The 125,907-nt window shown below is 37.1% G+C and overlaps 2 long non-coding RNA genes across 3 annotated transcripts; both read left to right on the forward strand.

Annotated features, from left to right (window-relative positions):
• The first annotated feature begins 42,710 nt into the window (after positions 1-42,710).
• Positions 42,711-53,843, forward strand: LOC116653526. The gene is made up of 3 exons (XR_004307563.1): positions 42,711-44,729; positions 45,633-45,728; positions 53,763-53,843. It is a non-coding gene; the product is annotated as an uncharacterized LOC116653526 (long non-coding RNA).
• Positions 53,844-69,695: 15,852 nt separating this feature from the next.
• Positions 69,696-121,593, forward strand: LOC107314376. Of its 2 annotated transcripts, XR_004307509.1 has the most exons (15): positions 69,696-69,910; positions 71,820-71,940; positions 73,046-73,237; positions 74,464-74,547; positions 95,669-95,785; positions 102,977-103,163; positions 103,253-103,302; positions 105,790-105,817; positions 107,673-107,818; positions 108,235-108,390; positions 110,223-110,313; positions 111,127-111,303; positions 113,098-113,275; positions 115,392-115,499; positions 118,022-121,593. It is a non-coding gene; the product is annotated as an uncharacterized LOC107314376 (long non-coding RNA). The 2 variants fall into 2 exon arrangements; XR_004307510.1 differs by lacking the exon at positions 73,046-73,237 and having other exon boundaries at positions 118,022-121,592.
• The last annotated feature ends 4,314 nt before the right edge of the window (positions 121,594-125,907 follow it).

Genomic DNA, 125,907 nt, shown 5'->3' on the forward strand with positions numbered 1-125,907 from the left:
CACTAATCTTTCTGACTGTAACAAGGGAAAATTGTGTTTAATGAAGAACATTTTTACACTTTCAATGCTTCATAAGAAGATTTCTTTATCTTATGAATCTTAATCTTATGAGGGATTGTGAAATACCGTTAATTAACATGTTGTATTTATTTCTAACGCTAGTGAAAGCAGTATTTGCCACTGAGATTTGTCATGTAGAGGTATAAATGTGCTGCTTCTGTAATTCTACTGGATCTTTAAAATAATTGAATAATGACAGAGTGAACATTACATTTTATTATTTAAACATGTTTTTTTATCTTTCACTTGAATATATAAATTCTTTATACAGCAATGCTGCATTCAAGGTAAGTTGTATTTTATAGCATGTGGTTTAACGTGCCTTTATTTTCATTTTCTTGACCTGTCATTACTCAGCCACATGTTTTCACATATTGGTACTTTCTAATGCTTCTGTTGGGATAATACTTCTAACAGTAAAATATTCTTGTAAGTTGTTAGTGAGTGTTTAATGCACAAATGCTGTGTGAATATGGAGCTTTGCTCCATCAAATTCTGCTGAAACTCAATGTCCAAATACTGAGTTGTACAACCTGAGGCTTAGTTTGCAAGTATTTTGTACCATAGCCTACTTTTTTTTCCCTGAAGCAACTCAGCACATTTTTAGCAAATACAAAATGAACGAGTAGAATCTAGGTACTTGAATCATGAAAACTTATCTGCTATGTAAACCGTCCTGATAGTGATACTATTAATGCGGAAAATCTCTGCCTAAGATTAGGAAAACTGCATTCTCAGAATCATGCATGCAAGAGAAGTTTGGAATAGAGGAACAAATTCTGATTTTAAGAATGCTGGTGAACTGGGTCACCACTTCTATCAGACTTATTGTGTCTGTACTGTAGTTCTGTTAATAACTGTGTCACATATTGAACCTTTAACTCCAGTTTGTGCTGCATGGATGTCCCAATGATTCCAGCAGGCTTAAAGTTTCTAGTGTGTCAACTGCTTTTCATAGAATAGGAATATTTTCTTAAGTGTGTATTCTATCCATTCCTTATTCTTAGCTCCATTTGTTCCAGACACTGAAATGATTGAGGCAAATCTACCGCTATCTTTTCATGGTTTCTTAGCATCCTAGTGTTTTTAAATAGGCTTTGAGGTAACTTCTGTTCACAGCAGTATTCAATGGAGTTTCTCTAGATATGCTTGTTACAAAATCAGAATTCAACCTGTAGCGATCCCTGTGATTGCTTTCTTTCAGAAGATGATGACAGTATTCTGCAGTCAGAAACAATAGAACTGCAATCCTTTTATTCTTATCCACAGGGTTTGAGGTGCGTATTTTATGGATCCTCAAGAATCCTGGCTTAGTAAGAAACATTTCCACATTAACTCCTAGTGGAAATATATTCGTTTCTATTTTGATCACAATAGTTCTGCTTTGATGCTGAGTGAGGGAATTACACAATGCGTTCTTCTGTGCTGATTGTTATCCTTGGTTAGTATTTTATGTTTACATATTATCCAAAGCTTTTGGTCCTGAGTAATATTCTTGACTATGCTTGTATAATGTTATTAGGGACAGTGGCATTTTGAAGGCGTGGTCAAATTAAGAAGCTGGTCAATCAAAAGAAAAAAGTAGATAGTTTTCCCTTAGTTACCTCCAGACTGGGAGCCTTGAAATCTCATGGCTATGGATAGAATTGTTCTTCTGTGACTGTGAGCCTTGTTTGTTTATGGAAAGTTATATGGTGACTTGAACCTTCAGTTCAGTTCTTGATGACCAAGGGTCTCACTGCCTCTTGATCCAGTTCTCAAAGTTATTTTATAGTTATGTCGGCCTCACATAATGTTTTACAAAATCAGTTGCATTCTTAAGAATAATAGGCATTTTGATTCACATAGCAACATGCTGTCACCTCTTAATGTTAAGAATCTGCTGGTTACATTCTTAGTCTAGGAATGTGTTTATGTTAACCGGCAAGTCTGTTTCTGTTAGACAGTTACCAGCTCTTTTCCTTCATTTCTGTTTGTTGGTGGTTATTTTCCCAGATACCCTGCCTATTCTTCTAACAACGTAATTTCCTATTTTCCTAGAGAATTGCTGTAGTATTTATAATTTGAGGATTTCTGTATTACTGGTGGTTGCTATGGGTATCTGACAGTGTATTCTTGAGCTACTTTCTTACTGGCGTCTGCAAAGTCTTACAGCTACTGAAAGCACAACCTGGCTTGATATGCTCTAGCTTATATTCCTGAATGAATAATTTATAGCTACAAAATCTTTTTAGTGGTTTCATACCCTGAGGGGAGCAGCTGCACATGTATAACTTCATTTTCAGTGTTATAATTTTCTGTAGTACAGGTATGTTTTGGAAAATGTACCAAACCAAACAAAAAACAACTCTGAGATACTGAAAGTTTTACCTTTCAGAAAAGAAAGTCTTTGCTTACATTAAAGAGGTAGTAAAATGTTGTTTAATGTGGAAGCTAGGTGAAGTTCTTATTGTGCAAGAGTAAAACTGAGCAAGGGACAGAAAGGGATTGAATACATAAATTGGAATATGCAAATCTAAGTATCTTTCTTTTACTAGATGCAGGTGAAAGAGATCAAAGTGATATGATGCATGCTATGCAAATGCAGCTCTGTGGAGCCAGAAAAGGGGAGTAAGCAACAGGGGAATTGGTCAGATTTTGAAGATTCTGAGGCATGTCAATGCTATCTACAAAATCTTATGGAAACTGGGGGGGGGGGGGGGGAAATATCGAGGAATATTGTGCCATGTTTTATTTGTTGCATTCTATAGACTATTTCAACTGTATTAGGGATGATCTACTATGGTGTGGTCTACAGAAAACATATTAAGATACGTTTTTATACTCTTTCAGTCTCAAATAACAGAACTCCTTATCACTTCACCAGAGGCTGCAATAAGAATCCATCAAAATCTTCTTGTCATGCAATATGTGAGAATGGAAACAGTAGATAGTTCAGTTATTGGTTCACAATACAGCAATTTTACTAAAAAGAGCTGTTACTGCATTTGTGAACTGTTTCAGAACTCTTTCTGATAGTGGAAGCTGGATCAGACAAAATATCTCAGTGCTCTGGGAATGTGGTAAATCCAATAAATAGAGATGTTTTCAAGAGAATTAGGGAAAATATGCTGCAACCAATATAGTCTTTCCGGTGTTCCCAAATCCCAGGAACAGATGTGCAGTTTGACTCAAATGTAACTTGATTACAATGATCTTGAACTCAATTGAAGTTCTGTGTAGTGTGCACTTCATGTTTCTTTCAGTGCTTCTTTTCCCAGAAGAAAATATATTGTAGTGATGTGTCCAGCTTCCATTGTAAAGTGTCTTAAGGAAATGGGTAGTAACTTCTGCTCTTAGGAAGGATTCTGGCCCTCATTTGCTGTTCTACAGCAGTAAAATAGGAAAAACTCCTTCAGTTTTGCTCTTCATGAGGAAACTGTTCAGGTTTAATTCTTGCTTTTCATGAAATGCTTTTGTTCCTACTGGGGGAAGTAGGTCGAGCCAATGTCTAGAACAGTGACTAAGGAAAACTGATACCGCTATAAAATCTGAAATGGTTGTGTGCCTGCAAGAGTTGGCGAGGTATAATGCATACTATCATGGGAGATATTCAGATTTGCTTAGTGTTTTAGGTCACTGACGCTCCTGCAAGTTTTCTACAGGTGAAAAACAGTTCTGCTTAATAGTAACTGCCAGGGCAATAGGATGGTTTATCAGTATCCTTCTTTTTAATACAAAGCATAAGCACTTAAGTGAAAAATGAAAACTCTTCAAACCACTGTACCACTAAATGCCAATGTTGCATGCAGAAACAACTACTGCCATACAACACATCTCCATGCACACCCACAATTACCTTGAGATGACAATGAACTGGTAATGTATTATTATACTTTTACAGATCATGTGTGATTTATTGGAGCAGATAATGACACATACTCCTACTGTTTCAAATTATGAGGAGTCAACCTGAAGAAGAATGTGAAAGTAAACTTTCTTTCCTCTCCTTAAAAAGTTTATAGAAAATCTTCTGCTACGGTGATTACAGCTTTTTGTAAAGAGCAGGCTTTACAGACATTACATCAACAGGTATTTCACCTACCCTGGCTTCTTATCCACTTCCATGTGCATGTCAATGTATTGGTGACAAGCAGCTACCAATATTCCAAGCCTTGCATGATTGAGGCCTGAAAGGTTTTGTGAGGTTTTTATTAGTTTTATATCCTATTGAGATAGCTGAGACTGTGTTATGAGTTTGAGACAGAAGACCAAGGAGGAAGATATCAGCTTTAGGAGTTGGTTCCATTTGGAATTCTGCCATATTGTATGTTTGGTGCAAAGACTGCTAGGCTGTCTAATGACATGTCACTGAATCTTGCTTATGTACTTGATGGACTGTTCAAATGCCTGTTCTCCACTGTTGTGTGGTTATTTCACTGCTTCTTAGCTTCATCTTGATATTGTGAATTTTATTAAACCAGTGGAGACTTTATGCAGTACAAACCAGTAAGCACTAAAGAATTTACTGCAGTAACTGGTTAGTTTTTTCAGTAGTCTTTTAAAAAAGCAGCATTCTATCTGAAGTTAATCAGCTTTCTTCTTCAAAATTCAGATGAAAGCAGAATAATAGAGGACACAGATATTGTTGTAACCCTGGAGTTGTAATTCTTTCCCTTAGTTTATGCATAACTACACAGACCTTTAAAGGACATCGATTTTTGCAGATAATTCATAACAATGTCTTATACACCAAGCCTTAAAAAAAATAAAGTGCTATGTGACATTAAATCTCTTCATTATATTATGTACCCTACAGGAGGCATCATTAAGACGATTTCAAAACGAGATGATACTACATGTGCTGAATGTAGGAAGAACTCTTTGCAGTATTGAGATGTAAAGCACAGTAATGCTTATGGGTTTGGAGGCTGACATTTCTTTTCAGGAGAGACTTGCATACTGAAGATTAATTCCAAATATTCAGGAGAGATGGCATCTACCCATGAAGAAATCCCTTTATAAAAATCAGGAGTTCAAGTAGCTTCACCTCACTGTCTCTTCCAATATCTCAAATAGAATCATCTCATTACATATGTCCTGAAACACGTTAAATTTTGAGGTAGTTTCATTTTTTCATTGATAAAAAAATAAATTAAAAAAAATGTGTTTAAGTTAAAAGATAGCAAAGGCTGAGAATCTGTCAGAGCTCTTAACAAAAAGTTTTGGATAGTTGCTATTTCTGTTATAAACAGGCACTTTACTGAATTTTAGAGTCAGAATTGATACTGAACTTCTCCACTTGGCTGAAAATCCATTACGTCACACTAAAATATAAATGGTAATATTGGATAAAAAAAAAGCTACTGCTATGAGGCTCATAGTGAGAACTTGATAGTATATTGCTTTACTTGAAAAATGGTCACAGTAGGGTTGAGCAAGATCATGCCTATTTAAAGCGAAACAATATACTGTCTTAGATTTTCTTTAAATTATATGAAAGTCTTTAAGATAATTATTGTCAGTCTGTATATTGTTTCCTCTGGCTCATTGACTGTTCTTATTACTGTATAATAGCTCACAGTTATGGCCGCTCATCAGGTTGCTTTAGAACTTACTTAAATTACTTGAAATACATTAGCTTGTTTCAGTACATGAAACACATGAAATTATTAAAATTCAAAGTTATCACAATTCCTTACCTAGTTTTACTTTACTATGGTAAATTCTATGACTTTTTTTGTTCTGCTTTATTAATTGAAGTTAATGACCCAAAACTGAAAAGTAAGGCTTAACTTTTATAAGATATGGCTAAATAAATCTATATATATATATATATATATAAGAATATACTGTATATTCTTTCTTTTTCTTTGGAAGACAAGTCACGTTCTAGTGATGGTGTTAGCAGAGTTGTAATAGTGACTGCTTGCTGAAATGCTTTCTCAGCTACCAACGTTCAGTCCACTGTCATGTTTTGGAATGAATTAAGAGTGGATTGCAAACTGTTCTCAGACTCTGTACTTAAAACATGTTCCATTTGTTTCCAGGTATTTTATTGAATGTAAGCTTAAATACAAGTGATTTCTGGCAAGATCCCCAGTACACGGGTTACGTAATTCTTCATCCACTTGTTCACTAAATCTTTTATTTTAAAATTAGCTCATTTCTAAAGGTGTTAGAATACAGCCATGTTAACTTGGATTATCTTTGTCAACTTCAGTTACTTCATCACACAACATTTAATTATGTGATGCTAATCTTTTCTTCTGCATTTACAAGATACTATTATCATCATCACTACCTTATTCTAAATATTTATGCACAGTCCTGGACTATTAATTCCACAGCATTGCTGTGTGCTTTATAATGGTTCTTGAATGGCTAATACACACTTATTGTAGTCTTAAAAGGCTTTGGCCATAGCAGATACTTCATATTTTTCAACTACTCCCATAGCTTTATCATTCAAAAAGTTTAATATGTTAAGGTTTAATAGTGGCTCTGTTTTCAATGAAGAAACTTCTCACAGTCACATGTTGGTTCAGCTGGCATTCTTAGAGTGCCCAGATAATAGATGGAGAGTTAGATGTAACTGAGGAGTTGCTGAGGGAGCTTCAGCTGTTCAATATGGAGAATAAAAGGGAGAGGGAAGATCGCAACAAAGTGGGTGTCAGTCTCTCTTCTGTGGTGGTGAGGTAAGGATCTCAAGTTATGCCAGGACAGGTTAGATGTCCAGATACTCAGAGTGTTAATGCACTCTTACTGAGGTGTTGTGGTAACCATCTTTATGGATATTTGAGATGTGTGAATATGACTTTGGGTTAGTGGTGGGATTGGTAGTGAGATCTTATGGATCTTTTCCAGCCTAAGTGATTCCTTGATTCAGTTCTGTGATACATGCAAGAAATGAACTACTGCTGTAGGTTATAGTTTGTAGATACAGTTAAATGGCTGCAAATTTGCTAGTTTAGAATCCTATACAAATTGTTCTTTTATGCAGAATGAAGAAATTAATGACAAGAATGAATGTTGGAGTTCAGATTGCTGGAATTCTGAAATATGTAAAGAAAAATTGCTTGTAAAAGATGCACCTAGCACCTTCAAGGACAAACACGAGCATAGTATACTGAAGGTTTGTCTCAAGCTTTGTATGGATGATGGGTGCATGTGATATGCTCTTAAGATACTTATGTTGTGTCTGATGTGACTTTTGCATGCTCTGAAAAAAAACCCCATACATTCTGTGCTTTAAAGATCTTGAAAATATAAGTTAGAGCAGAAAAGCAGGGCAAACTGATGTCCAGAATTTCATTTAGCAATTACAACTGCATTTAGTGGGTAATGCCAGTTGTGGCTGACTGATGTAGTGTGGCTAATCAACATGTTTCCTTCAAGTGCTTGAATTGGCTATGCCTCTTCCACTAAGAAAACTCTTGCTTTCATCTAGATCCACATCTATGTGATAGTTAATAGCACTGTTCCTTTTCATTTAATTTTAGTGTAACTGATTCTTCAACTGGTAACTAAATAAAACTGTTGAAATGAAAACATGTCAAGTATCTGTTGGGAGAGGTAAAATTATGCAGCACTTATTGGCTCTGCAGCACTTCTTTGTGGGTGGAAGGTTGGCTTCACTGTAGGTCAGGATGATTAATGTTTTTTATATTTATGGCTATTATTTAGACTTACAGCTCATACATTTGAGTTCTAGTCAACCAAAGGCATATATTTCTTTTGGATTTGTATGTGTGGTTGATACAAGCTGAAAAAGAATAGAAGATGTATAGCTATGGACTGAAGTTTTATAGCACAGTTGAGTTAGTTGTCTTTTTAATCAAAAAATGGCTTTTAAAGTTACTAAAATTTGTTCTTCTTTTTTTTTTTTTTTTTTTTTTTTGGACTCAATTACTAGGATGATTTTCAATTCTTTGTTCACATCTGAATTTCTTTATAACTTAGTAGGGAAATTAGAGTAATTTTGTTTTTCTTTTTTTTCCTCAGCTTTTTAATTTCTTATAGTCGATGTAAGGTATCTAGTTTCGATACAGGAGTAACCTTAACGCTTCAGTCCTAAGGCATTTAATCCTGCCAGAGATCTAGAGGTAACCACTATGAGTTGCAGTGATTCCGTTTTTTGTTTTTTGTTTTTTTTTTCCCCCTCCGCTGTGTTCAAGTAGTTTCTGACAACTTGTGTTCTTACAGCAACAGTTCTAATGGCTTGCCCTTATCCCCACATTGTAAAATGTATTATATATGGCTTTTTCCAGTGGGATTTTTTTTTTTTTTAACCTTGAAGATCGAATGCTCTTGGGCACCATAACTCATAAATGATCATATGTTCTCCTAGATAATTTCCTATCCATAAAAATAAATCAGTTTATTATCATCCCTTGACTAGTCTCCTAGAGCACTTAAAGTTTTGGCACTGCACAGGTTTAGGTAGCTCTAAAGAATGTGTGGCAAGAAGTTCTCTTTGTCAAAGTAATGTTTCTTTTAACACTAGAAAGAGCTCTCAGGTGGAAAAGACTCGGAGAAGTTTTTCTGTGTATAGGCCTACCTGACCATAAATCTTAGCATGTTATTGCTGTCTTTGATAGGTAAACCTTTATTAACAGTCTAATTAGGATTCTGTACCTGAGTCTAATTCCCAGGAAGACCTACTTCTAGAAAAGTAACCAGTTCTAAATGTGTGTCACAACTTCAGGATCGTTTATCTGCAGACTCTTCTATTACTCAAGCTCAATTTTATAGGCTTGCTACAGCTGAATGTCTTGATTTTTGTTTCTTAACAATGCTGTGTATAGAGATGCCTGTCTTGAAGCAGTCTTTTTCTTCCTGCCTGCTTCTACAGACATACCTTACTGAATTTATTGAGATATTCATCTTTCCAGTAGCGGGTCAATGTGAAACATTCATGCATATTACAAGGCAGCTTCAAATCCATCGCAACAAGAGAGGATGTGTGGCATATAAAGAGAAGAATGGAAAAACTGCATGACACTTCCATTGTAATAATGTAGGCTTGTTGCAGAGCAGGAAATAGAAACTGGGCACATGCTAGCCATGTTTCTTAGCAAACATCCAGAAATTTAGGCAATAAGCAGTCAGACCAAAACCTCAACCAAGCCAAGAGAATCTTGAACCAGCTTTTCTTGTGTTCTATTTCAGCTGATGTACAGTGTAACAATTGGACTTGGAGCTTCTGTTTTGCTTGGGAATGTTTTAAACCTATATTTAGTTAGTAAGATTTCATAACAATTATGTGGAATGTTACTGAATAGGTAGAAAAAAAAAGGCTGAAGAACAACTGCAGGAAAAAAATAACCCACAGAAATAATAGTAATGGCATTAAAGAAATAAGAGGAGAGTAATAAGTCAACTATGTTGTAATGTAAATTTTAGAGTAAACGCATATTCAGTTATCTCCTAACAAGTAGAAATCTGCTCACCACAGAACTATAACTCTAAGATCAAATCTGCAGGATGGGTGACAGGATTTCCTAGTTAACAGAGTGCAAAATCCTGCAGGACAAGTGCCATGTGACTTTGCTACTGACTTCACTAGGATAAGGCACACTTTTTATCAAGAGAACTTAGTAAATATTTGAACTGAATCAAAGTATGCCCAATAGAGTGTTGTATCGTATATTATAATGTGAGTCTGGCATTGTCTAAAATTCTGTTTTCTAGTCTGTCAGTGCAATGTTCTTCACAAGATTTAGTGCTCTACTGTTACTGTATGTGCTCTTCATTTTCTCTACTCTGTGTGTTACTCAAGTCACCGTTCCTCTTTCTTTTGTTAATGATGTCTTTTTTTGCCCAAGGAATCCAACAAATATGTTTAGGTGCAAAAGAAATACAATTGGGCCTTTATTCCGGTAGTTCTATTCCAGTTCAAATTACTCATATCTTCATATTTTATGGAAAACTACCAGCAGAGCTCTTCAAGAATGAGTTGATCTACAGAATGTAGTGAACAGGATTTTCGCTTTCAGTTTTTCTTCTTTGTTTACCTTTCTTCTATAGTGTTTAAAAAGGAAATGAAATAAAATCATGATACTTAAACTGTGGAAGAGGCTTCTGTGATGGTTTTACAAATCTCCTGTATGAAATAGAAACTTAAGTAATCTAAATGGAAGCACAGAGTGCCATCATTTTGTGTAACACTGAGAAGCTTGATTTTCCTGTTACATGTACTTGCAGTAAAATGACCAGAAAATCTGTACTACTACAGATAAGGCAAGTTGTGATAAATGCAGGCTGTTTTGCTGGCACAGTGGTATGTAGTTTATTCATTTTTCTTTGCACAAAAGGAAAATAAAAAGCACAGCTTAAAAGTAGGGAGCAGAAAAATGTAGCCTTCTCAGGAGAAGTTTTCTAAATCACTGTATTAGAGTTGCACATCAAAAGGTAATTTAAATGGAAGATGTGTTTATGGAGAAGTCTGTCAGAGCTGGCTTTTGAGGAATGGTTTCTTGTGAGTTTTCAGGAGTGCACAGGGAGGCCGATTGTTATAGACCTTGAATGTAAGAAGTCTGATAAAGGCAAATCACCTTAAGGAGGACACAGGACTTCTACCCCAAAGCATGGGAGATATCAAAATAGAGATCCTGAAAACATGTAGAACAATAACCTTGTATTACCCTTTTAGTTGTGCATTTTATTTTATTATTGACATAGTAGAAGTTCATATATTTGCACTCTCACTGGGGGCTACAAGCAGATTCTGTCAGGAATTATCAATCAAATTGAAGTGTCCATGTGTGTTTAAGCTATACAAGTACTGTTATTTTTACTTACAGAAAACTGTCTGTCCTTGTTGCACTTATTGGATCATCTTCACAGCTTTCTGTATTCAGTGTTGCAGCTGTCCTTAATTCTGACCTTTTCTAGCATTGTCTGGCATAAACGCTTAAAAAAAAAATAGTGACTGGATTTTTTCTCTCCTGATTCATGTGTACTTGGCATTGCAAATACCGACACCATTCACACAGTTACATATAACATCTCTTACCTTGTGTAAGAGAAGATGTACAGGACCAAATAGCGTATAGTCTATAAGCAATTATGCTACTTCACTCAGTTGGCAGTTTCAGAGGAGCACATGGGAGTTGGTTTTTTTTGTAAGCAAGAGTCTTCTGTTTGGAGTGAAAGAGAATTTTGCTTTTCTGGCTGTGTGTGTATATATATTTATATAACAGGTAGTTTCTTTGCATGAGAAGGAAGCTCTAATGATGTCTCTTCTTAACCATAACTGATCTAAAGCACACTAACACAGTTGGTTATATATTCTCATCAGTGTTTGATGGAGTAGGAAAGAGAATAAATGCTAAATGAATCTCAAATGTTGCCATTTAAAAATATTTCTATAAAAATGTCTTCTGTATTTATAAGATCCTTCTAAGAACTATACAAGTGACAATTCAAATGTGTGGAAATGTATATGTTTGATGCTTAAAAAGATTAAGGGGTGCATTCTTGTCAAAGACAAGTAGTGAGTTAATGTTATATCACAGGTATACCTAGCTACGTGAGATGAAGATGATAATAATTTGGATGCCGAACTTCATTTCTCTGCCATGACTATTTATTTTATGGAAGGGTATTCAATTCAAGAATTGTAATAACATATTTTGATTGTTACTGATTATAGTCAGAGTGTCTGCAAATTGGAAGAACTGCTGTTTGCTCACTTGTATGTACTGTATGGCAAACCAGTCTCAGAATTATGCTGTGTGCCCACCCAGATTACACGTTGGTGGGCATGAGAATTGAAATCACAAAACAAAGCTTTGCAGGGTTACCCAAGCATGTAAAATTGAACAGCTATTTAAGAAATGTAGTCAGGTAAGGTCAGATCTACTGTATATTACTGGAAGTGCTTTTGTTAGTATGTTCTCTTTTTCTATTGCTGTTCGGTTTTACACTGTTCAGTTTATTGTACCTCATTCCATCTTTGTTCTTTTTACAGTGTAATGCAAACTCGGTAAAGATGAAGCATGCCACAGTTTGAGGGCAAGTCTTTGTAAATCTTCAGGTCCATCTCTGCTTAATTTGGCTTCCTGCAGTAGGTGAAGTGACCTTTTTTGTAAAGCACTGAAATCCATCCAACGCTGCAATAAAACTGAAATGTGAGAAATCCAATAATGCTGTCCTGATTCAAAGCCTACTGGAATAAATAGAAATCTCCTACCAATTTCAGTGAGCTTTGGATCAAATCTTTGAAGCCTGTGTGTGTGTATATGGATATGCTTCTTTGGATATGTTAAAAGCACTCCATTGTCCCAACTGTCACTGCAGAACAACCAAAAATAATCTCTGTATTTTCAGAAAAAGGAATGACTACTGTGTTCTTGATATTTGCAATAAGAATGAGCAGATCTGATGACTCTCTGACCTTTTGAGCTACTTTTATCTTCACAAGATTTGCAAAAATAGTTGTAGTTTGCAAAGCTTTCTCCATATTTTGGTCTATTTTTTCCTTCTGGAAGTGATTAGTTGTGAAAGCATTATGTTAAAAAAATATATATTTCACTTCTTAAAGGGGCATGTGATCTACACAGGCCATTAAGAGTAGAGTTGCTTAGAAAATAAAGCAACCAATGACCTATATGCAGTGTTTGCCACTCTTTTTCTAAACTTAATGTCATTTCTTTTTACCCCCTTCCAAAGTTGTTTTTTTTTCTCCTGCTTTTGTTTTTCCTAATAGCCTTCTCACTTCATTCCAGTGTAACACCCTAATCCATAAAAGCTTAAGGGAATGATAAGGGATAATGTTGGGAGTTAGGAAAGGCATGGATGTTTTCTAACTTTTTTTTTTTTTTTCCCCATTAAGAGTAGAATCAAAATATTTGTTTGTTCCTTATGCCATATCATTATGGATGCTATCTTGGCATGTTAATACTTATTGCATGGTTTCTCTGTTGTGCTTGTGTGAACCTCTGTCTTTATTAATGTGATTCATCTATACTATATTCCAGTCACCCTTGCAGGCTCCAGAAGGGCAGGAAATAATCTCAAACCTTTCCAAGTAGGGAAGATCAGCACAAGTACTGATTTTAGTACATCTTACTAATGAGAATGAATGATACAGAGAACACGAGTTAAATTTGGTGAGAAGGAAATTACTTTTGGTCTCCTAGATCATCGATTAGAAGCTGCGTAACCATACTGACTCTCAGGTACAATGCAGTAATCCTATTAATAAAGTAATAGACTGTTATGCTGGAAGAAAACATTCAGACTGTTCAGTTGGATCTCCTGTGCTGCAAAGGGTTATGCTTTTCCCTGAACTGGTCTGAGCCTGCTGGCTTCCATTCTTCAGAAATATTACTTAAATTTGTATTTGGTTAAGGCAAGATAAACTTGCCCAGGTGTTCCACGTTAGTTAAATATATTTATTTCCCTACATGAGTCAATAAAATCCTCATGAATGTAGGTAATAAGATGATTTTCCTAATCTCCTTGGGGCAACTAAAATCAATTAGCCACTGTGCTATATATAAACAGGAGAACAATGAAGTCTCCTAGTTTATAATCACATAAATAATGAGGCAGTTGCTAATAAGATGAAGTAAAAGAAGACAAAATTCTTTGTAGAAATAGCAAAAAAGCCATTGGCGTCGGGATCACATTTCACCATTAAAACCACAAACCGGTCCCTATTTTGGTCAATCTGTAGTTAACAGAGTTGTGAACTTGTATGTAAATTACATACAATTACATACATTACTTTTAGGGATATCCAGACAGCCCAGTCTCTCCTTGTTGGTTTTCTTGCTTCTAACTGTAAGTATAATATGGGCTATAGGAAAAATATGATTTATACACTGACTCCTGGAATTCTTTAGTGATGTTTTTTAGTAGGTAGGTATAAAACCTTGGCAGAAACATACTATTTCACTTTTCTATTTTAAAGCTTTTACTGTATGGAACTTCAGCTTTTATCACAAGGGATGGTGACCTTTTAAAAACCAAAGTGTATAGGTCTTATGCTAGTTTAAACAAGGAAAGCTCTTTAGAATAAAATGGAGCAATATTCAGTTGTGCAATGGCACCCAGCCCAAACTCCTACAGTCTGCAAGCTATTTGCATGTCCGTGTGTTATTTTATCCTTTCCGTGACCGAGATGCAACAAGTATCCCATCTCTGCAGCTGACTATTCAGCTTATCTGTAGTTTTACATCAGTCGTGAATGCACAACACTGTCTCTTGAAATGGGATATTACAAGTCAGGTGGTGTGTGAGGAACTGGGAACACTGCAGAGAAGGAAAAGAAATAGGTGAAAGAATGTGAAGAGGCAGCTACTGCAATGAAACTTCAGAGTTGTTAAACTCTTATCTTGTGCACACGCATATGCCAATTTCAGCTTATCAATTTATAGTCTTAGTTCAGTAAACTTGCTTAATTAGTTGAGCACTTTGGGTCTGTCAATTTATACAGTCACAAAAGGTTCTCTAAGGCTATTAGTGAAATTCTGGTGATTTTCATCTGGTTGCCACTGGGCAGCATTTGGATCAGGCTCTTGTAGTTACCACTGGCTTTCATCTCCTTTGAATTCAGGCATAATAGCTCTCATAGCCTTCAATTTAGGGCAAAAGCTTTAGACAGTTAAGTATTTTTATTCTTTCCTAGATAAAGTAGAGGCGTCCAAGGAATTTCAAGGGATTTGCCTGAAGGAGGACAGCGACTGTATGAGCTAGAACAAGAATGGTGAGGAATATAGATTCTGTTCTCATGCTTCATCTGCTTTCTCCACTGATCCATATGCGCTTTCTTATGCTTTTTTATATGTAGCATGGAAAGAACCACATTAGAGTACAGTAACAGTACTAAGATGTACTTTTGTTTTTAAGGATTAACAATCTTTCAGTACTTCAGTGTAGTAGAGCATGTTATTTCAGCCTCATGAAAACCTGCAGCTTGAAGTACTGACTGTCTGCAGAATGGAAAATACATTTTTCTTTAGGGAAGAACAACGCTTTTGTTTGGATAGGTTTAGGAGGTCAGCTTTGTTTTCATGTCAAATGGTGAGGCCATGAGAGATGGAAATACCTAGATTTGCAGTGGGAACACTTGAGTGGGTTCTCAAACATCACCAAAAATCTTGAATTAATAGTCATGCACTGACTTTATATGGTGAAATCATCTCACAGAAATGGACTTATCTCTTACGAAGTAGGATGGAACTTTTCCCAAGGAAGGGGATTTTTTAACACTGATTGTATTGGACAATATCAACGATCAGTAGAATATTTTTATCAATTCTCTTTGGCATGATCTGTGCTTTATTTCATTATTCAGTTTTGAACTGAGATGAATACTACATGCACCCTCACCATGAATAAACAAAAACAAATGGAAGACTGGTAGAACAGGATGATGGCCTGAACATCTGGCAGAGATCAGTGCAGAAGTAATGATGGAAGTGCAGTGAAAATACAGTATGTGTGCTTCAGAATAGAAGATGAATATTACATGGCGCTGAAGTTTAAGTATTATTTAGTATTGATGTAGATCTCTTTGTAGGTAGATATTAAAGTCTCTTGCAAGAGATGAAGAAGTATGATTACATATGTTGAAAGGGCAGAAAGAAATCAGGACATACTTGACTTAGCAGCGTAATTGGAAAGATCTATTTTAAGTCTCCCCCTCTAATTGGGAGATGTCACCAGCTTCTCAGGAGCACCCCACTGTCGATGAAAGGCATTTTTACTTGGATGCTTACTGAACAGTAAGAAACACACCAATAAAACACAATGTGCTGTAATTTCTTTCAAAGTGCAGAAATTGCAGTGGAATTGCTGAATCACCGAGCAATCATTTTTGCTCTGAGGTAGAATCTGAAACACACACATAGCTTGAAAGAAGTGCATGCTCAGTAGGTTACTTAGAACTTCAGGTGGATTTCCAGCCCTGAGGTAGATAATGTCTGAAACTATTAATCATTCATATCAGGTGCAGAGAGCAGCAGCTCTCACTGGTAGTTTTTCTGGCAGACATTTGGTTGGCTGCAGCTGAGAGAAGCAAAAGGCCCCAGAGCAATATGAAGGCAGCATCAGGCTGGATGAAGAAGCTGAAGAACATGATGATGAGGTTCAAGAAGCACTGAAAGGAACTGCCAGTTTCTGTATGGGTGATGATTTGTCTCTACAGTCTCCCTGTCTGAGCACCATGCTTGTCACTCAGAAATGCTCAGCTTCCCCCACATCACTCTAGTGGCTGTCAGGTGTGTGTTAGGGGGATGGAGGGAACTTGCAGAGGCAGGGCTGAGTGGCTATTAATCAGTTGCTATGTGCCAGCTGTGCTCAGCAGACATGAGCCTGGCTCAGCTGTATAGCTCTGGCTGGGCTTTGTGCCCATTCAGTGGGAGGGTCAGGATATAGAACTAAACGTTCATTGACATTCTTGCTTAATAGGCTGGGAAGCGGTTTCTCCTTTCTTTAAATGCTGTGTTCAGTGAGGATACCCAAAGGGATATGATGTTGTTGTTGGTTTGTTTGCCATTGTGATCAATCAATTTTAGCTATTTGCAGTAGCTGCAGATCTTTATATTTTGTGCAGCCCACAGTGTCAGTTTGCTTTCCACCATTTCCTATTGACTTCTTACAATTTACATTTCCAGTGTTCTTTGTAACACACTTGTTATAACATGCTTAACCAAGCTGCTTCCAGTATTCAAGACAATGTCTTTAGTGCTCAAATATCAAGTAGTTTATAAATCTAATGTTGAATGAATTTAGGCTAAAAGTTCATCCTGATAGAAGGTTGTTTATCTATCCACATAGACAGGAAGAGGTGTTTTGGAGCAAAAACAAACAAAAACCCCCCAGATTCAAACCAAAAATGAAATGAACTATAAGACAAGTTTTAGGAAGGCGCTTGACCATTTTAATATCATTATCTGATGGTATATATGTAGGATGTGTGGATAAAAGTCCTTATGAATCTCAGTGGAATTCAGTAAACAGGTAATGATTTAAACTTAAGAAGAAATGTCCCATCTGAAGTTTCTGACTTTGGGTAGAGGGGGGGAATAAAAGTAGCGTTCTTTCTTTATTTCAGCATTTAGAAACTGAGTATGGAGTGCTCCCTCAAGAGAGCTGTTAAGGAATATAATATGTTCTCTGAAAATATATCCTTGCTACTCTTGAGAGGATTTTCCTTCATGTGATACTAAAAATATCTCTAAATCCACAGTTGATGAGTTTAATTACTCATCAGCTCTTTACATTACAATTCATTACCCTGAGGTAATAAAGATAAGATAAAACATTTAGATGCCATTGTGCCAGTGTTACAGAATATTCAGCAGAATGTCTCTAATCAATGTTGCTTATGTTTATAGAGAGTAATTAATGGAAATATGAGCCCTGCCCTGAACCAACTAATTTTAACAGGTGTATGAGCTGCTTCATGTTTGTTGTTTTCTTTGACTTTCTGTAAGGAAAGCTAGCTTAATAGCAGGTGTTAAATGGACAATATTTGCTGATCTTACTTTTTACAGTGCCAGTATAATAATGGTGTTTATTTTATCTTAAATTAGAAATATGCTCTAGGAACAGAGTTCCTGCTAGTAGTCTATTCTGTGCAGATGTTGAAAGTAACCTTTTGATGGGAAATATTTTATATAACAGATTTGTATTTCAATAAATTATGCATAACTAAAAGAACTGGTAAATAGTGAAGTTGTTTCCTTTCAGGGCTGATGACACCCAAGTGATATACTATAGCTTAAGCAAGAATGGTTTTATAAATAGTAAGCCTAATCTTTCCCACCTACAAGTGAACTTTGCTTCTATGGGTCTCTGTAATATAAGGTTATAGCAGTCTGTAAATTGGTTATCTTCAGCCCCTGTTAACTCTAATTCAGTATGCTGAAGTTGAACACCAAATGCCAAGTACATCTAGTACAGAATAGGCTTTTTAAAATGGATTACTGAACAGCCAAGTCCTTTCCTCAGGTTGCTTTGCTTGTCAAAAGATCAAGTCTAAGATACATCTCAAAAATGGACAGTTCATGAAGTGCTTAGCACATCTGGTCATCCATGGGAAAAATGAGAACAAAGCAGGAGATGAAACAAATCAAACCATATATTTCTACTCCAGCAGTATTTGGGATTTGATTAGGCTTACTCATTTCTATCCCAGCATGCTCTGGAAAGAGCTGAAATGCTGTGCAGTCATTTACATCATCAGTTTGACTTTTGTAGTCAGCTTGTTCTGAGTGAAAACATATGCAAAGGGATTTAACAGCTCTATTAAATAATCTGCTTTAAGAAATTAATGGAGATTAACTTAAGTTTGGTTGTGCATACAAAAGCCCTGAAATACTTTGTAGTATGACTAACAAAGGAATGTAATCTGGGCAAATTGTTGCTGTTTGATTTGTAAATAGCACGTTCTGGGCCTTAATTAAGTCAATATGCCTAACTATCTAAATCAGATCTCATAGAGCAAAGCTGGGTACTAGAAGTGGCATTAGCTTTGTTAGTAGGGTCATACAAAAGGAAGGGTTATTTTCTCTCTCACTGGCCAGTTTTTGGTAGTCTAGTTGGTTCATTTTGAGTTAATGTGGATATTTCTGTAAGATGTTGAGCTTTCTCTATTAAGCATTTGCTGCCCTTCAATTTATAGCTTAATGCTGTCTAGCTTGGCTATTTCAGTTGTATATGAGGTAATATGTATATTGAAGATAGCTGATCCCATCAGTGTAAGAGACAATGACAAGTTCCAGAAAGTGACCAAATGTTAGTGATTTCATATACTGGCCTCTGATAAATTCTGTGGTAGGGCACAGGATTAAGGCTTAGAGAAGTTCTTGAGTTTCTTTCCATGAGGTTTCAGAAATATACAGAATTGGGCTCAAAAATGACTCAATCTTTCCTCTGAGGGAATTATCTCAAGTGCGTTATTTCATTTGGGGAATGAGCCATTGCATCACCGTCTCCAGAAAGGACGTAAGGTTATTAACACACAGGTCAGGAACTGCTCAGCACTTTCAGTCACTAAGTTCAATAGCTGATAAACTTTCTGTTCAGCAATGGTTATTACAGGTGATTGGCAAACAGTACATGTTAAATTATTCTATCTTCGTCAGTTTAAGTAACAGTGAATGTCTAGTTCCTTTCTATGGACTTTCCATGTGAGTGAGATAGCTGCCTTTGTTTTGATAAATGAACTAAAGCCACACTGTGTTTTAATTATATTTTTATGGTGTATTTTCTTCTCATCCCATGAGCTTGTGTTTCAAGGTGTGTATGTATATAGCCCACATAAAATATCTTCTGTTCCAAACTAAAACACTACAGACTTTTCTCTTTTCTGCTTCTGTTTTGTGGCTTGACAAATGCTTCAATAATCCAGATGGGCACTGTGCTCTGCTGGATTTAATACCAGACACTCATTGAGGCCTTAAGCACGCTTGAATCAGAATAATTTCAATTTTTAGTATCTTCAATTATTAAAGGAAAAATCTCATCCACTAAGGAACACCATGGACAGAAGAATGCAGTGGCATCTACTCGGGTATTGGTAAAGTTTCTTATTTATTACTAACATCATAAGCCTCAGTCATTACAATAAGATAGCAGGTGAGTACTTTTATAGCAGTTAAAACCTACTGTCATCCTGGACTTTAAAAGCTGCAATTCTCTATTTGAATTCAAGGTAGCTGGATTTGTGTACAGGAAACTTGGTATACTTTAGTAGGTACAATGATTGGAAAATTGGATTCCACTGTTTGGAAAGCTTTTCTATTCTGTGAAAACTTTTAAATGAATTTTTGATTATTTGAAAACATCCTCGAAGGCACAATCTGCATCACATCCCAAGAACCTAGTGTGGTAACATCAAGGAAGAATCACTGCTTGTACAAACTTGTGGTTAGCATAGCTGGGAGAACTTCTGGTCATGCTGAAACTGGGGTTGCTGGAAAGCCTCTCTAGCATACAGTTGATCTTGTAAAGCATATAGGCAGATGCCTTGCTTCATTTTCCCTGTTTACTGCTGTTGTGTTTTCTCTGCTTTTAACTAGCACACCCATGTATAAAGGCCGCTCTGAAAGTAATGCCTCTTGTTTTATTGTGTTGGCCCAGAGTGTTAGAGGCAGATGTTGATGGTGTGGCAGTAGAACTTCACCCTTGCCGCCAGTAGTTCATTACATTTTGATGCCATGTGACAGCCTCTGACAAAATGATGTCATGGAAGTGTGTATGTAGCAAAGATATGTCACTGAGTTTCTCCATGTAGAAAAATGGCACCCGTTGACATTAACTGATGCTTGCTGAATATATATGGAGACCAAGGGGTGGTTGTAAATGCAGTGAGGTGGTGGGTGGTGAATTTCAGCAGAGGTGGTGCTGGTGTGAACTGAAAAATAAGGCATGTTTCAGACAGCCATGCAGATTTTTACTAGTGCAGTATGTAGGCTCTTTTTCAGTGCTGGCTTAGCTAATGGTGCTGAGGATTTGCTCTATTGAGCAGTGTTATTGTCCTTTTTTATACCTGCTGTAGTTTGTGTGGAAATAAGTGGCATTACTTTTGGAGTAATGTGTATTGCTTAATACCTAGTATCTAAGTGAAGATCGCATGTCCTTGAACACAGGTTTCAAACCTCTCCTACTACAAAAGAGATAGGGGTACAGTTGTGGATCAGATCTGCTGTATATGTCTGTGTACAATGTATGAAGCTGAAAATGCTATGTTTTTAATTTCAGCTTTCTTAGGTTCTGCTATAGAAGAAAAAAGCCATCTCAACTAATGAGCCACGTGTTTCTTTGTTATTGTAAGAATACTGGATTTGTTAACAGCTGAAATTAGTATTTTTCTAACCACAGAAGTGTGATATTTTGGTACACACACGACTTTAAGCAAGAACGTGTTGTTTAAGGGAAAAAAGAATAGCAGGGGAGCTCCTTAGCAACAGAGCATATTAATGCGAAATGTGAGAAATGGTATGAAGCTGGTTCAGATTACCCAATATTAGGCTGTTCAATCACTCTTTCCTTTTATTTTAGTCTCGTTTATGTTACTGTATGAGTGCTTCAGGCCATGTGTATAACGCAGAGCCTCTTCGGTAAATTTGCTGTAGCTGACAGTGTTCTTAACAAGTGACAGTTCTAAATATAGCCCAATGAGTAAAAAGACATTGCCCTTAGGCTGGGTTGATCTCGTTGCCACGGATTTTTTTTCCTCTTCCCTACTGCAAGTTCAAATGCCAAAATGAAAGAATAAACAAGGGAAATATTTTCCTTAGGGGTTTCTCTCATTGTTACAAAGAATGATGAAGGCTTACGTGAGGGTGACATAGTTTTGTTTCAGGTTATTTTTGCTCAAGTTAGTGTGTAACTTTGTAAGCATTGTTGGAAATGTGCAGGTGGTCAAATACCGGTTTACTGCATCCAGATATTTCCTATGTACGTGATGATGGGATAAGGAAAATGAGCAATATGGTGTGTATCTTACCTATGTAAAGTATGGCATTAGCATAGACTTAAGGGTAAGAATTCAAAGATGAAGTTTTTCTAGCTATGTATTCATTTCCTCTTGACAAAATGAGCAGTGACCACAGTGCTTTGGGTGTTGCAGAACATTCAGCACAGCATATTTATACTGATTTGAAAAAGAAACTATCATAATTCAAGCAATCAAATTAACGTGGCTAGTAAGTAAAACTACTGTTATTTATGTAACAGGCATGAATACTGAGAGTTACTATTTGACATTGTCTAAGTGGAAATAACACAGGATGTCATTTGTAAATACACGGGAGAGTATCTGTTGCTGTTAAGAATATATTATGTCAATTATTAAAGTGCTGCCAGACCTATAAATTTCCAAGCAAGGAAGGAGGAGCTGGGGCATGCAAACAGGGCCTTCTGTGTTGGGGTGACAACATGCAGACTATTCAGTGGCTAAAGGATTGGTGGGCTGGTCATAGCCAGAGGGTTATTGTCAATGGCTCTTTATCTGGGTGGAGACTGGTCATGAGTGGTGTCCCCCAGGGGTCTGCCTTGAAAATGGTGCTCTTCAATTTCTTTATCAACAATATAGACAGTGGGATTGGGTGTACCCTCAGCAAGTACCCGCAGTCAGTTGTGGCTGACACTAAGCTGGATGGTGCAGCTGACACAAGAGAAGGAGGGATGCCATCAGGAAGGACCTGGACAGGCTTGAAAAGTGAACACACAAGAATGTAATGACTTTTAGCAAGGCTGAGTGTGTGATGTGGCACTTGGTTTAAGGCTATGGGTACAGACTGGGTGAAGAACTTGAGAGCAGCCCTGTGGAGAAGCACTTGGGGATCCTGCTGGAAGGCCAGCAATACCCTGGGCTGCATCAACAGGGAAGTGGTGGCAGGGACAGGGAGGGGCTTATTCCCCTCTACTCTGCTTTTTTAAGCTTCTGGGTAATTGGGCTGTAGTCAGGTCTTTGTGTTCTGAAATGGCTGTATCGTGATTGTTTGCAGGAAACGGAAGTGTCCTGTAAGCTTTCAGACTCAGTTTAGATCGTTTTCATACTCTGCCTTGACTGGGATTCTGGTTAAGCTGTTATATTCAGAGGTAAGTGGATCACTGCATATGAAATAGGAACGGTACCATGGGAGTTGAGCACGATGTCCTGCTCTCCTGCAACAGCCTGTTGATTTTCTGCAGAGCCCCGTGAGTGAGAATGGAGATGTGTGTGTTAGAGATGAACTGTGCTCTGCCCCACACTTGTGGAGGGTATATACCTTCCAAATGGGCTTGGTGTCTTCACTCTTTGGCTTGTGCTTTTCTGGCTTTGGGAAATGTAACCAGACTTGTGCTTAATCTCCCAAGGTAAGCATGATGGGCTCTGGTTTATCGTTTGAATGCATGGATTTACACACAGTTCTGTCTTTAACTTGATATCAGCCCTTAACAATAGTTCTCCAGAGAGGCTATAGGAGAAACCGGATTTGGAATGAAACACAGCAAAGCCTTGTGTGTCCCTAAGGACAAACATAGGACATGGACATAGCCTCCACCAGTCTGCCTTCTAATTGTGTGCATCTGAGTTCCTGGAACTCGGTGGTGCTGCCTGAAATAGCAATAATGATATGCTGTTTCAGGAGCAGGAATTGTGAAGCTGTCAAAGTACATTTTTGATTAAGCACACTTATTAGCCTACTGAGCTGTAAGAGGATCTGAGGAGAGCCCCTTCTGGGCGCACGATAAAAGCGGCTATTTCCAGCCCTCGTGCACCTGGTGCAGCTTCTACTGCCTGCTGTGGCCGTCGTGTTTGCTTCACCTGAGCAACAGCCCGGCCGGCTTTTGATGGGGCGGGTGCATCCCGGCTGCATATGGCCGCGCTCCGTCGGTGCTCGCTTGTCCGTCAGCCGCACCTCGGTGCACATCGAGGGGCTCGGGAAGCGCCTTGCCCGCAGCTTGGAAGGAGGGGCGCCTGGAGGAAGGCGCTGTGCTTGTGCCCCCGGATCTGCTGTTGAGGTGAAGAACCGAGTCGCTTTGGAGTGGAGCTGAATTCCATCCACTGAGATTAACAGGCTCTACTTAAAGGCAAATCTTCTGGAAAACAGCGGGGAACAGTACGTGGCTGTGTACAAACGTAGCTTGCAACAGAACGTTTCACACCGCGTGGGCTTTTATTCTTTTTTTTTCCTCCCGAGTGATGTTTCTAAACCCACAATACTTACCTACGTTTTCTTTAAAAAGCGGAGCTTCATAGATATGGCTGCTGACAGGCTGCGTTGTGATGTGTCGGTTTGTGTTGTGTCAGTTGCCTGTGGTTATGTAAGTTGCCATGACATGACTAATGCCGCCCAACGTGAGTCACCTGTCGTGACAACTCTGCGCTCTCGAAGGAAGCCGTTTGCTCCCCCTTAAGAGCGATTTAAAGACCCAACTTACTGATGTGAAGTGGGCACGTATATTCAGTAGAGGACTCGAGCGTGTGATTAGTGAAACGTCTGTAAGTGCGGGCTGCTCCCGCTGCTTGCTGAGATTGCAGAGCTGCTACTACAAAGCAACGCGCTACCCGAAGGGAAAGTTAGCAACGGAGCAAAACCCCACCTGCATGGTGGGGAGCTGGAGTTTGAATGGCTTCAATCAGGGCTCTCTTGGGCCGGGACACTGTATAGTTAACTTTACATTGAATTCTTAGCGTTTGGCTGTGATTTTGGTTCTCAAGGTGTACTTAAGAGACATTAAGGATTTGAATGAAGCATAGAAAGAAATGCAAATTTTGCCCGTTTTTCCTTTAGGAGAGACATTCAGACATCACCAGCCTTTGTTTTCCTATTGTAAGCCACCATTTGCAGCGCTTGTAATGAAACAGGCTGTTCATTTCTATTTACAGGTTAAATCATATGCGTTCTCCTGTTACCTCAATGATGTCCTTTAATTTGTCGTTGCCTCTTGTTTTTATTTTCTCTGAAATCAGGAAGTGGTCGTGAGGTTGTTCATAACCATTATCTCTTTCCATCTCAGATGTATGCATTAAAATCAGGCCTCTTGCGTCCCGCTGTAATTAGTTTTGTACTTTTCCACAGTGGTTCCATTTTGGACACGGTATTTCTGTATCGCAACAAATTAGATCCTTGTTTTCCTGATGAAATGGAGGGGTTGGTGCAGTCAGTAAAAGATACTCGTGTCATTGCATGCTTCTCAGGTTGTACTGGACCAAAAAAGGCATAATTCAGTTCCACTGGCCTTATTCAGATGCAAACAGATAATTGCACAAACTCACGCCCCTTCCTATCAGTAGTGTGAGAAAACATAAGCGGTGTCCAGTGAAAGACCTGCTGCAGTCAATTCAGTTCAGTAGGTGCTGAAGGTCCTTTAAAGAGCATGTTACTTGTATGTAATTCTCTGCTGTAGGTAGAGAAATAGCTATGCTATATCTACTGAAGTCTCTTTCTTGCGAGCACTGTGCATGGGTTTTACCATTTTTGTACTGTTAATAATATCATGATTTATAACAGAAGTATGCAGGTTTCAAACTTCTCTCTGTGACTGTTAGCACCCAAGTTATCTACAGCAGGAGTGAGACTTCTCTCTGCAAATATATATGAATGGACTGCTTGTGTAAATACTGATCCCTCATGGAATTTCCATCCCCCCCTCATACAGGCGTACACCTGAGGAAAGAAACTAGTTTACAGCAATAACAGGCTGTGAAGAACAGCCAGTCAGGGTGTGCTCAGAAACCTGTACTAATAAACCAGTGAAATCTTCACAGGCTTCTCAGCTATTTGAAGTGACCTGGCATTTACTCCATTCACTTCCTGTCAGTTGGATAACTTGTCCATCTCACAGGTTCTAACTGATGCATTTTTAGTAAGGAACTTCCGATTGTGTTCCAAAACTACTTGGGATATTAATGTATGGTGCCTGATGCAAAATCTTCTATTTACTGAAGGTATATAAAAGGGTAAAACTTCTGGATTAGATGTAAGCTGCACTTCAGACAGTTATACTGAACTGTGATGAGATTTCCATAATGTTTCATACATGAAGATAGGCTTAAAAATGTTTCAGGCAGCAGCCACATACTTATATGTGCACTTACCTCATGCAGCATGTTGTACAAGCACTCTGAGAACATGTTTTGGTTCCTACATTGCTTTTGGTCTGTAATCTGAAATGCCTGTCAAAGAATCTACTTATGTTTCCTGTGGAAAAACTAAAAGCGTAGAAGGAAGAAGAGTCTGAGCTGTGACTGTTCAAACATAGTAGCTGCTTTACCGGTATGAAATGTGGTAATATCTGATGGGGATGAAATGTGTTAAATAAGGGCTTTTGCTGTTCCACCTGGGAACTTGTCCCCATTTTGATTCTGCAGCAGTTAGGAAGAGATAGCAGGGTGTTCTGTACCTGTAAGCCTTGGGAAGTACTGGAGTCTGAGAACTACTGATCTTAGTAAGTGAACCTTTGCTACTTTGTGTCACTCTGCTACTGAAAATGAGGCTCATCCTTCTATGGGTAATAACTGTGGTAGAATAAAAAAATTACTCAGACCTGGTGAATTCCATTCCTGTACCTGGTTATGTCTGGGAAGAGGGAATGCTGAGGGCAGCCTGGAAGAAGAATTATTTTGTTGAACCATTTTTGTCAGTAAGTTCCTATGGATTGGACTTTAAACATGGTAAGCTGGTCGAGTTATAGATAGTGTAATGTTTATTTTGCTGTGTTACCCCTAAAAAAAATCACAGGTATGTATGTGATCTTCACTGATCAGATGAAACTTTCTTGTCATGCAGGGAGTTCATTCCAGGATTACTTATAAGTGTCTCTTCCTTTGCTAACCCCCTTGAGGTTGTTAACTATATCTATTATAAGGTGGTAAGTATAGTCTGGTCACTGTGTTGAAAACACAGGCATGTTTTCTTTGCATTTAGTTGTGTTAGGATAAAGTATCTGCCTTTCACAAGTTGCCAGAACGAATCTGTTTTGTCTTGATTAGTACTGGAATTTTGGGGATATTAATAAGACTCTGCAGACGTGGTTAAATTCATGGCTTTTTCATTTCCACTCCACTCTTTCCCATAGAAAATGCACGTGGGATCTAATTCATCATAGAAAAAATTGGAAAAGAAAATATATTTCCGGGTGCACTTTTACACTTGTGATACCAAAATCCCCCAGACACCTACAGGTGAGATGTATCTTTGATCTGAAGTGGCTGCACACTGATGCTTTGCATACTCTTCATTTTTTGCATCATCATTCATGCTATGATAAGAGAAGAAAAGGCTTGGAGGGAAAGGAGTAAAAATGCTCTTAAAATTCTAAAATGCTTGCCAAAAATCAGTGGGAAGGAGGGAGAAAAGTTGCCATGACAACCTCCAGCATTGTACCTCTGAAGGTTTGCTTTACACATTTGACACACATACAGTTTTCTCTTTCTGCAGTGATTGTGATGTAGTTTCATTCTCCTTAATTTAACTTATGTCTTTATAGCTATGACACTGTGGAGCGTTATGCTTTCAGTGTAAGAGCCCTTTGTTTCTGTAGCTGTGACAATTGCAGGGTTTTAATGGCTATGGACTGAATTCTCCCTGATTTAACACAAGGGAAAATGCAAGGTAGTTCCTCTGGTATTAACAGATCTACTTTCTTTTATGAAAGAACATGTCAGCATCTTGTGATCTCAAAGTAGAAAATATTTAGATGGAGAATGTTTGGCTTTGCATAGCAAGTTCAGAAGTTATTCCTTCCAGCATGGAGAATGTGAATTGGGAAAGAAAGGAAAGGGACTTCTTAGTCTGAAAATAATCAGATGGAAAAGTGGATAACAAGAATGATCTGAGAAAGCAGGTTATGTGTATGCAGAACAAAGATAGCATTTATGGTTTGATCAATGAAAACCTGTAGTGCAAGTCTAAGCAAGAATTTTGGTCTGACTTATTTCAGAAGCAGATTGCATACTTTGATCACATGAGTAATTTGTGTGTTGAATGTACAGTATTCCTTCCCAGTTGGAACTGTGTACATCTTTGAAAGTCAAACACCTACACTGCTGCCTTATCTCCCATGCAACATAAATAAACCAAACCACCAACCCTTTGTTGTTGAGTTTAATCTAAATAAAATTAAGCCCTCATTGATCCAAAATCTCTTAGATACAACATTATGCTTCATGTATAATGAGAGGGCCAGACTTAACAGATTTTTTTCCTGCTTGTTTTCATTCAGAAAAGTTTATTAATTTGTTTGTTTTCCTAGAGTAAATTTAATTTCTCCTTAGCATCCCTTTTTGGACAACTAAATAATGGGAATAATTATTCATATACTTGTAGTAGTAACCTTCCTTGTTGTTTATTTTTAATGCAAGCTTAAAAGAATGCTCTGGATTTGTTTTTTAGGCAGTCATGCCTGCAGGACAGGCAGCAGTAGTTTGCTTAAGCAGAGCCTGTCCTCCACTGTTTGCAACTCTTGAGTGCATTGCAGTTGTATTCTACTACTAGATTAATAGGATTGCTGATTGTCATTACGAAGTCATTATCTGTTAATCTGCCCCCTAATATTTTTTTGTTTGCTTCTTGCATAGGAGTCCTTTGAGAGAGTAACACTTTGGTCTCAGTTACAATATATCTATTTTGTATTTGATGTGAAATCCATGTTAAACAATAAACTCTAAGTCAGCATGCTCGCGTCAGAAGTTGATTTTCTCCAAACAAGAAGCAGAATCAGTACTTTTTTATTTGAATTGTTTGCTTTATTCATGATTTCTTTGTATATAACTGGCTCAATACTGAAACATCAGTTTGTTTTGAAACGAATGGTTAGACATCTGCAATGCTCTGAAGTTATAAACACTGTTCCCAAATATATAAAAAATGAACGTGTGATATATTTCTCTACAGTCTAAATATTCCTGTTAGCTGTTATTAATTGGATTCCTTGCTGAGCTTTACATTGAGATGTTCACACCATATAGTATTTACCTTAGTAAACGAATGATCAATATGTGTAGTGTGGTAATAAGTGTGATGCATGAACATGTAACACTTCGACTGTCTTTCCCTGATTATCTGTAGAGTCCATGAAGTTTTTCTTCTAGCTTCAGTAGCCGAAGTTTGATGATGAACATTTTGTTGGCTTAAACAAACTAAATGATTGAGCTGTATCATAGTGAATTCCAAAAAGCACAAAGTTCTGGTTTCCTTGATGTGATAGAAGCAAATGCTGACAACTTCCTTGACGTGTACTCAATGAGCTCTTTGCTCAAGGGATCCCTAATTTTCATTAACAATTTTCCTCCTAAATATTTACACTTGTTGGGAAGAACAGTCCAAACATCATGTAACTTTCTGCATTTCTGATCTGATTTAGGCTGTGCAGATTATTCTGTAGTGCTGCCTGGTGCTTCTAATAGCACAGCTGGTGTTACTTGAGGAAAGTTAGCCTTCTCTAAAGGTTGGCCTTTACCCTCTCTCCTTGCAGATTACCAAATGATACATGTATAACATGCATAGGGAGTTTGTTTTGTGCTTGTTGTTTTTAAGCTAGTGATTTTTCTAATGAAATGGAGAAAAATTTAATAAAAGAAAGTGACATTTTGACTCTATATATGACAATTCGTCACTGAAGGACGCAGATCAAATCATGCTTTTTAATGTGACAAAGCAGTTGTTTGTCATTGAAAGGGTATTTACAAAGTTGTTGAATGCATGTTTAGCTTTGGCATTCTGGATAAACACAGGTAGCTGGAGAAAGAGATCCTACCCTTGTCAGTACAGGCTGTTTCCCTAAACTAATAGCGTTATTCATTTACCTGTACTAGTAGGCGTTCTTGATTTTGGTTTAGGTGCTTAAATCCCAGTAAGCATTGAGACATTTTTTAGCTTATGTTCTCCTAAGCATAGTGCTGAGAAATAGTTTGCATGCTCCAAAAAGGCAAACTTTAATTTCCTATTAATTTTTGGATGGATTAGAATTGTGTAGGCTCATTTTCTATTCTTTTTTCCTCACAGAAGTTATATTATTTTTTTTTTTTTTAAATATTCTTCAAACTACATGTCTTGAAAATCTTTATTTAAATACAGAAACATTACTTTGTTGAGAACTATTATTGCATAGGTATGAGACAAATTAGGTCCTTTAATAAGGCTGTTCCCTAAATTAGGCTTAGAATAGAAAATGAGATCTCCTTTAGGGAAGTAAGATGGAAACAGAATGATCTGTGAAGAAGGAGTTCTTTAAGTGAATCTTATGTTGTACTGTAAACTGGAAGTGTCCTAGGAGATGTGGGAGAAGTGTCTAAGGGCTTTCTCTTCAGTGAAAGTAGGGTCTGCAGAACCCTACTCCTAGTCTGTGTTTCTGAAGGTAACGATACCTGAGAGAATGTATGCTTGGATCTTAGTGACCTTGCTACTTGAAAAGCAACAAATGAAGACTATAAATTAAGTCAACTACGTACCTCAAGTTTTTCTTTCAGGCAGCCAATCAAATGCATTCATTTCTGTCAGAGTTGTATTATTTAGTATGATTCTCCACCATAAAGAATTAATAAGCTCACCTGTTTTTTAATGCTTTGGCAAACTGTCTTGCAAATGTTTTTAAGAGCTGTGGTAATTGTTTTTCAGCATCCGGGAGGGCTGTCAGTTGAACAAATTATATTTGTTAATTAAGCTCATTAGAAAAGACACTGGAGATGAATCTAATGTGAGAGACAACAGTATATTTCTAAAATATTATGGGCTTCTTTTACAATCAGAATGTACTCCCGTATGGTTTTTAATAGTACCTAAGTGGCTGTTATTCATGTTAATGGCCCATACTTATCCTTTTGTAGTAATAGTAATGTAATACAAATGAAGAGCATTTGAACATTAACCATAAGTGACCACAAAAATATAAATTGAATATTGCAATATCCATGAAGGATACTAAGGCAGCTTTCATTTAATTAAAGACATTGCATAATTTAGGAAGCTGTACACATTGTTTTGGCAAGCAGTGAAGGCAATAATTTTATTGCAGAATTAAAGGAATATTGAGAAGACTAATACTATTAAAATTTATGATGGTGTAGTATCTGTGCAGTGGATTCCCTTAGAAGCTAAGGATGATAGCAGCCAGCCTTATCTTCTACTCCGTACATGAGAAATGCTTCTTCTCTACCAGAAACAACTTTGACTCCCTCTTTTTTTTTCCAGTCTCTTTACCTAGCCTGTATATGTGATAGTCTTCCTGGAGACAGATGAATAGGAAGAAGAGAAACCAAATATTGTTAGCCATAACTTTAATGGAGATTTGAGATAATTAAACAAAAGATGCAATGTAAGAGGCTGTAGAGAAGCAAATGAAATAATGAATAATGAAAGCTCTGTTAAGGGTTTTTTTAATAAGCAAATCTACTTAACTAATCATTTTAAAGCTTCTGTGCCATTCTAAGTACAAATATACTTGACCTAAAGACATTCTTAATTAGCTAGAATGCTTCTCTAGAGAGTAACTGTGAATCAGTTTTCTATTACACTGGTAGGCCTGCATTTCTATCATGAAACTGGAGGTGAATTCATCAGTGCTGAATAACAGGTGTTAATGGCACCATGTAGCTTGAGCTGTGTTACAGGGTAAAGGAGATGGCTATTTTCCTTGAATAATATTATAGGAGAAGGAAACACAATAAATAAATTTCATGAAGTATTTATTTCTCTCTCCTTGTAGATGTATGTATTTATGTATTCCCACTGGAGCTGCTTACATTTTCTCTCTTGACTAAGTAGTCAAACAGTCAGGAAAGAAAATATGATGTAATGCAATATTTTAGGGTTTGTGGTTTGTGTCCCTGGAGTTTTTGAGAGCCCTTGGTGGATGGAGTCCTTAATAACCTGGTCTGACCTTATAACTTGCCTTGTTTTGAGCAGCAGATAGGACTGTTGGTGTCCCTTGCATCTTGTGTTGTGCTATGATTTTGTGATTATGCCAACAAAAAACATTCAGAAACTCACTGTATCTGTTTAAGTTACCGGTAGCTGAAATTAATTATTATGACCTAGTTGGTCATCTATTAAACAGAAACTTACTTATGAGTCATAGGACACATACAACAGTTGTGATCAGAATTCACACTATTTCTTATTTACAGCCTCAGCAGTGCAGTCTCTATAAGCTACTTTCTGCATATTTTTCCATGTTTGTAATGGTGTTTATTTTAGCCTTATCCATTGCTTGAAAGGTGTGGAGGGTAATTTGAAAGCCAAAGAAAATAGTTCACACTAAATGCCTAACTTATGTTACCTGGAATCTGAGTGCCATTAGCTGTTATGAAGAGTAACTCAGTTTTCTGAAAGTAAATGATAAGAAAAATCCCATACTTCCATCGAGTTTCTGACTGTTTAAAATACTCAGTGACTTAGCCTATACCCTTGTGCTTTCAGGTATTGGTGTTAATGGAGCACATCTTAGAAGTGATGCTTTGCATTTGTGACCTCAGTTGAGCTGTAAATAATGACACAGAGTTTTCTGATGAACACTATCATTCAGTAATATTTTAATCTTAATTTACGAATGCTTGTCTTCCTTCTGCTACTTAATGAAGTTTTGTACTCTGATTCTTTGGAACAGGTAGTTTATGTGATGTTTGTAGCATTTAGTACACAGACTCTGTAAACTAGATCAACCTTCTTGAGCTGAACTTCTCAGGCTAAGAAGTAGTTTCTGTAAGCTGTCTCTTTCTCTATCCACCCCCATGATAATATTCAGAGTTTCATTTTATTCCAACCCACTCCTTGAGACACAGAACGTTTACCGTTATGTAAGACACTTCAGATTGATGTGATTTTTCTTTTACATTTTATCACATTAACTTTCACTGCTTTTGGATGATCTTTTGTTGAAAGTAACTACAGAGAAAGGTAGTGGAGGGACAGGGTCACCATGTGTTCTTGCAACAGCATTTGAAACAGAGCCTTGCAGCGCAATAATTTCAATAAGAACTTGGTTTAGCACTTGATACATTAAAAAGAATCTATTAGAATCTAATTGGCTTTGTTGCTGTTTAATTTTATGATGAAGTAGTTGTGAGCGGTGGGAGGAAGACATGAAAGAGTAGAATTGTACAGATGTCTATTTTAAAAGCTTTCTTTAAGAAACAAACAATGTCTGTTGAAATAAAGATGATTAGATATGATATATGGAAATTTATTAGTTCAAAAAGGCTGTAACAAAGCAGACGTTCTAGAACCAATTAAAATGTAAGATAAACGCAGACTCCACACTAAAATTGGAATATTTTAGTTCATTAAATGCAGAGGTCATTTTAAAATTTATTTTTGCCCTTAACAAATACTAAATTGTGCCAAACCCTTCTTGTGCCCTGTTGGGTGGAAATCATTTATCAATGCAAGTACATATATACATGCTAAATAGTGATCCTGGAAATGACCCATTTGCAGCTGCCAATTCAGAATTGTTTTGTGGACTATGTGATGTACCTATCTCATTCTCCAGGATGTTCTTGAACTACAAAATGGAATGTTTAAAAAAATTAATATAGGCACAATCCTGAGTTTTGCCACGTTGATGGCCTAAACACAATGGATGTTTAGCCATCTTTGAAAAGGTCCTCTTTTTTTTTCTCTTTTACCTTGTGGTTCTCCCTCCGGTCATGATAGTATAGCTGAATTAGCAGTGACAACACTATAATTAACTGCATAGTCTATAGTTGTGCTTTCTGTCCATACTGAAGAAGAGAAAAATCACAGAGCACAAAGGAGAATGATGCTTCATACTTTTACTGAGCTCTTGTTAATTTAAGTGCTAAGAGTAATCAAGTCTTCACGGCTTGGACCCATTCCTTTCCTCTGTAAGAACAGATTCTCTGATACAGATCATTACTTGCTGTAGTAATGAGTTGCTTGCTTCCCTGTTCTTGCATGAATCTTCATTTCTTAGACTCAAACTGCCGTTTACTTGCAGTAACTGAGTATGCAGATCTATCTCTTATCTTACCAAGCTGTGTTACATTCTTAGCCTCTGCTGCCATGACTTTGTTGTGCATGCTGTCTATACTCCCCAGAGCATAAATCATCATCTACCCTTGGGGACTGCTTCTGGGGAGAAAGGGGATGCCATTTGCTAAGGGTAAATTGGTTAGAAACTCTTTCTAACTGGCAAAGGGTGAAAAAAATTTAACCATCTGCCACATAGATCCAGGACCAGATATGAAGGAGGAAGTGAAGCAGTGGGTTTATTTGTTTGTTTTCCCTCTGTTGTTTTCCCACAGAAAGCCTTTAGGTTGCATTGGGCTGATTTCTGTCAGGCATATCTACATAGAATCCCATGTTCACCTATGATAATATTCCACTGTATACTGGAGCGTTATATGTACAATGTATGTAGATCATACATATATACAAAGCTCAGGCATGTGCTCCCTAAATGCAATAAATGGAACACAATGTACAACAAAATAGCAATTGGAAAATTAACCATGTCTTTTCATCACTAACTTCCAATAGTATTGCATGAATTACTTTTCCAAACCTGACCTGCGTAGAGCATGAGGGATACTGATGAACTTCTTTTTTTGCCCTTTCTGTTCCTGTTGTTCTTTATCTGGCAAATAACATGGTGTGGAAACTGAATTTATGAATTCTCCTTGCAGTAAGAAAAATATTAAGAGGCAAACAAGTTAAAGAGGAGTGAGATGTAAAGGTGTGATGGAAAACTCTTTGTGTGGCTATGAAATATTACTTTTATTTTTAAAAGGCAGAAATACGTTGATTTCTCTCATTTTTTTTCATTTCAGAAAAATATATTTGCCTTTGATATTAGCGCCCATAAAGTTGAAGAGCTCTAAAATGTTTGCAAAGACAGGGTAGGATGAGATTCTGCAATCAGTCTGAGACATGTTGTTTTGCAGCATCTACTTTAAACAAATAGTCCACTTTGGAGAAAGGAGTTTAAGTGCTGGCAGTTAGCACACATCTTTCTGGAGAGATTAATCTCTCTACATACGTTACAGATTACTTGGAGAAAGGATGGATTAATTTTTTTTCTGGGTTTCTATTGCCTTTCCTGGACTGTGTGGTAAGAAAATATGCTCTTCAGTTTCTGTGACAAATAATTCCATAATGAGTTTGATCAAATGCTATTCATATTTGATTTTCACAGAATTGTAATTTTTGTAAGGGACCTCTGGAAAGCCAGTCCAACCCCTCTGCTAAATTGTATTCCCTAGAGTAGGTTGCAGACAGAAGCTTCCTGGTGTTTTCTGAGTATCTCCAGAGAAGGAGAACCCACAGCCTCTTTGGGCAGCTTGTTTTATAGAAGTTGCGTCGCCCTCACCCTCAAAGTCAAGAAGTTCTTTCTCAAGTTCTCATGGAACTTCCTGTGTCCCAGATTGTGTTTGATGGCCCTTGTTCTGCTGCTGAGCATGTTAGAAAGAGTCTGGCCTCATTAAGATATTTGTAAGCATTGGTAAGATCCCCTCTGTCTTCTCTTCTCCAGGCTGAATGAACCCAGTTCCTCCTCATAAGTGAGGTGCTCCAGGTTTCTAACAATCTTTGTAGCCCTTGGCTGGACTTTCTCCAGTGGTTTCCTGTCCTCAGCTGGGGTGCCCGGAACTGGACACAGCATTCCAGATGTGGCTGCAACAGGCCAGAGTTCAGGGGGAGGATCGTCTCCCTTGACCTGCTGGCCACCCTCTTTTTAATGCACCCTATGATATGGGCCTTCCTTGCTGTGAGGGCACGCTGCTGGCTTGTGGGCAGCCTTCTGTCCACCAGGACACCCAAGTCCTTCTCTGCAGGAGCTAAACCTAACCTGTACTGATGTGCGTGGCTATTTATTCCCATGTGTAAGATTCTACGCTTCTCCACTCAACTCTCCAGCCTGTCCAGGTCTCTCTTAATGGCAGCACAGACTTCCAGTGTGTCAGCCAGTCCTGACATTGTGTCATCAGCAAACTTGCCAAATTTGCTCTCTTATCCTTTCATCTGGGTCACTGATAAGATGTTAAACAAGAACAGATTCAGTACCTACCCATGGTGAATACCTATGGCTACAGACTTCCCATTAGACTCTGCACTGCTGACCACAACTTTCTGAGTTTGGCCAGACCCTTAACATCTATGAGAATGACCCCTTCCATTCTGATTTATGTGGAATCTGAGAAACTGAGCTATGTGTATCCAAAGATGAAGAGTTTTTAAGTTATACATCATTTCCATCACAAGTGCTTTGTTCACTCAAGAAAACTCTGGCATCAGAAGTAAAGCCTGCTTGAAAGAAACATGTAACTTGTAGTTTAAATCAAGAACAGCAGGTCTAAGAATAGATATTTTGTCAGTTTAATTTTAAATACAATTTTAGTTCACTTGTGGCATGATTCATTAGGAGAAAGCTGTTTACTTTGGAAAGTAGAGATGGTAATTAACTCTGTTAGGGGTTAGTGAATCATAAATGCACTTACAGTGTTTATGAAGCCTATCTTTTATCTGTTGTGTAACTGTAGAATGCACTTATTTGTATCAGCCTACTTGACTTACCTCTGGTGTTGTTTCCACAAAAAGTTTTTATTTCTCATGATTGTAACTTAAGTCTACCCTAAGACAATATCTCAGCTCTCATTTCACTTCAACCATTCTGAACTGTTTTTGTTGTCAGCGAGGCTATATTTCCCACAGCAGCATCCCTTGGAGGTTCGGGTACTTTGTTAGTTTGCCAACTGAGGTAGCATGTTGACAGGTGCAAAATATCTGCATGGAAAGCTGTGAAACCAAGAGCTTAAGACTTACACTTCAGTCCCTAATGCACAAATAAGCTTAAATGTTACGTGTTATATATTGCCAACTTTTATGTAGGATTTTATTGGTTGTGCTGTGGTACTGCATTTTGGTATTTTGATTGTGCTTGTCCCCAATAGATCATTTTGCAAACATCATTATTTCTATTTCTTTATGTCTATACGGAGAAATAAATATTTTATTATGTGGATAATTTTCCAGAGTAAGGTATGCAGATGACAAGTTACTGTTATTACTTCCCATGCACGTTGTGGGCACCCAGTGGGTCTAAATGTTTATCCTCATTGTGGATATGCTAAATAATTAATGGATAAAAAGTGGGTGTATGATAGTACAGCTCACTGTTATCTCTCTCAGGTATGCATTTCTCTTTTATAAATACCCATGTTGTGAAAGAGTCTGCTATTACAACAGAGGTAGGTAAGAGATGTCTTCTTCTAAGTAAGCCTCTTAAAATTTAATGACTCAGAGGTCATAAATGTGCAAGCAAACCAGGCGGCTGTTGTGGACAGCCATATTGTGTCAGCACACTGTTATTAAAAAAGACCTTCTGTAGGTATTTTTATTTTTTTTAATAATTCTTTTCTTTCCTTGACTGCATGAGAGAATGATCAATAAAACTGTGGAAAATGTTAATTAAATAGGGTGTTAATGTTCACAGCTTTACCATTAGAAGGTCAGTATGACTCAGAAGTCTGAACATTTAGTTTACCTGTAGTGCTGCAAGCATGGCAGCTGGGAACAGTCTAACCTGTCTTTGTTCTGAAGGCTACAAGGTCTGACCAATATTAAGAAGGTTGTTATTACGTAAAGGTATAGTTTGAATTTGGAGGGATCCACTCATGATATGTTTCAAGGTGGATGATTTACTTTCCCAGTGGAACTTTGTAGCTCATTCCTCCTGCCAGAGGCATCAAGCTTTCCTAGGGGGATATCTGTCCTGCTAGGAGCTGAAAAAAAAACACATTTGTTACAGGAATTTGTTGAAACTTTTCCCTAGCTCAGAAACTGCATACTGAATGGAGCTCACTTAAGGGACATGGTGACCTGGCAGTGACTAGATACTGCTCTGTGAGGCTGGAGACTATTCTGAAACTTGTCGATCTTTCATGAGTATACTTGCACTAAATTTCCTAGGGCTACAATTGATTCCCTACTAGTGAAAAGGAGCAGTTTTCTGCTAACATCTGTAATCTACCAATCCAGAAAAGTTATTTTTCTCCACATATGTAGGTTAACAAGAAAACACCCATTATGTTGTCCTAGTAAAATGCAGTGCATTTAGATATTAAAACTAATTATTTGATAATCAGATAGTAGTCTGTACCTGAACTCAGTGAAAGCAGCTTTAGCATAAACTTCATTGAGAGAAGCATTAAAAAAACCCATACAAACCAAACAAAAAATAACAGGGTTATAGCTGGGTGACATTAAACAGCAGCTGGAGGAAGTAGTGTTTGCAGGTGTACTGGATGCTGAGTAGGGGAGGTAAATAAACAGGAAAAACTGCTTCCAGTATCAGAATAAATAAAGTTTCTCTCTTTATAAGAGTGTTGCTTGGAAGGATGGTGCTGTCTCCTGCTTGAGTCTGTTTTCCTTTTAATCTACAGAGGTAGTTGTTGGAAGTCTGTTTTCCTGCCTCACATGAGTATTAAAAATTTTCTACCAAGCAGAATTTAAGCACATGCTACACAAAAATGACTTTGAATAAGGTGCTACCACTGCATTAAATCCATATCCCATTACACTGTATGTACGTGTTGCTGTCTGTATACTGTCTGAAACTTGAAGTGTTTTGCACTGAACCTTATTTTTTATACAGTTATGACACAGAGGTCCTCAGTTTTACCAGTCTGAGGGTGTTTAAGAACAAATGAGATAATATCTAGATAATAATTTCCTTTTTTTTTTTTTTAGGGAATGTAAATCTAGATGTTTTCTCAGTGATACACTGTAACAATAACTAAGAATAAGAGTGCTTTGGGAATAAATATGGTTTTCTATTTATTGTAGATGCAGTGATATTAATGCATTTGTTAAGAAAATATAAGCAGGAATACCTTCATGCTGACAGAGGAAGGAGGTAAATTTTATCATTGTTCTTTCTGGAGACCTATGTCACAATAATATCGTTAATTATAACAACAGTAATGCAAATTAAGCTTCAGTGTTCAGCTTACTGTAGATTTTCATACTCTTCCAAAATACTCTTCCAAATAATGACCTAGTTTTCTTTCCTAATTCACAGCATTTTTTTTTGTAAGAATAAAATGTCTGCAGCTCATCATTCAGCTGAGTCACTTCAGATTGATTTTTGAGTAGCGTTCATTCTCTCCCTTAGCATTCATTTAACAAAATGCCCTACACCTTATTTGACAGGAAAAGTCAAAATGAAACCCATACACTTTGATATTCAACAAAAAAATGAGAAGAGTCATTGGATAGATATTTCTCATATCAAAATAATATGGTTTATACTAATTTCTGACCAGTAAATATTTTCTTGTTACCATAACTGCATGATGCTCTCAAAGGAATATCAGGGAAAGAGTTGTGGAAGAATAAACTTATGAGAAAGAAAATCATAACAGATTACAGGATGCTCAGGAAAATGGAGTTCCTTCCTATCATCTAGTAAACTACCTGCTTAATGTTTTTCCATCTGTGGATGTAGACAGTATGATGTAGAACCTACATAGGCTTTAATACCTCTGTGTGACTTTTTCTTTATCTTAAGAGAAATATTCTTAGTGAGAATGAGAGAGCAAGAAGGGACTAACAGGCTACAGAAAGAGAAGTATCTTACCACTGGGGGATTTTGATAGTCTTATAGAATTGTGAAGGGTGGCCACTTTTCTTGTTGCAACATATAAAGGAAAAAGAAAATTGCCCACATGCACGTTAAATCTTCAGCAGAAGATAAAAACAAAATGAAAGAATGGAAATCTTTAATAGCAGTTCTACACATGGATTTTTAAATATGACTCTATTTTCTTTGGGCTCTTTTTTGTTTGTTTGTTTTTCCCAGCTCTGAGGCCATGCTTTTTGGTTTTTTTACTCCTTTGAGTCCAACAGCTAGTTCAAATTCCTGAAGAATTTCCTCAAAATATCATACAGCTCGAAGTAATTGCAGTGCTGCAGGCAACCTCTTCAAAAACAAGGCAGCACGTGTTAGTCAGTGTTACATGTTAAGCCTTTAGGGTGGTGTGGCTTAGTCAGCGATGAGGAGATGTAGACTTAAGAAGCATTGGCATGCCTGTTGAGTGGTGTGCAACAGAGAGTCTCTGGTAGAAGGATCTGGTAATATACCTAAATTTAATTGACTAAATTGACCCTTTTTCTTCATTTTTGCCCTGAGAACAAGGTTTACATTCAACAAACTATTGTCAGATTTCCATAGAAGGCGTGATACTTAACTTGATACTCTGTGGTGTGAAAATAGTGCCCATAAGAAAGAGCTGTGAAATACAGTCGAGCTAAACAGCAACTGTAGAATTAACTGAAGATAACACTTGGAGTCTGTGAGACCTAAACATACTACTTGCATAGACAAAAGATGCTCTAAAAAGGCTGTCAAAACTTTGTGAAGAATAGTATCATTAACATGCCCTAGCAGGCTGCCGTTTAGGTTTCAGCAGGAAGTTTGTGATTGAAGCATACTGAAAATAAGTTTATGAACTTTGGCCTCATACTGCTGTGTTTCCTTTCCTTCCCTTTCCTTACTTATGAAAAAAAATCAGATGCTGGCACCCATCAAAAACTTGGGAAAATCCCTATATGATGTACTATGGTCATCATGCTGTTTAAACTGAGGTATCTTTTACATGAAGATCAGAGAGGACTGCATTTATACGTGTCCTGTTATGCAAGAGTGTTTTTGTACCAGGTCTTACACTATCTGGAAAACAAGAAAGGCTGTTTCCTGCTCTGAAGGGTCAAATCTGTTCGCTTCTCAGCTAAATTATTGTGATTGGAACCGTTATTACTGTCCTCTGCATGTATTACATTATATGGTGGCATTCAACAGAGCCATGGATAAACTATCATGTCAAGATCAATGAATCTAACTTTGCAAATGGTTGAACCCAAAGTTTCCGTCTTTTCTATGTACCATCATGTTCTGAAACTGCTGTTTCTCAGGTATTCATGAGTAATCTTGGCCACATTTTAATTGCTGCTGTATTCAAATTGAGTATACTTTTTAAAAATCTTAATTCTTTCCAAGGTTATATACTTTAATTTTATACTTAAAGCTATGTCTGTCATTGGCATTAAGCCCAACCACATGGTCAGCTCTATGCTTCCTGCTCTTCCAACTGACTTGGAAGTATACAAATCCCAGCATAAGCACATTGACTGCAATGTGATTTCGTCAAGAAGTTGCTTACTAACAACGTTAAAAAGAGCACAGCATGGAAGTGTGCTATTTAAACTGCCAGCTGGAAGTATTCTCCTGACTTTCAAGCATTACATGCATTTTGCCCTCAAGGCATGCTTCTCATAATTCAAGAGATCAACATTAAATGCTGTCAACAAGACTTTTTGTAACTAGTAATTATTTCTAACTTCACTTTAAGCATCTTTGTACTGGCTTGTTAACTCTGCTAGGTCTATCATTATATGTTTTAGCTTTTGTATTTGTGTTTTTCTACGACTGTTTTAGATGCAAAGCTGTCACTATAGTTCTCATGTGATATAGTACTGAATATGAATTTCAACTGTTATTTTGTTTTGCTTTTAGCTGGTTCTAATTCTGTTTGTAATAATACCAGAAATTACAGCCCTGGTTACTGAATTTCAATGCAGAACTCAGGACCACTTTTCTAAAACCTCAAGCATGATGGGAGATCTAGAGAACACCCGCTGCATGAATTTAATGAAAGGATTTCTTGGTTTAAAAAGAAACTTATGACCAGAAATGGTCTCCTAACATGAAGCTTTTAAAGAACATAATTTTGTTTCTCTGTGTTTATCTTTGATAGGACAAAAAATAATGAGCTTAAACTTCAGCAAGGAAAATACAGATTAGCATATAGAAAATCTCTAATGCTGACTGTGAGAGCATTGGAAAGATTGTGGATCTGCAGCATTAGAGTTCTGCAACCTGACTGAACAAACTTCTAACTGCTAATGTAGTTGGAAGAAGTTCTTTTTTTGGAGGAAGGAAGAATTGATTATATGTCCCCTTGACTGTAGTCAGAAGACTAAGCTTGATCCTATTCAGATTTGCATTTTGCAAAGCTGTTTCCTTCTCACACCAAGCCAGTGCAGCTGAAATTCTAGTAGCAACTATTACTGAATTTATTGATGCCCTCTCGGAGAAGACTAAACATTTCTAACTTTAGTAAGATGTTATATGATCTAGTTAGAATTTGCCTGGTTTCTTAGTTATTCACCAAATGTATTCCTCAAAAATATTTCCCTTGTAAGGGGAGTTGTGAAAGCCCTTTCCAATATAATGTTGTAGTCTTGTCTCTCATTGGAGTAGTAATGTTTCAAATAACAGAGTTTGGTAAACAAGTAATCACTGATGTTGGGGCTCTACATAAAATTTCTCATAAAAAGACATTCCAATTCTTCCTATCCCTGACACTGTGATCAGTGATGGCATGCAGCTCGGTACGGCCTTGATGTTGGCAGTTGTTCTGTGAAGAGAGGATGATTCTGCTTAGAGTGGCGGAAAGAAGGATGTGAGCAAAACTGTGGAATAATGTTACATTGTGGATGTGTGTGATATATTATGGCTGAATGTTGAGGTATGTAGGACATGACAACACTGAAATTTCTACACTAAGTAAAGGGAAGTCTTTCATAGAAAACTCCTTTAAAAGCACCCCCAGGCAACACCTGTTTAAGAATGTAGCACATAACGCAATAGAAATTTCACACATGCAGAGATGAATTTTTTTTTATATAGCAAATGAAATTTTTCCTTTCCTGACATCACTGTTTTCTGGAAGCTGGTCCTGTTTACTCTCAGTGGGATTAGGATTTGTGCTTTTGATTCAAGATTTGACTTGTGTTCATTTGCAGGCTGCAGAACTGTGAACGGACAAGTTGACGGAAGGGTAGGAGTTCAAATCTTTGTTCTTATAAACACTACAGTGAGGATGGATGGCTAAAATAGAAATGCAGTTCCTAGCTGTTTTATCTTGCATTGTTCAAGACCATACAATGTTTCTCTTACTGAACGGTTTTAAGGCAATCATATTCTCTTACCTTTGATTTTAAATTCTGTTTAGTCTTAGGGAATACTATTATGGTATCACACATCTGACCCAATTGACTTCTGAGGAGACTAATGACTGTCAAACATAGCAAGACATATTTTGTCTTCCTTAGTCTTGTGTCCTTGTGCTTAAAATACTAAACTAAATGAAGTCTATGTGCATGTTTAACAGCCACATTATAAACAAAACATTAAAAAATCAGACAACGCTGTTAAAAGCCAAATTGTGACCTAGTGTCAGTCAGTATTGTTCCTTTGGAATTGGCTCACTTTTGTGAATCTGTAACATCTGAGCTTATGAACCACTTAAAAAGTCAACTATAGCCGCATGGTGGAGAAATTACTAAACTGCTGCCTAAAATGAATAAAACTGTGCTTATCTTCCAAAGAAATGTTTACTGAAAGACACTTTAAGGAGAGTTCTGGGTAGAACTGTGGAGTGTGCAATAAGATTTTAAACTTTGTTTTATAGTGTTTAGTTGTTTCTTCCATATATTCCTTAATGAAGATGCCATATTAAAGCTTTTTGTTTTTATTTAGCTGCCTGAATGTCATTGAATGACTCTGTAATGCTTGGACTAGTACTTTTTAAACCCCTCGCACATTACTGTCTTGTTTCAGAGAAACACAGTAAATTGCACGTTGTCATAAATTAAGTACAGGAGTGATGCAGTTAAATTGCTCTGTGCTCTTTTAAAACCTGTCTTAGTATAATTTACCTGGCTGCTTCTAATTTTAGCTAATACTTTCTTTCCCCCTCATTTTTAATACTGCAGAAGAATCTATCAATAGACTGGTCATTTGTATGCTTGGCACTTAACCTGGTGGTTATAAAGTATGAATTATTGAGAGAAAATATATCCGTTCCAATCTGTCTCTCCTAAGCAATGTCTGCTCTTTTATTTTATACTGAGATGTTTATCTTCTTCACAGGTCTTCCAGCTAGGCTAGTTTACTTGGACTGTTATAAATTATTTGCATTGGAAACATAGAGTCATGATATTTAGTTTAGATACATCTATTAATCTAAAATTAACTAAAAAGAAATACTTTTTGGTTAATGAGAAGCTTATTGCACTGGTAGTTATTTTCCGTACAGCCTTATTCTACACCTCACACTATGACTGTATCAGATTCAAAGGTATTAAAGTAAGAGTTATTATGGTCAAGAGGTATAAAAAGCTCTTTATTTCCTGAGGCTTTAAGATGTCGGTTGGCCAAAGGATCTGTGTGTTCTTGTTTGGATCAGGTGCTGAGAGAAGAAAATGAGCATATACAGCCAAAAATCCCCAAGAGAGACATATTTTAAATTCTGGAAACACAAAATAAGTTCCAGTCCTGATTTTTAAATGCAACCTATTAAAATTTATCTTCAGCCATGACTTTCTCCTGTAACTTCCCTGCCTGCGGTGACCTGGCTTGGTCTCTGTCTGCTTGCAGTGCCTTTGTAATTTGATGAATACATCCTAAGACACAGCGTGGTCACACATTGCTGTACTGAAGCACCACAGACATTTTATACATTTAGGGAAATAAATGTAGGAGCTGGCTGAGTAAGCAAATATGTATTTTTAGACACAAAGGCAAGCAGTGTTGGCCTAGTCCCTGCAGGCCCTCAAAAGAATTGTCATACTGTTTCATTTGTAGAGAATAAATAGATACAGCTATTATTGCACCCTAATTCAGGCAAAATCCAGCATGGTTGGGGTGACAATGCACGCTGTGTTTTCTGCTTGACTTCAGTATATGCTGTGTGTGTTTCGCAGTAGCATTTTCAATGAAGGCTAGAAAAGGAAAGCTACAAACTACTTTCCAATATCTCTGAATTCTTTTACATCTGTTTTCTAATTTTGAGCTCAGGGAAAAGAAGTTGCTAATATAACATGTGGGAGTAAAGAGATTTAGAGAATAAGAGTGAGATATGCAAGGTCGTACGGGTGTTAAGGTTAAGATAATTTTAGGATGTGAATGGAGGGGTTTGATCCATGTTATTGAATGCTTTATTTGAATTTAAAATGATTACTTGCTGTACATGGTTTGTTTTGGTCAGCAAAGACCATGCAACTTTGTTTAGTCTTCCCAAGGCATGATTATTGGCCACCATGCTCATGAGCTGAAAGGTGTTGTAGTGGTTGAATAGCAGCAGATGTGGAAATGAAGAAGAGAACAAAACCTTGAAAAGCAAGACGACTTTTTGCAGTGTTCCTGCTTCTCCAGAGGTGAGTGTTGTAAATATTTACTTTATCTGTTAAGTTTGTGGGACATAATCACACTACAGTATGAAACCAGTATTGGTAATTATGAGAAGTGAAATTAGAAACAGCTGTCCTGTCATGATCACATGCACTTACTACATTTGGACTTAATGGTCAGGCTGAAGCAAAGCTAAAAATTATTCTTCACACTTGCACAGAACTTTTCAGTTTGTGAGGAACCTAAGCTATCCTCAGAAGCTGCAATTATCCTTTTTTGGAAGCAGAATAATGAACTGGATGGATTATTGGCTCGTTCTGCTACGGCAGTTCAATTGTTCCAAGGAAGTATTAAGATGTCATTCTTCTTGCCTAGAGTTTGCTTTTTCCTTTACAGCTTTTGTGATAATCTTCTGTGGTTGGAAAATAGCAACAAGCTTGTGAAGAGTTTTCCATGAGAAAAGATGAATGCTATGTTTATCTTGTCTCTGCCAGTGTATTAGTGAACAACTTTTTATCCTTTCCAGAAACCTTTCAGTAAGCAGAGTGTCAACAATTTCAGTGTTGGCAATATCCTGTTAATGTCATCCAATGTATCTTAGGCATAATGGTTGTCACTTGCAAAGACTGAGTTTGCTGCACTGTACTTTGTGAGCCAGGACAAGGGGGAAAAAATAACAGATGGTGTTTCCAAGGCTGTGATCTAATTGATCTCTACATCTTCCCTCCAAGGCAGTCCCACACCAAACCCTTGGCTTCACCTATGCATGTTTCAAAGGAGTTTACTTCCATGTATGTATAATTCCCCACAACTTATAAAGTGGATATTGCTCTTTCAGAATCTTCATGAAGATTTCCATTTGCCTCAAAAGTATGCTTTTGAATTAAATCACATGATTTTTCCTGCTTATGCTTTGGTTCTCATTGCAGAGTGGTGTCAGTGTGCATGAACTACCTTCATATGAAATGAAAATAGGCTGGAGGAAGCGCCCATGAGCACAGTTAATGTCTTCCTTCCAACTGCAGGTACAATCAACACCTAGATTACCAAGACCAAAGCTTAACAAAGTAATACCTAATACAGCATAACTTGTGTGAACACTGGACCCTCAGCGCCAACTGATTCTTCTGTGGATTTGTTTGTATGGGTAGTTATTATTTAATAAAGTAGATGTAACCAGTCCAACAATAATGATTTAAAATACAGGAAAAAAAAATAAAAAATCATAAGGCCAACAGATGATACTCACTAAGCTGAGAATCTGATCCTCAACTGTATGACTAACAGAAAATATTGTTTGGAAAAGAAAATCTGTACTTTGGGAACTTCTGTGCAGGTTAAGCTCTTTGTGGATGTGCGCTCTGCTTTTCCATCTGCTATTTTGCATGTTAAGTTTAGAGTTTTCTGTGTAAATGAAAGATAGAATCGAATTCAAAATCTAAAGGACCCATAATAATGCAGTTAATCTTAACTCCTCTAGTTTTGTAATTAGACTCTTTATTTGTATTTTAAAATACTATATGACTTGAGTCCTAAATCTTCTGAATTCAATAGAAAACAGCCACTTAGTTGCTTCTAGTGTAATATTCATGAGTTTTTGAGTGGAAAAAACAAAATACAGAAACAGGATTGCTGCTGTAGAAATGGGTAGTGCTGTGTTCAGTGGAAATTTTGGGTTGTGAGTCATTAGAATTCTTTTCAGGCTGATTTGTAGACAAGTGTTTGTCATTCCAAGCTTTCCGTCAGTAGTGGTTTAATTAATTTTTGCCAATTGTTGGTTTTTAAGTTCTTACCCATTTGATCCTATGGGGGAGGCAGATTGCATAGGGACATGTGTGCAGTACATTCTGGTTATTGTTTTTATTTGTTTCCTCATTGATGGTTATAGTCTTTCCCCATTCAGTTGTGCATGCCTGATGTTTATATACTAAATCTATATTAATTTATGGAGAACTTCTTGGATTTGAGCTACAGGGAATTGCGTTTTCAGAAGTAGCTGCATGACTGGTGGCAGGAACTACATTTAATAATTACCCATCTGAAAATCCATTTCTAATGAAGCTCTACAAAGTTTTATCATGTATTGGTGTAAGGCATAAAGGGTCTTCAATTTAAGTCCTGAGTTTTATGTGTAATTGACATTGGTGGATAAATGCTTATAAAAGAGAAGTAAAAGTTCTCTTCATCTTTGAAACTGATCCATTAGATTCTTATTCCATTCTGAAGCATAAGTAGAATTACTACTCCTGAAAGATCGATATGTAGAACATAGGAAGATAACAGTTTTCTATCTAGGGTGGACTTTTGTTGGGTTGTATAATATGCAGCTACACAAACTTCATTAGAATAAGACAAAGTTGAAATCAACTGTCAGTTGTACAAGATATTAAAACAAAGGTGAAAACAATGCAAATTTCAACTCCAAAGTTTGACTTTGCTGATTATTGCTGATTACTAAGGTCTTTTTGCATTGTACAAAATATATCTGCTATACCGCATTTTCCAATCCAGCCTATTAATGCTCATTCTTTATTATGAGTTATTTGTCATTCACAAAAACTGCAAATGAAATAAATTCAAGATGGGGCAAACTTGTTGTGTAGCCCTGCAGTGTTTGTTATCCTGCATCTGTTTAACATCCACGTATGGAACGAGGCAGGAGAGCTTTTTATGAGTAGAGATGAGAACAGCGCCGGTCAATAGTCTTTGGGTTTTAGATAAGAAGGTTCTTATCTCCAGTGGAAAATAACCTGCAGCATGTTCCTTACACAAAATAAATACAACTAACAGTTTTTGATCTCTCGCTCTCCTCCACATAATGCCATGCCTGTGTATAAACATCAAAACGAAAGTATAGATTAGTGTTATTTCAAATAATGTTGATTGAAAAGCATCTGTTTGCTTTTAATATTGTGATAAATTAAGCATGATCAGAATGTCTATCAAAGCAGACATGAATAGTATTAGAATGCTCTTGTCCTAGTACTGCATGGTTTTGGCTGTTAAGTAGTAACCTACCATTACTTAGCACGCTGATTGTACAGAAGATTTCAGAACTACAATGAAATAGTTTCGTAGCTTGTTTTTTTTGTTTTTTTTTATATTTCTCATTAATGATGTGCTAAGCGTGGAGGCTGGTTGTAACAAAAATACTCGTGGTACCCAAGGCTCATTGAAACAAATGTTTGAATCAACTTCCCAAAAAACTGTAACTGGAACATTATTGTTTTTCTAAGTAACAGTCTTGTGGACTCTGTTGGGTTGTCTTTTGTAGCACCAAAGAGAACAGCAACTTCTGCGTAGTCTACTACTTAGCCTGTTATTTTTAGGCTTTAAACTCTCGAAAATCTTTCTTCAGTAGCTAAATATATATCATTCATAGAAGCTAGGAAAGCTCATATTTCCCAGAATGTAGCTTCTCTAACTCAGTGATTCTATATGACTATCTAGAGCTTTGTTTCTGTATCTGCAGCACTTAGTACATTCCTAAAATGGGCTTTTTTTTTTTTCATCCTGTTGTGATTTTTAATGAAATCTCAATCAGTTTTGTAATACTGAAGCCTCTATCAATTTTGGTTGCCTTCTGACTACTGTTTGCAATTACGATGACCATATTTATGGGGAAAAAGAGTAGAAAACAGTATTTATAATGTTCCGCTTTGCAGAATTACTGTCATGTGGTGATTTAAAGCCATTTTAAGTGCAGATGTGGCACTCGCTTCAATTGTAAGATAGTATCTTTTTTACAGAAGAGCAAATGGAAACAAGTGACAACACTGTGCTCCTAATGTAGGATATTGGATCATTCAGACAAGCCACATTTTTCACTACAAACTGAAATAAATCATCTTGTTTATTTATGTCCGTGGAGACCTCATGGGAGAATGCTAGATCTCTTACCACTTCAGTTAGTCTCAGAGTGCTTGAAAATACATGCTTCTAAGATATGCAATGGGAAATACACATTTTTTCACAAATCGTTCAGCACTCTGTTTCTTGGACTTTGCTAAGAGCTCATTTCATCCGAGTAGCAAAAAGTAATACTGGTAGAAAAGAATATGAATTGGTTTTGTGATGTATGACTTCTTTGTGTCTTTGTACCTACTGGAACATAGCAACAGACACACAGTTGACAGCATTCCCCCTTTAACTGTGAAGATGGTAATAGGAGGACAGTCATTCTCATGGTGATATCTCTCTCACTAAAGCATTTCCAAGTAATTATCTTGGGGAAGAGGGTGAAATGCTCTTTGCTGTGGAGAACCTCCAAGATTTGCTATGCAGGCAAAGATGAGATTATAAAAGGGGTAGTTAATAAGGTCTGTTATTTTTGTCTGGCAGTGCACTGTAAACTACCTTTCAGCTATAAGAACTTGATTTTAGCTAGCTCAGTATCTGGTAAACATTGCTGAAGTTAACGCTTTCCAAGTTATCAGTGCAAAATCATTGGTAAGAATTTGATGTTAATTGGGAAGTGAGTATAGAAGCAATAAAATCAAGAATTGGATTCCTTATAGTCTATCTGCTGAGTGTGCTGAAGCACCTGAAAGTAGTTGATGCATGTTATAAAAACAGTTTTTGTGGCAATTGTCCTCACTTAAACTCTTCATTGCTACTAACCTCAGGATATGTTTTTATCTGAAGTGGGTGTGAATTTTTTAAGGTGACTTTTATGCACTGATAAATATCAGATATTATAAAAGGAAGGTGTGCGCTGTGGCTTTTTTCTTTTCTATTTTTGTTTTCCCTCTGTGTATTAGCAAGCACAAAATACTCCCCTGCGAAAAATGCCAGGGACAGTTTAATACATTCTGCCTTTGTGCAGGCAGACCTGGTAATCAGTGATGCAGTTATAGAAATAAGATTAATGTGCATCTTCATGGCTTTTATTAACCAATGGGACAGAAGTCCTCAGTAAAATTAGTTTTCAGCTCCAGTGATCCTGAGCTTTTACTGACTTAGAAGTAATTGAAGGGACAGTACTCTCTTGTTTTACTTGAGACCCAAACTAGAAGACTGAATCTTACCCAAAGCACACCCCTCTCGGTAGAAGGAGAAGCGAATGGAGGCAAACTATCATCTGGTGGCTTTTTCCTAAACTTGCTCCCTTTCCAGTCTTAAACATAGTTTGTAACCAGGTACCAGTGGTGACTCTGTGTTAAAAGCAGCAGGCTGGAGTCTCTGCTGCACTCTGAAATGCCAAGGTCCTTTTTGGAGTAGGTTTTCCTCTCCATTGTGTATGAGTTTGGAGAAGAAGTAGAGGAAAGATAAAGGTCCATTCTTCATTACTTCATGCAGCCTGTACGTACATAATAAGAAATTTGAGAGCAACATTTCTCCAGTTAATCCTTGTGGAACATGTATGTTTTCTTATCTGTGAAAGAGCTGTTGTTCACAGAATCCAGCTGTTCACAGCGGTGGTGGATGCTCTGTCCCTGGTGACATTCAGTGTCAGCCTGGACGGGGCTTTGAACACGGAGCTGTAGGTGTCCCTGTTCATTGCAAGGGCACTGGACTAGATGAACTTCAAGGGCTCCTTCCTACTCAAATGGCTATATGATTCTTTGTGCTTGGACTGGGGAGGGCCTCAGCAGGACAGGGGCTGGTGGAGGTGACCAAACAGCCTGGGTAACAAAGATTGCTGCAGGTGGGCTCTTCTAAAACTGACGAGAATAATTTGGTCTAGAAAATGTCCTTTTTTTCCATGTCTGTTCTAGTTCAAGTTCTGTCCCACAGTTAGCACATTCCCCTTGCTGTCTGCCCTATTTGGTGGGTATGAACCAAGCACTTTGTTCTTTGATGATTTTGTGGTGTGAAATCAACAGTGCCACCTTCCTGGCAGCCAGTAGGTGCCACTTTGACTTGAGGTGTCAAATTGTTCATCCTGCCTGGAATACAGATGGAGAGAGAAACTCCTATGTTACCAGCAGGGCTTTCTCACTGCCTGATCTCGCACTCCTAGCAGGGTACCTGCATCTCTCATTAATGACTGAAGCGTTTTAATTTTCTGGCTAAGAGATTTATTTTATTTTTAAATCTTTTCTATCTATCTAACATTACTGAAAGTTCATTCTTTCATTGGATTTGTTATTTTTCATTTGCAAAAGTGAATTAGAGTTTCCTTTTAAAATATTATAATATAAGCTGACACGCTTTCTAATTACCCCTGAAAGCAATTTAAAGTTAATGTGTTCTTTGTGATCTTTCTTAGATTTCTTGCTAATTAAATGTGATGCATGTATATAGCATGGCATGAAGTTTTGGAGAAGTTCTAATAGCAAATTTAGATTGTTCCAGAGACTAATTATTATTGTTGTTTGAGAGAGAATAATATTTTAGGAGCTTAGGAAGCTTTTCTGAAACACTGTTCTGAAACTGTAGAATATTAGAGGAGTAAAGGTACTGTGCATTCAGCTGGGGGTACAGCAGGACTGTCAACCTCTGCATAGTGTACACTTGAATTCATTATTTCTGAATTAACAAGGGAAAATTCATTTCAATGCCGGTTTTTGAATATGCAACATGTCTTTTGAACTAATTCATTAATGCAGTGTGACTAGCACATTATATTTATTCTTTGGCATGAAGGTTGGAGGTGGTAGGAGAACCATTTCTAATGGATAGAAACATTGGGGATTCAGGTATCTCACATAAGTCCCTGTGGATTACTAACTCATTACTGAAGAAAGACAAAAAAGCTTCCAGGCTGATATCCTGATCTAAATAGATGGAGAAGCATTCAAAAGCAGAGATGTATATGGTGTGAGGTTGCTGGTTATTGTATGAGGCTCAAACAATCTTCTGTTGGCTTGTAAACTACTAGATCTAGCATTATTTTAAAGGAAATAGCATGTACTTCTTAGTGGGTGCCTTCCATTTTTCCTTTTGTACAAACATTCATTATTATTCCACAACAATTACTTCTGCTTTTTGAACTAATTTCTGAATATTCTCTAATGCGAACTTCTGAATAGCTTTTCTGTAGTTCCTCAGGAACTGAAGGCTTTAAGGTGGAAATCACTTTTAACAGGAAAGAAATTTTTGTCTTAAAACAAAGTCAGGTCCTATTCAGTGTGATTCTCTTATTAGTCTCTTTGTTCCAGCCTATGCAGAGGAGAACTATGTTAATGGGAGTAAATAGCAGCTTCTGTAGCCCACCTCCCTTCCACATAATTTGTGTGATACATTGTAATGAAGGAAGTTCTTCCCTAAAGCCACACGTGGAAGAGGAAAGATTATATAGTCTGACCTGTAAGCACTGGAGCACTGCTCAGTTTAGCTCTCTATATACTCTGGCTAGTTTTGCAAGACCAACAATTTCATTTTTTCAAATGAAAACAAAACAAACAAACAAAAAAAAAACAAAACAAAAAAACCCAAACAAACAACAACAAAAAAAAACCCACAACCCTGATAATGAGCAAGCAAGAATGTATTATTTTAAGGTTGTAGCTGGGTATGTTTTAACTTACAAATCAAATCTGTCTTGTTTGTTTTTCATAGAAGCCACAGGTGAATATCACAGTGTTCAGAACCCAACAGCGTGATAACCCCAGGCAAATATTGACCTCTCTCCTCTTGAGTAATGAGTAGAAGTAATCTTTGTGATCTTACTCAACAATTAATTATAATGACCGCAGTGCCATCTAAAACATGGAAAGTATTCTTTCAATGCAGTTCTGAAATAACACTACCGTTTCTTAGACTACAGAAGCAGATATTTTGATCCTGGAAAATAAGTAGCATTGAAATGATGATCCAAAATACTTTGTAAGAGATTTTTTGGGTGTGTTTTTCCCACTCTTAAGTTTAAAAAGGGAAAACTGAAAATACCCTTATACATAAATGTGACTAAATTTTAAAGATACATCGTGGGAATCACCCCCATAAGTTCGTGGGTCCTTGAATTCTGTTTGTCTTTTTAAGGCCTGTGTCTTCCATGTTGTTACAATATCTGCAGAGCTTTTCAGTAAACTAAGAACTGCACCAGTTGTTCCACTGCGCATGAGTTCCTATGGTGTTTGTTATGCAGTACGTGGCGTGATTTTTGGGACGGGATTTGCTGGAGTGTACCTGTACCATCTGTCTTTCTTTTCAGTTCCTAAGTTCTTTGTTCTTTTCTTGACAATTCTTTGCCATAAAACACCATGTACTGTAAACTGCGAGGTAACATATTTTGGGCTAATTGAAGCTGGAACTGTGTAATAATAGTCCAAATTTTAGACCTGCTCTGCTACAATTGCAGATATTTCAACTATAATCACAATATAGGAAGCAATGTTTCCTACATTTTTTTGTGTATCTTTATAAATAAGACTCTGACTGCGTTGAACCAGGGTTGAAGAGGATAGATGCATGTTCTTCAAATGCATTCTGAACTCTGTAACCAAGAAAAAGAGAAAATAAGTTATATTCTTCTGCATGGAGTCTGGTTTGAGAGTTTTAAAATGTTATGAAGCCTTGACATATTGACAGTGTGGAAAGCAGTATGTCCTGTGTTCTTGTGGTTTGTATGAGACTGGCATGGCTTTTTTTTTTTTCTTTTAAATATGTTCTTTGCTTTGACTTCAGTGAAAGCTTGAAACTGAACCCAGCACAGGCTGGAAACCTAAAAAGGCAAGCAGAACACTTTTCCTGTATTTAAAAGAAAATTAAGTGGGAAGCATGACTGAGGTAGAAGAGACTTGCTTTATGACTTATTTATGAGTGAAGTGCCAATCTATGGATAACAATACTGTTACTGAACGCTGAAGGTTCAGAAAGTCATTCTTTTACTTATATTTGTGCAGTGCTATGTCTAAAAAGAACTGCTGGTGCAAACTGGAGTAATAATGCCACCTATATACCTATTACTGTATTCTACTGTAGTGGTCAAACTGTGTAGTTCTGGCTGAAAATCACATAAATGGAATATCATGATCTGTTTCTTGTGAGGCCTCAGAGCACATGTCCTCAAAGAGGTGAGGCATCGCAGTCAGAGTGCTATCATTTACTTATCACAGATAACTGCCTGCTGACGTGCTATGTTTCTACTTACAAATATTTATATTGCCAATCAGGTGGAAGCATGACAGAGAAGTTTCCTGATCTTTCTGTATAAAACAGCCTGAATGTAAGCCACTGAAAATTTCCTCCAAAAATCATGGGTAAGTTGTGAGCTAAGACTTAGTGACCAATTTTTTTCAGTGAATAATCATAAATATGTTAAAGAAAACTGTGATAGTTTAGAAGGTAATTTTTAAATAGAAGTCAAATTGTTTATGTTACTGTGAACTCTTCGTAAGAAACAGTTCTTAACATACTTATAGCATGCACTATGTGTTGTATATAAAGAGGGTGTGTTGTAACTAGCTACGTAATTCACGCTTCTTATTGAGGCAATTTACTATTTATGGCACAAGTGAAATAGTGTATACCTGATGCACTGTAGGTCACTCCAATCTCAAAAGCCTAACTTATAGGAAACATTCTTTGATTTATGTTTTGAATACAGAGTATCTTTGTTACATTTAACCCTTTATGTTTTTAGAATACTACATCTGCAGTCTAACGTGAACAGAGTAGTGAACCTCATATTCTTGCTGCTCATGCTGGGCTGAGTTTTTATTTGTACTCAAACAGTTGATTGCAAGTAACGAAGGCCAAAAACATTTTATATGATTTCAAGTTTCTGCCAATGAAGGCTGACCTCATTTATTTCTCTAGAAATAGCTGCAGGGTATAATTGAATGTTTGCAGACAGTTGAGTCAGAGCACTGGAAAAACAGTCTAAGCAAAGTACAGCGAACTGGAAAGTAATATATTTCCTAGAGTATAACACTAACAATTATATTCACCTTTCCTACAGCGTATGATTGACAAGCTAAATCTTTTTACCCATTTGCTTATTTTTACAGGATTAGGAAAACCCTACACTCGTTTCTAGGCTGAGTGAATTATCTATTAATAAAGGGAAGGCCTATCGTTTCAGCACAATGATCAGTTGCTTTATTATTGAAGAAAAGATATTTCTGAACTATTCTGAGCTATTTCTGAGCTCATGCTTTCTTTTAACAATCACTGTAGTCTTGTTGCAACAATTGGATTTACAAAACAAAAAAACATCTGTGATGCTTTCTCTTCCATGCAGAATGGAAGTCAAATAGTAGTCCAGCAAAGTCATATTTAGCCCAGTCTTATCTTCAGTTATTTTCCTTATTTTTTCCTTTTTTTTTCTTCCTCTGTTTTCCCCTCACTCAATTGTCTTCTAAGCTTTCTTTTCTTAATTCCCCCCAAGATTAACACCCCCACCCTCCCAACTGAAAAAGCAAGATGGCTTTAAGATGATGTGATGATACTGCTTTTATAGTATAGGCACTGCTTGGTTTGTATTTATTTTCTATGTTTTCATGATTGTCTTATTTTATTTATTTATTTATTAATTTTTGACAGCATAACTTCTTGCTATTATTTATTGCACGGGGCTATAATTTTCTGCAAGTTGTATGTGTATATGTTCAAGAACAGCGTGTAAAATAAGGTACAAGTAATTGGCATGTTAGGAAGGGGTTAATGTTTTTTCTGAAATAATGATGTTCAGAACAGAAAATTAGAGGTACGTAATATGATGATGTTGCTATTGTGAATACTGAATACTCTTTCTAGGTAGAAAAAGACCCCTTTTGGTCTTTTTAGTTCCTTTCACATTTGTTTCCTTGTTGAGTGTTGAAAAGTTTCATTCAAAAGTTGATGCTGAAAAAGCATCAGCCTCTATTAGAACCAATTTATTCCTTCTCTTTATTTTTTCTGTATTTTCTGAAGCATTCTAGAAATGAGAATTGATTTTTATTTTATTTTTTTTCTACCATTGAGGTACTACTGCGGCTCAGATACATCTCATTTGAAACTATTGCAGCAACCGAGAAGAATCTTTATCCCTCTGGAAAACAGAAGAAATACATGTATCAGAGTGAAATGTTGCTGAAATTAACTAAGTGTTTTTAGCACAGAACTAGAATCCCCAAGAGAATGCTTGAAGATTTTCAGATCATATGGCAAATGTTGGAAAAAAGGATTTTACAAGCCCTGTCACTTCTGTTAAAATTAGCAAGCACTGCAGTTACTGTTCCTGAAAAATCAGCTTTTTCTCCATGGGGGTTTTCCATTTGCTTTTAAGGGCAGGAACAGGGGTTTTAGGCACTTTTCTTCATTGAAGAAGGGTTGGTTGCCCTATGGAACCAATTGGTTCCATTGAAATTCTGGTCTGAGAAACTGCTCTTCAATGAACAGAAACATGAACTTAAATCAAATTTAGCTCATGCTACATTCACTTTGTCTTGAAGAGCTTTCAAGACATAGCCAAGCCATAAGACTTATGATGCTCTGTAGGCCTTTCTGAACTAGTGGTGGTACTTTATGATTGCCAAAACAAGAATGCCTATTTTCTAAAGAAATTGGTACAGGTCCTAACCTTTTTATTAAGAGAAAATAATAACTGCCACTTTGGATTTTCTTTTAAAGATTTATAGTTAAATAGACCCTTTCACCACTTAATGAAATGTTTCTGCAGTATGCTTTTCTACTTTGTTTGCCAGTACAAAACATATTTAGACATCAAATAATCAGAAGGTTTATTTCAGCTTTAGTCCATGTTGAGAGATAGATATATTAATTCCAGATCAGAGCCTTGATAATGTGGCTCTGTTGTTTATGTACTGGAGCTGGCTCATTTTCTGGCACATTTTGGCTGGGGCAGAATGCACACACAGCTGTCTGCACCCATCCAGCTAGGCAAATCCTAAGTTAGACCTATTTAGCACATTCATGAGACCTCTGTGAGATAGCAAATAGGATTCTATTTTTGTACTGGGAGAATATACTTAAACCAATTCTTGAATGTCAAGCCAAGCATAGAATTGACTTTAAAAGTGACGTGCCGAGCAATGGAATCTGCAATTCTGAAACAGAGCAGGACTACCCTTTCCTCACGTATCTCTTGCTACTTTGTTAGCGTGAGTAATTTTGGATATACTTGTCTTTCTGAGCAACTCAAAGCTGGTACGCTTCCCAGCTTTGGAAATATATACAGATTTGTTTTTTACATGGATGTTGCTGATATTTATCATCAGTTACTTTCAGTTTTCATGCACTATTGAGATGTTTTGTTTCAAATGCATTTTCAAGGCTATCTGATGAGAAAAGAGCTTGGTCTCTCATTAGACCTTGCATTGGTTGTACTTGCTGGTTGTTCATCATTATTGGTTTACTGTACATCTAGGAGTTTTAGAAGTATGTCTTGCTGCTGTTTACTGTTCTTGGTAATAATACTCTATACTGAATTAGAAACCCCATGTTTTAAAATTCATCAGTCATTTGTAGAAACAGTGCAGATGCTTGTTTTGCACAGTATTCACGTAGTTAATCCTGTTTAATCCCTATATCTACAAAAGTCCATAATTCTGCAGAACTCAAATATTAAAAATTCTCAATCATATCAATGAGATCTCACATTACCTGCTATTTTCCATGACTCAATATACAAGTGCCTTCTTGAAAAGCAAACAAAAATGAGATCAAGACTAAAAAGAGGTAACCTTTTATTTCTATGTTCTTAGGAGGTCTCTGAACTGCAAGTGATATTAGGTCTGCTTTCACAGCAACCTGTTCAGACAATGAAGCATAGGCAGTTTTCAATATTTCCCCCTTGCATTATTGTTTTTGGTGCATCCTTGACATGGTTGTTATATTCTGCAGCGTTTCACACTGTCATGAAATCTTATTCAAGGAGAAAATTTACCATTACAGACATTGAAGAATGCTTTTCTTAGGAAAAAGTGAAAATAATTCTAGGTCTGCAGACTAAGTTTTTGTCTAGAGGCCATTTCTGAAGTCTAGTTGTAATAATGGCCTTAAAATAGCTCAGAGTAGATGATGTCATCTCGCTTTTACTCTTTCTGATCTATTATATGTTGGCAGTATCAAATCAATGTAATATTCCTTTTAAACAATGTTACTGAATTCGGGATTTCTTTGGACTGCAGTGGGGGAATTGTTCTCTGTTACGATCAGAGTGTGTGGATACAGATCTGTTACCTACTCCTATTTTTTTTTAATCATTAATTTGTTTGTCTTTAGCAAAATGACACAAGACATTTTAACATCATGCAGTACCTCAAAATGGTAAAGAGAGATTTTTTTGTTATTTAATTTGCTTGTTTTACTTGCCTGTCTTGTCCTACAGATAAGTTAAAACACAATGAGCAAAATAATATAGTTTGATATTCTTCTCCTAAAGATGCAGAATAAAAATGTAGAGTTTTTGAGTCAAAATTGAGCTTTTCTCTGAGGGTTTATAAGGATGATCTGAAAAAAAGAACCAGAGACAAACAAAAATCAACAACAAATTCTGCTAAATTGATTGTCAAAACTATGGAACAAATACAAGGATTTGATTGGCAATTACACTATCCAAGAAAGCATGCTGTGGTCTCCTGCCTGGAATTAATAATGTCTGCTAGAGGATCAAACGCGTAGTCTACATATCCTTCATTAACTATGTTTACAAGAAAATCTGAGGTGATTTTCATTCCACAGCCAGGATCATATTTGCTGGAAGATGAGATGTGCCACGCAAATACAGGTGTGAAAATGGCAATGTTACTTAACCTTTGGTGGAGCTCCTCTGGACACCTTCAGGAGGTTGTTAGCAGAATTTGCATATACTGCACACTCTTATTACTTTTTAATCTCAGATGAGCCATCATAACAGAATTATCTTATTTCACAATTTGTTCCCATTCATTAAATTTCATACCAGCTTCCTGACAGTGCCAACTAAAAGGCTAAATCAATCATAGAACATTTTTTAATTATTGCTTTTTAAAGGCTACATGAAATGGAATGCATTGCAGTAGCTGTCTAATCACAACTTAGATATGTCATTCTTTCAAGCTGCCCAGAAACGTGTTTTGAAAGCCTTGTGAGGTAGAATCAATCCCAAGCTCACGTTCGAATGATACACTTGAAGCAACATATTTGTGCTGCTACCCTGAGAGTAGGAACAAAGGGTGGAATTTCAGCGATCTAATATTGTGTTAATAGTAGACTTAATGGATGGTTTCAGCAACCTGCAGCAGGAGTGAGAGATGTATGGCTACTCTGTGATGAATGAGGAATGTCAGTCTGCTCACAGCACCTGGAGGACACCTGGCTGCATCTACTACAGCACCATTAGATAAATACTGGGGCAGCTGGCAGTGGGATGTGAGTATATAGCAACTGCAAGGGAAGGGTTACACTTTCTCCTTTTTTTTTTTTTTGCCTATATTGCATGATTTAACAATAATAACTGTTTTTTCATAGGTGGCTTTTCTTAAGCTGATCAGAAAAAATGCTGAGTGAAGATGTAGACATTGCTGCAAACACCTGAAGTGCAAATAACAATATATAATAACATAAAAATATGTAAATATTCTTAAAAAAAAAGAATAGTTTGAAATAGCAACCAAAAAATCAAAGCTTTTGATATAGAATATAGACCAGATGCTGATCAGTTTGTTTTTCTCAAAGTACTGTAAGGAGATTTAATATAAATAACAATAAAATATATAATAATATATATTATTATATAATTATATAATATATATACATATAATATGTGTGTGTGTATATATATATATACATATATATATAATAATATATGTATGTATGTATGTATATATAATATACCCAATAATATAATAAATAACAATTTAATATAAATTGGGACTGCTACATTTCATAAATAATATCTCATGTCCATGTGATATTTTTGGAATGAATGTTTTCCAGTCAATTCAAGGACAGACCAGTAAGACTAAGATAATAATGAAAACAGTTATTTCTCTTGGGAATTGAATAAGAAATGTACAGGTTATATTTTACTAATACTGCTATGCTCTAGAATTCCATCTTTAAGCACTTGCCCTTCTCTTCAGTGTCTTTCTTGGTGAATATCTATCACTTCTAATTATCAGTGTAATTCTTGGATGAATTTTTGTCTTATTCTCTTGAGTATGACCCTCCTTCAAGATTCAAGAATAAGTCGTATGTGGTTCCTGAGTTCATACTTTAAGTGTTTGTGGTAATGTAGTACGCTCTGGGGGACAGAAATGTAGACTGATGGAGAGGAAGATGTTGCCTTAATTTTCTTCTGTTATTACTTCTTCCCGAATCTTTTCTAGTATCTGCCAAAAGGTGTTTTTGAACCCGTTGCATGATCTTGCTTAGATTTTCTTTCCCATAATTAATACAGTGCTGTTGACATCAGTGCTTATTGTATCTATGTAGTTGAGGTGTATTTGTCCATGTCCTTGAATACTTCAATGTGCTCCATTAATTCTACCATCTCAGTTTGAGGAAAAAATAATAAATCTGCTGGTTTGTGGTTTTAAGCTCCATTAAATTGCTTAAGATTACAGACAACCAGCATCTTTGGAACCAGTGTCTTGATGATACTGGAAACCAGTATCTTCACTGGAAAAGAGTTGGGGATAGGCGTGCAGAGAAGGGTAACGAGATGATTTACAGGACAAATCTTTCCTTCCTTGATTAGTAAGAAGTTGTTACAATTCATCAGAAATTCTGTTGAGTAGAACAGAGCTAAGAGGATTTGATACCATTTGTGTTTGTATTAAAACAAGCCGCTATGGCTATAATATTTGGTATAAATAGACCTGTTGAGAATGTTTCTGCGCATTCTGTACACTACCCACCCTCCCTTCAATTATGAGGTGACATTTTTATTTACTCTTTACATTATGAAAAGTATCATTTAGGGTAGATGACAATAACTGTAAATGTTATCCATCTTAGTTAGATATCTAACCGTATTTCATTGTTTTATTATTTGTATAGTTAATGGAGAGAACAGGGTACTCTGAAAAAGTGTGTGATCCCACCTTATCTACATACTTTCTGGAGCTCTCTAGTGCTATAGGTATCCTATACTCTAGCCTGAGTGGATATCCAGCTAAGTAAATGTCACTGGGCATTGTAGCTATAGTGGCAATGATATTATTGGCATGACGCATCACTTTTTTTTATCCCCAAGACATGATTCCTCATCAGCAGTCAGAATGAAACTAGTTCGCTCATTGCAAGCAATCCTCATTTAGCAATTTCACTTCATTCTTGCCCAGGTTATGCTGCAAGATTCATTTCTCATGGTGATACTTATTTCATTCAGTCCAGGCTTCTTAACACTCTCACTCGAGTAGATGCACTTATTTTTTCCAACAGAAAATGAAGCAGCTGCTATTTAGGGAGTTAGTGAATCTTGCTCGCCTCAACTTGCAGCTGTATTGTTCTTTATACAGTTCTTTATACAGTTTGAGGGGAGAAATAAATGATTGCTTGCCAACAGTTGTGGAGACATCTCTGAAGTCTGCTGTAGCATAATGGTAACTCCTGAAACAAAGCAGGAGATGATCTGTTTTTTAGAGTAGGAAGCTTACTGCTCTTGGTCATTTGCAGTACTTCATGAGAGATCCAGATGCAGTGTTCCCTAAAGGCAGCTGAATCTGGCTGTAGGAAGGCTAGCTCATATGTTCACGCTGCTACATTTAGCATTACAGTGTGTTTCAGAGAACAAATGCATAAATAATATGCAGTGTACATTTTGCAAATGTTTATTTTATGAAAACTCAATATGTCTTGTATTACACACTGACACAGTCAAGTGGGTGTGATTGCTCATGGATTGCTTCGCTGTCAGAAAGATTCTATAAAGTCTTACCTGTTCATAATCAAACTTTCATTTATAAGGGAAGGTGAAAGTAATTACTATTAACTTTGTTTTTAACGTGATTATGTGCTGGTTTCACCTTGATGGAGAGCAGAACTGCTGCAGCTTCTCTCTTTCTCCCCCTCCTCTAAAGAAGAAAGGGAGAAAATATGATGGAAAAAGGCTCAAGGGTTGAGATAAGGACAGGGAGATTGCTCACCAATTACTGTCATAGGCAAAACAGACTTAGTGTAGGGAGATTAATGTAATTTATTGCCTATTACTAACAGACTAGAGCAGTGAGAAACTAAAAGCAAACTAAAAATTCCTTCACTCCCCATCCATCTTCTTCTGACTCCTCCCCCTAGAAGCGTTGCAGTGGAACAGGGTGCTGGGGCTATGATCAGCCCATATTTCATCTCCTTTACTCCTACCCCGGCTTCACACATGGTCCCTCCCGTGGAACGCAATCCTTCCCAAAATGATCCTTTATGGGATTCTGCTGCTCCATCTGGAACTCCTCCTGTACTGACCTTGCAGTCTGCAGGGCTGTTTCTCTTCCATTTCTCTCCCCTCTCTCCCAGCTGCTGTTTCACAACAGATTTTCGCTTCCTTAAATCTGTTCTCCCAGGGCACACTTAGCATTGATTGTGCCTCTGCTCTGGCCAGCAGCAGGTCCCATTGGAGCCAGCTAAAACTGGCTCTGGTCTGACATGAAGCAGCTGGACTCTGCTCACATTGGCCACCTCTGTAATGCTTCAACTAACAAAACCTTGTTGCATAAACCCATTGTTTTAAACCCAGTATGTTTTTATAAAGATAAAACAAAAGATAGGTTTGGTGAATGGTTATTTCTACACGTTGTCCAGATTCACTGGGAGCAAAGTGACAAGTCTGAATTGCTACTCTTCTGTACTGATATAACTGTTTTTTTCAGTAAGGCTCTTTCTTTCTTCTCCTATCAAAAAAGTTACATTTCTGTACCTTAAAGCCACAGAAATTAGTGCAAAATATCCTAAATCTTCTCTGTTCCTGGAGGGCACACTAAAAGAGACATTTTTAGCAGGCGGGTGCTGGAGAATGAATTAACTATGCATGCTAGACACCATAGAAGGCCAAAGAAATGAGTCATCTACTGCATCTGATCCGATCTGCACATCATTATTACAGCTGCTACCTTCACACAAGCTATCCTATTTCCAGACTATCTTACTGTTTATCTGAGGGGTACACCTCTTTTTCTAAACCAATCTTTTGCAATAATTTCTGAAAAGGTGGTTTGGAATCCTTTTCTCCAGTTTCTGTCCATGTTGTTAATATCATTATGCATGCTGTAGATTTTCTCAGTTTTTGAGAACCTGGCAGAAATGTTACGGTCAGTAAACCAAGAAAGATTTTTCAGCCAACCCTTTCAGTGCCCTTACTGAAATCCCATTCCGTTTCATAGATGTGAATGCAAGCAAATTCTTTAGGGAGCCTTTAACTTGTTGCCTCATCACATGCTAATTCCTCTGGAGGTGTAGGTTGAGTCTCAGCTGTCTTGAAAGCAGAAAATTTGGCTATTTGAAACTGTCCTGCCTCATTTGTGGTCATTCTGGTCTCCTTCACCCAGCAACACACCTTCATTTTCTCCAGCTTCCTTTTGTAACTGGTGTACCTGTAGACTCCCTTCTTGTTACTTCTCGTATCTGTTGACACGTTTAGCTCCAGCTGAGTTTTAGCCTTCTTGATGTTTTCTTCCTAAGTACCCAAACAATTCATTTATACTCTAATTTTGCACCTTACCCATTTCTAACTGTTTCTATTTATGTTCTAGTGTTTTTATCAAGAAGCTCCTTGCTAAGCCAAGTGGGCCTTCTTCCAAATTTTCCAGTCTTTCTTTACACTCAGATTTGCTTTTAAAAAGTTTTCCGTTTAAAAAAAAACAAAAACAACACACCAGTTCTCCCGGTACCATTCTCCTCGTGGCAGCTTCCCAGGAATCTGCTTCAGCTGAAGTCTCTTAGCAGTACATCTTGGTTTTCATGCCGGAGTTCTGTGTTTTGGGGTTTCTTTTTAAACATGATGCCAACTAGCACTAAGGTCAGAAACAACAACATAGGCTCGCTTCAGTCAGTCGTACTTGTGAAGTTCCTTTATCTCTCAGTGATATCTACTGGATGAAGAAACTTGTTTATATGAGAGTTATCAAATTAAAATGGCTATAGTTGAATGAAAAAGGCAGCCATAAAATTGAGCAGTAAGGAAATTTAGGCCATCTCATGTACAGCTTGTTTTAAATCTCTTCGTTAATAATCTTTCTCATCCTCCCACCTCTATCTAACTTGTGTCAGCATTTTCTAATAACTCTTACTTTTTACTTTTTAAATACAGTATTAAAAAAATCAAGCTTTCTGATATGTCTACTATTCTACTGCTTTTCATATGACAGATTGTGCATAGCAGCTTTTGGGGGGGGGGGTTCAGGGAAGTTTCTGAGTAAGAAGAAATAGCTGGCTGAAATGAACTTTTATTCTCTACTATATTTACAGACTTAAATGTTTGGAGGTTCTGCCTTTGCCTGCTATTGTATGTTAATGCTAATTTTAATTTGGCAGCTTTACACTCCCATATGACTTGAATTTTCGGTTAATATATTTCTATTTGTTCTATAGTATATAAGCCACCTTTGCTCTCCTTACATTACCCTGCTCCTACCTGCTGCATACAGCATCATCATTGTTAATAATTATGATTGCCTGTAATGGTGGGCGGTCTACTTTGAAGATGAAACTTCTTATAGAGGTTTTAATTCAGCTTATCAGTCTAGAGTTCTCAGTAACGTACAGGTATGCCTGAGGAGGGTAGGCAGTAGGGTGCTTGATATTGACTTCAGGGCAGACTGGAGGTTTTGCAGACTGTGCTTATTTCCAACAGTTAGCTTGTTGTGTGTGTGCACTTAGGTATTGGTTTTTAGGTATTGTCACTTAAAATTGTGAAAAATTCTAAGGCAGCCTTCTACCTTGACTTATTTTGAGAGAAACACTTGTCTATCCAGCTTTATTTTCTATTTGGAGTGATAGAAATGAATTTTTAATTCACCAAATCCAAAAAAATATTCATCCAAAACATTTTTGAAGCTTTGCATGTATTTGTATCCTTTCAATAGAAATGAAACTATTTTCTTCTCCAGAGATATTTATTCTTTTTTTCTTTTTTCTTTTTTCTTTTTTTTTTTTTTTAGAGATTTATTATGTAATTATTGTTACATTCATCATACATTCATACATTCTTACTGCTGCTTCAAGTGTTTCCTGTGATGCAATCTGGTTCTCACTACCTGTCTTTGCCTGCTTGTTCTCCCACAGTATCCAATGAGATAAATATGTCATTGTTATTAAATGCATTATTTGGTACGTTTCTGTGGAACATTTAAGGTGCATAAAATTAGCTATTGATATCTGTGGCCTTTCTTGAGTAAACTCATATCCCATCTATATTTATGCCTTGTTATTACACAGCAGAATAAACTGGTAAGCCTGTTGAGAGAGAGCCCTCCATTTGGTTATCATTTGAGGTTGGCCTCTTCTCCAAACGAACTCTCTCTTCATAAGAAGTTTCTGAGTTTTCTTCTTTTGGGCTGAAATTTTCACTGTGAACTTTAAATTTAAAGTAGGCGTTTGCTTGTTTGGAAATTATTTTTGAGATTTCTTTTGCCCACAGTATGAAGGTGTTTTTTTTCCCCTTAGGGAATGTAAATTTGATTGACTGGTTTGTTCAGATGCATCAAATTAAAAAACAAAACAAAGTCTTTTCTAAAATCCTTTGTTTTAAAATGAAAGTTGCTGTCATATTTCTTGAAAAGCTTAGAAAAACAATGAGGATCATTTAAAAAAGGAATTAATCTTTCAATAATTAATTCGTCTATGAAATAATGGTTTTTAAAATAAAGTGCACGAGCTAGAGCTGATACTGTGGAATAAACGAATATTAGTACATATGAAAATTAACTAATTTGGCCATTATTTCTCAGAATGAATTTTCATTTTGGAGAGAACTAGAACATATGATTGTAAATGAGCATTCTTTTTGTGTGTTTAACCAAGCAAAAGTAAATGCTTGTGTAATGAATAATTCAGACAGCCTATTCATAAAGCCATTCATTGAATTCCTCTTTTTTCCAGAGAATGAAGCTCAATATTTGTTGATAAAGCAGCTTTTTTCCCCACAGATGGTAGAGCTGAAGCAACCCAAGAGCAGGTGAGAAATTGCACAAATGTAGGTCTGCTTCATCTTAGGGCAAAAAATATTGGACAAAACATATGCTGAATGTTTTCTCGCTCTAAACTATGCTTCATTCACACTGAGAATTAATGACTGTGGCTATGAATAACAAATTCCATTTGTTTGGGAGAGGTAGGTTTTCCTTTATTATATGACTCTGAATTCCAAATAATTATCTGAGAAAATATATGAGCATATAAAATCGAGTTTTTCAGTTCTAAAGCGGTAACTTTCTGTTTAGCTTTAAGAAATGCACGTATAAAATACTATAGAGTAAACAGTAGAAATTATACATTTAATATAGATTTTGCATCTGATTCAGTTTCTGTTAAAATCTCTTCAGCATTGCCACTGTCAGATTGAATGCACCACAGATGTGCTAAATGTGCTAAACCTTATGTGTTATCTGCCTGCTTGGTGAGTTTGTAAGTTGTGGTATGTATCAACAGAGACCAGTGGCATAGAAGGTGACACAGGAGGCTTATTGTCTAAATGGTTCAGATAGATAAATGCATCCACATTCCAAGTGAATGGTAAACTCACCAAGAGAATAATGTCATTTGTAGAAGCAAGAGAAGGATGAAGGGCAGCAAGAGAAACTGAGAACTGTGAACTCCTTTCACGCCTCTGAACCACTTTAACTATATTCACTCTATTTGCAATTTATATTCATAGTCTGTCTGTAAACTCATAGATGTTTTATTAGTGTGTAAAGGTATACTTTATAGAGACTTTTTTTTCTGTCCGTAAAAATGTATTTTTGTTAAGTTTATATCTCATCATGTCCATGTGCTCTAGAGGAACAAAAGAAATCTTATAAACATCTGGCAAAATTGCAGTGTTTATCAAAACAGTAAAGTATTGGGTCTTAGACTGCAAACTCAGGGTATCTCAAATTTTTTCATTACTAAGGACCATGAGCTGGTGAGAATATCAGAGACAAAGTGCACTGCAAGGTGATTGAAAGCCTTAAGGTGGATCAGCTATTAAGATCATGGTTTAATGTAATATTTGTCTGTGGGTGAAATTAGTGCAGAATGGTTACCACACTACAAATTAGGAGCTTAGGAGAAAAAGGAAATGCTCATCGTAAGTTCTTAATGAATCAGTTTTTAACTGGACACAAAGCTAATACTGTTTGTTATTGTTTTCAGTGGGTGAAGAAAAGTGTACACAAGAGTGAAGAAACCATAAGGTTACATTAGCCTTTTGTTTGAATAACATTAACATAGGCTGAAATTCACTTCCACTTTTCACTTTAAGCATTGGGGAAGAGCCGCTAAGTCTCGATTTCAATTCATTGAAATGAAAACACTTGTAACTGTGCTTTACTCTTCCTCCTGTTCTCTTTATGACTAATTCCACAAGAGCACTATTCACGAGTGACATCTCTGTTCTTTTTTGTTCTTATTTTTGTGTTTTACAGGATAGTTTAAGACCAATAAGGTTATTTTTCTTAGTCTGCAGCTCCAACCATTGCAATACATCTTCTAAACTGAGTGCTAACATTCACCAGATTTAATTTTAAATGATGGAATATATTGCCATTCATTTACAAATAACAAACAACTGCAATAAACCCAGAGGGAAAATAACTGGAAGAAATTGATGGTGTAATCATGCACATGCCACTCCCAGCCTGTTTTCCTCAGGCTGTCTGTGTGCTTTTCTGCTATACTAGTCAATCAAACAGTATTGCATTGGAAAAGCTTCTTGGGATATTAAACAATACATTTTAATGGTATTTTTATGACTTTTACACATACAGAGTGAGCCAGTGCAGCTTTACTGAGTTTCATCATTTATTTTTAAGTGCACATTCTTGCACTTAGACCATATCAATCAGAACATGAAGGTCTAACAGTCAAACTTGCCAGCGTAAGGCCACAAGGCTGAATGTTCCCTTGGTATCCTGTTTCCTTTCTGACTCCAGTGTACTATGTAGGTACTTCTTTGTTTCCTATAGCAATCGCTGAATATCTCAGAACAGATCCTGATTTCATTTCCATTAACGTAAAAGAGAAGTTAACTCCTTTGAAGTATATAGGGCTATACTGGACTCTGCAAACAGAATGGTATCTTTTTATTTAAAATATGGGAGAATATTTCAAGCTACTTGTTATCATCGTGAGGCTCCTCAAAAGATGCAGGTTATCTTTTTCTTCTTGGAAGCCATGTTTGAAGGTGCAGCCTTTTCTCGTGTTACAGTATAGAACCCAGATATGCCAACCTGACTATTTTAAAGGTATTGTGCAAGTCTGAGTGAAGACTGTCATGCATGGCTGGGGAGCTGCTCTGCCTCTCTGAGAACCGGAGTTAAGTATGTGAACAGACAATCTGCTTAGCTACTGTAGCACTACATCTGGTGCAAAGCATGTGAGTGTTCTGGAGTCAGATTGATTATTTTAATCTCCAACATGAGGTTTTTCCTACCAGTCTCAAACTGTAACTGTCTTCTTACCACCTGGAATGCTAAAAGCAGCTGTGGATGCATAGGCTGCCTTCTTTAGTGAGCAACTGCTGGAAGAAATGGTAGCATGGACAAAATGTGTTGGGGAGACATTTCAGTGCCATTTGTGGTCTTTGCATGCATTCTTTGTGCTTTATTTGGCTCAAGTAGAAGAAAACAGCCAATGTTGTGGAATTAGCAGGAAACATGTTTTCCTACTATCGTCTTCAAAATTTTAATCAAATTCAACATTAAAAAGTAACCTTTGTCCATTGTACTTATGTAAAAATTAATATGTAGACTTAATGGAAAACACATTTTCTGAAGTTTTTGTTGTTGTTGTTTTTGTTTGTTTGTTTGTTTTAAGGAAAAGAAAATATATTAACTCTCTTTTTTTCTCACTGTATTTATGTGCTAGAGTTCAATTCTTATTAGAACAGGGCCAAATCCCTAATGACCTCTGCTATTTTTTCTCTAAGATATAAAAAGAATTGCTTATGGTGCTGTAAAGGTTAGACTGAGGATCTTGAATTCTCTCTCCACTTGGATAGGCTTTACTATAATATTGTTCCATTGCCTTCTGTGCATTTACTTTTGATTTAAAATTCTATGTGAGGAAATTGAGGCCCTAAGGTAGAATGGAAGAAGCGACTCAGCAGACATTGCAATGCTGAAGTCTTTTCAGCAAATGATTTCTGTTCCTAGATGACATTTGTGTTTCGTATTGTATGCCATAAACTTCAAGTCATTGCTAATGTAGCTATATCAATTATCTTTTTTGAATTATTTTTCTGATATGATGGCAAACGTTCTTCAGTAGAGCATCAGAATGTAGAATTATCTCTAAGTCCAAAATTAATTCAGCTCTTGAAAACAGTACAGTTACTTAAGTGTGACATTCAGTCTGGAAACCAGTATCTAGTTGTCTGTCAAGCTCAAGTGATTTGTTTTCTTTGCCATCTAGTAGGATGCATAAATATATCCTCCCCCCCATTAATAAAAAAGAAACAAGAACCAACCAAAACCAAAACCTAAAACAACAGGGGAGAGGAGGGGAAAGCCAAGATGTAACAGAAAAAGAGATTAGATCATTGTTTTAGAAGTTAGCTACAAACAGACCTCCAGCCTTAGTGGGATGCCAACTTCAAAACAATCTAGCATGCAGTAGAACTGAGAAATGAGGTAGTTTAGGGAAAAACTCACCTGCAGAGTAAGTAATCCACGATGTCCAGCTTTTTCTAACATTCATCTTCATAACAGCGTTCAGTTCTCAAGGATTTGTAGTGATAGAAGGTGTGCTAAGAGTAATTCTAATAAAATCAGTGTTTGTAGAGTTAACAAGATATAACTGAACTACATTTCTAAATGCATTCTATTTTGCCCAGATTTTGTAAGTTAAGCCATAAAAAGTACCAAAGCTGACTGGATTATGTTGGCTGATCTAACTGCAATACACAGCTTTACGGATGCAGGTATTTTGAACTATTCTTTTTAGTATTTGACACTTATTTGTTTTCTAAATCTCAAGGCTGACAACACTAAATGGCTATCATGCCATTGTATGAGTGCTGCTCCAAATGTAATGCCTCTTATTTTATTGGTTCACAACATCAGAGGCAGACATTGGTGGTATGGCAGTAAAGGCTGTACCTTCCCAACAGCATTACATTATATGTTGTTGCTGTATCACAGATGACAGCAGAGGAGCACTCTGACAGAAGGACATTTGACAAGGAAGTGCGGATGAAACAAAGGTATGTCACTGAATTCCTCCATGAGTCAAAAATTGCAGCCGTTGATATTCACTGATGCTTGGTAAATGTTTATGGAGGCCAAGCACTGGATGTGAGCACAGTGGGGGGTGAGTGATGTGTTTCAGCAGTGGTATCAGAGACAGTAGTTCATCTGCACTGGTGCAGATGTATATGAATGTGGCATGTGGGCTCTTGTTCATCAGTGGTGAAAATTCCTAGTTAATAGTGTGGTAGGTGCTGAAAAACAGTGGTTTGTAGCTGAAATTTTTTTCTATCAAATAGCCTTATTGTGCTCTTTGTATCTGTAGTATTTTCCATGGAAATAAATAGCAGGCACAGAGCAATTTCAGAGCAATATATGAATATAGAAAGGTCATCACTAAGCGTGCTTTGTCTATATAATTGCACATCTTATTACTCTTTTCTGCTAGAAGGTATTTTTATCATTTTCTTCATGTAGAGTCACTTTTTATGTGACTTTTCTCTGCAGTCATGTTGTCTAGTTAGGAAATGCTATCTGAAATATATTTGGATTGCTTGAACAACCAGAACTGTGACGTCTGTCTGTGCCAAAAATGGGCAAAGTAGAACATCTGGAGTGGCTTACTTAGAAAACAGAGTTTAGAAATTTAATTAGGAGAAGGATCTGACAAAATAGGAAATCATCTTTATGGCTGAAAGAACGCACAGGAATTTATTTTTCAGGCTGTAAAGATAGAGGTCAAATAAATCTTCTTGAGCTCAGGAAGGTGTTTCTGAGTCTGTGTATGAATGCATATTTGGGATGTCATGGTCTGACTTTTGTTTAGGTGGAGCAATAACTGAGCTGGAGTTGCCTGTATTGCAAGTGATGTACTATGCTACTCTGGCAGGATTCCAATATCTGGATAACGCTGCAGTGTTTTAGTTTGGTATTAAAATGTCAAACTCTCATTTTATTTTTTTTTCATCATACCATCAAGTTTTCTAGAAGACATTCATGTTTCTCCTGTAGGATTTTTCTTTACAATCTTGTTTCTCTGACAAGATTGCTTTATCTGTTCATATCTTCTTCAAAGGATAAATATCAAACTATTCAGATAGTATTAGTGACATTAAATTGACCATTTATTCTGGTAATAAGTAGTGATGAGAAGGCTTAGGCTGCTGTGGACCTTCTAAAAGGTTCTTCTGTAATTAGGTTAATAAATAAAATAATCTACTGTATTTGCCTATAATGGTCCCAATTAATCTCAACCTTAGTCTGTTTCCAGAAAAATATAAAGGGAGATACAGCAGTATAAAACAGGATTGAGGTATGGTTGAAACGGACTCTCTCTATATATAGATACATATATGTATATGAAATAGAGAATTTTGTCTCCTAAAGTTGTTATAGAAACAAGGGCAAGTACGTTCTTTTACAAAGATGGCACTACTGAGAAAGTATATTTTTCCATCACAGGGATATTTTTCCCTTCTTTTTTCCACTGTTGTAAATTAAAGCAGATAACATTTCTACACAGAAAACGTTCAATTAGTGACTTGCTGGGTTATTTTTGTATTTGCAGTCATAGTTGTTGACACACAGATGTGTCAAATGGAATCTCAAAACTCAGCTAATGCATCAGAAGCAAGTTTGTCCTTGAGGATGACTGAGTTCTACCAATTGACTGGGCTTTGTGTTGAATGTAAGAAGTCACTTTTCTCTTAGTGCGACTGGCTTTGGGAACTAAATAAAAAATAGCTAGATTTCTATTTGTAGCTCATTGTAGTTTAAAAGAGAAAATAGGGTTAGAAAGATAGCTTAAGTAGGCAATACTTTATCCTTGCTTTTTTTTTTTCTTCTTTTTTTGCCAGTATTTCACATTTTTTTTACTGTTGGATTCTTTTCTAGTGACTTACCTGAGTCTTACTTGTCTTCTTACAGAGTGCAAAAGCATCCTGCTAACCCTGAACACAGAGAACAGACTATTTTAAAACAGCAGGAAAGAGAAGCAGCAAACTGAGATTTTGAGGAAGGGAACATCTGGGGCTGTGCAACAAGACAGGTAATTAGTGAACAGCAGATCAGACCTGGGATGAGATTTGGAGAGAAACTGTCAGAATGTACTACTCCATAAGGGATTTTACCTTACCCACTTGCCTTGCTGAAATTGGAACTCTTCTGCTGGTTTGCCATCCTTAGAATTCTCTAAGATTATTTTCACTGTTTGCAGCAAGAAACCACTTCATGGAGGCTTAATTTTAGGGGAAAAAAAAAAAAAAAAGAAAGCTGGTAGTGAAATCCTCTCAAGGCTAAGGAATGAAAAATACCATATTGCTGGCTGTCCTGCAATATGTTGCCTGCTAAAGCATGAACAGAAGCAGAGTTTTGTTCAGGTTGCACATTTCTTTCTATGTCCTTGAAAATCTCCACAGGATTGCCTCCACTGTTCTTCATTTACAAATTGTTAAAGACATTACCTTGCCAGTATTACCTTATCTTATCCTAATTTCTTCAGCTTGTAATAGCTGTGGCCTATTTACTTTAGAGGTCTAAATCATCATGGTTTAACATTGGCATGGTTACCTGGGGCAGTTTCTATTCCCTCTAGAAGCATGCTTTTATGATTATGATGTTTATAAGCCTCAAGCAAGTGGTTGGGAGGGCGATGCAGCACTCAACTCCAGATGGCCCAGTTTCAGTGCTACCAGCAGGGTTTCTTTTTTTCTTGTTCCCTTGCTACAAACATCCCATGGTTTTTATTTTCTGCAGAGGTATTCTTTATTCATTGTTTCTTTCTTAGCCAGTGTGACCTTTTAAGACACTCATGTCAATATTGTTTGCTGAAATATATAAGAGCTGTGTAGCCTGTAAAATCTTTAATGCCTCTTGCTTTTTTTGAAGCCATGAGAGCACTGTCTGCGTGTTAGAAAACCAAAGTAATAAGATTTTATGGTTTGGCTACTAAGTCAACATGGTTAGCTAAGCTTTGGCTTATGGAGTTCTGTTATTTTGTATGGTTCAGTTAAATTCGAGAGACTTAGGCTGATGATGGGCTAATGAACTAGAAATACTTTCCCTCCAGTTCACCCCCGTCAGTCTTAATATTTTTCTACTCTTCTCTGCTCAGTTTTGTTCCATGTGAAATTTCAATCTTTGCACTGTTGTAGGACTGCTGCAAAAGACAGGCTACTAAAAAGAGAACTGGTGAGCTCAAAGAAAGATACCCATTACGACCATGTTTTGGGAAGAGCTCTATGTCAGCAGCACAAGTTATAAGTGTGATGCCAGATGTTCTGGAAATTTCTTTGAGTATCTCTTTTTGAGAGCTCAAGAGTGAGAGGAGCTGATTTGGTTTAAAGGTGAGCTTCAGTCTCCTGAATTTTAATCTCATCTTCTTAACTTCTTAACTGTTGTGAGTTCTAATAATATTGTTAATGTTATATTTTTACCTTTTTGAATCATATTAACTCATTGTCCCTTCTCTAAGGGAAATAATTCTTTATGCTTTCCAGCTGAAGTTCTGTGGATGTTTTTGGTGCCTTATTAGCAGGTGTTTATGTAGCATGTCAGTTGCAGTCGAGAAATTCACCTGGCAGATACTTTCCATCCAGTTTTATTTGTATTTATTCTACTACAAAAGTTCAAATCTCAGTCAAAAATGCAGTGTATGTAAGCAATTTCTTGCAAACTAGATTTCCCAACTGCTCCTTTGTTTCATTTGATGAAATTAACTTTTTTCTTAATCAAATGCTAAAAATAAAAAATAAAAAAATAAAAAAAATAAAAAAAATTGTGCTCTTGCAGTGCATGTAACAATAGAATACAAACCTTGTTTTCTGAATATTAAAATATTTGCTGATTTAGTAGATTGGAATTTTCATTCAAATCTATGTTAAGCTGTGTGGCTCTGTGTTGTTCTTATGTTAGTTGTTATCTCTTGTTCCTTAATATTATCATATAACCTTCAAGTTATTACAATGAAACCATAGAAGTCTGTATTTTTTTTATATGTACAGGGAGCATTTGCTTTATACATCAGCTGTAGACTATAGATCTTGCATGGGGACACATTTTGTCTAAGAAATGTTTTAAAAGCATGATGATTTTAGTACCAAAACAACTCTTAGCTGTTCCTGATGAGCCCAGTAAATTCTGGATGTCATTCCTTTTAAAGTTTTCCTTCTTTCTGATTAATTTTTATACTGCTTCAGTCTCATTTATCCTACACATTAATGGCATAAAATTAAATAGTTTTATTATGTTTCAATTTTAATCATCACTGGATCTTTGATTAGTATTCCTTTTTTTATCCTTTTATTTTTCTGATGTGCTTTTTCTTCTTGCAGACTGGAAAAAAGCACTTGGAATTTTATCCTGTATCAGTCCAAAAATTGAAATGGATCTCATTGTTACAGAGCATACTTTAATTTTCAATGAGTACCATTCGAAGTGTTTCTGACAACCATTGGGTGTTGATGCTGGTATTCATGTGTTTGGCGCTATTTCCCTATCTATCTGTGCTATATGCCTCCTTTGACCTTAGCATTATACTTCAAAGTAATGTGGATTTGTCCTTTGGTTACAGTTTACTTAAACTTTTGAAGGAAAGGATCATATTGCATCAAAGAAGTCATACAGCTCAAAGAAGTCACCTGCTGAACATACTGAGGTAGGCAAAAAAAACCAACCCAACAAACCAAGCAACTGTTAATTACCGTTAGTATACTTTGACTTCACTTATCTTAAAACCCACTTGAGATGGATGGCACACATAAGTATTCAGTCAGTATTTTCAATGAAAGCACGCAATATTGTTTGAGAAGAATATATCTGTCAGACCAGACTGTTAGTCATTTGTTATTCAGCGATTTCTCACGTCTGCAGTGTTTGCATTGATTACCCACGTTCAGAAGTAAAATATGGTAGATGAGGGAGATGTCTAGCAAATGATAAGTAGGTTAAAGCAAGGAATATAATTCCATTTCAGAAAGGAGACAAGTCAGGGACATCTTTTTAAATTAGCCAAATTCTTTTGTTAGTGTGCATGTGTAAGCACAGGAATGAGAACAAAAACAGTAAAATACATTGAAAATGTTACTGAATTAAGTAGTCCCAGTTCTTTTGAGTTTACATGGAACGAACCCAGTAGCTGCCTCGCTTTGAAAACCTACTGGTGTAGTGATTTTAGATTATCAGGAAATTCAGTGTGTGCTTCCAAGTCATCTGCTATTAGCCACCATCACAAAGGCACTTAGAGCAGACGGGGACATGCTCCTTTCATTTATTTATTTCTCTATACAAAGGCATTCTTTAAAACTTAATTGAACAGGCACATTTACAAGTTAGCAGCAGACTCCCTACAGAGTGCTGGGATGAGAAGACTCACGTAAGCGTATGTAAATTCAAGATGCTGATAAATGTGTTCTTTATTTTGGTATTTCAAAACTGTAGCTTTTCAGCCATAAAAATGCAAAATAATAGCAAGGTTTACTTGCAAGTAGACAGGAAAAGTAAAAAGACCAACTCAACCAGACAATATATTCATATTTTCCCAATGTTTATGTGGGCAGAATGTTGTTAAATATCTTATCTGGGTGTAGAGCAAAGAGCATAGGCTGTTTTGAAATATTTTGTGTTATTAACCAAGGTTTTACTCAGGATCTACTGAATAATCTGGCATCTTGTGCTTTGGTGTAAAGCTGGCTTTCTTTTTCCCTTTTTACCTTTGGAACCTGATTTTCATAGATAATCTCTGAGAAGCCCTACTGTGGTGAGTCCTGCAGGTGGGACAGCTCTGTGAATCTCAGAATACCTTTTTCACTGCAAAAAAATCCACTGCCATTTGGCCTTCTCAAGGTGCCATGGGAATGTTAATGGTCCAGACTGAGAGCTTGATGTAAATGGGAGAACTTAAAGTTCAGGTGTTACTTGCTTTGAATTCAAATTCTAGAGGCTAGAAACACATAAACAGAGTCTTTAGATTTCAGAGTTTTGAACTGGATTACCTAACATGATCAACAGGCACTTAAAATCCATTCATGTTATTCTGAGGATCAGATTCTTATTTTTGGTAAATACTATCCTTTGATTTACCCCAAGGAGATATTCGAAGAGTATACTGATTTTAAAGAGTTTCTCTTTCCAGTTAACTCAGATGTTACTGGAGTGTTATTTTCTCATTGAGAAAACAGCGATTGGTGGAACTTGCCTCATTTCATTTGAAACCTGATTTTAGGTAGAGTGCATAAATTTTCTGAATAATTAAATACTGAGGACTAGGTGCAGATAATTAAGAAAGTTAGATTGTAGGTATCTTCTTTTAAAGTTGGTAGTGATCTTAGTTATCCTTGCTCCATAAAGTCTTGATATGTCTACTTATGAGCGTGTGATTTTTCACTAAGTATTGCAAAGCAGTTATACTAGGCTATGTTCACAGATAGGATTGAAATTTGACCATAGATGAGCACATTTTTGGGTATCAGTCTCCTAAGTGTCCTGCTCAAGGCCAGATTGTGCTATGATCTTTCACTGTGCTTCACTGAAGATGTGTCTTTAAATACCAACACAAACATGCAGTTATATTCTGCAGAAGTTTTGCCTGCATGCAAATCCATCTTTCCAGTAACAAAGTTCTACCAGTCTTTACTCCACCCTCCCTTCCTCCCAGCATCTTGATGTTAAATTATGCTTATTTTTCCTGAATGGTACTTAGTTAATCTGCCAAGAATTTAGCCAGCCTGAGGTAGATCCATTGAATTCTTTTTGCTCTGTCTCTTAAGAAGACTACAGTATTTGTGGGATGAAGGGAGCTTGGTTCTCAACTGTGAACACACGTAGAAAGAGTGCTGACAGGAAGATTGCTAAGAAAATTCTTCTGCTTCTGGTTTTCTAGGTGTTGTCCTCTTGATGTTGGTGTCCTCCCAGTCTGTTGTGATTGAGCTATTCTTCTTACATAAAGATATTCCCCCTTTTCCCTCAGAAATTTTTGAGCACTATTATTTTTTGCCATCCTTTTGATGAAACTTAATTTTAAAATGGACCTTATGAATTGTTTCAGGGTCTTTTTCGATCTCTTTCAGTCATAATTAACACATCCTAACTCTAGCATGGAGGTTTGATCTGTCATCATGTAACACGCTCCACTGCTGTATAAAAACATTCCACCAGGTCAGGAAGGTTTTCTTTTTAAGTGAGCAGGAAAAGAGCATACACACAGTCAGTTAGCAGTCCTCTACTGGCAAATGTTGGCATTTTTTCCTGTAGTAATGCAGTCACTTCTGATCAGTGAACGTACCTTTATATGCCTAAGTCTCTTAGTGGCTTAAATGCTGGAGGATTGAACACCTTTTCATAATATATACATATATAATATATATTTACAATATACATATACAATATACAATATATATGTATATATATTGTTTAATGTGTAAAAAAAATTCAAAGGGAGTAATTAAGCAATTAAATGTTGTAACTCTAATCATCCGTGGGTGATCCTGTTGGTTTTTGTTGTTATTATTGTTTCGTATACAGTTTTTTAAGGAGCATTTTAGAAACTATAACTGCTTGACTGTTCAACAGCAGCACGATTTCTAGAGGTCAGCACAAGTTGTCAGTTCTGCTTGCAATTGTCTTGTGCCCACGAGTCTCCTCTAATTGCACTCAGGAATTTCAGTGTAGAAAAATCACATGGCATATTCTGAATGATAAAGAATCCATCACTGCATGACTGTTTTCACATGCTTTTTTTTTTTTTTTTTTTTAGTGTTTGCATTGCAACCAAAAATTTGCATTTAAAAGGCTGCTTGTGTTTAATATTGTGACACATACATTATCGTTTGCTTTTGCAGCTCTTCCAGCTAAATTTAGGAAGACAGTTTTGGGTCATGAAGTCTAGAGAAATGTTTCAAATACCGAAAAAGAAGAATTTGTACAATTAATATGCCATGTATGAATTTATATGGATAACATTTGAAACAGAAATTGCTCACCATATTCCATCTTGGCATATTTAATTGTACTGGATTATTCATGCTTTTAGTTGGAATGTAACACATACGCACATGCAAATGCTGTGTGTGTTAATACTAAATTCAGTTCTCCAAGGCTGGGCATTCTGTAGTGTTTAGGATAAATTTTGTTAATCGAGGTTGATTTACAGAACTCGGGATGCAATAGGAAAGGTCTGTTTTATCAAACAGAGAATAAAGTTAACCAGAATACCATCCTAAATTTCTGTCTACAGCACTTTTATGGTATAGTTAGAAATGTATTGTACAAGAAATAGTTGCTGCATTCTCAGACACTGGAACTTAGCTGCAGAGAAACAGGATAGAGCAGAATGTAACAATTAACTGAACTGAGAATGGTATCAGTCCTGAAACCAATGCTGAATTGACAGTGGCATTTGGAATACAGAAATTAAGGATGGCTGGTCAAAACTTTCTGGCTAATAAGTCCTTCACTACAGGTAGCCAAGGAAGAGACTTGGGAGCTATAACATCATCAGTGAAGTACAGCTTCCTCTAATTTGTAAGAGATTCATCAGTTTCATAAATGGATTGGTAATAATTACTGTATTTATGTTTAGTTCTGACTAGTTTTCTAGAAAATAATGATTTATCTTCTCTTTTTCCTATCTGTGTATTGTTATCACTTTACTTGGATTTGACAGCATCTTTTTTTTCATAATGACACATACACAGCATTTTGTATGCACATGCATACAAACACAAATAGGCACAAATGTATATTTATGTACCCATATATAGATATATAGATATATGCACACTAACCTAGGCATAAACACTTCAGCCCTTCATATATTTATTTTTGGGGATATTTCACTACCTTCCATACCTTAAGAGTTTTCTATGTCAGTTATAAAATATGTATATGTATGATCCAGCACCACATCATTATCTCTAAATTGGAGAGAGAGAGATTTGAAGGCTGGACTATTCAGTTGATAAATAATTGGTTGAATGGTCATAACCTGAAGGTACTTGTTAATGGCTCAGTGCCATAACAATATAGACACTGGGATGGAGGGTACCATCCGCAAGTCTGCAGATGACACCAAGGTGAGTAGTACAGTTGATTTAGTGCAAAGTGATAGGTCAGGAAGTAATGGGTTTAAACTAAAAGAGTTTAGTTTAGATGTCAGGAAGAAATCTTGTATTCAGAGAATAGTTGCCCGGAGAAACTGTGAATGCCCCATCTCTCAAGGCATTGAAGGCCAGGTCCTGCAGAGTCTGACCTAGTGGTTGGCAATCCTGTCAGTGGCAGGGAGCTTGAACTTGGTGGTGTGTGCGGTGTCCTCCTAACAGAAGCCATTGTATGATTCTGTAGAAAATTCTAGTATAGAAGGCCTCTTGCCATGTTTTGTATGTTCAGTTGTTTGTCATATACATGACTGTGAGAAAAGAACTTATTTGTTTAGATGGATAGTACTCAGTACAGATGGTTATGGAGAAGCTGAAATTGAAATAAACTTCAGCTAACTAGCTCTGGCAGCTCTTTAGGGAATGTTTAGTGTAATTTTTCTAGTTTGAGATCTGAAGTGAATCACGTGGCTTTGAAATTTATTTTTAACTGTAATTTATGAGCTCTAGAAAGCTAAGTGTTCTAGATGATAATCACTCAAAGGTCACACACTTACATTCCTAAAACATTCCTAAAACTGCGATGTTGAGTCAGGAAGAAAATCAGGCAAATACATACTGTAAGCTGAAGATTTCTATATTCTAGTAAATGGTAGTTCTCATTTGCAAACTTTCCTTTCTGGCTGTCAGCCTGTGTACTGAAGCTTTCAGTTATTCATTGTTTTTATTTGGTGAGTTTAAACTTATCAGTTCCTGTAGCTGATGAAACTTCGGTTACTACCAAATATCAGTGTTTTAATGCTTAGAAATGTCTCACTGTTTCCCCCTGCTGTTCTACTGACAAATTACTTGTTATTTCCAAGCTAAACTCCATGACTGTTGAAAGTAGTACTGTCTTAGTGCTAATAAGTATCCAAACTTACAGAATATATTCTCTAAAGTCAACATACAAGTAATTTATTTTCATGATATTGCTTTCTTGGTATTACCGTTTTCTTCCAGAGGTAAATATCTTTATAATTCTATCATTTTCCAATACCAATCTTTATTCATTTACAGCTTATGTACAGTTTCTTCTCCTGTAAGATCCTGGACTTTTATCTGTACAAGTTAAGGAGTGCAGATGGACCTATTAGGCCGTCTAATACTTCTCTAAGATATGAAATTAAGAGCAGGAGAAAATTTGCTTGTCCTTCTCACTTTTCCTTTGTTAGGTAGGCATGATACTGCTGAAGCCAAAAATCTGGTCCTACTTTGAAAAGCCTGATGTTTGTTTTTTTTTCCACTGATTTTCAGGAAATGCGTGGAAGTTCTCAAGTTCTATTTGTTCCACAAAATGCTTAGAAATTTTGTATAGACAGTAAGCAGTAATTTCAGTCACTTTAAAACACTATTTAAAGTGATGCCCAATAATGAACTTCAGTTTCATCTTTTTCAGTTACATCGAACATGAAAGAAAGTGTGATCTTCATTTTAACTGATATAGGTTGTGTTTAGATGTTTTACCTTTGGTAAGTCAGAAACAAACAGGCCTCTGAAACAGCTGATTCTCCCATTTGTAAGCAGCCTTTGCTAAGTTAATTTTAAATTAAAAGATAACAAGAATAGCAGTCCTTTAGTTACTCAAAGTCCATTCATTAGGTGAATGGATATGCTTGCAGTATGTGGTGTGAAACACAATTTGCATACCTGCTTGTCTGAAAGTACTGCAGTTGCTTATTAGGAATCCAAAAGTCTCTGTAGAAACAAATAATTGAATATTCTGCAAGATCTTGCTTGGCAAGGCAGAAACAGATTTTAACAACTTTAAGAGAAATCTACCTAGGAAAGGCAGATTATCTGGTTTTGCTGTTAGCTGGGCTTCAGCTGGTTGAAGGTGCTGTCTTGCGCATTCAGCACTTGGAAATAAAGAACAATGAACTCTAGATACTTTGAAGAGAGAGAACTTGCATTTAGATAAGAGGAAACAAAAGGTATTATTTGAGTAGATCTGAGGTTCTCTAGAAATAGATGGCTTTCAAAACAAGCGTGTATCATTTGAGAGCTATACGTGCACCCGTACTTGTTTGTATACTAAGTTCAATAATGCAAAAGCAAATTGTTTCTACTGAAATTTGATGAAATAATGACTATTCTAGGAAGCATGATGTGTGTGAGATACTCCAAAGCTGTATAGAAAGAAATAAAGCAGAAACATAATGTTACTTAGCCTCAGGTGTTTTGTGGAAACAAAGACACAGGCATTTACTTCAGTTTGCAGAGGAATCAACAATGGGCAGTTAGGTTTGTTTGACCATTGTTTATTATATTTTTTTCCTTACTCAACTTCGATCCTATCTGACTAACAACACACTACAGTAACATCTGCAGTTTTTTTTCTTTTATGTCCTTTGTAGACAGGTTTTTTAGGAGGCTGAGCCTTCTCTTTTTTTATTGATGCTGTGCTGTCCCACTGAAGATCAAACAGAATTTCACAGAGCTGGTTGCAGTGTTGTTACTATTGACTGACTAAACAACAGACAAGTGCAAGCACCCTATTCATGAACTTGTTTGAGAATATTAGGGAAGAAAACAGGAATAAGCTTCTTATGGTGATCTTTATTTCCAGCCCTTCTTGTGTGATACAGCTCTTTCAGTGTCTAATATCAATTTATGGCATTTAGAAAACAATTAAGATTCTTTATCAGGGAGTGCTGTCCTCTCATAATACATAAATTCACAGTTAAGCAAGGGAGATTTCTTATGTGTACAGAGCTAAGAATGTATAAGAATAAAAAGTAATATTTAAATCATTTCTTCTTTGTCTCACAGTATGTTTGGATATTTCGTTTTTTTGTTTCTTTTTAAATTGTAGGTAAATAGATGTATTTCAGCAAACATGCTGCCTACAAACTGTGTGATACCTCTCTTCCTTTGTGTAATTTCTGTTGGGATTTATGCTGCAACAAAGCACCTGCAGTACGAGGGGTTAGTATTGGAAAACTGTAGTGTTAATATTGCAGCAGTGCCACTCATGCTAGTTGCATAACAAACTCAAGGAGGCATGCTTCTGATTTCCACTCTCTACAATTATCTTAATGATTAGAGGGACAAGCAATAGCTGGGAGCTAGGATGAATTTGAAAAACAAACAAACAAGGTTATGCCTAATATTTTTACAGGAAAAAACCAAAAAGCCCACAGGATAAAAGCAAAGACTGATTAGACTTCCTTTAGGGGTGTTTTCCTGTCCCTGACTTCCACTCTAAAGATATTCAGCCTCTGTTTATATATTCTTGACAGCCTTGTCTTTATTCTGTTCACTCTTCCTTGTCTTAATGCTGGTTGTTTTACACTTTAGTAAGTGCATACACACAAATAAAAGGTCTCTTTAAAACATCTTTTCTGCCCAGCTTTACCAGTTGGAATTTGGGAATGGCAAAGAGCAAGAGTGGCTCAGTATGCGGCCTCAGCAGGAGATTCGGTAGTGCTGTATGCTGTGGGCTAAGAAGTGTTTTTCTAATGGAAGGTTTCTGCTTTGTTCTGTGAACTTTTCCATAGATATGACAGAACAGAAGAGTCAGAAATGTGAGTATTCAGAAAGTGAAAACAATTTTATGAGCATATACAGCACAAGCCGATCTTTTTGAGGTTGGACTTTGGTGAGGAAGAGTAGTTCAGGCATTTTTGTGTAAGTTAAAGGAGTGTTTGTTTCTTTGATGAGATGAGAGTAAATAAAAACAGTAGAGTAACCAAAAAAATAAGAGGGGTCTGTTCTGAATTGCTTGCGCCATGTTACAGTAACAGGGGCACAACCAGTACATGAAAACTCCACTGGAATGTAAAGCAATTTCATGGTAATTCATGCAAACATTACTCTTGTCTTCTGGCAAGGTTATCTGAGGATAAAAGTTATAAAAAGAAGGTATTCAAATGAACTGCTTGCTTAATTGACTGCAGGGTTCGTACAGCATCTCTCATGCTTATATCTTTGCATTCATGCTTCATATATTATCATCATTAATGATTAATAATTAAGTATCATATATTAAAATGGGGATCTTGTTTGCATATGGTAGATGAGAAGAAGCAAAATATTACATTGCACAGTAAAAAGTTAAAGGACTTCATTGTGGATGATTACTTATGCAATACTATATATATATAGGTACATAATACATAATGTACATGTGGACACATATATGCATAATTTACAAGTGATTGTGAAATCTGTAGGTGTTTTGGAAATTGATAGTTATTAGATCACTTGATCTAAGTGATGCCATTAAAACTTCATATAACTGATTTGTTTTATGAATCTGCACAGTAGATTTTGTATACTGTGAAAATCACTTCACGGCTTGCACACTGCTGTAGATTTATAATCAAACTGGCTTTTAAAGACTGTCTACTACAGAAGCTGTTGGGAAAAGGGCCAATAATTCAAACTTTCAATCAATTCTTAAAACATCACCTTGATTGAAAGTCAAATTAACAAAAAACCTACAAAAGCTGCAAATCCAAAACTAAACACATGCAGATTTCTCTGACTCTTTACCTTTTGATATCTACTGCAATTGTAATCCCGAATTTTCACCTCCTCCCTTACTTCTGAAAATATTTGTTTGGTGGTACAGTCAACCACACTGACTGTTCTGCTAAAAAACATGTCTTGATTTTCCCAAGAGGGAGAGCATATGGGTCTTGATATTTATTCAGAGAAAGTTAAGAAATATAATTACTGTGAACATGACTCTTAGCAAGATTTACAGTATTTATTATCTATGAAAAAGTCATGACTAATAGAAAGACTCCTGTTAGGACACAGTAGATATTTCTGTCAATTTTAGATGGGTCTTGACAGTTGTTTTGTTGAAAATTCAGGTTCTAATTTCCCTGTTCTATCCTTTTTCTGCTCTTTCTATTCCTCTTGCCTCTTTTTCGTGTGGTCTGTTTTTTCATTGGTAAATAATAGCAGCTTATCAGCATATTTACTTCTCTTATGCAAGTTTTAAGGGCACAGGTCATTGTCAGAGAGCTGTTGCACTAAACCACTTAAAACAGCAGTAACAGAGCCAATACTGCTGGTAACTGGGGTGTTCCTTTTGGTTTCACCTGAGAGAAGTGTGTTCCCTGTGGATAGAAAATGCATCTTTGACAATTTTACTATCTTCCTTTTTAATTTAGAAAAAACAAAAAATTAAGCAAAAAAAATGCCCTGAAATGGGTATCTGTATTCCCTGATTCATATTTCCACATGATTATTCAATGTCACAAGTATTCTGTCTTTAGCTTTCAGAAGGAGAAATGTTTTGTACTGTATGAAGAAGGAGAATGTATAGAAACTTAGCCATCTTTCAGCTTATTTGTTATTAATTATTTGACTGAAACTGCTGTGCTATAGACAAGTAACAGTGCTAACCTCTGGCTGTATGTGCAGTCAGGACTTTATCCCTCCTTCCCTTCATGCAAAGCTATTGATCTCTGTATGGGAAATTGGTAATCACAGCCTGAACCTCTGATTAATGAGCTGGGGCAAGTGTTGGGTCTGTTGTGGGAGCACAGGTGAGAGTAATTTAGCTGTGCTCCCAGAAGGGGTGAAGCTTGACTCCACCTCCTCTAGACCTCTTTTAAGGGCTGACCACCACTAAGGCAGCAGCATCTCTTGGAGATTGCTCCTTATTGGAGGTTGCCTCAGTGGTTCCCAGCAGTCTGAAGGCTTTCATATGGGTGAGTTTTTCCTGTAAATAACCCTTTGGATATTTACAACTACCATTTTCTCATTATTGTCACCATATGATCTCCTGTTCAAATCCTGAAATGGGCCTGAGGTCGAACTAAAAATCATTGCGTGACTTTCTTGCTAGTGAGGAACTTGGGGCAGAATTTCTGTGAGAATGGGTGGAAGAAATGGGTCCGAGGGTGTTGGCTGATGATCAGTGTGCCCAGGCAGCAAAGAAGGCCAACGGCATCCTAGCTTTTATAAGAAGTAGTAGTGTTGCCAGAGGGAGCAGGGAAATGATCATCCCTCTGTACTCAGTTCTGATAAGGCTGCACATTGAGTACTGCGTTCAGTGTTGGCCCCTCACTATATTGTTGAGGCTCTGGAACATGTCCAGAAAAGGGCAATGAGGCTGTGAGGGGTCTGGAGCCCAAGCTTTATGGGGATCAGATGAGGGAACTGAGGTTGTTTAGTGTGGAGAAGAGGAGGCTGAGGCGTGACCTTATCATTCTATACAACTCCCTGAAGGAAGATTGTGGTGAGATGCAGGTCAGCCTCTTCTCCTACATAACTCATGATAGTACTACGGGTAATGGCCTCTAGTTGTGCCAGGGGATGTTCAGGTTGGATATTCTCTGATTGGAATTTCTTCTCTGAAAGATCGGTCCGGTGCTAGCACAGGCTGCCCAGGGAAGTTGTGGAGTCACTGTCCATGGAGGTATTCAAGAAATGTTCAGTTGTTGTAGTAAGGGACGTGATTAAGTTGGGAAGTATTGGTGGTGGGTGTATTAGATGATCTTGGAAATCTATTAAAACCTTGGTGGTTCTATGATCTCCTACCAAAAAAACTTCCACACTCATGTAATGAAGGGCTAAAAAGTGTTAGCTGTAATTTCCTTAAGGAGTGCCCTCCCTGAGAGAAATAAATCTTCAAAGACATACTTACAGAAGTACAAAGATGTCTTTGAACTTATCTGGTCACCATGCTTAAAGGTAGAAGGCATTTTGTATGTAATACTGAAGATGTCTGATGGGACCAGTAAAGCTTTACATCAGCTCTCCAGGGGTACATCTGGCATAGGCTGGCAGGAATGACTGATGTTGCCATTTTGCTCAGATCTCACACTGTTTAATTTTCACTCAGACTGTCTGGGCTAGTCTAATGCCTTGAGAATATCTAAGACAAGTATTTAATTAGAGTGTCTTTCTTCAGGGGAAAAAAGAAAAGAACCACAGGAGTGGTTAATGAGACCTCTTCCTTGATCTTTCAACACTAGTGAAGTTACTTTGCAGTGATTAAGACTGAAAAACAAGGAGTGTGAAAAGATGCTAAGAAGCTGTGAAAACAAGAGTTTCAAATATCAAGCATGTTATGTCTGGTGCTGTATTGAAGTAGGCCCCCTGCAGAAATGGCGACTGCATTATGAAACATCAGTAGTAATTTTGCAGAAGTATGAAAAGGATGAATAATTCAGCTAATGAAATTGAGCAGAGGTGCCCACTTATATCCAGCATCGTATCATACAGAACTATTAAAATGATAAATGTCTAAATTTTACGAGAAAGGGAAAATAAGTCAGGAAAAACTTTTTTTTGGTTGTGTTTCTTTGTTTGCTTGTTTTTCCTGACATTCATGATACTTTTGAAGGCGTTAGTAAGGCGATGTCTGATTAAAATGAAAGAATCCTAGTTAGCTGAAATGAGGCAGTAGTTGACTGCTTAGAGTACTTTTGTTGGTGTTTAGGGATTTTGCCAGCTTTGCAAGTGGTCTGATTACAAGAACAGAGTTACTGTCTGTTTGTCCCGGTATATATGGTAAAAACAGAGAATCTTCCCAAGAGAAGAGTCTAAAAACAGCCTAAAAAGATTCCCGCCCCCCGCCCCCAAACTATTGTTGAGGAATTCCAATGTGATGTATTAATTGTTTTAAAAACTCTGTGTCAGAGAAGTAGTAATTAATTTTTACTCTGTTTTACTTTCACCTTGTGTGTGAGCATTAGTCTATAATTATTTTTGTTTCTCTATTCTGTGGAAGAGCAGATATCTAATCTGTAAGATCCCCACTAAGTTTTTGCCTTTCTGTGAGGCAGAACTGGTACTCACGTAGGCTGAGTCTGACCTAATGCTCATTTTAGTCAGTGGAAAGACTGACTAAATCTTTTTCATCAGATTGATGAGAGGGAAATAGTGCTCTTTGTAGTCACACTCAAGAATCATTTGCTGTCTGTTCCCTTCCATTTTCAGCTTGGTTAGCAGTATGTGTTGCACTGGTTTTTTTTGTTTGGTTTTGTTTGGTTTTTTTTGATTCTCAGTTATACCTTATAATGGCAAGTCTTTCAGAAGTTCCATCAGAAGTTCCACAATAAGTGAAATTAAGATTCTAAAGTCATCTAACGTTGAATAATGTGGTTATTAAGTAAAAAATCATTCCTTTCTCCCTTCTTTCATATGTCATATTAGTCCAATATGCTCATCTCCATACTTTGCTAATCTAAGTTTACAGAGAGGTGCAAATAACTTTTTGTAAACACTGTCCAGCTTATGTATGTAGTTTAAGTACACTAAGACTATGACATTTACAGCAGTAAGATATCAAATGGAAATCAGACTTTTTATTTTAATTCTATATGTGCTTTTGACATGATTCAAAATATCTAAGAACATCTTCTTCAGGTGGATAGAGGTACTTTCACAAAAAACATGCACTATTGCCTGAAGAGTGAAGTGTATTGGTTGGTAAATCTGGCTGACGTGTGTTTGGTGCAGATGTCTGAGGGAATGGGAAGAGAACTGGCTGTTGGCCACACTCATGCTCATTTCCAGGGTGAAGCAGGAGGGCTCTTGGAATGTTTCTTGCACCCAGAAGTACACTCCCATGTAGCGTGAGAATGGCACGGCAGTTTATAATTTCATGTAACAGTCTGAAATGCCTTTCATACAGTTTACAGTCATATTCTGGGCTGAGGACAATGTTGAGTTTATATTGTTTGTAGAATCATAACAGCTTGGGTTGAAAAGGACTGTAGAGATCACCTGGTTTCAACCCTCTTGCCATTGTCAGTGATGCCTTAAACTAGACCAAGCTGCCAGAAGGCCCATCCAGCCTGGCCTTGAATACTTTCATATTTCTGTTCTATTAATTGCGCTGTGGGGATAGCTGCTGTCAGCAGAGGACAGTGCAAACAGTATATTATTTGAGTACATGAGCAGGTGTTAAAAAAACTGCCATCAGTAATTGGTAGTGACTCCAAAGGACTCAACTCCTGAAGGTCAGCTGGTTGGAGAAGAAACTGGACTGGACAATGCCTGACAAGGTAGCACACTGGCATGGAGCAGGATTACCTCATCAGCAAGTAAAGGTCTATTGTGTTTAGCTGCCAGAGTCAGATGCATAGCATTAGGTTTGTATGTAGGAACTAGGCTTGCTTTCTCTAGGTTGAAGTTCAGACAAATACCGCTGTATCCTTTTTCTTCAGCCAGCGTTGGAATATTTTTCACTGCTTTATTTTATAGCTACATTGAATTGCCATTTAATGTTTCCTGAGAGTATAGTTAATAAAAATTTACATTTGAAATTATGCTGGTGCAGAAACTGGCTCTGAAATGCATTTATTGCTACTGAAGTGATTTTAAATAGCATGCCACTATGTCAACACCTCGGTGGTTTTCAAGGTGAGTGAATAAGTGCAGTCAGGGTCAGGAATTTCTTGTAATTTCTTGTAATGAGCAAATAGAAGTCAGTTTCTCTGCAGGAGCCTGGTCAGCTAATTCACTCACAGCTCTACATAACAGTGCTCTGTTTAGAGAGCTATTTTGAAATTTGGTTTCCTTAGTGTTATTTCTCAAAAAACAAATGGTCTTGTATTTCCTTTAACATGATAAGTTTTCACGTATTTGAAGTTGCAGTTTGGTACATATTAATTCCTGCTCTATCTTAAAGAGTTCTACTCTAATAATTGGCTTTTAGTGAAGTAGCTAAGAGTGTGGTGGAATAGTGCATGCTTGGAATGTCTTCAGGGCTGCAGGGAAAGTTTGAGAAGCCAATGCGTGTTGTTTTATTTTTATTTTTTAATTATTTTTCCTGCTTTAAAGAAAGAGTTATTGAATAGGCTCTGTGAGCATTTTCAAGAGTGTGCACGAGTTTTAGCTACGTTCTACTAGAAGGATTCCACAGTAGGGAATGGTACAGATGTTACTTGCTCTTTCTCACAAAGCCTTCTGAATTGCATTGTTGAAATGATCTGAAACTGATTCTTGTACTCAAAGATCTACAAAACAGAAAGCAAACCCAAATGAGAAAACAGAGTACATAAATACATGATTAAATTTCATATGATCTTAAATGTAAGGAAAGATGTGCTATAAACAAGTGTGATAATGTTTATATTATTTATGAACTGAAAACTAGTCAAAGTCCTGACAGTCAAAAGCAATTGAAAATATCCAACCTTCTTTATAGACATTAATTTTTCAAAGTCAATTCTGAGCATTTAGGAATCATGAGTCAATTAATACATTTCTCTGATAAGTGGGAAGTGGTAGTGATTTGGAATATTTGTCAGCCACGCTTGGTAAGTGAGTATCTCACAAATGTGTGCTTTACCTACTTGACAAAGGATTTAGCAATGTGATTATTTTAATTTCTAAATAACTGGGGTTTTGTTAGATGTGGCATGTAGTATTCAGCCCAGAAGATGCTCACGAATGTTACATTTAGAGAGAAATGTACATTAAAAAGAAATGTAGCTTTCTGATGTAAGACCAGTCTGTTGTATAAGTATGTCTCCATACCAGGATAGATGTACAGTGGAGTCTCCTACATAAAAGAATGTAGGTATTTTTTTAATTTCTAATTAAGTGTTTAAATACTGACCTTGTAATAATGCGAGAGTAAAGAAAGTAGTAATTTTGTTGCTGTTGTTCAATTATGCAGTGTCCTGGAACTTTTTAAGTATTTCACAGACGCCACTTTCCTGATACATGTTGTATGTACTCATAGGGATGGTATTCCTATTTTTGGAGTAGCTACAATTTAAGGGACAAAATGTTTTTCAAATATACTGTCATTTTTTGGTTTGTTTTTGTGATTTGTTAAAAATGTGTTGTATGTACAAAGGGAGCATTAAAAAGCTACAGTGATTTCAAGTTGAAAGGATTGAGTCCTAATTCCCAAACTGCTATTTACTTATTAGCCAATATCACTTTCATATCGTATGCACATTCTAATCAAAATCCCCAAAGATGAGGCCCAGAGGGAGTAGCTGTCTGTACAAAATGGGAAGCAGCAGCAGAGTTTGCAATTAACTTTAGCTTCTTGGTGGATAATGAAGTTTCATACATTTTTTATTGTGAGTTATTAATCCAAATATTAATGTCTGTGGGGAATACAAGGAATCGTTTCTGCTATTAATTTTCATTTTCTTCTAATTTAAATTGTTGCCGTCCCATGAAACAGAGCAATTTCATGCAATTTTGATGATGAATGACAAACCAGCAGTAGGAAAATACTGAGAGAAAGCTGCTTGAAATCAATTCTGGACTGAGAACTCATTGGAATGTTTAGTAATGTATGTATCTGGAGAAATTGTGATCCTCTAACAATTCATTTATAAATGGAAATAAAAGGCTAAATTGATCACAAATATTATCAACAGCCCTTCCAACACACTGTATTTTGTTCTGCAGACATATGGTATTCAGGTTTGATAGCTGAGAATAAGAACTTGGTTTTCCATTAGGAAGTGGTCTCTTGTCATTGCTTTAATCTCAAAATGGAAAGTAACTTGGGGAAAGCAAAGTACTGAAGAATCCTTGTTGGGGAAAAAGACTATGAAACAAGACTGAAACCGTCATGGCAGATTGTGTCTAGCTTCCCATCAAAGATGTTTTTTCATACAGTGTGACCTAGGGAAAAGGGGCTTCAAAAAAGGGTTCTTGTAACAGTAACTGATGCTTATATCAGATTAGTACGTCTGTGTTTTCCTTGTAACTTGGTGGTCTTTTTAGCTATCTGGAATGTATTCATTTGACTTAAAATAAGCACCACAATTTTTTAATAGGCATGTTCAAAATAGGAGTATATATTGTGTATATATGTATATATATTATAGAGGTATATACTGGGAGTTTAGAAATTTTGACATGTTCCTTTCCAAAGTGATTGCAATCTGTCTATGGGAAAAATAAGTATATGCTAAACAAAGGTATCACAGAACTGATTGTTTCTATTTTTGAGCTGTTTTTCTTTGTAGTCCACTCCACTAGAAACAAATTCAGCTGTGAAGTACAAGGGCATGCATGCAGGTAGCAAGCTGGGAAAAGAATTATGCAGGATTACCAAATAAATTTCATTTGTGTTTGAGCCCTGTGCTAAGAATATATTTTATGAAGACCCAAAGTTGGAGAGAAAAAAAAAAAAAAAGAAAAGAAAAGAAAAAAAAGACAATAATTCTGAAAATAAATACAACTTAATATCATTGCCAAAAGGGGTTTAGCCGTGTTTTAAGCTATATTCATGTTGAATCACTTTAATAATGAGAAGTATCTCCTAAGTTTAAGCATTTAGGAAGTGCAATTCATAGAATCATAGAATGGTTTGAGTTGGAAGGTCCTTTTAAAGGCTGTCTAGTTCAGCTCCCTGCAATGAACAGGAACATCTACAGCTCAGTCAGGCACTCAGAGCCCCCTCCGGCCTGATCTTGAGTGTCTCCAAGGCATCCACCATGTTTCTGGGCAAGCATGTTTGAGTAACACTGAGTAAATTAATAAATAAACTCTAAATCCTCCCTTCTTTTAGTCTGAAACCATTTCACCTAGTCTTGTCACAACAGACCTTGCTGCATGGCAATCTCCTGCTACGCAATAGGTACAGCAGGTGTTCTCAGCCATATGCATTCCAGTTTTATCTGCGGTGTCTGACAGGGCAAAGCTGGTCCAAATCGTACATTTCCACTGATTTGTGTGTGTTTGTTTTAGATAAGCAGGTTCCAAAGAAATACTTATATTTAACTGCAAGATTTATTTACTTAGTACTTTTATGCAAAATAACATGCTTTCTACACCATACCATTCTCTCAGGGTATGTATACTCCTGTTTTTACATATATATAACTTATACTACTTATATATAACTTATCAAACAAGACAAATTACCATGATAAATGAATTCCTTGATCAACAAAGACAGTTCTGTTTGTGGTGTTTTGTTGTGTTTTTTTTTGGAGTGCTGGAGCGGTACTTAAAATCAATGGAGCTATGTAAATTCTTAAAATATCTCTATACTTACACTTCTTGTCATTCTGTGGCAGTGGGTAGATTTTGTTTTTGAGCAAAGCAGGGCTTTTGCTGAGTTTAGAGCTCAGTAAGAGCAAGAGATGCTTTTGATCAGTTCCTCTATGTCTGGATAGGCAGTGATTCCCTATCAAGAGCCTTGTTCGACTCTGGTCTTGAATCATGGTTATATGTAGTAGGCTGAAGTTATGCAAATGTTTTTGTCTGTAGTTATAACCAGATTCCCCACGTATGTATGCCATGGCTTCTGTTCTTGAATTTCCATGCAGGTATCATCTGGAACTTTCTCTACTTAAATACAAATATGTTAAATTTGATTTTTTGGCTGTTCATGTCCAACCTAAGATGTTAAGTCTAACTCTGTTTTGTCAATGTAAACATCCATGTTACGAGTCAGTGCCATTATACTACAGGCTTACACGTGTCAGTCAACGGATTGCCTTCAGATAGGAATTATTTCATTTGACCTAGATACCACAGATCTGGGTCAAATTTTAATTAGTGTGAATTAGTCGCTGATTCTACAAACCATTTGCATTATGCTCGCATTCAGCTTTATTTGTGCTATTAATCCCCCTGAAATCAACTGGTATTACTTGAGGTCTAAAGGGTGTAACTACTGGTATGACGGAAGTATTAATAGTGCTGGTAGTTTGTACTTGTTAGTCCTTTTTCCCCTCCAAAATGCAAACCTCAAATTCTGGGTGAGGCCATTGGTCAGAACGGGGGTAACAGCAGGAGGTTTTGTCTTGCTTTTTGATTAAAGGTCTGTGTCGCTGAAAGTGTTGTATCATGGGCCATGCTATGCTACCAGTCTGCACCTCTCCCCTACATAGCTAGCAAGGTATAAAGCACCTATCTCTTACTGAAGTCAGCTAAAGTCATGGGTTCAGATCTTGAAAGAAATGCTAGGAAAAACTTTCCTTTGACTTTCTGTCATTCATCTACTTTTTGTCATACAAGTGGAATTTTACTTTAAAGACAGGAAAAGAGCCATAATTAAAATATTTAAAAACAGGGTGAGTGATCCCAGTAAAATGAAAAGTAGTCAGTGATCAAATATGTCAAAAACTAAAATGTGTTGACTAAAACTAGCTGGAACATTTCAAAAATAAGTACAGAAGACAGGCTATAGAAAGTCTAGAATGATGGATGCTGCATTTTATTGACGTAAGATTTAGTAAATCACACAAGATACAAAAGAAACAGCTGAAGGTGGCTGTAAATAAAACTAGACATGTTTTTAAAAAGTCAAGTGGTCTTGATTAGCAGACTTTAACCTTTCCTCGGTATTTCACACTGGAGCATTTAAAAGACAGTCTGTCTTTACATGAAAACAGGATCTTATTGAAAAATGATGTTCCCACCCCAAGCCAAGTGTTGTTTTGTTTTGTTTTTGTTTTTTTTTTTTTACTGGAAAGAGGAGGAACTGTGGGAACTGAAGATAAGCTGGAGAGATGTAGCTGGCACAGATCTCCATTCCAGGCCTGTGGTGGCAAAATGAATTCTTAACTTTTAAGTAAAAAAGTTGTTCACAGTAAATCCATAAATCACATGGATGCAGACCTGCATTAGAAAGTGCATTATCTCAGTATTAAATGACATGTCTTTCTTTGCTTGCAAAATTAAATTCAGCTTTATGTCCAGCAAATACTGTGTCTGTCTGCTCTTATAATGCCTACACGCTTTGCATCCAAAGTGAGTTCTACTGCTGGGGAGCACTTTGCCCAACATGTTTGTTTTTGTGGTAACAGAGTTTCCTATTCACATGACCTGGATGTAGCCATTTGTCTTTGTTAAAAGTGCGATCTTCATTTAGTGTGCTGCTTTGCTGAAGTTTCTGTGGTCTCTGTGCCTGCAAAATGACAATTTCTCTTTCCCTCCTGCAATTAGGTGTACTCAGCAAATATAGCTATGAAATTGTATTTCAAATCACCAATAATACTTTGATATTTGCTCCAAACCTAGTGCAGCAGTTTTTTTCCTTTCTTCAGCTAATTGAATCTGTTTACTCTGTGTTCAGAATGCCCTTACTTTTTCTTTTTTTTTAACTATTTTATTTGTCTGGTGAAATATTTGACAGAGGTAAATACAGCTCTACTTGCCAAATGATTCAACTCATGAATAATAGAAGTCATCATAAAGGAAACTTCCAGAATTGCCATCATGATTATATGAAGCAGCACCGTGATGGAGTCCTAATTTTTCTATTTATTTCTGCTGTTACTACAATCCTCTGTCAGCAGTGAACATCTTGAAGACTGAAAAAGTGGAGTTAATCTGTTTATGAGATTCGATACCATTTGGTTCAGCTGACATAAAGCAAACCAGTAACCTCCTCCTCACGTTTCTGAATGATTTTAAAGTGTGGGGAATGCTAGAATATAAGGTTATATACATACTTGTTGTTTTTTCATTCAAAGGGCTAAATGTCAGTTCACAAAGCAGTGATTCTGTGCATCAACATGTATTTGATGAACACTGTCAGAAAGACATTTACATAACAATGTTGCATAAAGTCTACTCAGTAGTACAACAAATCCTTAAGATTCTGTGTTTTGGTACTTTGTAATGTCTCAAGGCAAACAGGTTTGAGGTTTGGAAGTCAAAACATATTTCCTGCTCCAGAAAGCACAAGATGAAAATATGTGATAAGTGAATTCTGGGAAGAAATGGATCTGAGTAGAGGAGAAGAGCTTAACAGTGAATTATTTCTATTCTGTCCAGTAAACAGCTCTAGCACTGTGGCACTTGCTGAGAACTGTGAAGAGGATGAGGGATTTGAGTGCTGTTTCAGCTTATGCACAAAGAATGTATTCACAGAATGAACACTTTTATATAAACATAGAATGGCTTGGGACCTCAAGGATCATCAGGTTCCAACACACTTGCCACAGGCAAGGTAGCCAGCTGCTAGATCAAGTTCTAAGTCATATTACCGTGGGTTTTAAACACTTCTAGGGACAGAGCATCCAGAACCTCTCTGGGCAGCCTTTTCCAGCTTCATGAGGGCAGAGCAGAGAGGGACAGTCACCTCCCTGCCCCTGCTGGCCACCCCTCTTCTGATGGAGCCCATAATACCATTGGCCTTTCAAGCTGCAAGAACACACTGCTGGCTTATGTTCAGTTTTTCATCCACCAGAATCCTTCACAGCAGGGCTACTCTCAAGGAGTTCTTCCATTTTTGTATGTGTACCCGTGATTACTGTGGCCCAGTGCAAAACCTTCCATTTTTGTATGCGTACCCGTGATTACTGTGGCCCAGTGCAAAACCTTGCACTTTGCTTTGTTGAACTTTATTAGATTCACAACCTGTTGAGTATACAGAGGTCCTTCTGGATGGCATCTCTTCCCTTTGCTGTATCAACTGCTCTGCTCAACTTAGTGTCACCAGCAAACTTGCTGAGGGTGCACTCAATCCCATCATTTGTGTCATTATCAAAGATGCTAAAGAGTACTGGACCCAAGACAGACCCCTGGCAGACAAAGCTTGTTACTGACCTCCACCTGAACATGAAGCCATTGGCCATATCCCTCTGACTGTGACTTTGCAAGCAACCAATTCCTTATCCTCCTAATAGTCCATCTTTCAAATCCAACACTGTAATTTAGAGATAAGGATGTGGTGGGGGGCCATGTCAAAGGCCTTGCAGAAGTCCAGGAAGATGATATCAGGTGCCTTCCCTTTGTCCATAGGTGCCACTCCATCATAGAAGGCCACAAGACTGGTCAGACGTGACCTTGGTGAAGACGTGCTGGCTGTCTTGGATCATTTTGCATGTGTTACATTTGCATATATGGACCAACGCTCATGTGAGTAATTCTTATATGCATGCATGAAAATGCCCTTTAGTGCATACTGAATGTGTCTCTTGCATCTGCCTCTGGGTGCACTGGATGTGTCATCACTTTTGGCATGGGGGCAAAATGCCAGCATCCCAGAGGCCCTCACAGAAGATGGTAATTCAGGCTTGTTTGCCATCAGAAGAAAGGTAACATCAAAAATTAATTTGAATAGAAATAATCATTATGCTCTTTTTGTAGTGAATTTATCCCATGTTTAGAGGATGAGAAAAAGTGTGAGAGTTCATAAGGAAATAGGACTAATAAGTCATGACAGCTGGCTTGAATTGACATGGAAATCAGTGAAGAGCACGTATTCATACCACAGGCTATACTGTACTAAAAGCCACAAAGCACATTCAGTATAAAACTTCTCTTTGGATCAGGAGTTGTTTGACTGAAAAAGAGAGCAGTCTCTCGCTGACATGGTGGCACAGCCAAGAAATTAATTTAGTTGCGTACTAGTGAGTGGATTGAGAGCAGACAAAGTGGAACATGTCAAGATGTGAGAGTAAGATGGTGGATGTTGTAGTAGTCAAGATGAAAAAAGCCAATCTGGATTTCATCTTCAGCAAAATGAAAGTATTGGAGATATTATGAAAATAAGAATAATTAGCTTTGCCCTCAATATTTAATACTTCAGACACCTAAGGAGATGTTGACACCCTTGTTGAAATCTCAGGTACCGACACAGTGACAAAACCAGCAGTGTTTACTTAGTTATTTTTGCAGATTAAAAAAATAGAACCATTTTCCTGAGCTTAAGGAGATTGCAATAATATTTTGTCATTGTGTTGACTCTCTACTTAAGAAAATGTTTTGATAACAGAATATTAAAATTTAAGGCCACCATAGCAGGTTACCTAAGAGCTTCCTAAATGTGTATGTGGGAGAAGGAAAATAAGCTTTAGATCTTTCCTCTGAAGTATTTTCATTCTATCTCTGTTAATCCAAATAATCAGAGTGCTTGTTAGTATATGACTCATAGAGGACAAAACTGTGCTTCATAAGCAGATTAAAATGCAGGTATTTAAAGGGACCAGATTTTTCAGAGACATTATTAATATATTAGACAGTCTCTCGTAATAATACTGTGAATTTATTATCGTTACTTGTTGGCTTTAGGAGGGACTTCCTTGTTGCTTTTGTAGTTTTCATGGGGCAAAGTAGCTAAGCAGGATGATGATTAGCCTGTGCATTTGCTTGGACAGACAATGAGTTATACCAAATGGACAAGATCAGATTAAAAATACAGTTTCAGAGAGAACATGACTTACATTAGTATATCTATATTTGCTGTTGGAATATAAGCACGCTTTATTCACGTTCCAGTCTTTTTTGTACAACATTTTGTATCCTTCCTTCCTATACTTGATCTTTTAGACTCCCCCATGATTTGCACTTGCTCTTTTACTTGATAATATCATAGAGCCTGGCATTGATTTGTTTGTGTATAATGTTGCAACAGAGAGACATTAAAGACACATTATGATTCTGAATGATTTATCTGTTGTCCAGTTTTAAACTGCTAGCCATTTGACTCCATGGCTGTCAAGATACTTATTTGCTTGAGTAGATGAATTTATTCCAGAACATCTGATCTCTTTAAAGGAGTTTGTGTGTTACAGTATTTGGATACTAGGAGCTATGGGAACTCTAAAATCTGGCAAGGAAAGTGTGAATGAGGCCACCGTCTTGTGCTTGACTGAACATGAAAGAGCCACGCTTCAGACCCTAAGGTGTTTTCTGGTGACGTGATTAAAGTGACATAAATGGGCAGAGCTGAAATTATGCACATTTTGGAAAAATAATGCTTCTTGTTCTACTCTGTTTACAATTTCATATTGGTTGGAAAATTATGTTTCTGTATATTACAGATAAATTACCAAAATTAATCATCAGAATCTTCTATTTTTATCAGAATAATTAATATTTGCAAATGAATCTATGTTTTTTTTCCACCTGTTAGAGTTGTTTGCTTAGCCCTGATGGCTTCTTGCGTTACGTAGTTGCTTCTGAAGGATTTTCCTAAAAGATTTTCAGATAATTAAATGCTACAATGCAAACAATGTTAATTGCATTTTGCTTGTTTGCTGTAATGATTTGCAAGAACTCTAATGTTTCAGTCAGGAAGAGCTTTTATCATAAAATTTCTGTAGCTGTTACTAAACAAATCCTGTATGTTCTGTATGCTTGGGGTGTCTGGATCCCACTGCACTGATTGGCAAATTTTCCTTTATCATTCGTATTATTTTTGTTAATGGCTTTATACTGTATTCTCATCTAATATTAATTGTTATAATTAAACTAAATCGATAGAATTGTGCTAGTTAGAGCTCGCTGAGCTGTTAAATTAGGAATGCATTTGTCAAAATTTCTTTATACTCTTGCTCCAGACTTGCATCAAGTAAATCCTGAACTCTAAAGAGTCAAGTGTAATTGGTTACGATTCTGGCATCCATGCTTCACGTTTCAGTCACACTGGCTGAATAGACGAAGTACATTTATCACTTTTACTGACATTTCTGGTTTGCTCCTGGCATTCAGATAGGATGGTGATTAACTTCTGAAGTTCTGACATTTGTGGACATCTGCTTGGCACACAAAGAGCCGTGGACAAAAGCTGGAACTGGATGACAACATGGGATTTGACTTCTATGTGTACCACCAGAAACCTTTAATTAGGGAATGGGTAGTAAGTATTTACATGTTAGAAGTCAGTTAATGTATTTCTACATGCTCTTAGAGGTCAGACTGTCCTCAAGTGTGAATTTTTCTCCTGTCATCCTCTGTTTCTCATTTGTAATCTCGTAAGGAAAGGAACTGGGAGCTTGAGTTCCCAGACAGTGAAGATGATATGAGGTATTTAGGATACAGAACTGTTAAATTATAGATTATCAGCAAAAGATAGCTTGTGTTTGAAACTTCAGACGGTGGACAAACACTCACAAAGAGTTGCTGATCATCAGATGAGTGGCAGTTATTTTGGTTGCTGCTGCAGACACAGGGATTACAAAGATAAATGATTTATGTGGAGAAGTGTAGAGTCTGAGTGGTAACTCTGAGAGCACTCTACCAAAGGGATGCTGCACAACTTGGAAATTCTGAGAATTTGCTTTTGATCTCTTTACAGAGGACAATGGAAAAAGGGAGAGTAAAAGAAAGCAATTACAGAAGAAGAAAACCCCATACTTAGTTTAGAACCTGAGAAGTGGTGGATTAAAAAATGTTTTGACATAGATGGAACAGAACAGGATATGCCACACTCCAGCTGAGACTACTTGCTTTTGCAAATTGGAAGTAATCTTCCCTGTGTGTGTAACCAAGGAAAAACTGTAACTACTAGAAGAGAGACAAAGTGTTATTCTAAGGATCAAAGAGAATTACTCATTGAAAGTGCAAAGACAGGAGGTTTTTTTTTATGTTAAGGACCAATATTTTAGAGAATGTTTAGGAAGAATTTGGATCAGAATGCGTGCCTGCAACATGCAGAAAACTCTATTTGTTATGGCATCTCTGTGGCAAGAGTTTGAGCTAATCCTTGTGCCAAGTTTCTGATTGCTCACTTGCTGGCTGATGCTCTGACTCCAGGCTGAAGTGTTCCTACTGTCTCCCCAGGCAATGAAATGTTGGCCCTGTGCAGGAGATGGCTGAAGGGAAAAAGATTGGCGTAACTCCATCCCTTTTTGCAGTGTGGATGCAGCCACAATTAAGTCTCTGAGGAAGACTCAGCACAGTGTCCAGTGAGAGGTTTCAATGTAGCCTGTAATAATGTGTTTCAGAATTGGTTGGATTTGACTTGTAACAAGCCTAAATTTTGAGGAAAAGGTGAAATCTCTTAAATATTTGAAATGTGAAGGATTATCACACTTCAGTCAATCTTCCATAGTTTATTTTTTTAATAATTTCTTTTATTAATATGATCATATACAGATATTGCCTATTGTCTTTTCAGTGAGTCGCTTAAACATCAGCAAAACTGTGATGGATTCTACAGAAAAAGTTACAATTTCTTCAGCTCACAAAACATGGATCGCAAAGAGCAAACCTTTCAATGTAATAGGAGAGTAAACCAACACAGATTATGTTACAATGTTGATATTTGTCACTGATAAGATTTAAAGTGATGGAAATATCTAAATCCATTTTTTATGAGGCAGCTCTTTATCCTGCCTACCATATGGTCTTGCATCTCTTTAATTACAAAATTGTGTTAAGTAAACAAAAAAATTCTATCGTGGGTCATATATCACATTTATCGAGAGAAAAGCCTTGGTGACTTTCTCTAATATGTATTTGTAGGCTTACAAAAATTAAATTTAGGAGGAGAAGATCTGTTCAAAACTAAATAAAACCTAGTGACTTTGTTTCTAATAAAACAGTTAATTTTGGTAGGTAGGTGTTTGTATACTCAGAAATTTTTCAGAGAGCAATAGCAGGTGGTCTATGAGTGCTTGTATAATACGTGTTGCTTTTCCTTCCAGATTTACAGTGCTGCATGATATATTGCAGGAGTTCTGCAATATTGTGCTTAAGTAATGAGCGTTAATTTTGTTTTTGTCCATTTGGCTTTCTGATTTTCTGGTGAATTTATAGTAATGTTCCATATTTGTACTAGTATTTAGACAGCTGCACCAATCGCTTTATACTCCTGGAATTTTTAGTGCCCTTGGATAACAGCATGTTATTCTCAATAAATTTGGACTCAGGCATTGTGACTTTTTTTTAAAATGATGACTCTTTGGTAGAGTTTAAGGAGATCTTGATCGCTGATGGGAGTTGAAGTCCTCTTGGCAGCTTCTGTTGCTGGGATGTGTCATGGTCTATAAGGATTTGTTTTGACTTTCAGCCTCTTTTTTTTTTCTTCTCAAATTGCAAATTCTTTGAACAGATGGTCTATATTTTTTTCCTTTCTATTTTATACTATGAAGTATATATTATCAAAATGCATTGCCAAGAAATCTAGCCAATTGTAAGTACATAAGGAAGATCTTACCAGGTTAGATGGAAAGTTTGTATTCCACGGCAACTGGTCTGTGACAGCAGACTCTAAGGTAGCAGTGGAAGGATCTAACATAGCACAAACATTTTCTTGTGCATAGTCCTGCAAACTTGTGAGATTTGCAATGTGTTTGGTATGTTTAAATTAAGAAGTACAAGATCTTAATGTGTCTTGACACCCCAGAACATGAGGGGTTCACTGAAAACAGACAATTTAAAAGAGTAACTTTTGAATCATGCATCAGTTGGAAGTCCTGTTCAACATTTGAGAATATACTTAAGTGTATGGATGTTCCTGAATATTCTAAGATATGCCAGAAAAAGACCTATATGTATAACAGAATAGCTGTACTGAGCCTCTGCAACAGTGGTAAAAGAGGTGTTCGCTAATGCTAGGGAGAGAAAGATTAAACCAAAACATTTGTACTGCTTTTAAATGACATGACCCAAATCTCAGCAGTAACACAAATCTTCAGCTCCCATCTGTGTTCAATATATACAATTTTTGAAATACACTCTGACTGACAGTTATATCTCTTGGCAACGTTCACCTGTCTTTCAATGAGTAGGCTTTGTATAGCTACGTTATGTGTACAATCTTGCATTTCATAGAATAAGCTGTCTAGTTCTGCCTGCCAGGGTGATAAATAGCAGTAAAGTTGCATCTAGAACTATTGAACGGACACTGCTTCTCTATCATTACATTCCTAAAATTTTAAAAGCTAGAAATTGGAAAACATTCAAGTTTTCCTACCCAGGTGTTTCAGCCTCTTCTATTTTGAAAACTGGAGTTCCTAATATTGTCCATTTTACTTGGTCCAGTGACTGATATCATCTATGAATGCTGTAGAACTGCTACAGAAATGCAGGAATAAATTGCTACTTAGGGGAGAGGGCTTCAGTCAGGAATTGTACTTCAGAAGGATTGTTAGAACTGGAGGTACTTTGGTCTTAACATCTTTAACTGTCCCTTAAATTATCCGAGTGACAATTTTCTTGCTTTGCCACCTTTCTGAATTCAAGAATTGTTATCCATTTCTCCCATTATTGAGAAGACATATTAGTCCTTATAGAAACAAAATTCCCCTAAGGTGTATTAAGAAATGAATAAGGTATTGAAAACATGCAATACTGAATAGATACTTCTAAGTCTGGAGAGAAATACTATTTGTTCACAATTAGAGTTTTGGTTTGTTAAGGGTGGTTACCAAGCGCTCTGTGTTTAAGGTGCATGTTATCTACCCTAGCTATATTGATTTCAGCATGACCTTCTCACACTCTTGGTGGGAATTTTTCCTTATCCTCAGTGGTCACATTCCCTGTCATATCCAGTAAAGGGAGGAGATTCTTCATAGCCCTCTTCTTACTGTTAATACATTTGTAAAGAAAGGTTTTTGTTCTCATATAATACAGTGTCCAGGTTGACATCAGGCTTGGCTTTTGTCTTTCTAATTTTCTACCTCTGTATCTTAACATATTGCCCTTACAATGGAACTTGTACATATGCCTTTTGAAAGTATATTGAAAAAAAACGCCTACTGGTATGGAACTTTTCTTGCAATCCATGCATTACTGCCACACAGATTCCAGTAGACAAATCCTTCTTTCTTTATTTTTGCCTTTGTTCTTTTTTATAAGAGCAGCACTTCCTAAGCCTAGAAATTGTTGTCCTGATTTCAAAAGTAAACAAGGGAACCATCTCAGGGAACTGTAACTGTTTTGGGAAAGGTGATCAAGTAACTGAGAGTCAGAAATTTCAAACTTATGACATTTTTCAGTGCACAAAATAAATATATCAGAATCATGAGGGTCGGGAGGAACCTCAAGAGATTGAGTCCAAATGTCCTGCTAAAGCAGGTACCCTACAATAGGTTGCACAGGTAGGCATCCAGACAGGTCTTGAATATCTCCATAGGAGGAGATTTCACAACCTCTTTGGGCAGGCTGTTCCAATTCTCCATCACCATTACTGTAAAGAAGTTATTCTTCATATCGGTATGGAACTTAATATGTTCAGGTTTTAGAACATTAACTCCTTGTCCTACAGCTACGCACCACCAAGAAGAGTCTGGCCTCATGCATTTGCATCCCATCTCCCTTTATAAATCTCCTTTTTATTTATAAACATTTTCCACATCCACTCTGTCTTTTTTTCCCCAGGCTGAACAGACCCAGATTACCTAGTCTTTCATCATGTGGGAGATATTCCATGCCCTTTATCATCTTGAGGATTCCTTCTGGGAGATCTCTGTTGTTTGTTGTTGTTTGTTTGTTTGTTTTTTAATTGGGGAGCCCAGAACTGGACACAATCATCTAAATGTGGCCTAAGGAAAGAACTCCTTAAGATGTGAGTATTGTGCACAAATTGTTGGCTTCTCATATGAGTTTTACCCAGACAAGTTAGTCCTCTCTAGTCTTAATGGCTTCTCTATTTAGGTGTTCCCCTGACTGGAGATGGTGATACTTCAGACAGCTGGCAGAAAATCGTGAGTTTAGCATGGGCATTTTGCCTTTTGATATTACTGTATTCCTTTTCTTATCTCTTTGACTGAAAGAATGTGCAAAATAGATCTCTTGAAACTACAGCTTGTTGTTTGCAGTGTTTGATCTTTTCAATGGTGGAACGTGCTGTCTGATTTCTGCAGTATTTTATAGGAAGATTGTAAGGATTTGAATAATCTCTTGTTGCACTTGAAAAAAAAAACCAACACACAGCATTGCATATGATTATTATGGACTGTGTGTTTTGAGAATTCTGAGGATTAAACTTAGTGCATAAGCTTGCGAATAGGCTAAATCGGTCCAGCATAAATAGCATGAAATAAGGAGATGGCTTGCTATTTTCAAACCAGGCTGTCCAGCAGGGATTACCACCTACCCTGTTGTAATATTCACAGTAATAAACAGACTGTGTTTCTGGACCAAGAAGAAGAAACTGTTTTAACACAGACTGTCAGAAAGGGAATCTTAGAGCATTTCATTTCAGTACCACTTTTAAAAGAGAGCAATCACTTATCTTTGTAGAGAATTTTCAGTGTCTGTGTCTCTTTTGCATATGAACAGGATAAGCATTGTGTCCCCAAGTTCTTAAAATATTGAGGGCAGAGCATGCGCTCCATTTGTGTCATTCAAGTGGTAGAAAGGAAGCAGAACTTAACTACATGCACTTTATCAGGTACCTCCTTGTCACACCACACAATGTCTCTAAAATTTTAAATTATTAAAAATGTAAACTTTTTTTTTTTAAAAAAAAAAAAAGCTTTGATTCTTTTGCATTCCATTTCCTATTTCATAGTCCTGTATTCTGCCACATGAACATCACAGGAATAACTGATTAATAAAAATACCCTTTTTTTTAAGTACTGGTTTTCAATACTTAGGCTGAGTTTTATACATATGTACATTAAATGGTATATAAACTATATATTTTTAAGGGAGTGAATGAATGAAAGTAACTCAATTGGGGTAGTATCCCCTTGTGTGATGTCAGTAGTTACTAAAATAGATAGTATTACGTTTTCCTGGGGAAGTCTTTTCTAGAATCTAATTACAATTGCTAAAGTGATCTAAATGCTTGGTTTGGGGTGACTTAAGTGTTTCTTACAGACTGATTCAGTGGTTCAGTATGCTTGATAACTGGGTCACAAATCCCTTTTGCGTGAGTATTTCATTTTCTCATTCTAAATTTGAGGACACTATCTTACTGCTTCACAGAAATATTAAGATGCATTCATTGCAGTTGTTGAAATGCATCAAAGGCCATCAATGTAAAGTTCATGAGCTGTTGTTAATGTGACAAAGCTGACCAACTCAAATATAAATGACAGTACTTTCATAGAAAAAGGGACTTTCTCTTTCCTTTCTTTCTGCCCTCTAGCTTTAGGGCTTTCTTTTTTATTTTATTATTATTTCTGAAGTATGTAAAGTTTGATTCAAAAAACATCCAGAATTCCTCTTGCCGAAGGCTAAGCTATAAATAGTTCTTCACTCATTTTTTTTTTTTTTAAGTTTAGCAGTCAGAATAGGTGTGTGAAGTGTATGCCAAAGTTACGTATTAACTTCCTCAGTTATGAGGAAAAAATGTGCATGCAATTTACAGTTACTAATGAGAAAACAAATTCTTGATTTCTACTTTGGTAGAAAACTGGATGTCAGTATCTTTTTTTTTTTTAACATTTTTTCAGTATTTGTAATCTACATTCTTAACCTGTTAATGAAAGTGAAAATAACTCTTTGGGGACAAATGTTAAAAAGTAACTTCTGCTAATTGTATTTTCAACTAATTTTCATGAGTTTTCTACTTTCTCAGGAATGCTAAAGCCAGATTAATTAAAAATATTCACCTTCAAATATAGGATTGCATGCCATGATTCATCTACAGGCAAACATTGTTGTGAATCCCATGGCACCTTCTACTATCAGCCGTTTGATATGATTTAACTCTGTGTTTAAATTGGTCTTAGCTTCAGTAGAGTACTCTGCTGCTGTATATAATCACAACTGCTAGTGGTGATCCTGAGAGAATTCTAGTGTATTAATTCGTATGCAGAAATAATCTTTCTGATTTGGGGGTCAGTGGTTATGGAATTTAGAAAGTTCAGAGACTGGACCACATTCCCCTGCTGTCCTGATCAGCTTGATGAGATAGGAAGCTTACAGATCATATTAAAAAAATAAGGACAAATACAGCGTGACTTGACCTAGCGGAGACAATTTTCTCCTGTATTCCACATTTCAAACCAGATTTAAGGTTAAACGTGTACAGAGGGGCACTAAGAAGTGTATGTTATTAACCAGCTTATGAAGCATTACATTTTTCCTTCATTCAGAAAGAAAGTGAATAAATTTGTAATACCTGGGTAGCTGTCTGTATTTTAAGACAACTCGTTTGTTCAGCAAAGCATTATAAGCCGAAGGCTAATTGTCCAAATCTTTTTTTTTCCCCTTGAACTTTTAACTGAATGAATATCAAGAGGTCTGATGTCCAATTCAAAATTCCAGGTTAGTATTAATACCACGCGTAACTCTGACACTAATTTTAGAGCATGTCAATTATTATTTTTTAATTGAAGCAGAATATAGTATTATTTTGGGGGGGGGGAAATGTGTTTTTTTTGTTTGACTCTTTTTTTTTTAATTAATTAATTTATTTTTTTAAATTATTGACAGGAGATTTTGATTTCAAAGTATGATGCTTCAGTGCCTGATAGAAGTTGACACTTGGGATAAGGCTAGTTGTGTAGCTCTTCCCTCTCTAAACATGGCCAATGAATCTGATTAAGTACCATAATTTACTGTGGGGAATATGAGCTTACAAGAAAAAACTGCAGTCCCCACTGAGACCCAAAAGATGTCTTTGAGGTCTGGAAGGAGACATCAGATAGCAAAGCCAAACAAGACAAGAAGAGTCTGCCAAATCTGTTCTTATTTTGTTTACTGCTGCCAAAGATATTGAGCGCAATTATAATCCTAGATAGTCCCAATTTAGTTTACAGTGGTTAAAAACAGCACCTATAGCCCTTCTGATGAATTTGTGGCTTCATTTATTTTGCTTTACAACAGAACAATAGCTCTTTACCACCACCACCTGTCCCATGGAGGGCAGGCCTTAAAGAAACTGAAATGAAGCAAGCAACAGTACTAAAGCAATTCCCACTAGATGTGAAGAAGGCTGGATCTACGCGTGGCAGGGGAGGAGAAAGGGCAGAAGCTGTAGAAAGAGCCTTAGTAGCTTTGGGAATTTCTGCAGAGTGATTTATTCAGCTAGACTTTTAGACCTAGCATTCCAACAGATGTTGCATTTATTTATAGCTCGGGCACTGCAGACAAGGTAATTCATCAGATGGAGTCAGAAGTCAGGGTGAACTGCTGACTTTCAGTTCTTACAAATAAATACTCTCGACCACGAGTGACTGCACTGATGTATTTAGAGTTAACTGCAAACTGCATTCAGGAAGAAACAAGCAACCCTGCTGCCTGAAATATGCAGGGAATGAGGAATCATGCCTATCTATCCTTTTGTTTTGTCTCTCTTTATTTAGGGCTCTCCTTTTGTTTTGTCTCTCTTTATTTAGGGTGTCCAGAACATACTCCTTACTTTGTGGCCTTGCTGTATCAGATGTAGGAGCCCATTATGATAGGGACCTGTTAAGTCCAAACACCTTGCTGTATCTCCTTATATGCTCTAGTGGGAGGATTATTTAATAAGTTTGAGGCTGTTCTAGTAAAGAGGGCTTACAGGAAGTATGGTGATAATATTTAAGTAGTGCTCCCAGGATTGTTGTTTGTGCCTTTTGCAACTTTGATGCTCTGATTAGATACGGGCACCATGCTAACTGCATGGTGAAGGTTCGCCTACAATCATAGCTTACCAGTCATTGCAGTATTTCTGAGCTGATGCCTGAACTTCGTTTCTTTAAAGAACATGGAAACAGAGAGAAAATAAAGGTTTTTGGGGGCCTTGTCCTACCAGAGCCTTGGGTTGCTACATACAGTTTCTAGAACTGCTAGGGCCTATCATTTTCCTAGACGTCACTGCAAGAATGAAGCTACAAAGTAAGAACAAATTTGCTGCTGCGTTATTATGTTTCAGTGCCCTATTTCAGGTTTGGCATCCTGTAGTGTGGTTTTTTTTTTCTCTTGAATTTTAATGTTCAAGACACCAGGTGTAAATCTTTCTGGCATGTAGGTGGCTAATCTTTCAAAGCTCACCTGACTTTTTTACCATAATTTATGTGTAACATATTTTTGCACTAAGCATTTATAAACATAATATCCAAGGTGTCTACTGGCATCTGTGTGGTCTCTTGCACTTTTCTGAATTGCTTTAGTGTTTGTCTTATGGATTCTGATTTAGGATGGAGAACAAATACTAGCCAGTACCGGTAAGGTACCCAGATTCGGAGACTGCCAAGCAAACAGTCCTTAGCAAGCTGGATGTGAAACAGCAACTGACAATAAGCCTGTTCAGCTTCATTAAGGAGGAAATGTTATGGATTTTTGGTACGTAAGTGGAAAACACAGCACTGCTTTTTAACTAGCTTCAGTGAAAAAATCCCCTTTAATAAACATTCATGATATGGTTCATTTATTTCTGTGATTTAACCTGCCTGGAACCACTTTTGCATAGTAAAATAGAAGTATTAAAATGGTTGTTTTGTTTGTGTTTTAAGTAATTTCAAGATCCCAGATGGAATGAAATAAATTAGTATCTTATTCTGTTGTTATTTTGCTCTTGGACAATAAAAAAACATGGAATACATGCACTGATAGATATGGATTCAATAGAGTTAATTTTAAAACAAAAAAACACACAGATATTTATTCGGTATTGGGAATATCTGATTGAATAGCTTTTCCTCATAGCCATTGTAAGCATTTATTTCATAATACATGATTAGAGTTATGAACTGTTTCAGGCCCACAAAGAAGAGCTTAAGAACAGAAGAGATTCCAGGTCCTTCCAGGCCAATAATTTCTTCCTACCATTAGAAAAGGACACCGGGCTTGAAACCTGCCTGTTCCTGTGTTCTGTTCCCCAGCATCCTTCACTGACGTATTATGGATGTTTAAAGGTAAATCTCTTATCCTTTTAATATCTTCATAAATATATGGTATGAAGATAGGTAATATTTTTTGAGTGTTTTAGACATAAGTTTTTTTTTAATCTTCCCACTTTTTCTTGAACTTGCTCATAGTGTCAGTCTCCATAACTTTGTAGTGCATCTTTTCACAACACATCTCAGATGTTCATTCCGCTGTGTGCCAAAAAGTGCTTTTCTCTCTCTTGTTTCCAAAAATAACTGTTTCTTCCTTTCTAGCTCCAAGTATTGGTATCGATCTGATTGCACAGTGAAGGAAAAATCTTAGTGTATTCCCTTTCCTTTTCTCTCTGTTCCTCCCTTTGCTGTTCCCTGGCTACCTTTGGTAGCTTTGAGCATTGTACGTTAGCTCTGCTGTTTTCAACAGAAGTACAGTGTGGTAAGAAGGGGAATAAAAAGGGTGAGAAAAAATATTTCCACTTTCTTCTCTATCAGTAATATTTTTTCCTTCTATTTCTATAACAATTTATTCTTCTATATCAGTAATATAGGGGTTTTCATTCTATGCTAGAATGGAAATCAGAGCGTGAAGTCCTTATCTGTCTGAGACACTGTTGACAAGGCAATCTGTACTGAGATAAGGAACATATTTTTTCACTCATCATTGTGACACTGACGCATAAATTTAATACTTAAGCTTTTTTTTTTTTTTTTCTGACTGCTATTGCTGGATCAGTTGTATGAGATGGATGGTACTGTTTGATATAGCTACAGATATAGAGTGCACTGCCAACTTCCTTATCCATCTTTTCTAAAATGAAAAGAATGAGGTGTGATATGGGACTTAGTGGTTCTGCTTCCCCTTCCAGCTCGTTCTCTGATCTCTTTGCAGGCGCTGCCGCAAGGAAGTCAGACAGTAGAAACGATAAGCATAGTCTTTATCAGTATAAAAGCAACTCAATAGGCATAAGTTTCACAACTGATCTCTATCTTCTGTAATTATCAGTAAAGAAAGAAGTCTGATAGTATTTACATCCAAAAGTTTTGCATGAGAAAAATGCAGTGCTCAGGATTGGAAAATGGTGTTTTTCTCCTTTTTTTTTTTTTAATTGTTTTTCTCTCTGATTATCTGAACTATTATTTTTTCTATCAGAATAGTCAGAACTGGCAACAACTGTGTTTTTATATTACTATTTGTAATAATACCAATAATGGAAGTGCTGTTGGATAATATTCATATGATGTCTTTCATTCAAAGATTTACAAGCGCCTTTTATTCATCAAACTTCACCATAACGATGCGAATTATTAGGCAAAAAAATCATCATACTATGTTTTCTGTGCGTAAGTGCATGTGACAGTGTATGTGCAATTATAGAAACATGATCATTTGGCAAAGGAATCAGCTTTGGATAACAATCTAGGCAAAAATACCCAATGATCTTTTTTAAAAATTGTTTCTCCATTTATATACAGGTTTAATGCTTTAGTTGGTATTGGGCAGCTAACCATGAAAAAAGGATTTCCCTCCATTTGATTTGTTTTCAGTTGTCCTGCAGTTTGCTTTTGTTTTAGAAGGAGATTTTTCACCTGCATAGTAAAAATAGGTTTTTGTGCCTGTCGTTACTTCAACAGAAACTGCTGACAATAGCGTTTGCTGTCTTTGGAAGAACTGTTGGCACTGTTTGGGTCTTACCCAGAGTTAGCCTGTGAAACGCTACAATATAAGGAGCTCTAGTATCATGCAGAAGTAGAGTTAATGGACAGCACTGATGAGAATGAAATCTATAATTACTTTTGAATACAATCTACTCGTGAGATTCCAAGACTGCCGGACTAACAAACAGGTCTTTATGTTTCTGCAGAAAGCGATCCAGTGCTTCGCCACTGTAACCTTCCTACCCACACCTGCCACTGCAACTCCTTTTCCTTTTTAAGAGATCTTAACGGAATCAGGTCAGGCTTTCGTATACTAATCTGCAATCTGCTCTAACCTCTCATCCTTTACCTTATGTTTTGTAGCCAATAGAGTAGACAGTCTGTCACTATGTGTTTATTTTGTAGCATGGGTGAGGTTTGCAAACACTTCTGTGATTAGTAAATTGAAATTCGCTGCTGTGTTATCATCTGCCTGTTGAGAATGCTCATCGGTCTACATTTCTCAGAAACTGCTCCGTGCTTAATGTGCACAGCTTCTTTAATTCCAAAGTGTTCTTAGGAAAGGAGGCGTTTCTGTATTCTGAGGGTAGACTTTAGGTCATCTGAAGAACTGAGAAATGTGTTACGGCGTGCCCAGTTCTTGCAGACCTATTCAAACATATTCTGACATAAAAGTAGCTTGGAATATTTTATCATACAACCAGCGAATTATTTCAGTGCCCGTTTCTTCTGCGAGCTCCTAGTTTGAAATGCAATAAATAAAACAATCATAGTTATTGCATAGTTTACTGAACATATATTAGTATTTTAAGTTCATATCATATCTGCAATTACAATGCTTAACGAATCTGGAAAATAAAGCAAAAGGGACAACGCTGAAAACCACCATATATATGAGCTTACAGCTTCAGTGCTGTGTTGCTAACAACACATTAACAGAAGACAATCCAAAATCTGTTTTAAATGTTGGTAAGCTACTAGAATAATGCAGAAAAAAATGCAGAGGTCATTTCTTCTTAACTGACCGTAGTGATGGATAATGTATTAATATCTAAACTAAAAAAACATTGAGAGTATTTGTATTGATAACCCTTTATGATTAATTCATAGGATGGAAATGAAAGTATAAAGATAGAATGCTGCCTCATTGAAACTGAAAGTGGAAAAGCCCAATTGATTAATACCTCTTCTCAAAATGTAACTCCTTAATCTTCCCTCTTCCTGGAAACATACATGGTCAGAGCTGAATGGATGCAGTGTTTTCAGTGGTTTTGTCCTCCCATTCAGGTAAACATTATTAGCACTGTAAGCCATTCAGTTAAGTTTTAGGACATGAAGAAAGTATGAGATTTCTTCAGGAGAAAATTAGAAAAATGCGCTGTAGGTACATGCTTACACAATGTAGCAGGATGAGAACTAACTGATCTAACCCATGCTTCTTGTTTGGCGACAAAAAAATTAATTGTACCAATGCATGTACGAGAGGTGCGTCTGTCAGCCGATGTGAACCCATAGCTTCACCCTTAGTAACTTATATATGGCTCTTCAGTGTCTAAGTATTGTGTACATTCGGTAGCAGTAAGCTTGCAGTGTTTGCTGTGTTATTTCTAATATCCGCAAGTATTGAAGATTAAAATAGGAAGAGTAATTATACTTGAACTCATATATAAGCAGTATTACTCTTCTTCTACTCTGCATAATGTCACATTCTCTTCAGAGTGGCTATTGCCTATGCCTTTGTGTTGGAACGTAACAGTCAGTTTTCTCTAGAGACCCACATGATTTATATCAGAACGGTTCCCTACCAGCATCGAAACAAGGCTGCTTTATAATCCCTAGCACACAGCTTGAAAGTCTCCACATCAGTACCATTCTTAACCCGTTCAGAGAAGTACGCCATTGGTTTCCATTTGAGAGGAGAGAATTGGGGTTTTTCTTGGTTGTTTGTTTGTTTTTATTATTATTATTATTATTATTATTATTATTATTATTATTATTATTATTATTATTATTATTTGTCATTGCTTCTCTAACTTATTTCTGTAAAAACTGTTTTATCTGAGCCAAGGCAAGGCTATGGTATTGATGGATTCCAGACTCTGCCTGTTTTTGAATGCTCATTAAGGCCTTGCTAGTGGAAGATATAGTTATACATACGATATGTTTCCTCTTTATAATTACTTTTTGTTTGTGGATCCCTTTGATAAATCATCCACAGGTTCCTGGAAAGAAAGACTGCAAACATAAAACAACTGAGTGCAGTTCCTTTATATCAGAAAGGCTCAGATAGCTGTTCAGGGCCTTCCATTTTTGGATTTAATATAATAATGCATTTTTTTACTTGGTTTCAGAGTATTAACTAGAATAATCTGATTTGTTGTTCCATTCAAAAAAGGAAAACACATTTCATAGTAATCACACATCTCCCTTGTGTCAGGAATCCAAATGACTATTGTTCTACTTTTGTAAACAGCGTGTATTACCAGCAGCTGTTTACTGAAAAATCATATCTGTAAGATTGTTAGCTATACATATATGTTATATATTCAAATTACATACATCTTTTAAGGAACTCTTCATTTGCAATCCAGAAGGATAGTTAAATGCAACTCGTTCTGTAATTAAACTGAGGGGTTATCTACCAAAACATTTGTTAACATTTGCTCAATTGAGACTTGACTCCTACTTATTTTTCAGTCCTCTTTTTCATTATGCTTTTCTATCCGAAAGTATTTTAACAGTGTGCCGGTTCTAAGAAATATGTAGGGAAGTGAAATCATGCCCCATGTCAAGAGACTAATTTAAGAAAAGCAAAAATGTTATCACGACTATATATAGAATAATCCTTTCATTTCATCAGATGGCAGTTTTTTCAGTCTTTTTTATTCCAATTTTTTTAGTTTTTTTTTTTTTTTAATATTTTTTAAGAACCATGTTAATCCAGTCATGGGATAGATGGGATTATATTGTTCTCATGTATTCAGAATTTCAGAACTGAATGAATGCGGTGCTCCCGAGTAGCCTGTGGTAGAGATGTTTATTCACAGAAATCTCCTTGGTGGTATTCTTTGTGTCTCTTAGAGATCCAGCGCACATCCTGCAAGAGCAGGTATGAGTAGTAGAAGCAAGGCAACATGTGGTGCTCGCAAACAGAGATGGGCGGCCAAGAGGACCGATTCTGAGCCCGTCGTGGTCTAATGTCGTGACTAAGAATGACAGTGATGAATCAAAATAAACATCCCATGGATAGCTGATTGATGTAAGATTATTCATAGAAAATGTTTTGTGTATTTATAAGGCAGTATCTGTGTTCTGGAGTTAGTAATACCCACTGTTATAGTATATGTGGGTTGATAATAGGAAAAATCCTTGTTTACACAATTGCTTCATTGAGAGGATGTTACGGTTGACTGCAATTAGGAATATATTACATAGAGTTACTGTTTGATTCTTCTCTTGGAATAGCAATCTATAATCCCTTGTCAGCCTAATTTTCAGGGTGAGGACCGTATATGCTAATACCGAGCTTTATTCAAATGGAAATGCTCTGTATTTTTATATGTATATGGAGAGGATAGTTTTTGAGATCCGAGCCTATGAAGTTTTTCTGTTAGTTGGATTTCTCACAATTAAGCCACCAGAACATCTCCAAAGAAACCGATACATTTAGACGTTCTTTCTTCCAAAGGCTGATTAGCAGTTCTGTACTACTGTCCACAATCTGCTGTGACGTCCTTGCAGGAACAGAGAATTTACAAGCTTCCCTTCACTTGTCCTGGCTGGAATGTTGATCTATGGTTTTTGTGACCTTGAATGGATGAGGTTAAAGTTAGAAGGACTCGCCTGTATTTTTAAGGAAGGTGTACCAATATTGTTTTGACCTTATTTCAGGAAGCATATTTTGACTGCTGAAGCGGCTGTGAGATGACCGTTAATGGAAGGGTGTTAGCATGTGGTATCTATTTCTGTGGTGTATTAAAGTTGGAGGTATACTTTGAGAGTTCTTCAAATAGCTCTGTGCAAGGACGAGGTAAAAAGGCACGTTAAAAGATTATTTTACTCTGGTGAGTTGTTTACAGTAACAGAAAGGGTTCCCGCAAAACTGCCAACTGTAAGAAACCTGATTATATTGCTTTCATTACTAGTTGTGTCTTGCAAGCCAGACAGTTCACAGAAAAGGGACAAAGAAGGATCTAAAAGGATTATACCATGTTTCTAAATCACTATTTGTTATGCTTAAGAGAATATATCCTATCTTTTGCCAACTGTCTTTATCGTTCCTTCAAGATTCACCTGAGGATGTACTTGTGTTGCACAGAAGATAATAGCACTGTGGTTTTGAGATGCCTGATCTTCTTGCCAATGATTTAAGAGGTCTTAGGGGGAGCACAAATTGTGACATTTTGTACACTTTGTATTTACCGAAAACTTCTTTAAAGGCGAGTACCCCAGCAACTCTATTTCAGGGCATAAATTGGGTCGAGCAGCTGGACCGGGTGAACCTCTTGAGGATCAACCGAGTCAAGTGCGAGGTTTTAACCATGGTCACACCAGCTCTCGCTATCAATACGTGCCAGGGGACAAAAGTATCGCGCACAGCCCTGTGGAAAAGGATTTGGGGTGTACTGCTGCACAGCAAGCTGGATGTGAGCCAGCAGTGTGCCCTTACAGCCCAGAAAGGGAACTGTGTCCTGGGCTGCATGGAAAGAAGCACAACCAGTAGGGCAAGGGAGGTGGTCCTGCCCCTCTGCTCTCCACTGATGAGACATCACATCCAGATGTGGAATCCTCAGTATGAGAAAGCCAAGAAACTGTTGAAGCACATCCAGAGAAGGGCCTGAGAAACACTTTAAGGATAAAGACCTCTACAACAAGGACAGGCTAAGGGAGCTAGGGCTGTTAAGTCTGGAGAAGAGAGAGCTCCAAGGTGATTTGAAAGGTACTGAAAGGCTGCTAAAGTGGGGTGCTGAGAAATAAGGAGATAGACTCTCTGGCAGGGTCTGTTGTGACAGGAGAAAGGGAAATAGTTTCAAACTAACAGAAGAGAGATACAGACTGGATATTAGAAAAAGGTGTTTTTAAAATAAGGGTGGTGATGCACTGGAATAGGTTGTCCAGAGATACAGCCCGTTCCCGGAGACCTTTTGAGGCCAGGCTGGACTGAGTAACCTCATCTAGCTGTAGGCATACCTGTTCATCGCAGGGGAGCTCAACTAGACAATGTTTAAAGGTTCCTTCCGACTCAAATGATTCTATAACCCTAGCAATGGATGAGTTTGTCTTCCCAATAATATTCTTGTGGTGTAACCAGCATAGAAAATCATTCTTCAGAATAAGAGCCACATTCTGATGGTTCTATTTATCTATTTTTTCAGATTTCAGATATCTTGAGAAGAGGAAGAAACAAATAGGAAGAATGATAGGGTGACACTACAAGGATAAATCATTGCTGTTCTTCAGTATCAAACTGTAGGTGAAAAGGGGTTAGTACAGTCTTTTCCTGTGATTTTTTTTTTTTTTTTTTTTTTTTTCCCATAAATTTCTTTTACCTGAGCTCAGGTAAGGGTCATTTGAATCAACTATCAATACTACAGCTCTGAGGCTGTTATTTCTGTTTTTTAGTGGAAATAAGTCTGGGGCATGCCCTTCGCAAAGAGTATCTCTGCGGTAAGTAGGTGACGAATAGAACTAGAATACATTCAAACAAACCTTTTAGAAATAGGTTACAGGTTAAGGTATTTGAAAATTCTAAAAGTTATGTGGGCTGAAGTTAAGCTGATCTACATGACAGTTATAGACTTAAACAGTCCTGAATACAATAGGAAAGGACAGTGATTAAAGTAACTCAGCATAGTGAAGTATCTCTGGGAACGTATATTAAGTATGGGACAGAATATAAATGGAAATGAGATGACTTCTGTACAGCTCATCTTAATTAAGTGATGTCCCCATGGCAATTTATTTGAATATTAAAAATAAGAATAAATATTGTCTGAAATTTCTCTCGGCGCCTAACCCAAACCCAGCTGCGCTGTCCTGGGTCCATTGCTTTACGTTCTCCTACTCATCCAGCTGGCTGTTACATTGCATCTTGACAGTGTTTAACACAGAGTTACATTTTAGTATCTTTCCAAACACTTGGCAGCCAGCACACGATTTTCCAGTCTGACAAAGGCTTTTGAATATAATGCTGCTCAATTGGATTCTACTATTGTTTTATTAAATTAAGACCGTGAAGTACCATGCTTTTGCCGGCCCCTTGTTTTACTTTGGTTTGTAATCCCCCTGAGCAGCGAAGGTCAGAATGTTTGTTCTAATTATTCTCTCTCTCTCTCTTTTTCTTTTTTTTTTTTTTTGAAAAACAAACAAACAAACAAAACCCCAACATTTATGTGGATTTCATATAGCTGTGGCTTTGACAATTCACGATTTTGATTATTACGTCCTCTTGGGAGAACTGGTATTGCTAGTGGGGAAACTGTTCAATTTTGTAGTTTGCAGATTAAGTGACAGGAGAGTGATACTAGTTGAGCATAAAGGATGGCAATGTATTCACACAGTATTGTCTTAAAGATGCTCTGTGTCGTGAAGGTGCACTCCGCTTAACAGAGGAAAAGCAGGTTGCATTGGGCAAGAAGCCTATATATATATAGCTAATATTTTTTAATGGCACATACAGAACACGTATTTTCTTCTCTAAACAGGTAAGCTATAGATTAAATTGTCAAGGAAGTTTCTGTAACTCTTCAGCCTTAATGCTAGATAAGATCAAGGTAAGGGGGAACCAAAAGTGTTTGGGCCAAAATCTCTAGGAGCTTCTAGCAGTTTGGTTAGCTGCCATTGACACTGAGGTGCTTGCAGCCTTCTGTGCAGCTTGGCCTGTATTCAGGAGGGTTGAGCAGCCTTTCATTTGGTGCAGCCTTTCATTTGGCGCTTCATTTGGGCCTGTAAATAAACGCAGCGTACAGCACAGCTCCCAGAGAGATGCAGCAGTTTGTGTCACAATTTGTGCTAGTTGTTTAGCAGGCATCCCTGTCAGGGAAGAAGCTGTGACCCCTGTGAAGGGACAGAAAAGGAAGATTGAGTAAAATGTGGCTGTTACTGATTGAGGTGAGGCCCTTGTGACACAGAACAGAGGAAAGGCTGAGGTACTGAATCCTTTCTCCATTCAGCTTTTTACTTTGCAAGACTGACCTCTAGGAATGATCTCAACAGCAGTAAACAGGGAAGAGAAAAAGTGAGCTTCAGTTTTAAACCTCTTCCTTATTTCTTTATACACAGTGATCTTGTTCTAGTAAAATGCTGTCTGTTGCAAGCCTTCCTTTAGAACTTATTCCACAAACACAAAATGATGTTTAGCTGTTATGTATATACACTCTTGCCTCAAGCTATGCAGAATTTCTGTGAATGTTTTCAGTTGGATATCTTTTTATGCAGTCTTCAGTAATCAAGGCTTTACGTAGCTAAGGAAAAATATACCGACTCATTTATGAGCGGATATTGTGAAGAATGTATGGAAAAGGATTCATTGGAGTTGTGCAACCTCAAAATTAGTTTGTAGGGAAGCACAGATGATGACAAAATCCTACTTAATACACAGCTTTCTAATAACAGTATTATTCCTTTCCAGTACTCGGTACTGATAATATAATAAAATCTCTCAGGCACGGCTTTGTCTAACTGCTTTATACGGGATGCATGCAACTATTTTGCTCAAACACTGCTCCTAGGGGTGGTATGTGTACATGTTGTTGCTGTAGTTTGTGGTTTTGTTCATTTGTTTGTTTTATATTGTTTTGAGTAGTGTTAATGCAGCGGAGACCTCTATATGATACAATTGCAAGGATGATTGACTGCTGCTAACTGAATTAAGTGAGGCAGTAGGAAGAATAGAGTAACAGAAGAACAACTGCAAAGCTTGACAGAAATAGCTAATTTACCAGTTGATGCAGCTTAAAGAAGGTCACCACCGCAGCCTGCAGCTGGTCTTTTTTTTATTTTACAGCTGGACTTTGAACCGTAAGGACTGCCAGGAAAGAACCATCTGCTAAACCCCTGAGCCGCAGACTGCCAAGGAACTCTGTACGTTTCAAGGAATGACAGGAGGGTGTCGACTGTGGATACACAGCTACGGACCGATGGTAGACTTCAAATAGTTTTAAGTGAGTAAGTGTTGGCCAGGGTGCCTGAGGGCAGTGGCTGCACCAGTGCTCAATATTTGAGATGCCCAAAAATCTACACTGGGCAAAAGGATACCAGTTTTAATATCTCAGACAGCGTGTACTGTATTGATGACAAAAGGGGACATTGGCTCTCACCCCAAAGATCCCCGAAATACCAGGCCATCCCAGTAGAGCAGGGTGATGTAGTATTAATTGTAACTAATACTGTGTACCCAGTATCTTTCCTTACCAGAACTCCGGGAGAACCAGTATTACATGACTGCTTTGAAACAACTCAAGCTGCGCATTTCAGCCGGTCAGTTGGACCTGAAGGATGAAAACTTAGAAGATGCAGAAGACACCCGGTTTACCGACAGCTGCAGTTTTGTGAGACAAGGAGGCTGTAAAGCAGGATATACGGTAGCTACTACTGACCGGGGAATCGGAGCACAGCCGTCAGGTGTGGGGACTTCCTCTCCAAAGGCTGAAATAAGTGCCTGTACGAGAGCCTTAATTAAATGTACAGATACTAAATATGTATTTGGGGTACCACACACTCACATTGCTAATTGAAAAGAGCAATGATTTCTCACACACAAGGAAAACATCACAACGTCAATCTACCAATGGCTATTATATGTTGTAAAGGACATCAGAAAAGTAACACTGTACAGGAAACAGAGAATAAGACAATACATCAGGTGGCAGAACAGGCAGTTTAAGAAGGCTTCAGTTCCAGACAGTTAACTTAAAATGTCAGAACTCAAGTCAAAACCGGTAACATATTATGAAGTGGACGGGAGTCCAATTAATGATTTAGAAGGGAAGAGAGCGAGCTGGCAGAGGGGCACGTGCCCAGATGGACACAGGGCCGTGTTATGCCAGGGCTGCGTACACTTCTCTTTATTAAACATACCTGCTTTATATCCTAACAGGCTATAGAGTTGTTTGATTCCGTAATACATGAGAATGATGAAAATCAAAGGAAACAGCGATTAAAGATCATATATTTGATTATTTGCATTGAAATTGTATTCCTTTTTTTTTTTCTTCTTCTTTTTTCTTTTTTTTTTGATGCCGTTGTTAGAGTAAAACCCTGAAAATCATGTTTTCACCAGAGAAGTAACTCTGCTGGAGACTGACAAAATGGTAGAACGTTATTCAACCTATGTAATAAAATAACAAACGTTGTGTTTGTAATTAGCTTTCATTTTGAAAAATGATTTGTAGTCCAGTTCACCTGTTTATCACTTGGCCTTACTGTTACATGTATATATATGGTACATCTAAATTTCCCTTTAGGAATAAATAAATAATGATGGCAGAATAAAAATGTCTCGAGTGAAGCACTTTGTAACCTACCTATGCAGAACTGGGGAAGCCTCTGGTGATTTCCAGCATCATAGTTCACTCTTTCTTCTGATAGCTTAGGGGTCTTTTGATTCATGTCCTATTTTATGAATTGGTTTTGTTTTTTGTTTTTGTTTTTTTTTTCCTCATGTGGTTATACGCTGGTTACAAAGTTCATAAAGGACTGGTTTTTGTAAAATGTGATATTTTTCTAGGGACTAACTAAGCTGTTCTTCAGAAACATCCACAACCTGTGTGTTTAGAAGAGTAAAAATGGCAAAAGTTCTCTTTCGCCGCAAGAGACCATTTGTTCAACAGTTGTTTTAAATTGCATGGTACTAAGTAAGCACTAAAATATACGACCGTCACCAGGAATAAAACCGAAGCAACAGACCTTCAAATTGCCTCTACGAACAGCAAAATTTGCTAAAAAGAGGAAAAAAGATAAAGAGAAGAATGGTGTTTGAAGATGCAGAAGAGGATAGACTGTATGAATGATAATAGGTATGTGTTTTAAGTGCCAGGCAGTTGAGATGAAGGTGTGCATTTGTCAGTATTATTGCTGTTGGGTTTTGATTGTTCCCACAATTTTAAGAAGCTGTTTCCGAAGGGATGCACAAATTTCACAATCATTTGAGTGATCTAATAGAGGTTGTCTAGCCACAGCTCAGAGGAAAAAAAAAAAAAAGTGTTTCGCTCATATGCTTGAAAATAACCTTTCTTCCTTGCAATTCTATGTACATAGAGTACTCTGAAGAAACTGCAAAAATTGCCTTTCTAAATTTTATTTTTATGGATGTAAATCAGAAAGTTTGTGTGCCAATGCCTTCCTTTCTTTGAAAATGAGCTCATTTCCCTCTGCTTTTAATCTGTTTGAGTGAATTTTTTCTTTAAGAATTTCAGAAGGTATTCCATGAATCTGTAACCGAGTGTGAAGTTAATACAGACTCCTCCTAATGAGAAGCATAACGGTGCTTCACTCACGAGGGTGGGAACTAAATTATTGACTGGTGGAAAATGCGGATGGGCTACAGAGAAGTGAGGAAACAAATATGAAATGTTATAAACGGTGAAAAAGGAAAAGCTGAGAGGCCCAAGACGGGAAAAAATCGCCAAATTAAACACACAGCAGACTACAATACAGTATAAATTAGTAATTATATAATTTCCTAGTGTCACGCATTCTGGTTGGGCTTTGATTATTTGGAATGTTAGGTTTATGAATATACAACTTAATTTGTACAAAGCGTTACAAGAGGTGCCGTGAGCACCTTCTATAACTGGATAAAGGGCTCCGAATTCGTGTGGTCGCCAAAAGCCGTAGCCTAAAAAGGCATCGGAGCCCTTTTTAAATGTTACGACAGGTGTTCCACAGTTAGAATTTCTGTTTGCATTGTACTGTGAATAACAAAATTAATATAACGGAAAGAGAAGTTAGGCACACTCAGAAAGGCACGCTCATTTCTTATAATGGTTTCACAAGTCACAGCCTGAAAGCATTTTATCTTTACATAGAAAATGTGATTATATTATACATTGCATATATTGTTTTTAAGGTATGACAAAGTTAATTTTCTCTGTCGGATGGTTGCAAATGCTGATGGGCATCTTTTGCTATGTACAGAATCATTATAATATTAATAAAAGTAACAGTAAGGGCTAAACTGTCCCAGTGTTGCCACGTGCAGTTAATTAACTGGGTATCCTCACGACACAATAGAAGGGCTTTAGTAACTGGAAGCAAGATGTTTCACCACAGCGCGTGGACAAATTTTGTGTCCCCGATATTGGCCAAAAATAAGACATCGCTGGAGATTCTCAGTGGTCCCTTTTTTTTTTGATTTTGGGCAAAATTGTAACATGAGTCTGTGGCCTTTGCTAGCATATTAATTAATGTAATGAAATTCTGTTTTCTTGTTTCTTCCTGTGTATATATATTACAAAGTGACTATACATTGCATTGTATGGAAATTTTAAAATGGAAGTTCTGATTCTTCACTTAATTTTCCTTTTTTGAAATAAAAGTATTCCATCTCGTTTAATTTTGGATAGTACCTTAATGTATTCCCAGCCTTCTCTGAGATATTTCCAACAGAGAAACGGGTCTCTCAATGTGAAAAGCCTATCGGATAACCGGCCCTGCACAGACCTGGAAAGTATTCAACATATTCACCTTGCACACTTCCAGGCAGGTCAGCTGCTGCCACTGCCCATTACCTTATTTGAGTTTTAGGGTTTCTGCCCATTAAGCAGCCACTTAGGTACGGATAGTCACAGAAGCCTGGAAGCTAGGACCGGAGAGCCGCACAAGGACATATATCTCACAGCATCACAGAATTTGGCCAGCTTCCATTTTTCCCGAGAACTCTCTTTTATTAGTTTTTCAAGGACTACACAATTTCCAACTCACTGTTTTAGAAGTCTCAATGGAATAGAAAATTGTGATGGTAAAAGATGACATTACGGCCCACGCCAAGGGCGATACGAGGGACCCAAAGCTTCATTTAGATTCTGGATTGTAGCAGAGAATCTCTTGCAGATAAGGAAGTATGTCATTAAATGTAAACATGTTTTACATCGATTCAAACGCATTTTGCTCTGGGTGAGAGTGCAGGAAACTTGTCTTTAATGTCCCTCAAAATAAAAAATAAAAAGGAACAGATTTTTATTTTTGTTATAAGTTTGGGTTACAGGTTAAGTGGAGTGTCTTTTTTATCAATTTTGAGATACTTTTACAGATGTTCATACATGACAAATGTTACTGTTTTTAAAAATAATTCTGTCTTTAAGGCAATACAATTCACTTTCATCCACGCTGCATTTAAATCACAACGCATAACAGAAGTATAGCATGATCTGACAAAATAAAGACTACCCTTTACCACTCAGTTACCCGAATGGACATTTGTACCTCAGTTAGCATTAAGATAACAGAGGTTACCATTAAATAATACTCATGCATAGATGACAAAGCTTAGAGGAACAGAGAGTTCCTTATGCGGTAACAGCAAACAGATGAAAAATCCCCGATACAGAGATGGTAACAAAGACGGTGACAGATGCTCAAAAGGTTACTTACGAGGTGAAACTCATCATTATGGACACCCTCACTGGGAAAGGCAGAGACAATCTCCACCAGGGAGCGATCTCCAAAAGATGCCGCCTTAGCGGCGGTCAGACCTTAAATGAGATCTAGAGGAGGTGGAGTCAAGCTCGAGCCCCTTCTGGGAGAACAGCTAAATTACTCTCACCTGTCCTCCCTCAGCTGACAGTTGACACTTGCCTCAGCTGATTCATCAGAGGTTCAGACTGTGATTACTAATTTCCCATACACCCTGAGTTATTTTTGTAAAGCCTATCGGTTTTGAAATGTATGGAGAGAAGCTCAGCACTCGGCTCAGTTTCTAATAGGCGGTGATTTCACTTGCTTTCTCGTAAGTGAATATATTGGGACAGAGCTGAACTTCATATTACCCATCATCTAGAAAAAATATATATTTTTCTTGCAGTAAAGCTGAGATCAATATGCTGTCTGACCCAAATTTGCCTCCCGGTTAACATGAACAAATGTGACAGAAGGAATTTCAGGTGCCAGTTATGGCGATGAGAAAACCTGGTATGTTTTGGGCTACGGTCAGAATGTCGGTTGTTCTCGTGAGAAGCGTTTGACTTTTCATCAGGCAACCTAATGATTTTCCTTTCAAGGCATGAGATCTGTTATTTTAATGTATCCAGATTTATATTTTATTTCAGAACTGGGTTTGTTGACATTTTTAGTCAAATGTTCTCAGCATACCTTCGATGAGTTGAAAGTATGAACTTTTGACTTTGATGTAATAATGGAGAAAATAAATAAACATAATTTGAGTAACCCAGAGATCTTGGGATACATGCTGCAATGTAGCCAAAAGAGTCATTCGGTTGAAGTCTGTACATATAGAACATGAATCTGGACAGCGTTATCTACTGAAGATTGAACTGAATCTCCGAGGAAGTAATTTGTGCACGGCTCTTAGGGTGTGCAGCTGAATTCTGTCTGGAGTAAAAATTGTGACTTGACATCTGGAAACATAATAAGTTAACGGAATAAGTTAACCGGAATTAGCTTTGTATCTTAATATCATGATTTCTTCTGGTTACCTGTAGACTCCGACTACACTGAGAGTCTGATTGTCGCGCATTGATTCCGACCAGGAAAATATCAAACCGTGTCTTCATTCACGAATTAGGAATAGCACCGATTAACAGTCTGTGACCCAGGACCTAGATTATTTTGTTAGCGGATCTGCCGGTGAAAAGGAATGTAAGAAAGGACAGAAAGAACCGCGTTGCGGTTCAAGCAGGATTTTACAGAACAGCAGCTACGGATCGAGATAAGGACTTCACAGAGCAGAGGCTGCGGAGCAGGATACACAGCGTGAGAACCGAGGACACCTCTAGGAAAAGAATGAACGGCTCGCAGCTTTGAAGGGGGGTTTTAGGGTTGTTATTGCGGTAGCTTTCCTCCAATTAGCGTGTGTGATTTTCAATCACCCTCGTCTGTCTGCTGTCAAAGTATGGCTTTTCGGGCAATAAAGTGGAAGCTTGTTTATCACTCATACTGAGTCGGCTACCCGCTTCCCCGCGCTTAGTTTGGCGGCGTTTCTCCGCCGGCAGAACCGGACGGGGATACGACACGAGTGAAAAGGAGCGGGGGGATCGTGAAGGTCGGAGACGGACACAGACAATTCACCCGAGAGGAGTCACTTCACCAAAGGGACCGCCGCCCACCGCCGAATTGGGTACTCCCCAAAGGGACGGGGAAAAAGGAGGGAGAGGGAAGGAACGGTGGGGAGAAAACACGACATAATCTGTCAGTATGAGCACAACACACGACCCATAACTTATGATAATAAGGAGGTCCTTAGTGAGAACTGCAGCCCAGGAAACAGGGAGAAGAAAAGTGTTTTCCCAAAGAATATATATATTTTTTTTCCATTCTTATTTCCCACTACTCAAATCAGTAATTGTTTCTTTTAATTGACAGCAAATTAATGTTCCCTAGCCGAGCCTGTTTTTCTCAGGACAGAATCAGTAAGCGATCTGTCTCCCCGTTCTTTTGGTGTCAGAGATTTCTACCTTTAGTTCGCGATGAAGAGAGGCACCGAGAGAACGGCCAGACGGGAGCGCGTCCTTTAGCCGCGGCCAACTCACCGCAGCATCAGAAACCATTCACAGACACTCAGCCACTTCACTGGAAAGAAACGGAGCGATCAAACGTAGCTTTGAGACTTGTTCTAGTCGTGATGGAAGCTAGTTCACTTTTAGGTACTGCCAGATAGAACAGATTCACGCTTCTTGTCATCTGTCTCTGTTAGAGTAAGTAATAGGTAGCAGTTAAAGACATAGGCTTTAATTCTTCTAACTTCGTTTAGAATAATATTTTGAGTTTGACTGAAGTTGTACAAAAATGACAGCCTAGAAATAAGAATTATTTCCCATTGCCGAGAGAATCAATTTTTATAAGAGAATACATCAAGAAGAAGGTGAGTGTTCAGCAGCCGTGTACACTTATATACTTCCATGTAACCTGGAACCTGTTTCACAACGAAGCCAGAGAATATGACTTCCACAATAACTGATTACTTTCTGCTGCGCATCAGTAACGTGACCTATGTGATATTAAATCCCTCGTGTAGGTATATCCTAGCATTTGCGGTGTTTAACTTCAAGGCAAGTAAGTGCTCTGAATTTTAGTACTTGTTTGTGAGAGCATTAGTGAGAAGAAGAGTATTAAACTGTACGTGAATGCAGTGACGTGATCACCAGAGGTAACGACACATCACTTGTACAACGGATACTTTTCCAAAGCTGAAAGAGAAGTGTTTTCAAGAGCGCTCCAGATCAAAAACCACACGTTACGGTTTTGTAATTTGGTTGATGTTGCTATTCCACATCAGAGCACCGTGTGGGATAACGGGAGTTAAGGGGACACGTATTTTTTTCTCTTTTCTGCTGACCGCCTTAATTGGGGACGGGGGGAGGGGTCACCGGAGGGGAGGTCGGGACGGGGACGGGGTTTTTTTTCGCCCGGTTCCCCGCGAGGAGTCGGCGCGGTCGGAACTTTCCTTCTCCGACATCCCGCCGGTGAGATTGGGACTCGGTTGTGTCCTTGTTGAAACTCTCTCGTTATTGTTTAGTGATATTGGGTTTATTAAACTGCCGTTCGTTCTCAGATCATTCCCTTCCCCTCTCCCGGATCGCACGTGTCCGGGCCGCGCCGCACCGCGCAGTTCGAGAAGGGAGGTGCCTTTGTTCCTTGTCTCCCTGCGTTTGTTCCCGCTGTCACGGAGCGAGCTCTAGAGAGAACTCCGTGACACCACATCAGTGCTCCGCTCTT

Source organism: Coturnix japonica, chromosome 5 (assembly GCF_001577835.2).
Source record: "Coturnix japonica isolate 7356 chromosome 5, Coturnix japonica 2.1, whole genome shotgun sequence".
Taxonomy (NCBI): Eukaryota; Metazoa; Chordata; class Aves; order Galliformes; family Phasianidae; genus Coturnix; species Coturnix japonica.